We start from the raw sequence: 114,110 nt of genomic DNA, 5'->3' as shown, positions 1-114,110 counted from the left end.
GCGGAAGAAAAAAATCAGATAAAATTTCGAGACCTTATATAAATTTACTGTCATATGGCCACGTGAAAAAAATAACTGAAATTATTAAGATAAAAATAACAAAAAGCATTATTCAAACAATTAAAGAGAATCGTGCCTATAGCATCATATTAGATGGAACATATGATGTGTCTAAAAAAGAATGCATAGCTTTGCTTGTACGGTATATAGAAGATGATCTGCATCCACATCCTGTAGAAAGGATCATACATGTTTTTACAACATCAGAAACCACTGGGGAAAATATAAAGAAACATGTTTTTTTCTAAGTTTAATGATCTTGGTCTTCCTCTTGATTATTTGGTTGGACAAAGTATGGATGGTGCAGGGAATATGAGAGGAGTATACAAAGGAATGCAGGCTTTAATATTGAAAGAGGCTCCAAAAGCCATCTATATTTGGTGCCATGCACATCGGCTAAATTTAGTAGTTGCTCATGTTTGTGGATGCAAAATTGAAATGAAAAAGGCAATGGGAATATTAGATGAGTTATATAATTTTATGAATGGAGTTAGACGTCAAGGTGTGTTTGTTAAATATCAAATGAGAAAGTCCAAGAAATCTCTTAAAAGAATTAAAAACACAACAAGGTAAATAAAATATTTTTAATGAAACTTGAAACTTATATATTTTCAGAAATTAGTCATCATCCTACAAATCTGTAGAAATCTTTTTAGATGTTTATGAACATATTTTAGCATCATTAGTTGAATTAAAAGATTCTAATGACCCAAGCACCTCTTCCATTGCCGATGGGTTATTATCAAGAATTAAAGATGAAAATTTTACATTAAGTCTATTTATTTTGAAAGAAATATTGAAATGTACACATGAGGCTTGTATTGAAATGCAGGCAGTTAGTAATGATTTGGCTTTGGTAACCAAATTAATACAACATACAAAAAATAAATTACAAAAACTAAAAGGTTAATATTAGTTACTATTTCTATAAATAATTTTAAAATATAACTAATGGAGACAATATATTTTTAAAATTACATTCCTTATCTAATAGTTTTTTGAAAAAGAATAATGTAATAACTGATTTTTATAATATGAAATCAATATTCAAATTGGATCAAACAGAATTCAATATGTTGAACAAAAAAAAACAAGTTGAATAAATTAAAAAAATTTAAATTATTATTTATTATTATAGATATAGAACGGAAATATTTTTCCCTGTTCTAAATGCAATAATTAATCACCTAAATGATCGATTTAATTATGATTGTTTAAATTTTTTATCACAGATATCCATTTTTACTCCCGCTGGAATTATGGATAATGAAAAAATAGAAGGATGGCAAATATCCGAAATTTGTAATACTTATCAATTGGATGTCCAAAACATTGTTGATGAATATAATGATTTTCGCTCTTTATATTTGGAGTCTCAATCAATCATTTTTTGCGAAGATCTTTTAAAAGTTAAAAAGAATGACGCGTTATATATTGATGAAAGTAATTTATTGATATTTTATTTGTAATTGTATATAATTAAAGGTATTGCAAACGATCAAAGTACCAAAGAAAATATCAACAGCGAAATCATGACCAAAATAAAAAAATGGATAAAATTTTCTTTTATATTACCATACCGACTTTTAAATCAATTAAATTCTTATTCTAATTTAAATTTATTATATAAATATTTATTAACCCTTCCTACAACTTCCTGTTCAGCCGAAAGAGCCATGAGTAAAGTAAAAATTAACAAAACTCGAATGCGGAATAAAATTTCGGACCCATTTTTGATTTACTGTTAATATCCAGCGAAATTGATGTTTTTGAAAAATTTACAATTGATGATATTATAACACAATTTGCTTTAACATCTATAAGGTTATCCAAATTATTAATAAAATAATTAATGTATCTTTTTCATAGCGAATATATAGGCTTTTAAATAATGTATATTTAATTTAACATTTTATAATTTCAATGCAAAATATACTATAATTCATTTTATTTTAATATTTTATATAATAGCTCTATTTACAATACATGTTTTTAATTATGTAAAATCAAGCTAAATATACCTCTTTAAATTTATTCGTCTTATATTTTTTACAATATTTTAGATCTTTTTTATAGAAATATTAATGTTATCTCATTTAATTCACTTATATATATTTTATGATAATAAAGTGAATACCAAATTATGAAAAGATTGCATTATTTAAATAAAAGTTCATTATCACTTACAAATTTTTAAATTTTTTTTCCCTAAATAGGCTTGAAAGATTGTAAATAGAATTATGTTGTAAGGTTATAAATGGTGGCAGATAAGATTTTTTAAATAAAATCACTATACCATCGTAGGTCTGTAAATTTCGCGGCCGAAGGCCGCAGGATTTTTTTTAGGTGGGTGTGGGTAGATTTCGGAGGGGTTTGCCTCCATCAAATTTTCTGCCATGTAGACGCTGAACCATGGTAATGTTAATTTATCTGATTTTGGATTTTCAGAATCAGATGATGAGGATTAAATAATAATATACATGATTATGCTAATCTATTAAATTAAAATATAAATAATAATATTAAAATTAATAAACTATAATAATGGGGTATTAAAAAAATTGAAATGTGAAAAGGAAATAAAGCCGATTAAAAAATATAAACAATACTTTTTAATAAAAAATCGGATTAGTATTAAATTTTTCAAATAAATAAAAATAAAAAGTATTTTTAAAATTGAACGAACGTTAAATTCGAACGCGTTCGTCATAAAAAAGGAACGCATTCACGTTCAAAGTTCGTCAAAAATAAAAGAAACGCCGTTCATCATTTTTTTCAAAAAAACGAACTTAGTTCACGAACGCGTTCATAGCAATAAAAATATTTTATATAATTTTAGAATTGCAATTGAATTGAATATAAACTATAACTGATCATTATAATATATTAAATTACATAAGTTATGGTATAGTTAAATTATAGATGTTATACTAATATTAAAAATTAAAACCATTGGTATCTTTACAGAATACAAAATTAGATATGATATCCGATCGGTAATCAGCTGATATCAATTTAATATCGAATCGGCCTCCAAAAAGTGGTATCAATACACCCCTAAAAAATATATATCCAAAATGATTTTAAATTGATAATCAACCATCTTCTATAAAAAAATTTAATAACAATTATCTACAGGTATTATGTTAATAATTATAAAATAAAAATGTATAATATACTTTAATATGTTTAACAAAGTTGGTAGAGGAGTTTGTTGACCTTTAATAACTTTTTTACTTGTTCATTTTGACATTCAGCTTGTACCTTGTTCTTTTTCACATGAATTACTTTATAAAATTTTCCATCTAAAATTTTAAGATTCGAACTTGATTCAGGAGAACCTATCTACATAATATCATCTTCATTACTATGATTGTTAAACATTCTACAAATTAAAAAATATTACATATAAAATATATCCTTCTCTTATTTAGTTTTGGTGTTATTTTTAATCTATCTATCTTTGTGACCTGTAAAATTCCAACTAATTTTGGTTATCAATATATTTAAAATATAGCGGGAAAAAATAAAGAAAATAAATAATACAAGATTTTACAAAGAAAATAAAGTTACATTGTGTGATGAAAATGAAAAAGATACAAGATTCTTTTCAAAATAAAGGATCTTAAATACAGATACTAGTATCTTTTTAAAAATGTCAATAAGATACTGAGTATAAAATACAAAAGGATCTTGTATCTTAGATATAAGTATTCGCGGTAATGCCCAACTCTGTTAAGATCCAATCTAACTAATCAGAAAAATTCGTTTGTTTTATATTTGAATATAAAGTTCTTATACTTTTAATAAAAAAATTATAATTAATTCGATACCTTCATACAAATATATTTTAAAATATATTGTAACCTAATAAGATAGATAAACATGCTATAAATGCATATTTATTAGTTAATTAAATCAATATATTTATTCACCAATAAGTCAAATACTCCTTCGGTCAATTGACCGACTTGCCAACCCTGTTTTTAATTACTCTATAAAATTATTATCTAAGAAAATATTTTAAATTACATTATTCAAATTTAGTATAGTCCTATAGGTAGTGTTGTTAAACGGCTCATTTTGGGCCGATTTTTAAAAACGGCTAAATCCATATTTTAGCTAGAAAAATATTACCTAAACCTCGAAATTTCGCTAATTGATGTCTAGACCTTTGTGCCATCTATGAGCAAAATCTTCAGACTTGCGTAATATTATTTTGGATAAAATATTGAGTTAGCCGTTTGAAAAATCGGCTCAAATTGAGCCGTTTAACAACACTAGTCCTAGGGGTTAACTAAAAAATCCAATTAAATAAAGGCCAGGATTCACTTCCCTTATCATATCCCTTATAATATCTCTAGTATGATAGATTCACCCCCCCCCTCCATTTATAAATTGTGGTAAGAAAGAAGTTGATTACAACGATTTCGTAAATTTATAGGAGTAAAATGAACACGTATTTTATTTTATTGCAGATATTTTTTAATAGTCGTGATTTGAAATTAAATTTGTAATCGAATTTCCAATTTATTATTCTACTTAGTAATAATTCAAAGATTCCTAAGTTTAATAAGTAGAAGATTATAATAAAATATAATCATGAACAAGGTTGCTCTTCCATCTGGGTTGGAGAGCATGGCAAAAGAAATTTGAGAGTTAAAGCAGGCAAGTTTTGGTTAGAGAATGTTAATTTGGATCCTTTTAGGAGCACGATCGTGATCCTTTTCTTATTTTATAAATTTCGGAGGAAAATTTATGCTTAAAATTAATATAAAAAGAAATTAAATTTATTGTAATAGAATTAGATTAGAATTATATAGCAATAATAAGATATTTATTTATATTTTTTAAAGAAACGCATTTTCCAGAGAAGGTAACAATTTTATCCATTCTAGTGTTGGTAAACGGCTCGACGCTTTTTAAAAATGCTATATTAAGGTTTTAACCAAAATAATATTATGTAAGCTTGGAGATTTGTCTCATAGATGGCGCAAAGCTTGGATTTCCATTTGCCAAATATCGAGGTTTCCATAATATTATTTTGGCTAAAATCTTAATCGGACCTTTTTTTCGAATTTTACCAAAATCGGGGCGCGTTTAACAACACTAAAATCATTTGAATAATTTACATGTGATTAATCCTGTAGGTTTCAAATGGGCAATTAACCCTTTTTTACCAACAGATTTTGCGGAAAATTGATATAAGGCAAATTAAGCTTAAATTTTGGATGAATTATTATTGCTATAATATGCTACTACACACAGTGAAGGAAATCTTTATTAAGAAATGATAATCAACATTATTATACGGAGATGAGGAAAAGCTTCTCATTTATATCTGTTATTTCAATAACTGTATGTGCATTCTCTTTTAGATTTATAATAGACATTAGTAATATCCTAAAAATAATTCATTTTTAATTCAATAAATAAAACTAATAAGTTTAAGACAACATTTACGAATTTGAAGAGAGAGAATATAAAATTGTAAAAGTCTACAAAAATGATTTGAAATTTTTGGTAAAATTAAATCAAAAATCTTATTTGAGCATTCTCAAAAAAAATAAAATCTTCAGAGATCAAATCTTTGAGGATTTTTTATTTGAATAACATTTCAAACTTTAATTTTTTTAATTATAATTATAAAATTTTTAAAAATTAGCAAATTTTATTTATTCAAACCTATGATCCAAATATATGTCTATTATATAGAAACTTTTTTAAAAGTGTGTGCAATAGTAATTTCAAGACTATAATAAGGATAGTGTTCATAATATAAATGATTTAATTTTGTATTAATATAAAATAGAAAAAAATGGGTAAGTGGTTTGGTGTTTCATAAGTTAAGCATTAGAATGACTAAAACATGTTTAATAGTATTATAAATTTTTAATAGATTCTCTTTTGTACAAATGATGATATAGCATTAGTTGTGGGTAGGGTTGTGAGGTATCCCACCATCAGCCGGAGACTCCCGCAATTTTTTTAGTTTACAGCTAACATCTCCCTCCTGCAATTGGAAATCTCCCGCATTAAAAATTTTAGCATTTTAACGTCTTAATATAAATAATAATTTTGGGAGACAATATTTTTATATTTTTTTAATAAATTTTAAAATTTATTCAAAAAACATGTTTGTCGATTTCCTTCTTATTAATATGCATTATTTAATAATAACACATCTAAAAAACCATGTGTTTGCGTTACTTAATTTTAAAAATAGTATAGGCATTTTATACTGGACTAATTTCTTTGAGGTTGAATCTCTTTTCTATTAATTAAATTATCATTATATTCATTTAAATACTTAACATAATATAAAATAATTATTATTTAGTATAGATAAGAGCAAGAGCAAGAACAATTCATTATTATTAAAACCAGTTATTTAAATCGTAGCAATGCATAACTCCTCAATATTTTCGAATTATGAAGACACAATCATTAATTAATTCCTATTTCAACAAATGTCAAACATAGGCACCAAGCATGATATAGAATGGTGTGAGTTAGTAAGACATGTCCCTATCAGATGATTATCACGAATACCCACCATTAGAATTTAAAATAAAAATATAATAAACTTCGAAAGAGATTTTTTATAAAAATAGAAATTATAAAAGTCTAAATATTTGAAAGAATTTTTAAATGAATTGGTGGAAGCATATTTAGGCATGGTTCATATTTAGGAAATCTACATGCTGTTAATATGCATTTGCAAACAGAATAATCTTTGTTAATACAGATTCATTAGATTATGTTAAAGCTATGTTACTGCTAAAATTGATAGTAAATTTTATGGCTCTATTGTTAAAAAATCATTTTAAATGGTTTATATGTTGCCCTAATTAATGGTTTTAAATGAAGCGGATATTTTTACTAAAGTATCTAGATATAAAAAATGTGGCATCTGTATCTAGATAGATTACTTTAAAGTATCTGTGTTTTTACTTTCTATCGGTGGTTTCTCTAGAACAAATTCACTGGTAAGTTACAAATGGCGTCCCTTAACATCAATGGATTGAAAAACAAACTAGCGGTTCTCTTAAGGATGTTAGAAACGGATAAAGTGGACATTATAGGTATTCAAGAAACCCATTGTCCAGGGAAATAATGTTGCAAACTTAAATGATTATAAAATTTATTGCTAAGGTACCGCTTCCAGTTCCAACAGCTGGTCCGGGTTAGCATTCCTTATAAATAAACGGATACATAAGTACATCATCAAATTCGTGCCCATATCTGAAAGATGCGGTCTTCTCTATTTGAACACAAATTTTAGGCCCAATATCAAATTTTTACGCCCTACCTAATAGAAATGAAAGATAAGGCTTTATAGATATAATGATAAATACGATTAACTCCCTACCGTGTAGATATAATATAATAATTCTTGGCGATTTAAACATGAAAATCGGTAAAGAAACAGAATATGTTAGCTACGCCACCATACAACAACCAAATAGCGAGGATAGGGAGCTCGATTTCTGCAACAAATCAACTAATATAAACCTGTCGGATCATAGAATGCTTATAGCTAATATTACCGTAAAAAATATATGGGGCTATCATAACAGAAGTAGACAAAACTCGACGGGGTCTAGTACAAATCTTTTGAAAATAAACTTTACACGTAAACTCAGTAAATTACAAACGCCGGAAGATGTAATACTTTTGATCAAGCATTAAATTGGAAAAGAGATAATTTTCTAAATATAACCATGCATGAAAACGTAGAATGCTGGAAACTATTGATTCATATGATGGCTTGCCGAATGTAAGTCCCTTTTCAAGAAAAAAATGGATGTCTAGTGAGACTTTAGAAAAATCAATTAACTAAGATAAGAGAATGGCTCGAATAGCGACTTATGGAAGAACATTCAGAGATTACTACGGAGTGATAGGCGGATTTACATAATGAAAAAACCTTCGATATCGATAGACATGAAAGAGAACAGAATCTATGACGCCTATAAAATATTAAAATAATTCTTTAAACCTTGAAGTTTTAAGAAACTCCCATCTATAGTTTTAGGCAACGGAAAGATAATTATTGACCAGTATGAACAAATAGCATTATGGCTTGATTATTATATGACGGTCTTCGACTCACGGAAAGAAACTCTACTAACAAGCTTAATACAAACCTCGCCCCGCCCCCGTCTGGGTTCTCCATGAATGAAATATCAAATGTAACAAGAATCTACGGAAAGACAAAGCGCTGAGGATGGATAATATCACAGCAGAATACCTAAAAATAGCACTATCACAATATTTTCTCCTTCCTATTAACCCTCTTCAATAAAATGTGGGAGAGCGGCAACACTCCAGTGGAATAGAACAAATCCTTCCTATGTAACTTCCCTAAAATCAAAGACCCACTGAAATTTACGGATTACCGAGCCATAGCCCTCACATCATGTGTCTCAAAAAATACTGGAGCCCATATTAGTTCTGAGAATGCAAATACAAATACCCTCCTACTTCATATTCGTAGATTTTAGCAGAGCCTTTGATAATGTTAACCATGAAGCTTTATGGGAAACGCTATCATAGTGTGAGATAGACCCCAACATCATTCACATCTTTATAAAAAAGGGTAATAATTTTTTATCTAAAGTGTCTAATAATCTTTTTTACTCAATTTATATATAATTTATGTGAGGCCGGATTTCTCTACATATATTTATATCTCCTCTTATAATTAATTATAATATAATCAAAATAATATTAACGGAAATGTGGAATCTAATTCAAATGCTCTACCCATCATATATAACCAATAAAAAAAATCCATAAACTATACCAATTTAAAAGTTTTTGTTCTTTAAATTTTCTTATAAAGAGAATAAATATACCACAAGGCTCGATAGTTTTCTATTAATTCATAATATTACTATATTCCAATTATAAACTATAATATAATTAAAACGCCCATTCTATAAAAATGGAATAAGACCACAAGTTCCATAAAACAGGAATAGTTATATTTTAAGATTGTAATTTGAATTTTTTTAAAAAAATAAAAGTCTTTAATTCTGATGTAAGGGCTCTTATTTTGCAACCTATATTTTTAAAAAAATATTCCACCTTATAATGTCCAATGAATAGTATAAATTATTTTAATCAAATATTTATTTTAATTTTTTTTCCTCTACATCAATCAGATAAAAATTTACATTTTTTGGAAATGATGAGATACATGTGAAGCCCTAAATTAAGAATTTACTTAAAAACCAAGATAGAAAATTTAATATCAGACCTTAGACCATCATATGATAATAAATTGCAGGCTCCAGGGAGTTATGTTTACGGGCCCTCATAAGAGAACGGTTAATAACTCAATTAATCGCATGCCTTGCATTTCTATCTTGACTATATATACTGCTGTAAGTGTCATCACTTGTAAAATGTAAATTGATTATGTCATGACCTGCAAAATGTTAATTAATTATGTTGTATGACTTGTAAAATGTAAATTGAATATGTCGTTATTTGTAACTGAAGCATTTTTTCGTATGCAAACTTTATTTGTTAAAATTATTATAAATAGTAATTGTAAATGTTTAAAAAGGGATCGAGCGAAAAGTAATAATAAGTCTATATTTTTCAGTTTATATATTTTACTCTGTTAATGTTCAGTTAGTTTTCTGTTATTATTAACATTACAGGTTAGTATTAAATAAAATAAAAATAAAAGTAATTTTGTAAAGTTATCTAAGAATATTTGAATGTTACGAGTTTAATTTTATTTAATTTATTTTAAAATTTTACATCTATTTTAAAACTAAAATATCATCCTTATATAACAATTTACATATTAATATAGTAATTTATATAAAAAAAATCAATCTTCACAATTTAAAAAAAAAAATCAATTTATTTAAAAAAAAACAAAACAATTTAAGGGTTAGTATTAATCGGTCATATCAACATTCCACCCTTTAAAAAATGATCGCCACTCAGGTTTTTCTTGCATGTGAATCTTATTGTGCAGTCAACGTTTCTTGATGGTTACATTGTCATCATTAGTATATTTCATTTACTTTTGCTAATGAAAGTTTATTTAAAAGAAAAATATTTTATTATATATTTTTTTAGTCTTTATTTCATTATAAAATTATTGAATTTTTTGGGCAAAATTATATTCCTGTTTGGTCTTTGACTAATAAGACTCTGTTCTTGTAACTATTTCATATGTGTCGTTTCATCAAGAGGTGTGCTACTCGTAGACCTTTTTTTAATTTGGTCTAAATGTCTTCTAATAATTTTGTCTCCTGTATCCACTTCAAATGTTAAATTCTCTTTTTTACGTTTTACCGTTCCTTTGTCCCATATATTATCCTTGAAGGTTTTATACCAAACTTTGTCACCATTCATGATATTTCTATTTGACGATAAATTGCGATTAGATTCATTCACTTTATCTTCTTGCGGTTTGATTAAATCCCATCTGGTTCTTATGGTTCTGTTGAACATCACTTCGCTCGGTAACTTGTTGGTTGTCGCGTTTAGTGTGTTGCGATAATTAAATAAAAACTTTTCTAAAGCTATATCTAAGTCTATTTTATTATTATTTTCCATATTCCTTTTCATGCATATTTTCATTTATCTTATCATTCGCTCACACTGACCATTGGACTGATGGTGGTGAGGCGCGGTGAAAATGTGATCAATTCCATGATCATTTCAAAATTTTTTGAACAAGCTACTAGTAAAATTCGTACCATTATCGCTGATTATCATATAGGGTATATTAAACAAACTGATTATTTTCATCACTTCTTTAATTGTTGACTCAGTGGTTATGTCTCTCATTTTTCTAATAATAGGGAATTTGCTAAGTGCGTCAACACATACCAAGAAATTGCTACCTTCAAACTGTGCAAAGTCGATGTGCACGCGTTCGAACACTTTTACAGCTGTTTCCCATGGATATTGTACATTATGAGGATTGTCCGCATATTTATTACACGTATCACAGTTTCTCACCTCCTGATCTATTTTAGCGTTTAGACCAGGCCACCACAAGTAATCTCTCGCCAGCAATTTCGTTTTCCCAGCACCAAGATGCCCTTTGTGTAATTCCTGTAATATCTCCTTTCTCATATTTTTAGGTATAATAATCCTATTCTCTTTAAAAAGACAATCTTTAATTAAGCTCAGTTCCATTTCCATATTTTTATAAATTTTATTCTTTATCTGTTCACGATTCTTTATGTTGTTCATTACCTCCATTAATTCGATATCAATACTAGTTTCTTGAACTATTCTTTTAAAATTTATTGGTAAGTCCCAAAATTTGTCATCAATTTTTTAATCATCTATTTGTACCATATCTTCTGTGTTCATTTGAGGTAATCTTGACAAACAATCCGGTACAAAGCTTCCCTCTCTATATTAGTGTAATTAAACTCTGATTTTAATAAAGCTCTTGACGCGAAAGCAATGGGTTTCTCTTTGCCATCACCTTTAATATGAAATAAGACTGCGCCTAGATTTTTCTTTGAAGCATCAGTTGCAATGCCTATTGGTAGATCCGGATTATAAAAATTTAACGTAGGCGGAATACTTATCAGTTTTTTTAGGTCGTCGAAGCTTTCTTGATGTGTACTATCCCATAACCATTTGTCTTTATTAACCATTTTGTATAAAGGATCAGCTATGTCCGTAAAATTACATAAAAATTTTCTATAATAGCTCGCCATCCCCAAAAAGTTGCTAATTCATCTTTTGTCTTCGGTTCGGCATGTTAGAAATAGCTTTTATCTTATCATCGTTGAGATGTATACCATGTTTGTCTATATCATATCCCAAAAAGCGTATTTTATCTTGCAGGAATAAACTTTTGTCGAAATTGGGGTTAATCCATACTTGATGATCTTTTCGAATACTTTTTTAATGTTCTCCAAATGCTCATCGTTATCACCTGTAATTAACAAGTCGTCAATGTAAAATATAACATCTTTTAAATCACCGAAAATGTTATCCATAGTTTGTTGGAAAATTGCCGAAGTTTTTAAACCAATCAGCAGACTCGTAAACCTATAATAGCCCTTATGTGTCGATATCGTAAGAAAATCGATTCTCTGTGTATAGGTATTTGGAGAAACGCGTTTTTAAAATCTATCTTGGTAAATTTCTTGCCTTTAGATAATTTTGCGATTAAATCATTAATGCTGGTATAGGGTACTTGAAATCTTGTAAAGCAGGGTTGATAGTATTTTAGAAGTCGGAACAGAGCCGAAGTGTACCATCGCTCTTATAAACGGGAGTGAGAGAACTAGCCCATCTAACATCTTCAACAGGTTCAATAATTTTAACGTTTATCCACTTTTGAAGTTCTTTTGTTATCAAATCAATTCTAGAATATGGTATACGCCTTGGCGGTATGATTTTCGGTGTGGCATCGTGTTTTAAACGTAATTTGACAAAGCTGCGAAGCATTGGTTTTTGTTAAGTTTAAAATTGCATTGCTTAATTAATTCTTGTATAGTATTATCATAATCATCCTCGACCATATTCACAAATTTATCTAGTATATTCCCATAAACTGTTATCCAGGTCCTTCCTAACAGTGCAATCTTATCACTCTGGACTACATAAGCAGTTAAGATTTGACTTTTGTCCTCGAATTTGCCTTGAATTTGGTAGTTCCTAATATATTTATTGTGTTTCCATCATATCCAGTTAATTTAATATCTGATTTATTTAGGATTTTTACTCCAATCTTTTTCGCGATATGAATCGGTAGGATACTATACCTTGAGCCGGTATCAATCTGCATCAAAATAGGCATGTCGTTCAAATATACCGTGACTTATAAGCATCGTTAGCTGTGTAATTATTATCGGTATCCATATTGTTTATGTCTAAATTGTATAAATTATATTCTTTTCTTTCTAGTTTGTCATTATCATCTTCTTTTATCTCTTCTATATTTACAGTGTTTACTTTATTTGTATATCGTGATTGATTATTGTCGTAGTTATGATATTTACAATTGCATACTTGATTTCTTCCTTGATTTCCAATATTATGATTATCGTTATGTCTTTGAATAAATCTTGAATCGTTATAATGTCTGTTATATCTGTAATTATAATCATTATTAAACCTATAATTATAATAGTTATTGTTAATAACTAGCTATATTATCAAATCTCGAAGAATTATTGTACAATCCTGGATAGTTTGCTCTGACGTTGTTGTAATAATTCGTGTTATAATTCTGATATCTAGGGTTGTAATTATTTCCTTGATATCTGGGGTTATAATTATTTCCTTGATAATTATTTCTTTGAAAGTCATGGCCTCTTGTTGTCCATTGTTGTTTGTTATCGTAATTAGATTGTAAATTTTGTCGTTCGTCATGGTTTCCAAATCTCACCAATTGTTTATTTTCTTCTGTTTTCCTGCCTCTTTGCATTTCTATATGTTTCACGGTTGTATCATCTTCTGTATTTTCGTTTAAAGAAATATTTTCAACTTTGCAATTATATTTTCTTTCAATTCTAACTCTTCAAAATCATCTCTTAAAGTAAGAACTTCTGCTAATGTAATGTTTTCTTTTAACGTAATTTTCTGCCTAATATTTTTGCTGATTGATGAAATTTTTACTTTTTCAATAACTCTACTATCACTTAGCAAACATTCATCTTTTAAAATGCATAATCTACTTACCCAATTGATGTAATTTTTGTTTTTACCTTGTACAGCTGCGTTAAATAATAATAAGTTAGAACTTGTAGATTTCCTCGGGTGTAATATCTGAATTTTTCAATCATCGATGGATTGATGAAGTCGGTAGGTGAACATATCGATTTGAGCTTGATATATACCTCATCTGGTAGTCTTCTTGTAAAGGAACCTGCTTTTTCAATGTCCAAGATCTGAGTGTCCTTGAAGATGTCTTCGAATCTACTCAAAAAAAGATCGCCATTGCCTGAGTATATTGGAAATTCAATATTTATATTAACATTATTATTGGGAATCTATTTCATATTTATTTATTTATTTAAGATTTCCTCGAATATGTAGCGGAACTGCCACCATAAAGTATAAAAAATAAATAATTTAAAGGTTAGTATTAATCGGTCATATCAACATTTTGTATTTGTTATTTTAAATTAATTCTTCAATTTCTTAATTGTCAACCTGTGTCATAATATTATATATACAATAAATACCATATATCCCTATGTAATCAATCTTTTACATTTTATGCACAAGATTTTTAAGGTCCTCTTAAAAGATAGAATCATATCATCTTCACCTCATCTTTTCCCCATATACATATGAGAGTACAGGCCAAACAAAAACATACTGGAGCTAATATTAGCCCTGAAAATAATTATACAGAAATGCTGCAAATACAAAATACTCTCCTACTTCATTCGTAGATTTTAGTAGAACCTTTGATAATGTTAACCATAAAGATCTGCTGTCAGTGTGGAATAGAACCCAACATTACTTTCATCTAAAAAATTACTATTCAAACTGGTTGCATGCTTCAAAGTCAATAAAATATCCCCTTCCTTCAGGATAAAAAAAAAGGTATAAAACGGCTATAATCTATCGCACTCCTGTTTAATATCATAATAAGGTCATAAAAGAATCTAGCAGATATAAGGTCAAATGAGACGATACTTTTTGAAAATAGAATAATATCATAAGCAGATCGTTGTAACATCCAAAAATATAGAAGAAACCAAAAACTCTACCTATTAAAGACCTTGAGTCATAGAATTGGACTAACGATAAACATCAACAAAACAGTTATTCTCCGTTCCCCAAACGCGCAACTCCTCGAAAATCATACGGTTAAAGATAATGCAGTTAAAATGGTAGACAAAATAAAGTACTTAGGGGTCACACTGGATATTAAAGGCAGTTGCAAAGAAGAAATGAAGACTAGAATACAAAAAGCGAGAGGGCCTTTTTATAAGTATATGAAAGTATGGAAAACAAAAGAGATCTCGGTATTTACCAGACTGCGGATCTTACTCGACAATAATTCCTATATAATATATGGAGGGGACATATGGGAAATAAACAAAACAGAAAATAGACAACTTCAATCCTTTATCAATAATTGCCTCCGGACAATAAATGGTATCTTCTACCCAAAAATCATCTCAAATTCAAAAATCACTATGGTACTACAAAACTATAAAGGCTGTGATGGAATTAAATATCAATATGAAACAATTTATAAAACTAAACAACTGCAAGAAATCTATCAAAAAACTATTTCGCATCAAAGAGATATTTCAAATGAAAAGCTCATAATCCAAAATTTTCGCTCAATCAAAGTAAAATTTTTTTTATTACCAAATACATCTCTAGTAGATTTTACTTATTAAAACAATTACTATTAAGATTCAGTATTCAAAGGATCCGATATATTTAAATTCTTGATTTTCATGGTATTAATTTCTTAATTTTTCATGGTAATCAATTAATTCTTAAATATATAATGTAATCAAATACAGGAATCTTCTCAAAACCAATTTGTAATCAATTAGCACTTACAGAGATATCTCCAATTTAAAATTATCCACCCCTCCCCCCTGACCTAAAGTAATTAAATTATACTGAAGTTCTCAGGTATAGGCTCTTTTTTTGCCCCCTCATTTTAAGCTTATAGACGTTTAAGCAACATTTTTTGAAATGTTGCGCGTACAAGTACGTGCGGCTTGCCCACAAACATATGGAGGGCTGCTCATATTTTTTACATTTACACCCAAATTAAATTAGTTCCAATTAGCTGGAAATGAGGAAAGGAATTAAAAGGTGAATTAATGGAATTAATGCAAATTTTTTATAAAAGAGAGAAGAAATGGGTAATATAAATTAATGAAGCTGAATAGTATTAAAGAAAAGTTATAATTTTAGAAAATATAAAAGAAAATTTGTTTTTGGTAATTAAAAATGGGTTCATTTTAGACAATTACTTTCATGATATTAAAAATAGGAGAAATCAATTAAAGATTTGAATGTTAAAGTATGAAAATTTGTTTCATGATAATAAAAAAAAGGTTTAATACCATAAATGTATTTTTTTTAAAAAAATAAAATATTTATAAATTGTATATTACAACAAAAGAAAGATGGGTATTAAAATTAAAATAAATGAGAGAAAATAAAGCATGGATTTAAAGGAGTTCATTTTTTGAGGTTTATTTTTAGAATTGGGGCATATAAATAGAGGATATTATATATTGCCAGGACAGTTATTTATTTTTACTTTTAGAATGGTGGTATATAAATGAAGAACCATTGTATATTACATGGATATTGGCTTACTTTTAAAATTTGGGGACATATAAATGGAGAAAGCATTATATATCGCAGAGATATTATTAATAGTTAAAATATATATGAAATGTCATGGAAATAAATGAAATATTTGATGTATTTTGAAAATTAGTATTATTATATTAACCTTTAAACCTAAGGAAATGAAGAAAGGCATCCAGGGCCTCACAAATAATGGAATAAAAAAGTTGCTTAATGGGATAAATATTTTTTTTGGAGTAAAAAAAAGGAAAATTTTGATTTTTGTTAATATTTAAAAAAAAATAAATAAAAATTAGGGCTGTGCCGATATTAAATATCGGATCGGTACTGATATTTAGCGGGGCCGATACATGTAAAAAACCGATCCGATCCGATTTTACATTTTTTTTGTTATTTTATTTTATTTTATGTTATGTATATTTATTTTACATTATTATAGTATTTTCTAAATAATTTTTTTAAATTTTATTTCTTTTTATAGTATTTTAAAAGTTTTATTTTATAAAAATAGAAAGGAACACCCAAAGTTTTATTTATTTTAAATCTTTTTAAATAACGCCAATTTTTTTATTTATACTTTAAATAAAAGAATTTTTTATCTGAATTATGGAAATATTTTACCAAGGACAAAGATAATTTTGCAAAATGTGTTATCTGCGGAATCATCTGAGTCTGCCTTCAGTATGGCAGGAGATAAAGATAGTCCATATCGTAGATTATTCCCAGAAAATGTATAGGCTCGCTTATTTATTAAAAAAATCTAATATATTATAATTTTATATATTAATTACAATTTTATAATTCCAACATAAAATGGATTTATTAAATATATATTTTTTTATTATAGTCTTAATTGTAGAAATAAAAAAAATAAATTAAATTCATAATTCGATTTTTTGCATAAAAAATAATGATATCTTAATTACATTTGGTTCAAACGGGGGTGATTAAAAATCAGTAAAAATATCGGATCTGTATCGGTTTTGAAGCAATATCGGAAAATATCGAATCGGATCGGCGAAAAATATGTGGATCGGCACAGCCCTAATAAACATTATGGATGTTGAATATTTTGATAATGTTAATATATATTTAAAAAAAAGGATTGATAAATGAAATAAAAAAATAATGTGATCAAATAAAAAGTATGGCAAATCCTAGATATGAAAGTCAATTAAAAGTAAGTAAAGGCAGAACATGAGTTAAAGATAGATTGAAAGTCAAGAAGATGCTGCAAATTTCAATATTTTATATGTTACAAGTTTATGTATATACATGGGTAATATTGTATATGTAAGATTAATAGTATATTTTTGGTTTTCCATGTTAAAATGTAGATTTATATATATCAAAAGTTATAATAAAGGAGTAAGCCATTTATGATTTATTTTTGAAATTTTGGGTGTTATTAATGACGACCCAAGAAAAGTGAAAGAGCACCCATCATAGGAACAAAAAGCCTCATAACTAGTGGGATCAGTAAGTTCATGTTTAATATCTGAAATTTAGGATTATAATTTAAGGGATAAGTGTTTTAGGTAATTAAAGGGTAGAAATAATAAATTTGGGATATAATTGGAAGGGATAAACACATTTTACTGACTAATCTATTTAAATATTTCTCAAATCAACCTCAATGATGCTGAATAAATGACATCAAATTTAAGATAAAACTATCATGCCAAGATGCTATGGCCGACTACTTAAGATGATATGACCGACAAACCTGTATGATAAAAGGATGGACAACCAACAATACTATACCATATGGGAATTAAAGGATGAATGTGGAACCTCCTGGAACAGAAAAATAAATTTAAAAAAAATTATCCTTTTAGATCATATTTTCCAATTCATGTCTTTCCTTTTTCTACCCAAATCGTTTGCTTCTTTTCAAATTCACGGGGCTCAACGTTCCTTTCATTATTATTTTTGTTTCCATAATTCCTTTTCAAGTCCTTTCTCTCGTATATAGTTTCCACTTATCTAACGTCGTCCTGAGCGGCATTCCAAACATCATTTCGGCAGGGGATTTCCCAGTAGTTACATATGGAGTATTTCGATGAGGAATTAAAAAATTAGCTAAATTTAACTGGTCCGAAGTCCGACATCTCCTTCCAACATAGAAACGCGTTTTATAGTAGGTATATAAGTCAGTCAAACTTTTATTTGGGGTTATAAGATGCCGATCTAAAATGTTTTATGTTGTTTTTAAAAAGAAACGCTTTAAATACACATCCAGTAAACTGAGTACCGTTATCTGAAACAATGTAGGGAGGTAACCCAAATCTAACAAAATAATTACGCAAATTATTTATTACATTCGCCGAATTAATATGTTAAGATTGCAACTTCAACCCATTTGCTGAAGGCGTCTATGCAAATTAACCAATACTTTCCATGTAAAGGCCTGTCAAATCAAAGTTTATTCATTCCCAAGATCGGGTAGGAATGTTTCAATTATATAGCGGCAGTTCTCTGGCTCCCGATCTTCCTTCAACTCTTGCAGTATTTAACGAAATCTTCAACATCACGATCAATATTTGCCCAAAAAATATAGTATCTATAATTATTTCATTCGCACTATCTCAGGATGTCCTTGATGAATAACATTCAAAACCTCCTTTAGATTATCAGGGATAATAATCCTATCATTATAAAATAATAATCCTTCTTCGAACGAAATATTATTTTTAATTGATATAAATTTTTTTTAAATCTCTGAATAATTATTTATATTATCAATATACCAATGATTATTAATTTATTTAATAATCTCTTTCAGATTGTTATCATTCTTACTTATGACTTTGCTAAGAGTGAAAGATAAATCTTCTATTAAATTAATATTTAATTTTCTGATTTTATTTTCGAAATTATTTGTAACCCCATTGTTTTTTGCTCTCTCTACCCCCAAACGGGACAGAGCGTCGACACATTTGTTTTGATTACTAGGTCTATGAATTATCGCATAGTCGTAATTTAATAGCTTCGTCGACCACCGTATTAAACGGTTATTTTATTTAGGTTTCATTAGTCACCTAAAATATATTTTAAAGGTTTGTTATCCGTAACCAAAATAAAATGACTTCCATTAATATATTGATGGAACTTCTCGATAGCAAACATGATCGCCGAGGCCTCCGATCAATGGTGGCGTAATTCTCTTCAGCTGCCGAAAGTTGCGTAAGCAATAGGTTTTTCTGGCCAGTAAGAAATCGGTGTGCAATAACAGCACCTAGGCCACTTCGGAAGCGTCACAAGAAATCGATAGGAATATCGGCAGAATAAGGAGTTATTGTATCCTCTTTTAATAATATATTTATAACTTTATTAATTAAATATTTAATTTTCTTGAGCTGAACAACCAACTAACATTTTTACTCGTTAGTCGGTGTAGAGGCGCATAAATATAATGTAAATTTTGTATATACGACACAAGGTAGATAACATCCTTAGAAACAAACGTAATACTTTCATATTTGACGGTGCTTACAATTTTTTATGCCAATAAGCTTATCTTCTGTGGGGTGAATTCCGAATTCGTCAATAATATGACCCAAATAAGTAACTGACTTTTCTCCAATTTTAATTTTATAGGTGTTCGTTGTCAATCCAGACTTATGTAATCTTCTTCTAACTATGATATTCTCGCCCGCAATTATTATGTCGTCTAAAAATACATTAACCATAGGAATTTACTTTATTAGGTTTTGCATAAAGCGTTGAAATATTATCGGAGCTTATCAAATTCTCTAAGAAAAGACATTCCAAAAATAAGGGAATTCACTCCTTTACTAACCAGATAGGTAAAAATTTAGAAATGATATTTACCTCGACTTTCACTGTACATTACCCAACACTTCGATTTTGATATTATTAAACCGCATTAATTCATATGGAGGCGATAGTGATTATTTTCCAATGCGTCTCCAGGCAACTTCATCTATCATACTGCATGCAGCACCGGTATCGAATTCATTGTAAACCACAAACCATTTATCTTCGCATCAATGGTAACTTTATTAGAAAATATATTCAAGCAATGACTTTTTTTGCATGAAGTTAGGTTTAAAACTAGATTTATAATTATTATGATTCAATTTGTTGACAATATACCTATTATTAATGAATTTATTACCATTATTCTTAAAATACGTGTTTTTGGAATCTTGCGTCGGCTTATGACTAATCATTTGGTTAACTTCTACTTAGGTTTCCTTTCCCAAAGAAGACAGCGCTATCGCTAAACGCACGGTACCTTCAAAGTGATATTGCCTTCAGTATACTTAGCCCATTAGGTAAGGTAGGGGTTTTCTTCAACTTTTAATTGCATATATATATATCACTAAGTTTAAGGTTTCAGGATAAAATTTAGACAAACTCTCACAACATAACATTTTTTAAAAGATTTATTAAATATGATTATTTATTACAAACATCTTTTACCCAAACTAATTCTATTTTTAAAAACGACCCAGTTAAGATTGCCACAACGATATTATGTAAGCCTGAATATTTCACTCATATATGGCAGAAAGGTTTATTGCCAAATCTCGAGGCTTAAATAACATTATTTTAGCTAAAAACATAATCGGACCCTTTTTAAAAATCAGCCCGAATGACCGTTTAACAACACTAATCTAAACCATCCTATTGGCAAGCGACGCTCTTATCGGCTAGGCCACAGATGCTTTCCGAAAACCAAGATTATTTTTAATATTAATCAATCAAATTTTGCAGTGTCTATCCAAAAATAAAAACAATAATCGGATAAATTTTAAATATTTTTCGGGCGAAATGAGCAGAACAGACTTTTATTTATTAAAAAACATTTTTTATTTCATAATATTGTATATTTTATAAGTTTAATATAATAATAAATATAGGAGCCTAACTAGCCATTAAAATAATTTTTAAACATAGGGCGGGTTAAACAAAATATTTAGATAAATGGTTGGGAGTAGGAATTAAAAAAAACATGGTCAGGCGGGTTAAAAAAATTAAAACAATGAATGGGCCAGTTTTGTTTGGCTAAAACCTGCCTATTGCAGACTTCTAATGTGGATAAACCTTATGAAATTGATGAAGATCAAGGAAAAGGTATAATATAATGAAAATTCTCAAAAAAAATTATCAAATTCACAAACTGATTTTAAAAAATGATCACGGAAAGGGTGCTACTTTTAAAAATAACTTATAATTCCAAGCCTTAAATGATAATCAAATCTTTCTTTCTTTCTAAAAATTGTGAACTTTTCTTGTTGATAAGTAAGGAATGGAAAGTATATCATTCCAAAAAATTTAATTTTAAAATAATTAGACGCTATCCAAAAATTAAAAAGATACATTTATGATTGATCATATTATTGGCAATAGTAACTACTTTTATAGATTAGTATCTTTATATAAAATTTAATTTTTAACATATTTATAGCGTTTAAACAAAGAAATATCATATCTCGATGATAATTATAGTTTTCTAAAAACAATGTGTCCTTTTTATTAAGAAATTTTTTTTTAAGAGAAATTGAAATTACATAGGATATTCTGTATGGAATTACTAATTTAGCAATATTGTCAATGATAATTTTGTGTGGAAAACAGAAGTAGAAATATTATATATGCTCACATTGTTGCAGACAAAATTTTTTATTTATACCTAATATAAAATTTTTAAATTGCGAAATTTAGTCAAAATTTCTTTTGGGGAGATTTTAAAATTGCGAAAAAAAACTTTTTTTACTTTATCGTACTTAAAAAAGTCAGTATGGTTTTATAATATTTTTCCACAAAAATCGAAAGTTTCCGAATTCCCTGATTCCATATCCTAATACGACATACACTACAAGATTGGTGACTCTTTTTAAAAGTTCCATAAATAGGAGTCTGCTGTAGCGCCATTTATCGACGTGCAAACCACAAAATGGCGCTAAAGCTGACTCCTATGTATGGACATTTTTAAGATGCATTTAATTCATTAATCGCCTTAAACCCGTGCGAAATTTAATGAAAAGTCACATGACAAAATACCCAATTAAAATATCAAAATAGAATAAGCAGTATGAATGACAGTTTTTTAATTATATAATTTAGCAAACCTCATTTTATTTTATTGATAAATATTTTGAATAAAAAAATTATAGTTTTATAAATAAAACACATTAAATGTTATTTGAATATATTATAAATTATCTTTAAATTAAGGTACGAGTTTAAGTTATAACATTATTAAATATAAATGTTAAGTGTTCGAAATATTTGGATAAGATTTACTATCTGGTTCAAATATGATATTATTAGATTCCTTATCTTCGAGTGCTTTCAACATTTTGATTTTCCGTAACAAGCGCTCTTTCCCATTTTTAAGTGAGTGTTGTTGACTAGTTATTCCTATAATAAAAAAAATAAAGAATTATGTTGTATGATTACTTTCGGGTTCTAACTGCACTTCGATCAATTATACGTATTTTTTTTTAAACATAGTTACCATCTAATTAATACAATAACTATCTAATTATAAAGGAAAAATAATTTTTTGAGGTTATTTGAAATTTAAAATAGTGGGTTGATCTTAACTCAATTTTCACCCAGAAATGGAGCATTTGTTACAATTTTTTAAATAAAAATTTAAATTCGTTAAAAAAAATATATATAAAATTATACATTAGTGCATTATACCATAATTTTCATCACTATCATGGGATTGGTTATACTTCGAGAAATTATCAATGCTATCATTTTTTCCTATTATAATCTGGCCTATATTTTCGCCCGAACGAGTTATATAATTTTTGAAATTAAATTCCTCACTCTCCGAATGTTCCGATTCATTGTAACTAGACACCATTTTATTTTTATCATTGAGTAATTTATGTGAATTGTTTGTTGGTAATTCTTTATTTGTTTGTTGATTATTTCCATATCTACGGCGTTTGCTGTGAACAGTTAGATAAGGACGATTTTTATTGATTTTTTCTTTCGCCTTCTTTTCCAATATCAACTTAGATAATTTCGATTGACAAAGTGGAGGGATTTCGGAATCCCAAGGGATATAAGCGTGGTTATTATTTATATTACAATCAATTTTAGAATTATTTTCGAGTATAAAAGTTTTATCAACGGTTATATTATTGCTAAAGTTATCACAATTATTTTTGTTGATGTGATCCTCCGATGTTTTAATCTGCTTAACGTTATTGTGAACTATTTCCAACAAAGGCCTTTTGATAGTGCATGAATCAAATAACTCTTTTTTTGGTTTAGGCATTTCTAAGTGGTTAACCGAATTATTGTAAATACTTATTCTGTATTGTTGATTAGTATCATTTTCGTTATTAAAAAGTCGACAACCTGCCTCAAAATGTGAGTAAAAAGTCAGGTAAAAATCAAAACCATCGTTGATCGCATCCAAACGGTAATCGGGGTTTTCACGTTTAAGCCGATTGTTATTGTTGGCTCCGATGGCGATTCTATGATTCTTGCCTTGATTTGTTTTATTTTTATCGATTTCGAGATTCTCGGGTATTGAGAGAACCTCTACAATAGAGTGCTTATCATAGTGGGAATGTCCTTCCATCTTGAAAAGTGGCCCGATAAAGGTCGAATTTGAACAAACGTTTTTTTCGAGTGCTGGTGCAAGCAGATCTGTGTCATTTTTATAGACAGTATTAGAAACAAATGGAGAGCTCGCATCAAAGGAAGAAGAAGAGAAGGAACTAGAAGGGGAAATACTACTGATAAAATCGTAATTCTTTCTGCACTTTTTAAAAATGTTGCCCCTTTCACCTCGGGGTTTTAAAAACCTTTTAAAAGCGGATGGCTTCTTGATTGAAGATGTAGAGGGTTGTATAACAGGAGACGGCGGATGCTCTTCTCTCTCTGTGCATTCGTAAAACGATATTTGTGAGGGAGAATTGCAATTTGTATTAGGTAAATTATCCTTTTTAAAGCTTTTGTTAGTAAGATTAGCTTTATATGAATCGGAACTATACTTATTAGCATTATAGGTCTGATTTAATTTCGGGGAAGTGGAGGCGGAAGTGATGGATATTTCTTCGTCACAAGAACTGAGGGATGAAAAGGAAGAGGACGTTGATCCCAAATCGGAGTCCCAACCTATAAGTAAATTATAGTGATTGATATATTTTACACAATCAGTTTTCCAAATTTTTTGTTTATATTTTCAAAATATTTTGTTGTTTCCCTGCCCTATCTATTAGTAAACTTGATTATTTTGGGAAAATTATGTCTCTTGATTCTATGAGAAATGCTTATTCAATTTGTTTAAAATAAAAATATTTTCATAATAAATAAGACAAATATCAATTAATTTAAATAAAATAAGCTCTCAAAAATAAAAGAATTGGCAGAAAAATGTTATATGCATCGCTAAATAAAAATTTAAAAAGCGGTACGCCCTAAAAAAATTGTAAATGCAATTGCTTAATATATTTTTTCTCGTAGAAGTCTCTGATCGAGCAAGTTCATGAAATCTGCTTAAAATAATGAAGCTACAAAATAAAATTAATTCCTAAATTTTATGTAGTTTATATAATCTAAAAAAAATTTAAATAAGGATTAGACACTCCCTATTTTTTTATAAGATATGCATGTAACCTTCGAGCTCGTGTTGAAGTAGTGAATCAAAGAAAGCGAGCATCCCGGTATCTTCCTCAACACTAGGTTCAGCCGTGTCATAAGATGTCAGAAGGGATCTAGGGTACATCAATATAGCTTCATTTTCACCGAGCGTATTTTCATCGTGTACTTCATTGCTTGTATTGACAGCTTCATTATCGGCCTCTAATGATATAGGTTCCCTATTATTGGTCAAGTCTGTAACACATTATAAAATTAAATGAGGTGGGATTAGTAATTGTAAACTTTTTTCCCCTATTTTATAGGCTAAAATAATGCTAAATGGTATTAGCTTTCTGCACAACTGTGAATGCTACTTTTCTTATTATTTTGCAAAAAAACGAGTTACCATTACTTGTTATTTTTCGTAAAAAATCATGGTTCCCTTCCAAAAAAAGGATTTATAAAATAGAAGATACAATATTACATCCAAATTATTAAATAAGTTTAAATTATTCAATTAAGCATTCAATATTTAATTCAAGATGTGGGCACCATTTAATGAGAGTAAAATACATTTTACCTAAATTTAGAGCAGAATAAATGCCGGTGTCCAAAGAATGACTATTATCGATTATAATATCCGATTCATTTTTTTGACATGATGTTGCCATAAAATCTTTATCACAAATGACAAAATCCTTGCACATTTTTTTATCACTACTGGCAAATATATTTTTAACGTTAGGTCCAATTTTGAGTAAAGTTTTATCCTTCAACCCTATCGCGTTCGGGCTCCAAATCTGCAAATCACGATTCGTTTTTAAAACTAGATTTATATTTCAACGATGTAAAATTTTAAACCTTGATAATTTTTTCAACGCCTGATGATACCAATAAATTTTGATTAGGTTCAAACCTTGTTTGATTAACTATGGATCTGTGCCCTTTCATTATATAATAAGGCAAGTGGTACGTGGAAGCTTCTAGTATACATAGGATTAAATATAGCAGATGATAAAATACCATGAATATCAAAGTTTAACGAAAGTACACCGTCAGGAATCTTCCAAATATATACATTAAAATCATCCGAGCCTGATACGATATACTGGAATAATAGTAATAAAATTATAAATATAATTATATGGATCAACATATCGTGTATTTTTAAAAAGTGGCGATAAGCTATAAAATTAACAATTTGAATGATTATTAATAAATCTTTTAGCGTCGGTGGGGTAAGTAATAGGTGTTGAGCAAACTTAAATTTTATTTGAACACGCTTAAAATAAATTAAATATTGGTCATCCCTAAGTGATAAGAGCTAGGGATGCTACTGAATATAACTCTATTAGGACTGTGCCGATATTAAATATCAGATCGGGGTCAATATTATGCGATTTAAGGAATATCGGATCGGGCCGATATCTTTAAAAATCGATCCGATCTTTTTTTTTGTTATTATATGATTATATGTAAATTTATAAATTGTATTTTACATTATTTTAATACTTTCAAATAGTGTTGCATAATCGGCTAAAAACTACAAAAAATTACTTAGAAAAAAACACCTCTTTTAATATACTTAAAAAATAGATATTTTCCTCAAAAAAAGATTCATTTACAAAGAAGATTTAAAATTCTTAATAAATCAATATGTTGAAAAATCTTTTTGAACTTCAAAAAATATTTTTTTGCTTAAAATTTTAGGCGTGAAAATCACTAGTAAAATGTAACAAAAATAATATTACACAATATATCATTTTTTTTATTAAAAAAACATCAAATAAATAAATTTATTTTCATTAAAGAATATAAATAAATATTAATATTAAATCATATCATGTTTATTTGTTGATAATAATAAAATATTTACATTAAATATAAATAAAATAAATAAATAATAATTAATGGTAGGCATATCTTACGGAACGCTGACGGACGATTAGCCGATGCAGAATTTTTAAGTAATTTAGTTTTCGCCGATTTTTAGGCTAAGCCTAATTAAGTTTAGCCGATTTTGAGTAGTCTAATTAGGTTTAGCCGATTTTGAGTAGTCTAATTAGGTTTAGCCAATCTTTCACCTAAAATCTCGGCTAAGCCCTTTTGTAGTCGGCTAAAATTAGCCGATTACGCAAATTACTTCCAAAGATTTTATATTTATTTTTATAAAAATGGATTTTAAATCTTTTTTATATATAATAACTCACCCATTTTATTATTAATATTTTATGAAAGGATTTTTCATTTTTTAATAAATTTTTGATGTAGATAGTCAACATTGTAGAATTTTATTAATAGAAAATCTAGAGGCTCTCAGTTTTATATAGATATTCAAACCAACATATATATTGTTCACAGAGTTGTTAAAGGATCGAGATCAAAGATCGACTATCCAGGATTCGATCCTAAATTTGTCAATTTTCTCGGATTTATGATCCTATCTTAAATTGAGGATCGTGATCGAGTTCATTTTGTTTAATATTCAATCTCGATCCTTTGTAAAATTAATATTTTACTTAAAAAGAATAAATAAAATAAAAAATTTTAAATTAAATTATTTAAAAAAAATATTTATTAACATCATATTTTATCAACATCCGCCATATTTAATATTTCATAAATTTTATAGAGAACATTTAGATTTACAGCCTACAAGTTTTATTTATCTAATTATATATAATATAAATTAATTCTAGGTTTTAATAATGTCCATTATAGATTTGAAAGATAATACACCTACTATTGGTGTGATAGGTATAAATGAGAATCTTTTACATTTTCGTAAGCTATATAAGTATTTTACTTTATATGAAACGGATGGAAGTAACTATGCAATGTTAACTGCAATATGCTCTTTATATAAAAAGAACATATCTTTTTCAAAAGTTAGTATTTCAACCTCAAAAGGCAATTAGAAGTAGACCTGTGCGCCATTTTTTGGTTACACGAAAACGCCGCCGTTTAAGAAAATCGGCCGGCGCGCCAGCACCGGCGGCGCAGAAATTTCTTTCCTTTTTATTCTAATAATTGGTCAACATCACTGTTGTAATTTTTTTAATGTCAATCAGGATTTTGATGACTTTTTATTTTCTACTATTTTAAAATCATAATTATATTGACGTCATTATAGAATTCAATCAATCAAAAATCTAAAATTCCAAAAGTTACCATAATTTTATATATTTTAAAAAATGGATGTATCTACATTTAATAATTCTATAAATAATTTTAGTATCCTAACTCTGGATAATAAAAAGTCCATAGTCTGGAAATTTTTTTGCAAAAGAATTAGAGAAATTATTACTGCTCTAAGATATAAAACTGCAGAGGTTGAATTTGAATTGAGGAAGATCAAAAAAATGTCTAAGTACAATAGATTTAACATCAGACATGTTAGATCTTGACAGCATTGATCCATACCCGTTTTCAAATTGGCAATTCCAATGATAATAATAACAATAATTCCATGCACATGAAAACCTTAAAATTAAATGTCCACACGTTGGCATAGTATATTAACATTAGACCTGTACGCCGCCGGCAATTTTTTTTTAAATTTTTTATCGGCGTTCGGCGGCGCGCCGATTTAGCCGCCGCCTACTAAATTGTCGGCGGCGGCGGCGCGATATTTATTTAAAAAATTTTTTTAATAAATTTAATTTATAAATCAATGTATTACATTTTTTTATAATTTGGCGCTCTTTTCTAACACATTGTTATCATAGTTTATTTCTTAAATTATTTCTTGTCTCACTTCAATTTAAATTCATGTATTTTCTCATTCTCAGAAATAGACTAAGGAATTGCTTTTTCACTCAGATCAGAGTCACATAAACAACACATATTAGTAATATTCTATTGATTTTTATTATAACAAATATATATTTGAAATGCAAACAAAATATTAAGTAAGAAATATAATAAATCAGAATTCAGATTTAGCTAAATTATAATTATCATGAATAAATAGAATTTTATCAAGATTGGTGGGACATAAAGAAGTCCTTTTTGCATTGAGTATTAATCCAGCAATGGAAAAAATTCTTTCGCTGGGTGTACTGGTTGCAGGTATACAAAGAACCTTCCTAGCTAAATTAGCAAGCCTAGGAAGTTCCAGTTGCTTTTTCTTCCAAAAGGTTAATGCATCCTCTTCTGGGATATTATTTTGGCTTAGCAAAATATATAAATTTAAAAATCTAATATATAACTCACTTTTAAAATATTCTAATTTTTCGGTAGCGCATATACTTTCTTGTGACGACAATGTATAACTACGGCCAGTAGCAATTAACGGTGAAACTAATTTTAAGATATGACATCTTGGAAATTTAAAGGAATTAGAAGATCCGGATGGGTGTAAAAACTTATATTTCTTCCTGCTTTTGATTTTTCCGTAAAACAAAGGCTAACCACCAATTAGAATCATAAACACACGTTATGTATCCTGATATTTCTCCAAAAATTATACTTTCATCATTATATGATAAATATTCTATAGTGCTTTCTATTGAATTGGAATACATTTTACTTTTAAATTGATGTAGACCTGTTGGAATCACGGTGTGAAATTTCTGTGTAGGTATAGGTTTGAAAATCTTTCCCTGAGTAATAGTTCTTCGTAATCATAATTTTTTTGAGTCATATATTCAAAATATATGCCTTTAATATTTTCTTTAAAGAACTCGTACAATTCATATGATGTGGTTAATTGCTTTGAGTAAGGCCTTTGTAAACTAGCTCTAGCGGCTAATCTTTTAACAGTGCCACCAATCCCATTACAAACACTTTTCTCGTGTGCTGTAGCAGAAAAATGTCATTCCGTCTGTACCTCGAAATCCATCTCATGATGACAAATATTAATAAAATTTTTACGATTTTTATACTGTGCAGCGGATCCATCGGATAAATAAAAAATTTTATTTGGCATACAAATTTTATTAATTAAAAAATTTACCAATGTTTTTTGGAAATAATGTGCTGCTATTGTATTGTGTTGCAAAGATTCGGATATCATTAGATAATTTAGGCAACAAATATTGGCAAAATTATCTTTATAATATATAACAAAAGGGTGAACAGTGAATTGTGCCCTATTCCAATAAACTTTGTACATCATCCTGAAGTATAAAACTATAGTTTTTCTGAAAAATCACATAAAATTAAATATTAACCTTCGTCTAAGTTCAATTTTAGATTGTTTTGACACAACGATTGTTGCGTTGAAATAAAAGAATGGAGTAATAAAAATTCCATTTTTTCAAAAAAGGCATTGATAAATTCATCTACTGGCTTGGTTGTTGTTTCAAGAGTGGTTCTATCTACGGATAGCCATTGTTTGTATGTTATAAATTCGATGTCCTTAAAACGAAACAATATTTTTTTGATCGCGTAAATGTGTTGACCCTGGACAATTATCACATTTGCCTATATAATTGGATGGTTGAGGCGGATTACAAATTATTAAGGGTAAAATATGTTTGTATGTTTTAAAGGCAACATATCATCTTTAGTTAAATTTGATCCAATGATCATTAATTTAAAATTTTGGTGGTAGCTGCAAACACATACATGATGTGTACCACTACCTCCAACGAGTATATAAATTTTTGGGCGAATGCTTGCAAATTTTAAAAAACCAATTTTAACATAAGGTGTCATTTCTTTAAAAAATATATAAATTTCTTTCAAATTATCTAAAATTAATCTTTTTTGTATCGTATTCTTTTTTCCGTCTTTAATCAAAATCGAAACGCAATCTTTCTTAGCTGGCATGATTCTGCTTATTTCGTCCGTACAATAAAATTCTTGTACAATTTTAACTGTATATTCATCTAGTTTTTCCAGGCTTGGGGTTAGGTGTTAATAGAAATAACTTTTCCGCTATCAATAATTTAGGTCTTGCGATGTATTTTATTGTATTAAATTCATTCATTATTTTGGACACTGTTCAATTTTCTGGTAATATCGTCAAAATATATTTATAAGTTTTAGATAGGAGTGGGAATTTTTTTGCTTAGAATATCATCATCTTTACTGATAGAAGCTGGCTCAATCGCATTTATATCTAAATTGGATTCTATAGCCTTTTTAATTTTGTTAATTGTATATCTTTTTTCTGTTAACCTTTTTTTTTATTGGAGATTCCCCAATTTCTATCAATGATGTATTAATTGATTCAATAGCCGGGTTCTCTTCGGTATGGATGAATATCAGGGTCTATAAATGCGTCATTTGACTTATAAGCTGTTCCGAGTTTTCTTCGACATTTATCACATATCTTTACATCTGAGTGAAGTGACATACAAGATGGTATATTTCTAAGATTTGTAGTTACATTATTATGTTTCAGTATTTTAAAAAATTTATAAAAATATCACTTATTCGATTATCTAATAATTACAGGTGTACCGTACCACCTTTAGGGAGTTAATCCGATACGATATTGCAGATATTATATTGATATCGGCCAAATAACCGATATCACTAATCTAATTTGCTCGCTCTATATATTATATATTTTATCTTAACTTAAAATAAATAATTATAAAATTTTAATTAACCTAGTATTTTAGGGCTATTTATCCAATTATATTCATATATGTAAAATTATATATAAATATATAGTAAAAATGTGGTATAACCTTTTTTTTGTTCTAAAAACTTTATTTTGATGTAGAAAATAGTATCTTATCTACTATCATGATAAACTTGTTAATTTTTGAAAAAATTATTGATTTAGTTTTAAAACCTAAAATTTATTAATTATTTAGTTTTTTATAAAATTTATCACTTCAATTATATAAGAATATTCTTAACTCAATAAAAATATTTTCTTAAATATCAAAAAATTAAATATATCGAAAAAAATAAAAAAATCGGCCCGATCCAATGAAAAATATCGGTACATTCCTATAATTTTTTTTACCTTTGATATTATAAGAATAATTAGAATTTATTATAGTTTTTTTAAAATACCAAGAAATTAATTAAAAAATGAATTAATATAGTGAGCATGTGTTATTGAATGATTAATCAATTTTAAAATTTTTATTTAATTTATTGATTGACACTCATTTATTGTTATTCTTATTTACAAGTAAGGTTATGCCGATTTTAGAAAATCCGATCCAATATTAATATTATTTTGGGCTATTTTATGATAATAATATTTCTATTTTGTGCACAATAATAAATTAATATTTGTAATATTTTAAAAATATTAAATTATTTTAAAAAATTGAGTAGCGAAAATTTTGATATTATTTTTGTCATATATGAAATGCACAAGATTTCATATATTCAAGAACTCGAAACTTGGTTGAACATATTTTATTAATATTCATTAAATATATGTTATATGGGCAAATATAAAATAGATTATAAATAATGTAATAAATTGAATTTCTTTTATAGACAGATAATTTTTAAAATTGAATGAAAGCTCCATTTATTGTTATTTTCATTTACAAGATGAATAATCCTTTAAATTATATCAAATAGTTCAAAAAAACCATTATAAACTGATTTAAATATAATTTTATTCAAAGACGCCCCATTTCGGGAATATATTTATACACTTTTCAAAACATTTTTATCGATTTTGAGAGAGAGGATGGCCGCGTCCCAGACCACCAATTTTTTTTATAAGTATAAAGGAAGAGTTTAATAATATCTACTAAAAAAAATTTTTAAATTGAAGGTCGTATTATTTCCAAAAAATCGTTTTTAGTCCTTAAATATTAAATAAAATGGCCGGAAATTGGAAAAAAAAGTAGAATCTTTGTACGTAATTTGGATATTGAATTTGTTATTTACAATTATGTAGTTTTTAAGACATGCTTAATTGAATGAAGGCAGATAATGGTAAAAATAGGTCATTTTTGCCACTTTAAACCCTAATATCTCCAAAAATATAAATCTTACGAGACTAAAATTTTAGCTATTTCTTAACTACACTAACCTTTCTTTGCTTGCCAAATTTTAAAAAAATCGAAGGGGGTCGGCCTAAAATTTCATTTTTTTGCTTATTTGAGGAATGACCTAAGAGATTTGTCTGAAGTCTCATATGTTTGCACCACTGCCGATTGAGCGGTCATCGAAGGTATATTATATTTATAATGTTTTATTTTAGGACTTTTATCGGAGTTACTGCCCATTAGTTCGGACTATTAACTCTCGAGAAAAGATCAGTAGCTTTGGCACTGAGGGGTATAATTGGAAAGCAAACATATGTTTCGGCTATGGAAATTATGGATATCCATAAGACTTATAAAATTCATAAGATGTGACCGACAATGGAATCAACTTTGTCAAGGCATTTAAGTAATATTTATATTTAACAAAAAATTATTTAAAATAAATTTTTAGAGTTTTTAGAGAAAATGAAGAAGAGAGTGTGAGGATTTAAAATTAATAAATTTGGGTTATTATCTGTTGATGACCCTAATAATCTAACTATTAGCCTACCAACACTTCAACGCTGTTGTTGTCATAATCTGAACCTTATTGCAACCACAGATGAAGAGAAGGCAGAAAATGATATCAATTATAAGGGAATATCATGATCAACATTTGCTGTTTTGCTTTAATTAACAAACAAAATATGTCCCCTAAAATGGCTGATATTCTATTGTAAAAAATGGGAAGATATCTTATATAATTAAAATTTAAAAGGTTATGGAACCATTGGCAACATGATTGAAGACCTTAGAACAGGAGGATAATATGGACTAGGGATATTTAACCCCACTTCTAACCATACTAATAGATACATTAGTGTTCTTAGAGATATTTAGAAAAGGTAATAAATTTTTATGCAATTATTTTAAATTGATATATCAGATATCTGCAAAATTTATTAAAAATTGCAATGAACTTGGCAAATTTAGTAAAATATTTTTGCCTCTGATATCTGGTAAAATTTTAATGGGCCAGCAAAGAATTAAAAATTTAATAGATTTTTTGAATTTTAAGCTAATATTTTGAAATTTAATCAATATTTAAGATATGACCCAAATATACTATATAGATAATGGGCCAGACCTGATTGTAAAATTTAAAAGAGCTAAGTTTTGCAACCTGATTTATATGAATGAACACTTATTTAATGATAAATTAATTATCATTTCTTAATATAGATTTCCTTCATTGTATGATGACAGTAACATATTAGCAGCAATAATTCACCCAAAATTTAAACATTAGCCTTATATTAATCTGCCACAAAATCTGCTGGTAAAAGAAAGGATAATTGCCCACTTGGAAAATGTGCATAATCAACCACATGCAGATGCTTATAATGGATGTATGAATGAAAAAGATATCTTCTTTGAGAAAAATTATTCACAAAATGATCTTTCCATTAATATTTTTTTTTTTATTCAAATGATGATTCAATTAATATTTTAATACTTATGTAAATTTAAAAAAATATATTTATTGAAAGAGCTCTTGTTTAGTAAAGCTAAGTATGTACTTAATGAAAAACGTGAATGTTTAAATGTGACTTAGAAAAAATTTTATTATTAAAGGCTAATTTTAATTATAAATATATATTCTATTTGTTATATTATATTATTCAATTACAATAAATTTACAACATATTTAATTTATTTATATATTAGTTAATTTTGCAGAGATCAAAAATTTTCTTCAGAAATTTAAATAAGGATAGTGATCCTTTTTTTAAAAAGATCGTGATCTGGATTCGATCTTTTTGTAAGGATCGATTAACGAGCCCGAATGTTCAAAATAAATGCCTACATTATTACATATAATTTTTCGGTTTGAGTTAAGTACAAATGCTAAGGTAAACTGCTAATGCTAAGGTAAACCGGTGGGTCTTTATCGCTCGGCTAAAAATATTGCTCGGCTAGGAAATATCGCTCGGCTAACCACATAATAAATCATTTATTACTAATTATCGCTCGGCTGAGAAATGTCGCTCGGCTAGGAAATATCGCTCGGCTAACCACATAATAAATCATTTATTACTAAATATCGCTCGGCTTACCACATAATAAATCATTTATTACTAATTATCACTCGGCTGAAAAATGTCGCTCGGCTAACTACACAATAAATCATTTATTACTAAATATCGCTCGGCTGGAAAATGTTGCTCGGCTAACCACATAATAAATCAAATTCTAGACTAGTGACATAATAAATCATTTACTACTAAATATTGCTTGGCTGAGAAATATAGCTAGGCTATAAATAATCCTCTATTTATATATTATATTTACTATCATATTCTAAGTGAGCTTTCATTTTCTTAATATTAATTGAGTATTATTAATTTTTATATATAAAATAAGTGTTGGAGGTATGAAAAAATTTCTATTAGATATTTAAGCATCAATACTTTTATAAAATTAAATTTAACCATAATCCTTATTTTTTATAAAAGTAATAAAAATAATATTCTATCCTCTAGATGGCGTCAATATTATTAATTTTTTCTAAATAAAAATAATGAATGGATTTAATATATTTTTTTTAAATATCTAAATACTACCAAGTTAGCCTCCTAAATCAACACACCCACTTAGTAACTTGACCCAATCCACGTCATGTACGCAACCTTCTTCCACTGTACTAAGTTTGAGACTGTTCTTCCCTATCAAAAGTGAAATAGTAAGTATAATCACATTCTGTTTCAGATATTATAGCTTCAATACATTTATAAAATAAAATTTACTCATTTTTTTACATTCATGATAGTAAAAAAAAATATTTTTCTATCCTCTAGATGAAATTTTTTTTATCATTCAAATTTAGAAAACAAAAATTTTGGACTGGCCTATTTTAGCTTATTCTACCAAGATGCACTAAAATGTCTAACGGTGTTTTTTATTGTATTCTTTTCTATATTTTAGTAAATTAATTACTAGTCTTTTTTAAATTTTACCATTTCCATTGATCAGAGTAATTCGAGTAATTCTTTTTATTAATGCATAATTATAAATCATAATTTCACGATATATATATATAATAATAATGATGTTATAATATAAGTGATTATTTATATAAAATATAATTTATTCGGCATCGGCGAAGAGAGGATTAAAATATATATTTAAGATAATATAATTATATATATTGACGAAATAAATAATATTAGTTATTCTAGAAATATAAGAAAGGGGCAGGCGAAGGTCGGGACAAGTTCACTTCACTATATTATAAACCTAATTATGTATATTGATGAAATATATCTGTTACTTTAATGGGTGAAGGGCATGCGAAAATCAGGAAAAAATAGGGAATTAAAATTTATAATAAATATTTTCATAATTGCGAAATTTAAAAAATATTAAGTAGTGAGTTCATAAATGCATTCTAAATATATTAAAGAAGTGAAATAATAAAATAAATTAACGATAAGAAATAAAGCATTAAAAATATAAATGTAGGACCCCTAAGCGAGTAAACCCGATTCGAGAAATATTCCAATAAAAAAAATTGTAAATGCTATTATGTCTAAAAAATTACACAACATAATTTTTATTTTAATGGATGGCCATAATAAAAAATTTAAGTGATTTATGCAACTATTGTAAAAATGAATTAAAATTTTTCGCCATATATAATATATTAACTAAAAAACCCTTTAAAATAATTAAACCCCAAAATTAAAGATATTACAATGATCTAAGAGAATGAATTTGAAAGATAAATCTCAGAGAGTGAGAAGAATATTTATTAAATAATTATTATCCTAATTTCTAATACCCGAATCAGTAGATTGTTATGATACTTAATAATTATATGAAGATAAAGCGTTATCATTGTACAACTAAAAACTAGAACATTAATTCCCTTAGATAAATATAATTTAGTTGATATTATTTTTCGAGTCCTTTCTGCTTTAATTCTACGTCGCTGATGTGGTTTTTTTGAGCCTTTTGGTTCTAAAACAGATAAAGTTTTATTTAATGAATGTAATTTATCTAAGTTTTTACTATTAAGTAAATCATTTAATGTATCATGACAATCTATCGATTCGGGAATTAAATAGTTATGATACTCATTATTTAAAAAATATTCTCCTGTTCCTGAGAAGGATCTTTCAAATTCTTTTTCTTGTAACATTGTTATATCTTTAATTTTTTCGATTAATTCTTTTAAAGGACGTTGTTTCCAGTTTATATGTGATTTTAAAACGTGATTCATAGATTCACAGTTGTTATTTGTCCATAAACAATTTATTATTTTATTTTTTAGGGGAATGTAAACATGTTCATAAATTACTTTTTGAAATTTATTTTTTATATATGGCAAAAATATATTTAAATTTAGATTATTACAATAATTATATAAATCATTTAATTTTTCATATATTTGGTCGTTCCGAGAAAATACAAGCCCATTAAAAGAAAAAATATCCTATATAATTTTTTTAGACATAACAGCATTTACACCTTGTTTTTCCTACAAATATTTTCTTATATTGTCTTTTAAATGACGCGTGCATATTAAATGAGTATTAAATTTAAATATTTCCCGAATCGGTTTTACTATAGCCTTTTCTTGGTCACTACCAAATATGATATTTTTAATATTAATTTTATTTTTTAAAAATACAGAATGTAAATGAGAAAAAAAGTATGATATGTGGTCATATCAGAATCCCCATGCAAATATATTGGTCCTAAAAATATCGGGGATTCGTCTTTTTTATATCTTTTAACTGCTATATGTTTAAATACTATAGCAGTAAGGTATAGATCACCCAAATTAAATGTTTTATCAACGCCTAATATACAGAAGTTAGCTTGGTTTGACAAAAACTTTATAGTTTTAATAATAAAATGAGTACAGCAAATTATCGATGGTGTTTTGTCTTTGATATGAATGATTGATTGGATAAATGGCGAAATATGTAAATCATTAGTAATGTGTAAAATATTATCCGCGAAATTTAGAGGTACTTTTGTATCTTTTTTAAGCTTATAATTTAAGTTATAAATTTGTTTTAAATTTTTTGGTTTAATAGGGTCTTTTTGAAATATATAATTATTATAAATATTGCGACATGTTTGATTGTCCTTTATTTGATTTTTAATATTCGATAATAACTGATTTGATGTCCGTACATAAGGATTTACAATCTTTTTGGAATTCCCATGGCAAGCGGGACCGGGCCATTGTCCTACATATTCTACTAAATATATTTCTTTAACATCATGATTAGGGTTTTCAATAAAATTAATTTTTAAAATGCGGCGTTTATACTCTTTACTTCTCTTTAAAATACTATAGTATTTATAAAGAACAATAATATTTTTGGTTAAAGGTTGAGGTTCTATTTTTTTTTAAAATTCTAGAACCACCTAGGCGAGTGTCCTACCTAAATAGGCCATCTTTAAAAATATATGGACCTTGAACATTATCGTTATATATATTATAATATAATTTTTTTGAGCTTGATTTTGAACCCGTCCATGGTCCACAATCATCTATATATAATTTTTTATTCTTATAATTTGTAAAATTCTTATTAGAAATTAAAAAATACACATTATATTTAATGCCTAAAGGTATTTCGTACAAAATATTATTAGAAGAAAGCAAAATATTTATGCATTTTACAATGTTTAAAAAAACCGTAGTTTGGATGACCTTCTTTGGCTATAATATTGTTTGAAAAAAATGGTAAAGATTTTATTCGGATATCTTTGCTAAATGGTTTTTTTTAAATATTTTCTATCGAAAATGATAAATCTTTTATAGTAATGTTGGATTGGGGTTTTATAGTTAATGTATTACTATAATTATTTGGTATAAGAGATACAAAGTGATTGATTCTCAAATTAAATATATCATTTGGACATATGGTAGATGTCCACATGATTAAAATATGAGGCTTTCTCTGGCTTACTCCCCTGCCATAAAGGATATCGTTAAAAGCTTTTAATGATTTTGATGGGCAAAATACATGAATTGGTTCGGCAAGAGCTGCACTTAATGCACATATATGCATTTGCTCAGCCCAAACATTTATACTCAGTGCCGAATCGAGTAATTCATGATAATCACTAACCCATATATTTGGATTAATTTTATAGATATTGAAAAAATCAGAATTATTTTGATCATAATATTGTGAGTTTAAAATTATTTCGATAGCAGTTATTAATCGTAAAAAAATATGATGAATTTGTGTTTTATATAATGACATTGAAATTGCCCGGTAAAAGCAATTACCGTCAGATTCAATTTCATGTGGAATATAATTCTTTAAGATAGATGATTGTGTCATTTGTAATATTTTTTCACTTATAAAATCATTTGATATCTTCTTTAGCGTCATTGGTTGGGGCTCTCTTAATTTATTTTTTTCTCTTAAGGCCATAGCTGGATCCCTTTTTAATCTGCAAAAAAAGAAAAAAAATAATTTCTTTTCTAGAATCTTGAGTAAATAAAAAGATTGATGATAACTCTAAATCGGGATTCGAATTGAACCCGAACCCAGATAAGAAAACCCGGGTTTTAGAATAAAATCTAATGAACTGAACCTGAGGCCCGTTTGAAAAATTTTAAAAACCCCGAACAGAATCCGGAAATTTTATATAAACCCGGGTTCAATCGGGTTCTATGTATTGTTTAAAATCATATATTAAGATATTTGTATAATTATAAATAATAATAATTTAAGGGATTTTATAATATTTTCAAATTTCCAATTAATTAAATGTTAATAAATTTTAAGTTATTTACGCCATTTTTAAATTTTTTTAATCTCAAAGATTCCTATTGGAATGTTAATAAATTTTAAACAATTAAATTTATTTACGCCATTTAATCCCCGCTCTTAAAATTTAAAAAAAGGTCAGATTTTTTAAAATTCTAAAACTATTTCTTATTTATACATAAATAGTAGATAAAGGTTTATATTTATAAGATATAGAGTAAATAATGTCCAATTTTATTAAATTATCGCCCTAGAATGTAATATATAGTTCTATTTTTTTAAATGATGATCACCAAAACTCCGAATGATAAATATTTTTAAGGTGAATTCTAAAATAAATATAATAAGATTAATTTAAAGTAAAATTATGTATCTGTTATTTTAACTAAATTTTACAAGTCTTTATTTTTCTGGGCACCTAATCTAATTCGAACCTTGAGAGATTTTTTGCAGGATTCAAAACCCTTTAACAAACTATATTATTTGAATGAAAAATAGAACCCATAATAAAATTTATAAATCACATATTGAAAGAAAATATGAAGAGTAAATGAATATAAACCTTAATAAAGCATCCTCCATTGAATCTGAATTCGAAAAAAATTGGTGATATGTCATAAATGATATTTTGAAATAACTTATTTGCCGCATCTGGCACTGTTATTTCAATATATTTTATCAAGTTTTTCTGAAAATAATTTTTCTCATTCAGAGAATTAAAGTTATTTCCTGAAATTAATTTTTATTATTTTTTTATTTAAGAACAACTCGATATTTCGCGGAAAAAACCTATTTTAAAATTTAGGTTCAGGGTCCAAACTTTTTTTTAAAATAATTTTTGTTTAATTTAAAAATATTCATTAATAAAAGATACTTATTTTAATAATACTCAAACCCAGATATAAAATCAGAGCTCATTTAACGAAATTATGGGGAAAACATAAATCATTAATAGGGCTGTGCCGATATTAAATATCGCATAGGATTGACACATTTAGTGTTTTCCAAATATTTTTATATTATTGGTAAAAATTAATAATATGAATCGGGTTTACTTGCTTAGAGGTCCTACATTTATATTTTTAATGCTTTATTTCTTATCGTTAATTTATTTTATTATTTCACTTCATTAATATATTTAGAATGCATTTATGAACTTAACTTCTTAATATTTTTTAAATTTCGCAATTATGAAAATATTTATTATAAATTTTAATTCCCTATTTTTTCCTGATTTTCGCATGCCCTTCACCCATTAAAGTAACAGATATATTTCATCAATATACATAATTAGGCTTATAATATAGTGAAGTGAACTTGTCCCGATCTTCGCCTGCCCCTTTCTTATATTTCTAGAATAACTAATATTATTTATTTCGTCAATATATATAATTATATTATCTTAAATATATATTTTAATCCTCTCTTCGCCGATGCCAAATAAATTATATTTTATATAAATAATCACTTATATTATAACATCATTATTATTATTATTATTATATATATATATATATATATATCGTGAAATTATGATTTATAATTATGCATTAATAAAAAGAATTACTCGAATTACTCTGATCAATGGAAATGGTAAAATTTAAAAAAGACTAGTAATTAATTTACTAAAATATAGAAAAGAATACAATAAAAAACACCGTTAGACATTTTAGTGCATCTTGGTAGAATAAGTTAAAATAGACCAGTCCAAAATTTTTGTTTTCTAAATTTGAATGATAAAAAAAATTTCATCTAGAGGATAGAAAAATATTTTTTTTTTACTATCATGAATGTAAAAAAATGAGTAAATTTTATTTTATAAATGTATTGAAGCTATAATATCTGAAACAGAATGTGATTATACTTACTATTTCACTTTTGATAGGGAGGAACAGTCTCAAACTTAGTACAGTGGAAGAAGGTTGCGTACATGACGTGGATTGGGTCAAGTTACTAAGTGGGTGTGTTGATTTAGGAGGCTAACTTGGTAGTATTTAGATATTTAAAAAAAATATATTAAATCCATTCATTATTTTTATTTAGAAAAAATTAATATTATTGACGCCATCTAGCGGATAGAATATTATTTTTATTACTTTTATAAAAAATAAGGTTATGGTTAAATTTAATTTTATAAAAGTATTGATGCTTAAATATCTAATATAAATTTTTTTATACCTCCAAACACTTATTTTATATATAAAAATTAATAATACTCAATTAATATTAAGAAAATGAAAGCTCACTTAGAATATGATAGTAAATATAATATATAAATAGAGGATTATTTATAGCCGAGCTATATTTCTCAGCCAAGCAATATTTAGTAATAAATTATTTATTATGTCACTAGTCTAGAATTTGATTTATTATGTGGTTAGCTGAGCAACATTTTCCATCCGAGCGATAATTAGTAATAAATGATTTATTATGTGGTAAGCCGAGCGAAATTTAGTAATAAATGATTTATTATGTGGTTAGCCGAACGATATTTAGTAATAAAATGATTTATAGTGTGGTTAGCCGAGCGATATTTCCTAGCTGAGCGACATTTCTCAGCCGAGCGATAATTAGTAATAAATTATTTATTATGTGGTAAGCCGAGCGATATATCCTAGCCTAGCGATATTTAGTAATAAATGATTTATTATGTGGTTAGCCGAGCGATATATCCTAGCCGAGCAATATTTAGTAATAAATGATTTATTATGTGGTTAGCCGAGCGATATTTTCTAGCCGAACGATATTTAGTAATAAGATGATTTATAGTGTGGTTAGCCAAGCGATATTTCCGATATTTTCAGCCGAGCGATAAATAGACCCACCCAAGGTAAACTGCAAATTCCTAGGTAAAAATTTTTGTTATATTCTCTCTTAAGTGGAGCGAGGTTCATTTTCTTATTCTATAAATAACTTATAAAAAATTATATTCTTAGATATATTCAATAATAAATGAATAGACATTAATAGTTGTATTTTCTTTTATCCCATAATAAAGAGTTTAAATCCTTTAGTATAATTAAATTAAAAATAATTATAATTAGATTTTAAATTTCATTAATATTAATTCCGCAAGTTGGCGTATTATAAAAATTAAATAATAATAAGCTAACTAGCGGATTTTATATTATTGTAATTTAAAATGTTATTGTAATTTAAAAATATAATACTTTTTTTAAGATAATTATATTAATAGATTTAAACTAGTTATTATGAGAAAAAAGAAAATACAACTATTAATGTCTATAAATTTATTATTGATTATATCTAATAATATAATTAATAAATTATACATATAAGAAAATGAATCTTACTCCAATTAATAGAATATAAATAGAATATATATCAAAAAATTTTACCTAAACATTTGCATTTTACCTTGGCATTGTTTAGTCAAACATGTGAAACACATCAAACACCTTTTTAAATAATAATATTATATGATTTTAAAATATACTAAAACAAAGAAAATTTGTAATTTTGTTCTTAAAATAATAATACGCCAACTTGCGGATTTTATATTAATGAAATTTAAAATGTAATTATAATTATTTTTAATTTAATTATACTAAAGGATTTAAACTCTTTATTATGAGATAAAAGGAAATGCAACTATTAATGTCAATTCATTTATTATTGATTATATCTAATATAACTTTTATAAGTTATACTTATCATAAGAAAATGAATTTTACTCCAATTAATAAAAAAATTTTACCTAAGCATTTGCATTTTACCTTAGAGCATTTGCAGTTTACCTTAGCATTTGCAGTTTAGTCAAACCCATAATTTTTTGATATATATTACAATATAATTTATTTTTTTTAATTAATAGTCCTTAATTGTAGAAATAAAAATATTAAAATTAAATGCATAATTTCATTTTTTGCACAGAAATATGGATTTTTAATTACATTTGGTTCAAATGTATATGGTAAAAGAATCAATATCGGATCGGGTTTGAACGATTATCGGAAAATATCGAATCGGACTGTTGAAAAATATGTGAATCGGCACAGCTTTAAAATCCATCGTTTATATAATATTGAATTTAGTATTCATTATTAAATATCAATGTATCACATCATTCTAATATAATAATATGCCCAAAGTTTTTATGGAATATGTGAAAATTCGGAATCTCTCAATTTATATCATTTATGAGTAAGTTTTTTATTTGTAACTTTTTTAGAAAGAAATAAGTAAATAAAGAAAGAAACCGAAAATGTAATCCAGCATGTGAAAGAGTAGAAGTCAAGTGGGCGGGGTTTGACCCGAACGCACATGTTTAAAAAATTTAATTATCTCACACCCCATGGTTTTTTAAATATACCTCTCCCGTATCTGACAATTTCCAACTTTTAAAAATTATTTAAATGGTTGGTTTGGTTCTTTATTATTTTATTTTAATGTTTATTTATTTAAACTTATAAAATATGCGATATTATGAAATAGAAAAATCATTTTAAATAAATAGAACTCTATCCTGCTAATTTCGCCAGAAACCCGCCCATGATTCAAATTCTATTTAAAAGCTCTCCTGCGCCCACCCATTGCAGACCTCTGATGTAGAGTATCTAATGAATTTTAAACAATTTTGTTTTCAACTTAACATGCGTAAAAATGCTTTACATACGAAAATAATAAAAAACATTTTTTTTTAAATAGGCCTATAAATATTTGATTAATTCATAAAAGTCGATTTTTATTTAAATTAAAAAATACACATCCTAGAATACAACGCCGGTAAAATCATATTTTTCTATCTAAAAATAGCCTAATAGCAAAGACCTTATAGGGGTTAGGCTAGGTATGGACCTAATATTATATTTTCTAGCGAGCCTAAGCTAAAAAAAATTCCCAATTTAACTTCAGCTTATTTAAAATAGTTACGAACTTAAAAAAATGTTAGATTTTTTTCTTTTAATAATAAATTTCAGTATTGTAAACAAAATAAATGCCTAAAAAAAATTGTTTATTTTCATTAAATACAATAAATTAAATTTTTGGATATGGGCTTGGAAAAAATTTTTGAAACTTATTATGGGTTTGAGAATTTTTTAATAATAAATATGGACTGAGCTTAAAAAAATTTTCTACTGCGAACCTGATAAAAAAAATTAAGGCCCATGTAGATGATTTAATCAATAAGTCGGTGGATTTAAGATAGAATTATAAATGTGATTTAATTAAAATTACTTGATCCTTATCACCGGCAAAGCATCCACTTTTCATAGTACAACTGTTGTAATAAGTTGGATGGTCAAATTTACAAATAGGCATAAGAGGATTTTCTTTATCTACCTCATCAGATTTAAAAGAATGACCATGACCCCTCTTTAATATATCGTGGTTGGAGGGGTAAAGTTGAGGGCCAAGCCTTCGAAAAAGTGCCATTACAAGGCTACCGTCAGAATTAAACTTGGCGCTCATTACATTATCTTCATCTTGTTCATCTAGATGATTGTTGTAAGAGGAAAAGGTGTTGACCTTATCAAGCTTTGGTAGTGCGGGCAATATTATTGGTTTTTTAGATCGGTAACGAAACAAACAGCTGATTTGGAATAATTGTTTTTTAAAGATATTAAAATATGTTAATTATTAATAATGGGAGGTGGTGAAGAAATTGAGAAGTTATTCTCTACATTTTTTGAATAGATAGTAATTATTTGATAAGATTAAACACTAATTTATATTCTTAAACCTATTATTTATATTATAAATATACCTCCCAGGTTTTCTAATGTCCCATAAACCAATACCTTCCTTAGTGTTGGCGGTTATTAAATAATTGTTTTCGATTGGATGATGCATGACAGAATGAAAGGGTGAGGTATAACTTGCCACTCTAACTGAATCTATTGCAAAATGAGTTTAAAATCAATTAATGCAATTTTATTATTTGTAAACAAAATTATTGATAATCATATATGTTACATATTTTTTTTTTTTAAATCGGGGTCGGGTCTAATATTTTTTAAGAAAATTCGGGCCGGATCGAGACGGCCCTTAGAAATTTTTTTAAATATATCTAAATTTATCAATTATTTCATTTTATTTATAGAAACTAGACGCCATATAACATAGATCGTTTATTTTGATTAATTATAAAAATTAATTTCTATATTTAAATAAATTCGTGCCGGGCCGGTAAATTTTTTTAAAAAAAATTTCGGGTTCGGGCCGGGTAAAACTTTTTAAAAAAAACTTGGGGGCGAGCCGGGCTTGAAAAATTAGGCCCGATGCAGATCACTAGCTGGAATATATTTTTGAAAATAAGAGATTTTTTAAATTTAAAAAAAGGTCTGAATAAATGAATTAATAAAATAGCAAAATAATTTATTAGAAGCGTTTTTATATTTGAAGATCTGATTTTGAAGAAAATGTAAGTATGCTTAAAATACTTATCCAATTAATCCAAACAAAGTTGCCATTGATGATTATGCACAATTCCAGAAGCATATATAAACGGAGCTCCGAAAGTAATCAAAAATAAAGATGGGAAATTGATAATAAAGGAAAAAGAAATAATGAGTAGATGGAGAGAATATTTTCAGGAGCTTCTCAACTTTAATCCGCACATACTGCATCTAGACGAACACTCCCCTTGTCAAAACCTTGTACAACCTATAACACAACAAGAAATAATCACATGCCTCAAGCATATGAAAAACAACAAAGCTAGGGGTCCAGACGATATTCCAATAGAAAGCCTTAAAGCACTAGGAGATGATGGAATACATCTCCTCACAAATCTATACAATAAGATACTTGGAAATGAAGAGATTCCCCAAAAATGAAGGCAGAGCTATCTAGTTCCTATCTTCAAAAATAAAGGGGATCCACATAATTGTCAAAATTACAGGGGCATAAAACTAATGTCACACTGTCTAAAACTATACGAAAAAATAATAGAAAAAAGATTAAGAGATATAATCGAAATAGGAGAGACTCAGTTTGGCTTTATGCCTGGAAGATCAACAACCGATGCTATCCACGCAATTAGGCAAATGAGTGAAAAATACAGGGAAAAGAACAAAAAGCTACACATGGTCTTTCTCGATCTAGAAAAGGCCTTTGATAGAATCCCAAGAAAACTTATCTGTGGGCGCTACGCCACAAAAATGTTCCCGAAAAATATATAAGAATAATACAGGATATGTATATGGGCCATACAACAATGGTCCGTAGCACAACAGGTACTTCAGCAGGCTTCACAATAGCCGAAGGAGTTCATCAAGGGTCGGCTCTCAGCCCACTTCTCTTCATTACAGTAATAGATGTATTAGCACAGTCTATACCTCAAACAGTCCCGTGGAATATGATATTTGCAGATGATTGATACTTGCCGAATCTAAGGATGAAATGAAAGAAAGACTAGTGAGTTGGATAAATATCCTAGAAACGCACGGATTAAAAGTAAATAGGGAAAAAACGGAGTATATGGTGATAGGAGGAGATGAAACAGAGAGTATTGATATAAATGAATGGCAGATATCGGCAATTGAAAGCTGCAAATATTTGGGCTCCACTATACAAACAAACAGCACAATAGAAAAAGAGATAAAGAGTAAGATTAATCAAGGGTGGTTAAAGTGGAAATCTTTATCTGGAGTGCTATTTGACAAAAGAATCCCACACAAATTAAAGGGAAAAATTTACAGTTCCATAGTACAACCAACTATTCTATATAGTTCGGAAACATGGCCAACCAAAGAATCAGACGAGAGAAGTCTACAAACCATGGAGATGAGAATGCTGAGGATGATTGCTGGGGTAACAAGAAAGGATAAAGTGCGCAGTACAAGAATACTAAGTAGTTTAAAGGTAGTGCTCATTAAGACTAAGTTAATGGTAGCACACAATGATAAGGCCTATGAACTACATAGGAAATAAAGTTAAGAGTTTGGAAGTGATAAACTTCAATGGGGCCATAAAGTTAGAGCCAATATAAAGAAGTATAAATTAGATAAAAGAGATTGTATTAATAACATAAAGTGGAGAGAGATGTTGAAGGAGCTTACCACCAGAAAAGGTGAAAGCTAAAGAGAAAAAAAAAATATAGTCAAAAAAATAGGAATTAGATGGTCGTCAGATTATTCAAAATTATAGTTTAGATTTTATGACTGTTCAAGGAACCAAGAAGGCTTAAATGGTTACCTCAGTGATCCGAGGCTAACCGTTATTTTAAGTTAGGACTCTTTTTACCCCGTTAATACGGAAAATACTAGAGCCTAGTCAGAAGGACGATAATGTAGTAGCGATCATAGGCTGGAATGGTACTGCGGTAAATGATGTATTTACCGTGCTTTTATCCTTCTATTTCTTTAAGAATATCAGTATTAACCTTTGAAGAGGAATGAGAGCTATAGCGGAGAACTCCCATGCATAAAATTGGTCATTTTCCTAGAAAAGTGATCAAATTCGGGTGGTTGTTGTCCGCGGATATCAATCCAAGGAGCTCCAAAGTAAAAAATATTTTTTTTCCGACACCAATAATTTATAGGGATAAAAATGTTGTCATTTTCATCTAGACCATTTTTAGACAAAATGTTTGTCCCCTTACGATTTTCCAGCATTAGATCGCTTTCTTAATAAAATTTCTTAATTACATTTGAATCAAAATTTATTTCATTTTAAAATAATTATAGCATTTACATTTATTTTAGGAAATTAATCGAATGGACCAGTGTTGTTAAACACTACTTTTAAAAGTAGCGTGATATAGCTACCGCTATTTTCTCGCTATCGCTACTGCTATCGTTTTTAAATGAGTAGCGCGGTATTAGCTACTTTTTACGCTATTTTGATTTTTTTTTAAAATATTTTTTACGTAACTTTATGACAAATAAAATATTGGTATAAAAACATGACTATAATTTGTTAAACATATATATTTATATAATTTATTTATTATTGCACTTTAATATTAAAATTTCGGTACACTCATCCCCAAGTCTAGAGCGACCATCAGAAAGTATAAGCTTTGCCATACTAAATAATCGTTCAGCACTAGCACTTGTGGGCAACGCAGTATTAAATTTAATAAACACACTTTTTATATGAAAAAAATCATCAAATATGTATAATTAGTATTTTTAGATTTAAAAAAAGCATCTAGAGGTTCAATAATATTATTATTATTTATCAAAAAAATCGTCTATGGAAGGCCGCGGTTTCGATCTTTCTATAGTATTAGTATCGTGGTTAGGCATGACATTTTTTAACGTTACCATCAGCCTATCAAGTTGCCCTTTAGATTCAGTCAAATTAATGTATGGCAAGTTTAACTTGGAACTAGGATGAACGATAGCAGCTATTACATTATCATCATCATACAGATCTGGAAATCTAATTTATATAAAGCGATAGTATTTATTATAAAAAAAGAAGAATACCTTTTTAATTTACAAAATTTAAATCTATCTGAGATTTAGATTCATTTATAAAAAAATATTAAAAAGCATTAAATTATGGTAAATAAAGATTATAAAAATATAATGATTATACACAAGGTAATTAATAATATATTAATTTTGAATTTTATATTAATACTATATATTATGTAATATTGGCCTACCCGGGTAAATCTGGAAATCGCCATAAAACGGAGAAGAAGAAGAAGTGTTGTAAATTAAGCCAATTTAAATTCTAGCTAATCAAGCAATAAATCATTCATTTTATATAAATAATAGAAAATAAAAATAAAGTTTTGACTTTTTCTCAATGCCTTGAACAGTATCTATTATAAAGTTCATTATGACTTTGTCAGCCAATTTTTGAGATACACCTGGTGTTGTTGATGAATCCAAATTGTTTAATTTTGTTTGAATTAAATTTGATTTGGAAGTGGATGTATCTTCTTCCATTACCCAAAAACTTTTAAGATATTTTTCAATCTCTTTATAATTTGAGGTACAGTCTAAAATTATAATAGTAATACTTAGAATAAGGAGATAAGTAAATAAAAATGATTGAAATAACTATTTTAAAATGTTTTAAATTTTTTAGATAAAATTTATGAATATATAAATAATGATTAATCTTTGATTTAAATTTATTTTAAAAATTAAGGATTAGCCTACACATTGATATTAAATTTGTTTAATATATTTATTACCTTTAAATGTTTTTTCAAATTAAAGCTGCTTGTATGATTTGATGATAAAATTTTGCGACACATCTTACATCGAAACCGATAACCAGTAGTAATTTTTTCTTCAAGATTAAAGTATTTTTTGAATTTTGGGAAAGGATAATCTATATTTTTCTCTTTTTCCAAAGAAATTTCGCTATCTTCAACAATCTCACACATTTTTTATAACTAGGTTAATGCTAACTAGATTTATAATGCATATTTTTAAATATAAAATAAATTAAATTTAATAAAAGATTATAATTTTTGATTTAATAAAAAATATATTTTAATAATTTTTAGATGTATTTATTATGTAAAATAGAAAGTAGCAAAGTAGCGCGCTAACTCGCTACTTTCTAAATTAGTAGCGAGCTACCACTATCGCTATTTTCTAAATTAGTAGCGAGCTACCGCTATCGATATTTTCTAAAAAAAGTAGCCCACTAAAGCTACCGCTACTGAAAAAAGTAGCGCGCTATTTTAACAACACTGGAATAGACATAGAATGAGAATATAAATATCATTACCCAATCTAACTTGTTATTTTAAAAAATATATTTCCACAAAAAATATAGATTAATTTAGTTCGATTCAGAAGGAAAGGGTTATATAAAATATATTTATATAGCAAATGCAGTGGTATGTTATTTTTATAAGATGGAAAAATAACAAGTTAATTAACAAAAAAGCAGAACGCGATATTGTATAGAGAAAATATAACTAATATGAATCATATAAACAAATAATTTCATTATCAATATTTGTAAGTGAAATGAAATGAAATAAAATATACCGTTTAAAATCCCTCAATATTCCTAAAATAATATAGGGTGAGTTACAAGAATCACATCAATTTAATATTGATGTACAGATATCACTTTTTTTGCCGATACCAATACAAATTTTTTTTTATGAAATATAATCCAAAAAAAATCATAATTTTTTATTATTAAGCCATTTAAAAATAATGCCTTTCAATATGAATGAGTGGTAATTTAATGTATTGTATGTTTATTCTTGATAATAAAGAATCTACAAGATTTTAAACGAATAGAAATAAGAAAAAAATTTCTAAAAAGAGCTTTGTTTCCTTCTTAAATCTGTTTAGAAATTTGTAGATCAATTTTTATTCTTATCAATTCATGGCTTAATGTAGGCCATTTTTTTAAAAATTTTATGAGGGTTAATTATTATTGTGGGTGGGTATCTACCATTTGTATAGATTAAAATTAAAAGTAGCCGATATACCGTGAGTATCTGCAGATACCCATATCAAAGTATCAGCATCTGTGAAATTCTGGTTATTATTTTTTTTAGCATTAAAATTTTTAAAATCATTTCGGTTATATATCTTGTAAGCCAATACTTTTCGGGAATATGAAAAAAAATTTATTTATTTTATAACCTTCTCACCTCAAAGGTAGAAAATTTATTTCTTAACATATAAGTCTAAAATCATTTAACCTTCTTTTTACAAAAAAATATATCATAACTAAATCTTTCGAAAACCGACGTTTATGTGGAATTTGAGCCTCCACACTCTCATTCCTAAAGACTTAAAATAAAAAACGGCAGATTGGCCTGCTTCATGCTTTATTAATGATGACCAAAAATTTAGTAAACAAACATAAATAAAGACAATTTTTATTTAATAATCATTTTTTTAAATAATGTAATAAATTAAAAATTGCCATATATTTTTATTGATTTTAATCATAAAAAAAAATATGTAGTCTATTTTTTTTATTAAGGCTAAAAATGTATCTCACCCTTTAAATTAAAAATACTTTAACTTTAATTTCATAATCATTAACTACAGTAGATATAACCATTTGATTAATTCAATACTTTTTATAAATTATCATTAATAAAATGTATATTGAAAATTAATGAACCCTAAGTTATAAAAAGATAACTTTGAGATCCTTGATATTTCAGAACTTATCTGTACTAGAAAACTATAATTATGCTATTATCGGCATTTTTCCTTTCTATCAAAATTGAATGGGAGAATGGAGAGGGGAGGGGGGTAAAATTTTAATATCTGTTATAAAATAATTCATAGAAACAGACAACATTCTATTATATGGTTATAAGTAGAGGTGAGCGCAGGTCTTGAAATTGCACGTGGCATGATGAGTCAAGGCGTGAGCGTGAATAAATTTTAAATTATTAGGCGTGACGGGCCTTCCCAAAATTTATGTCTGGCATAATTTGACGTGAACATAAATTTCCCGTATTAATAGGCGTGAAGGGCCTTCCTAAAATTTCTGTCTGACGTAATTGGATGTGAACATAAATTTTCCGTAAATCACGGAAATGTTTTTTTATCAATATAAATTTGCAATTTTAAAATTAAAATATATATTCTCAAATTTAATTAAGTTCACTTAAAATAATAATTTTTGAAAATAAAAAAAACTTCCATATTTTATAAACAACACTTTTTTCCCATCTTATAAAATTTCAAATGAAAAATAACAAATCTCCCAACTCTTGTTCAGCAATGGAAATTTTCTAATAAATATATTTAATTTAAATATGTTTTATTTTCATTTCTCTTTAATAAAATTTTTATCAATATTCAAAGAATGCTCGGATAATCTGAGCGCTGATTCTCGTCCCATAATATGAAGTTTATCTATAGAAAAAAAAATTAGTAAATTGTCAACCTTCTTAAAGTAATACAATAATAACCAAAACCCTAAAAACAGGACAACATTTCTTTTGAATAAAAGATTTATTATACAGCCATTATTATTCCAAATCCAAGTTTCAAAAGTCTTAAGTTTTTAATAGATGAAGAAACGAAAGATATATATATATATAAAGCAACCTTAAATATTCTAAATGATATAAAATTAGATGATAATTTATAACTTCTCTAATTTATCCTGCACACATAAAAACCCGATATTCTAAATGAAAAATTAAGAGAATTTAAAGATGATTCTGAATCATCAATATCTACCGATAAAAGTTGTGAGGATGAAGATGAACTTAAAAGATTCATCGCTCATAAAACAAATAACAATGACAATATTTTAAAGTTTTGGAAGCAGGAAAATCCATTTCCTTTTTTGAGTAGCTAGTAAAATTTTGTCAGCCTCGGCAAGTTCAGTTTAGAGTAAAAGGTTATTTTCTATAGCCAAAATCGCTTATTAGAGGAAAGGGAAGCACAATTGAAATAAAAAACATGGAAATTCTTCTTTTTCTAAATAAAAATTTTGATTTATAAAATTGCAATTATTTTGTGTTAATAATATGGAATTAGGGAAATAAAAACTATGCTAGAAAAATTTCAAAATGGCGTAAAAGAATAGCGATAAAGTTTTGAAAAAATTTAAAAACACAGTGAATTTTCGGACGTGATCAAAATATTTTCTTGGGTCAAAATTTTTTAGTATTAGGCGTGAAAGGGTAAATTTTTATTGCCATTGTGAGTGGGCGGGCCATGAATAACAAATTAGGCCCGGGCCCACCTCTAGTTATGAGACATCCGTAGAAAAATATAGCCAGAGTTGTTAAAGAATCGCAATTAAAATATAAACGCTTCTGATCAATCCTATTTTAGAAAATTGTCCTGATGGACGATTTTTTATAAAAATGACGACAATCGAGATCCTTTTATTAATAAACGATCATTCGATCCTTTTAAAAAATATTTATTTTAATTCGATAAATAAATCTTTATTTATTCTTTCTATTTATCAATCTACCTACTGTCTAACTATCTCAATCTTTCTTTCTAAAAAAATGTTCCTTTTATTAGCCCAATGTTTTTTCTTATAGTGTCCTATTTGTTTAACCAATCATGTCATTTAATCACGAGGTAATCAAAAATATTAAAAAATTCTTTTTTTTAAAATTTATAATAGAAATTCAACCTACAATAAAGAAAACTCTAACAAAATTTTTTGTCTCCGTCACAACTCAGTCAAACCTATTTCTTTATTTTACCCACTCTGATCTCGAACTCCCCCTTTTACCTGACCTTCAATTCCTTATCAATATTAAATTTAGCCTCGTACTCCCTACCCCCTTCTCTAAAAAAAATCTCACCATATTTCGTTACCACCTAACCTTTATTCATTCTATAAGCTTTTCTCCCCTCTTTATCATATTTACCTCCTTATGGACATTTTCTTTTATCTTATTCCCTAGATCATTATTCCCTGGGCGCCTACCGGAATTCAAATACTACCCCAATACAATATCCTTACCTTATTTACTAGCTTCTAATCTTTACCTGAATTTTTAACATTGGATTATACCACAATACCTCTTTTCATTCTACCCATCACCCACTCTGATATAAAAAAATTACCGTTAGTTATTTTTTTTCATGTTAAAAACTTTGGATAGGGTGATACAACATCGATCCTATATGATATATTTGTTGGAAATTATGTTTAGTAATATATTTTTCACCTATTTATAATTTCGCACAGTTATCAGAGCTCTCCAGACTTCAATCAAACCAATAGCGCTGAACCTCATCTGTTTGTCTAAAATATTATATAGTGTGACCCATGATGATAAAACCTAATATATGTCTTATATTCTATTTAATTTTGGACGATAATTTATCTACTCCCGGATTTATAATTAATTCCTAGTGTATATATACAATGTTAACCAAAAAACAGCATAAAATTTTTCATTGTTCTATTTGTTTTTATTATAAACTATTTAGAATGAATAAAAAATAATTACTAATCGTTAATGTTAAATCGACCAAAAACGAGATTTTTGGACGACCATCTATAAAATGAACGAAACTTGCTCAATCAGATACAATGATAAAGGTTTCCAAAGTAGAAAATCGCGTAAAGAAAAATACTAATAATATTCGTAAATTATATATCATTCTATAGACCTTAAAATTCTAAATTGGAAAAAAAAATTGAAAATTTTTTTTATTTCTGGTAAATGAAAAATTAAAAATATTAAGAAGGGATATTTTGGCAGTGTTGATATTTGCTAGGAATGTTTATTACCTTTATATTAAACTGCTTAATCATAAAAATTGATAGCGTTTTTTCATTTTATTTAAATTTTTATTCTTTTTATAAATAAAAAAAAATAATATAGATTTTACTATGCTTAAAATAATCTTGTAAAATTATTTTGTCATATATATTATTCTACAGGGATTTATTCCTGTTCAATCCAGCCAAATATCAGCTGAAATATGTTGGAACCGGAGCCTTTATTAAATCCTTTTCTTCTTTCTTTCTTTCTGATTTAAAATATTAAAGATTTTTTAAAAAATATCACATTTCAATATTGCTGACTTTTACTGTTGTTTAAGAAACAAATTTAAAAAATATCATATTTTATAAAATTTGGTCTTGCATTGAAAAATTTCTCCTGAGATTTAAAAATTTTGACCTGGCAACCATGGTTTTATTGTATTTAGATAAAATATTGTCATTGTTTAGCAAATTACTATTTCCAAAATATTGAGTTTTTACATCAACCAATATTTTGATAATATTTATGTCAAAAACTTTTGTAACATCCTGCTCAATTTCATGCCAATTTGAGGTAGCCATGGCTTCAAACTGGTTATATTTAGAAATATATAAGAGAAAATTATTTATATGATTAATGTTGCAAATTAGTGTTAATTTTAAAAGATCAAATAATATTTATGATTAAAATAGCTTAAAAGATTCCCAAACATAATTATCCAGGGCAAATTCCCCTAAAATGAAAAAAGGGATAACGTTAAATACTGGTTTAGGGTGATCATGTGATATATTAAATTAAACTTTGATATTATGTAAATTGGATATATTACTTTTATATTATGTAAATTGGACATAGAAAAAGGTTAATTTACTTTCGATATAAAAAGAGATCTTATTATAAAACATATCAGTTTTTACATTCAACTATTTTTGTATTGGAATTCAATTCATTTTGCATGTTTAATTCTTATTTAAATCCTTATATTTGAACTGAGCTAAATCCCTACATAATACCCAATCTCCAATTCCCCTCAATATGACAACTATCGAAACATTATCATTCCCAATACCGATTAAATAGAGAGACCAGGCATGACTAAAATAAGCGCCCACTATCAAAGAAGCTTAATTTAAATTATATTATTACAGAATCGTATTTAGCTTCATAAGATGAGTTAGAAAATGTTTATTTTTATTTTAAAAAAATGGCATAAAAAATTATTTTTTTACATGACTAAACTACGTGCCCCCTATCAAAGAAGCTTAATATATAAAAAATGAACACAGAATCATATATAACTTATGAAAAGGAATCAAAAAATGTTAATACTAAGTTTATAAATTATTTATAACTTATTGAGATTTTGAAAAAACACTTAATTTCTTCTTTTTTGATTAAATTTTTTTTTTAAATTTTACTATGTTGCCATTTTTTTAAATAAAAAAAACATTTTCTAACTCATCTTATGAAGCTAGTACGATTTTATATTAATATAATTTAAATTAAGCTTCTTTGATAGGGGGCACATAGTTTTCGTAGGTGTGTATTTTAGTCATCCTTAAGAGACCATAACAATTCTCAGGGCAAGATCTTACCCGCTTGTCAATAGTAAGATAACCCCTTGATATTGGGGACAATAAATAAATAGCAGTGTGATCACATGTATTTATATAGTTTTTTCTTTTTCCAAGCATATTTTAAAAAATTTTTCAAATTTTTTAGAGTATTTGATCAAATTACTTTTCTGGTCAATTTACTAAATTTGACTGGTCAAGTATTGCTTTTTGTTTTGCCCATCTCTTTTATTCTTAGCTCATGAACATATAAACAACAGTTCTTGGACTTTGTGTGTACAATTATGTGTGGCTTGCCCAAAAATGTGTGAAGGGCTACTCATTTTTTTCTTATAATAAAAACCTAGTATAGCACTGTTATTTGTCAACACTAAAGAGCTTAGTGCTGAAATCATGTATAATGAATATAAAAAATGATAATAAAAAGTTTGCACTATTTGTTTTTCCTGTCCAAGAGATTTTTGCCAAACACATAAAATGTAATAAAAACCTTTAATAGTCCTTGCATCAGTCATTAATACTTGTCCATCTTCACAAGCTACACAAAATATATTATCATTAAATGGATCTACAGAGAGGCCATATATGGCATCATCATATAAAAAAACATTTTTTGCAGTGTTCCTTTTGTAAAGTTTATTAAATTATTTACAAAAATAATGAATACAAACTTATTCAAATCATGGTGAATAACCTGTTCATCATTACCTAAATTAAAATACATAAAGTTTAACATATTTGTTAACTTACCAGAACTGAACAATGAACTAGTTTGAGAATCAAATGCTAAGCAAAATATATTACTATTATGAGCAGCAGATAGGATTAATGGTTCATCATCTAATGCAAAAGTTTTCTTCACATTCCAGATGAATATCCTTTTATCATCACCACCTAAATTTGATTGAAACTTATATCTAAAATTTGTTTAATACCAGATGCTAAATATCGTCCCCCATCTCTTGAAAATTCAACAGCATTTACACAACCATAATGACCATATAAATCTAAACAAAATATCCCAATATTATTTCCAAACTTTAATCGATTATATATAATTGGAAAGTTTTGTTCTCCTAGTAAAGACTGATTTAATAATTTAATTATAGTGTTATTTATTTTCATTTTTAATAATTCGTTTAATTATCTCAAACTATTATATAAAGATTTGACGAGTGCTTAGCACAATCAATTGAACGCTGTTTAAAGTTGACAATTATGCAAGTTCTGTCATTTTATTGACATAACAAATGACAGATTTTCATTTTAAAATGTTTAAATTAGAGATGATGTTACATAAAAACTCCTAAGAAGGTTTTGGAAAAGTAATTTGAGAAAGATTATGGAACGCTCAGGAAATAGTGATTCAGGCATTTGGACAACGTGTTGAGAAGTTTAGGTAGCTTTATGTTTTTTAAATTAATTTTTTTATGTGTTCTCAAAAAAAAAAAAATCTTTGAAATTGCAGGGATGAATACAGCTCATTTATCTTAATTTCGTTGGTTATTATAATAATTTAATTTAATTATTCGTTAGTTAATTATAATCAATTTTTTTGAAATTCTCTATTATTTTTTTTTCAATTTAAAATAATTTTAAAAATATATATTCAAAAAATATATAAAATAAAAATCATATTTATAGACTTGATATAAAACTTATATATTTTTATATATCTTGATTGTAGCTAGCATTGATATTATAAAAGTAAATTACTGGTGTTCTTTTGATTATTTTTTTATAAGTGATTGATTTGTATCAATTTCAGGAAGAGGACTGTTAAAAGGATTTTATTTACACTGCTGTTAAAATATTTTATACAAATATTAAATAATTAGGTAATAACCCTTCATTAATTGTTTTTTATTTAAATAATTAATCTAAAAATTAAAATAATAATTAAATAAAATAATAATTAAATAAAATAAAATTAAATATAAAACCTTTTTTGAAATAACAATAGTTGGAGGCAAATGAGTAATTAAATTATTTTGTTTTGATATAATTAAAGATGTGAATTTTATATTATTTAATTATCTCCTTTCTCTTTGACATTTAATTGAAATTGACCTTTCCTAGATTAAATGTATATTAAAAAAGAATACAGAAAATAATATTACATTATTTTTTGAAAGATTGTATTCCTAGGTATATGAGAATTTATATTCTTCATTGTTATTCTTATCTATATTAAATAATATAGCTAACTTAAAAAAATATATAGAAATAACATTGTTAATTATTATGTCACAAAAAATTAGGGTAATTTTCTGGTTTTTTCCTTAGAGAAAATTGGAATAAATATAATATGAATTATATATACTACATATATTTGATTGATGGATAGGAATTGAGTTTAAATTGGCTAAATATAATCTATCTTTTTTTAGAATCTAAATTTTAAGGTTATGTTATTATGAAGATAAATAGATTTACCATTTTATTTTAATATATAATTATATAATGTGAGAAATACTAAAAAATTAAATCAAAACTATTTTACTTTAATTTTAAAGATAAAATTAAGTTAATTCAGAAATATCGCAAAAAAAGAAGAAATAAAATTTAAACCAATAAGATAAGAGCTTAATAAGCCAATAAAATAAATATTGTTATAAACAAATTAAGTTAATTAAAGAATAAATGTTAGTTACTTTATCAAATAATTGTTTCATATATAAGAAGAATTGTAATACAAAATTTATGATAGAAGACTGAGTAAGAAAGAACATTTGCTTTTGGAATGTTAATTCTAGGGATGGAATCTAGTTGATGTATAAAAAAAAATTTTTAAATAAATAATTTAAAATTAGAGGTCGATTTATTAACATTAAGATAATAGGAAAGTTGATAGAAAAAATAAAATTAACATTAAGATGATAGGAAAGTTGATAGAAATAATTAACATTAAGATGATAGGAAAGTTGATAGAAAAATTAAAAATAACATTAAGATTATACGAAAACGTTCATTTCTTGATTACGGTGATTACATATTAAATGCACAATTATATATCTATATTATAATTTTCCGATGTCCTCTCAAAGTCAGTCATATCATCATGACGCATGTCCTAGATACACCATTGGTAAGTAATTTATTATTTTTAAATTCTAAATATAAATAAAAAAATTAATTTTTAAATACCCAAAATATAAAATACTACCTAAAAACAATCAACTTATAAATGAACAAGTTATCCAACTCTCATTCAAAAACCATGAGAATTTATTTTTCTAGCCCACATATTCTTTAAAGTACATATAAATAAATAAGATTAATTATCCATTTTTCTTACAAAAGTTTTTTTGATATATTAGGTCACTCCCTAAGGATATTTTTAGAGGGTTTATCTTCAATTATATAAATGGCAAGACATTCTAATAAAATATTTTTAAAGACAATATACCAAAAACATAAATCAATCTCAATTAAAAACCATCGTAATTATTTGTTCTACTATCCCACATATTCTTTTAAGTGCCTAAATTTTTTAGATTAATTACCCATTTTTCCCTTCTTTTGTTAATCATATATTTGTTTTTTTAAATTAATTTAATAGCTTTAAAATTAGAAAAGTTTATCACCAATGATAAATCAATAACTACAATCGGTGCAGTGGCGTAGCTAGGAATTTTCCTTAGAGGGGGTGCATACATATAAAAGCCTGGGGGGATTCGCTTCCCAAACCTCCTTATACGGGCCTTTGTCCCTTTTGCCCGGCCTTCGGCCGGGTTTATCTTACAAATCATAACCATATCTTCGGTAATATATAATAAATATATTTTTTAAATGCATCAATAATATGTTATTATAATTTAGTGGATTATTCTCAATGACTTTATGATAATACTATCCAGAATAATTTCAATAGTAATATAATACCTTCCACAAACATCAAAACCAGAAAAATATAAATATTAATGGTATTTATTTGATATAAAGTCACTTTTAAGTCATTTGAACGTATAATCTAAAAAAATATTTTTGCTCTGGGAGGGGTCCAAACCCGAAAACCACCCCCGTAGCTACGCCACTGAATCGATGTATTGTTAGGTTATATCGATTAATTCTGACTTATACGAGTAATTAATGGCAATGACCCTTCAACTAAGATATGGTTAAAGGACATTAGACAATAATCTATTTTTATTATTCAAATATATTTTAATATAAAATTTTAAGGATCGTAATTTAGACAATAATCTATTTTTATTAAATTTTAAAGAATGTATTTTATTCAAATTTGCCATTTGGCCTCCCCAAACAATGTTCCACATTTTATTCTGCTGATTATTTTGTAATATTCACTAAGAAACATGGTTCTCTATTTTTATTATTTAAATTGGATTAAAAGAACAATACATATTTGTTAAAGATACTATTTTAGTTGACTTTAAAAAACAGCCCGATTGCAATTTAAGCCAAATAAAATTATGTAAATCTCGAAATCTGACAAATAGAGGTCTAAACATTTTTGCCACCTATGAGAAAAATCTCTATACTTACATAACATTATTTTGGCCAAAATCTTAATTTAGGCATATTTAAAAATTCTAACAAGAAGGGGGTCGTTTAACAATACTAAATACATAGTATGATATTTGTAACATTTGAGTTTTTAAACAAATTGGAAAAGTTTTTGAAGCTTATGAAGAAAATAATTATTTAGAGGTAATTACTTGTCAATAAAATTTATTCCATCCAGCAAATAATAAATTTGAAACAATAGAAATAAACGTTCAAAAATTATAAATATCTAATATAAGTGAAAAAAGTTAAATTGAATAATAAAAAAAATACCAAAAACTAAAAAAGTGAACAACTAAAAAATTGCAAAAAAATAAAAGTATGAAATCTCAAAAATTATATTGCATATAATATAATCTTAAACATATTATTTGCTTAAGAAAAATATATCAAAACTCTCCTAATCTTTTGTGATTAACAATATTTCAATATCATTTATATAAATTTGAATAACAATACTTCCTTAATTGCTTATATAAATTTGCATATCATTTAAAAACAAAAATTTTAATTATATTCCATTATAACAGCATCCCTTTACTTCAATTAGTTCGCAACCTTTTATTGGCTATTAAAATTAGTCTTTTTAATTTTTGTTCCTAAACTATGTTACTTGTCTTATCCTTAAAGATTGTCTTCGTTGGTTAATTATCCAACGAGTTGCTTTAATCACATCTTCTGTTACTCTTTTGTACTTTCTATTCTAAGTGATGACGACGACTATTCTTTGTCTAGTTAATATTCATAGTTATCGTAGATTCCAACGACTCTTGTCGAATACTGTAATGTATTAATATAAATATAAATTGGGGTATGACTAAATACTGTCTTTCTAAACTGTCTTTCTAAAAAGCAATTAATCATAATTAATCATAATTTGATGATATAATATCTTTTAAAAAAAATCTTTCAAAATCATTTTTTTTATTTTACATAAATCAATTTTTACTTAATTAAAAAATTGATATTAAATATCAAATAATTTAAAATTCTATTTTTACTTAATATTATTGGAAAAAAAATATATTTACTAGCTTATTACAACTTATATTTTATTTTTCAATTACAAAATTTAACAAATTTATATCCATAAGAGGGCGTTAAATACATAAATATGAAAATATATTTTATGGAAATCAGAATAAATATTGGATAGCGCTTTTTTGTATTTGGGTGTAAATACATGTGAAAAACCTAAAAAAAATTTAAAAATAGAGGTTTATTTGAGATTTAATTAATGAGTTGGTTTAGAAGCGAAAAATAGTAGATAGTTTGTAAAGAACATATTGCTGGCGTTATTGATCAAAATCTCTTGATTTTTTGTTTATACGTGTATATTTAGGTGTTAAACATTATCCTAAAAAATATTTTGAAAATATTATGATTTGACCGAATGCCGGGCTTAAATCCGACCAATTACTAAATATTCGATCGACCAAATTTGGTGTTAATATTATTTGGAAAATAATCATTTTTGGTTTATTTATCTATAAATACGTGCAAATCATTATCCCGATAAATATTTTAAAAATATCGTGATTTGACAGAAAACCGATTTGAAACCGGCCCAATGACTAAATACTGTCTTGCTGGCGTTATACATGGAAAATTCTTCATTTTTGGTTTATACGTGAACAATAACGTGTTAAGCATTATCCTAATTAATTTTTTGAAAATATTATGATTTGACCGAATGGCGAGCTTAAAACCGACCACTTACTAAATATTCGATCTACCAAATTTGGTAGTATATTATTTGGAAAATGTTCATTTTTGGTTAATTTATCTATAAATACGTGCAAATCATTATCCCAAAAAATATTTTAAAAATATCGCGATTTGACCAATAACCGATTTGAAACCGAAATACTGTCTTGCTGGTGTTATACATAGAAAATCTCTTCATTTTTGGTTTATACGTGTATATTTAGGTGTAAAACATTATCCTAAAAAATATTTTGATTTGACATAATGCCGAGCTTAAAACCGACCAATTACTAAATATTCGATCGACCAAATTTCGTGTTAATATTATTTGGAAAATAATCATTTTTGGTTAATTTATCTATAAATACGTGCAAATCATTATCCCAAAAAATATTTTAAAAATATCGTGATTTGACAGAAAACCGATTTGAAACCGGCCCAATGACTAAATACTGTCTTGCTGGCGTTATACATGGAAAATTCTTTATTTTTGGTTTATACATGAACAATAACGTATTAAGCATTATCCTAATTAATATTTTGAAAATATTATGATTTGACCGAATGGCGAGCTCAAACCCGACCACTTACTAAATATTCGATCTACCAAATTTGGTAGTAATATTATTTGTGTTAAACAGTATTAACTTTAAAAAAATTTTTTTTTTACATCCTTAAGCCATTTATGGCGTAACTTAAAATATTTCAAATGTAATAAGAATTGTTTCTTTCTTTTTGTTAAAAACAACTTTTATATTTTAAATCAATTTGTTTATAAACTAATATTAAACTTTAAATTTTATAAAAACAACTTTTATATTTTAAATCAATTTGTTTATAAACTAATATTAAATTTTATATTTTATAAATCAATTTACTTAATAAACTAATGTTCAATTTTTTTATTTTTAACTTTTAAAAAAAGATCAATTTATTATAAATTATATTAAATTAAATTGTCAATATATATAGGAAACTATTTTGAATTATGTGATTATTATATTTTTTTAATTTAAATATCAATAAATTTACGTAATATACGTCATAACATTTATTTTCTGCCTTTGATTTCTGCAACCTTTTCAATTTGAAAAATGTTCATTTTTCGTTAATTTATCTATAAATACGTGCAAATTCATTATCCTAAAAAATATTTTAAAAATATCGTGATTTGACCGATAACCGATTTGAAACCGAAATACTGTCTTGCTGGCGTTATACATAGAAAATTCTTCATTTTTGGTTTATACGTGAAAAATAACGTGTTAAGCATTATCCTAATTAATTTTTTGAAAATATTATGATTTGACCGAATGCCGAGCCTAAAACCGACGACTTACTAAATATTCGATCTACCAAATTTGGTAGTAATATTATTTGGAAAATGTTCATTTTTGGTTTAAATATCTGTATATACGTGTAAATCATTATCCCAAAAAATATTTTAAAAATATCGTGATTTGACCGATAATCGATTTGAAACCGAAATACTGTCTTGCTGGCGTTATACATAGAAAATTCTTCATTTTTGGTTTATACGTAAACAATAACATGTTAAGCATTATCCTAATTAATTTTTTGAAAATATTATGATTTGACCGAATGGCGAGCTCAAATCCGCCACTTACTAAATATTCGATCTACCAAATTTGGTAGTAATATTATTTGGTAAATGTTCATTTTTGGTTTAAATATCTATATATACGTGTAAATCATTATCCCAAAAAATATTTTAAAAATATCGTGATTTGAGAGAAAACCGATTTGAAACCGGCTTAATGACTAAATACTGTCTTGCTGGCGTTATACATGGAAAATTCTTCATTTTTGGTTTATACATGAACAATAACGTGTTAAGCCTTATCCTAATTAATTTTTTGAAAATATTAAGATTTGACCGAATGGTGAGCTCAAAACCGAACACTTACTAAATATTCGATCTAACAAATTTGGTAGTAATATTATTTGGAAAATGTTCATATTTGGTTTAAATATCTGTATATACGTGTAAATCATTATCCCAAAAAATTTTTAAAAATATCGTGATTTGACCGATAACCGATGTGAAACCGAAATACTGTCTTGCTGGCGTTATACATAGAAAATTCTTCATTTTTGGTTTATACGTGAACAATAACGTGTTAAGCATTATCCTAATTAATTTTTGAAAATATTATGATTTGACCGAATGGCGAGCTCAAAACCGACCACTTACTAAATATTCGATCTACCAAATTTGGTAGTAATATTATTTGGAAAATGTTCATTTTTGGTTAATTTGAAACCGAAATACTGCGTTGCTGGCGCTCTCCGTGTAGAATTCTTCATTTTTGGTTTATAAGTTAACAATAAGGTGTTAAGCATTATCCTAAATTATTTTTATTTATACCTATAAAATCAAATTTAAATTATATATTCTCTTCCCCAATAAATGATATAAGCAGTAATTATGATAATAAATCTTTTAAGGAATAGCATGAATCTACACCTATAAAATCAAATTTGAATAATATAAAATATTCCCCAATTAATGATAAAAATATACTAATAATTAAAAATTCACTAATTTTTCAATAAAAAACATTTTATCATCAAACTCTTCACAAAATAAAAATTTTTACCATGCGATAGTAGTGATATCATCTTAAAAAATTCATTTATCGAGACTACACAGGTAATACAGCTTTTACTAGATCCTAAAAATATTTTAAATTCTATACCAATAGGTATCAAATATAATAAATATTATATAATTAATAATACTAATAATATAAAAAATATTGGATATCGCAATGCATATGTTGATGATTGTGGTGCTTGGAGTAGTGTCAATCCAGTTTAAAAAAATATATTTATTTCTTAGATAAAAATAGTATATTAGGCCCATATGTTTTTAATAATAATTGCCTTTGCAAGTATACTAGGAGGAATAATAAACCTATATATGACATAATAATTAAATCACCAGATAAAAGTTACATGTTTATATATAATATATATTATACTTATTTAAAAAGAGATGAAAACTATAAAAGAAAAATTAGTATTTTAAATAAATTTGATAATACCTCTAAACTTAATTTAAAAAACGTGTATTTAGTTGAATATCTAGGTTTTTATCCAGTAAATGTTATAAATGTAGATAAATATGAAAAAGAGTATATACGTACCCATCCAACTATTTTAAGGGAAATTGAGAAAAGTATTAACACTGAAAAAATTCCTAAATTATATAAAAATTTAATTATAAATAATGATTTTAAAACGAGTCCTCATAATATTAAGCAGCTCCGAAATATAAAATATAATATCAATCAAAAAAATAAAATAGTTTGTTCAAATAATTTTTCTGATAATATATTAAATATAATTTCTAATATTGAAAAGCACCCTTTTGTACAAAGTGTAATACATAAAAAAAATAAAATTACTTCTATTATTCTTTATACACCCTTAATGATAAAAAATATAAAATATATGTGTGCAGAAAATAATCCATCAATCCTTGGTTTCGATCGTACATTTAATCTCAGTGATTTATATGTTACGGCTTCAGTTTTTAAGCATAAGTCTATCAAACTTGGGTCTACTAATGACTATCCAATTTTTCTAGGCCCAGTTTATTTGCATGGGAATGTAGATTATCAAACTTATAATAATTTCTTTTCAGATTTAGAGGGAATTTTTAAAAAAAATCTAATTAATAAAAACAATATAATTTTTGGGACAGATGATGAAAAAGCTTTACATACCTCCATAAAACAAAATTTTCCGAATTCTGTGCAATTATTATGCACAAGACATATAAAAGAAAATATTAAAAATTATTTGAGAGATAAAGAGGGGATTCCCGAAGTAATAAGAAATAAAATAATATTTTTAATTTTTGGTAACAATGGCTTGATATTTCCCAATTCTGATGAGATTTTTTTTGATATACTTAATAATTTACGAAAATTTTGCGAAAATAATCACTACTATTTTTTTATAGAATATATTAACATTTATTTAGAAAAGAATTTGTACAATCATGTTTATCCCAATAATAAATAAAATTATAAGTGATTTATGGACTAACAACAATTGTGAGTCCATGAATCATGTATTTAAAAGTTATACAAATTGGCAATCAAGTAATTTAATTAATTTAATTGATATAATATATAATATATAATAAAGTACAAATACAAGAAAAAGATCTCGAAAGAGCTTTGATAGGAAAAGGAGAATATTATTTGGCTGAGGGGTATAAGTCATTTCAGATAGATTTATCAATTTGGGAGAAATTTAGTAAGGAAGATAAAAAAAAAAGAGGTAGAAAATTTAATAAAAGGAAGTAAAAAACGGGAAAGAGAAAATGTCATGTCATCATGCGGGGAATTAATACTTTTAAAGCCTAAAAATTCTAAAAAACCATGTCAAAAAATTAGAATAAAAAAAATAGAACAGTATCAATAAAAAAAATTAAAATTGAAAAATAATAAGGCCCTAAACGTCGTACTCTTTTTCATATATATCAAATCAATTTTTTAATTTTACAATAGATTTTTGTATCGCAATGCTTCATCCTAATCATAGTTTTAAAAAAAAATTTATTCACATCGTAGGCAAATATTAATTTTTTTTTTAATTTTTATTCATATCGTCACAAATACCAAATTTTTTAAATATTAATTTTTTGTAACTTTTATTCATTCATATCGTCACAAATACCAAATTTTTTTAAATTTTTTTTATTGACATCGCATACAAATATTAATTATTTTTAATTTTTATTCATATCAACACAAATACCAAATTTTTTAAATATATTTTTGTAACTTATATTCATTCATATCGTCACAAATACAAATTTTTTTAAATTATTTTTATTGACATCGCATACAAATATTAATTTTTATTCATATCATCACAAATACCAAATTTTTTTTAAATATTTTTTTTTACATCGCATAATTTAATTGATTATTCATAATTTCTATTTTGTTAAATATTTTTTAAAATATATGAGGAAATGATGATATACATAGATGAAAATACTAGGGATATCTGATCCTCGTTTAATTATATTTATTTTTCGCTTTTGTTTTTGGTATAATTATAGTATCAAATGTCTTTTATCGACATTAATTTAATAAAATTATATTTTATTTTTTGGATTAATATAATATTATATAATAGATAAAAAATAAAATATTTATTAAGATAAAGAATTTTCTATGGATAACGCCAGCAAAGCAGTATTTCGGTTTCAAATCGGTTATCGGTCAAATCACGATATTTTTAAAATATTTATTGGGATAATGATTTGCACGTATTTATAGATAAATTAACCAAAAATTAACATTTTCCAAATAATATTACTACCAAATTTGGTAGATCAAATATTTAGTAAGTGGTCGGTTTTGAGCTCGGCATTATGTCAAATCAAAATATATTTTAGAATAATGTTTTACACCTAAATATACACGTATAAACCAAAAATGAAGAGATTTTGATCAATAACGCCAGCAATATGTTCCTTACAAACTTTCTACTATTTTTCGCTTCTAAACCTACTCATTAATTAAATCTCAAAGAAACCTCTATTTTTTAAATTTTTTTTAGGTTTTTCACATGTATTTACACCCAAATTCAAAAAAAGCGCTATCCAATATTTATTCTGGTTTCCTAAGAATATATTTTCATATTTATGTATTTAACGCCCTCTTATGGATATAAATTTGTTACATTTTGTAATTGAAAAATAAAATATAGGTTGTAATTAGCTAGTAAATATATTTTTTTTCCAAAAATATTAAGTAAAAATAGAATTTTAAATTATTTGATTTGATTTATGTAAAATAAAAAAAATGTTTTTGAAAAATTTTTTATTAAAAGATATCAAATTATGATTGATTATGATTAATTGCTTTTTAGCAAGACAGTTTAGCAAGACAGTATTTAGTCATACCGATATAAATTGTATTTGGTTTTAAGCTACAATTTATTGTAATAGATTAAATAGATAAACGATTATATAAAAGTATATATGGATTTATATTTTCTTATTGTAAACATATAATACATTAAATAAGTCACTTCATTTCATTTTAATTACTGATTACTTGTAAACCATTGACGAATTCTGGTAGCCATAACGATCTCTTGTCAGCTAAGGCTTCCTTGTAACCATAACTATTTCTTGCAACGATGACTGATCTTAGCTACGACCATTTTCTGCCTAGAAATTGATTCTAATATTTCTTATCTTAACAATAGATCCTAGACCTTTGTCTAAATGTCTAAGGCCATAATAATATTCTATTTAACCGTCTAACACTTCTCTTATAATTTCTGAAATCTTTTATCACTTTTCTTTCTTAAATTTATAATGTTATATTTTATATATTTTAAAAGGTTATAATATTCAACGTTATTTGATTAATAAATTTGCCATACAATAATATAACGTATTTATAAAAGGTCAAATTGAATACTTGTAGAAGTTATATTGAATAATTATAGAATAGTAAACACATATATATAAGAATTGAAAATAAAAAGAAATTGACCATATATTTTATGAAACTGTTGAATTGAAAGGTTTTGAGTATCATTGTAATCTAAATAAAATAGTAATAAAATAATTAATATGAAATTTAAAACAATAACATAATTTATGGTTTCTTTATTAATCTTTAATTATAAAATAAGAAATTATAAAGTAAAATATATTCAGGATTATAAAATATAAACTTAAAAATAAGAAAAAATTAAAAAATTTTAACAAAAAATAAAACGTTTCATTATATAATACACATCAAATATATATCCTTCATTTATATCGTCTATCGTAATAATTTTTCTAATTTGAACAAGATATTTTTCGTTTTCATCTAAATATTACAACACCCTTCCACTTACCGTTCTGCGAATGACCAACTTCCCTTCTAATTCTCGATGACTTGTTTTAATCACATATGGACTTGTTTTCTAAGTTCTAACGACGACTGTCCCTTGTCTCGTATTATTAGCTTCTAATGACTGTTTGCGGAATTCTATCTTCTGTTGATTGTCAACCCCTGGTAAGCGATTAGCTCTTTATCTCTATAAGCGATTGACTATAAGCTTGCTTTTCAACGATTCACAATTGCTACTCAACAATTATCGATCAATATAAGTCTTTCTTTAACTTTGTATCTTCTAAAGGCCGTCTTAATTCTTTTGATAAATTATCCTAGTCTTTGCTTGTTTCTAACATTCTCTTACTAGCCTTTCTTTATTATCTTTTAATATCTTGTAACCATATCGATCTTTTAGAATTTAGGGTCTTCTACGCAGTTTGCCCTTGTCGAGATATTGATTCTATTGTTTCTTTAATATCACTTGATCTTTGTTTTAGGTAATCACATCTAATCTATTTCTATCTATAATAAACTATTGAATTGCTTAAATTCTTTATTAATTCCTAAAATATTTTCTACTTTTCTCTTAAAATTTATAATACCTACTCAAAATATACTAGTTAAATAATATAATTATGTCAAATTCTACCACCCTTTACCCTCAATTAGCCTAGACTCCTAGCTTTATTAAACCATTTGTCTGTAATCGTCCTTTAGCTATTTTGATCATCATCTTTTGTCAAACCAGCTATAAAATTCTCTTAATTATTTTGAATCTAAAAATCTCTTAATTCTAAATTTATATACCAGAATATATATTATTTTTATTTTTTAAAAAAAATCATTCCGCCTTTATTTCCTCTATTTTATGCACTTTTGGACTCTAAAGTTTTTAAAGAAACATAACATCTATTTATTTTCTTCACCTCTATACTAGTGTTGTTAAATGGTTCGATTTAAGCCGATTTTTAAAAATGGCTAACTCAAGATCTTAGCCAGAAAAATATTGCCAAAGCCTTGAGATTCGCTAATAGATGTCCAAACCTTTGTGTCATGTATGAGCAAAATCTTCAGGCTTCCGTTATTTTGTCATTTTTATAAATCGGTTCAAATCGAGCCGTTTAACAACACTACTCTATATATCTTACACCGGTTGTTAAAAAAAACTACTGAAATGTATATATCTCTTTCTCTTTTGCACATACGTTGTTAAAAAACCAATAAAATCTATTCATCCACGTACGTTGTTGAACAACCACTGAACTCTAATCACCATGGTTTTCACACCCACGTTTAACCAATGAAATCTAATCATTATAGTCTTTCACACACACGTTGTTGAAAGTAACTGACAATATATTTCTATTCTAACGCATGTTTTTCTTTCTGCTATTATTATAATGATGTTGCATAATTGGTCTCAAATCTTAATAAGGATCCAAAATAAAATCCAATCTCTAATTGAGCTTGATTGTGGCATGAATTTTCTAATGATGAAAGCCGTTTCTCTTTATGAATTTTGGTTAATCAACAACCTAATATTTTACTAAATATTATAAACTTATGCGAATTTTATTCACATATCCGATCATTGAGACTGTTTTATCTCCCGCAACCTTTAAAATAAAAGTTCAACGTCAATCTTTAATAAGAATTTAAGTAACATATCATCATATTTTCTAACAATAATTGTATATTCTTCTTAGTCTTTAATTTTGTTCTCCGAATCATATAAATTATAGAATCTTTTAACTAAACTATTTGTATTTGTTTCAGTCTTTAATCTTAATCTTCGCATATTTTAAATTATACTATATTTTTACAAATAAATTTATTCAATCTACACAATTTATGTTCATTTTTCTTTATCATAGTTTTCTGCAGTGATCAATTATTTAATAACTTGTAATAATTTTTAAAATCTAAAACATCTTATAGTCAATTAGATTCAGTTGGTTTAGGTCTACCAGTAACTTTTCTGTTAATTTCGTAAATTATCACCTTTAAATAACTAAAAAAACAACTTATATTATTTACTATAAATGCTACCTTTATAATTCTTTTTCAAATACATTTCTTTAAATATTTTTCTTACCCTTTTATTTTTGGTTGCATTAGAATGCAGTCTGACACCACTCATTGTCTCCATGTAACCCTTGCCTGGCATTAGACTGAAATTTTTTAAATTGGCTCCGAAACGCATACTCTCTTTGACACCAATGTTGATTTGGGAGGTTTTGAGTATCTTAATACAAATGATAATAAAATAACTAATATGAAATTTAACATAATAACATAATTTATGGTTTCCTTTATTCATAACTATTAATTATACAATAATAAATTTTACAGTAAAAACATAAATTTAAAGTTAAAAATAAAAATTAAAAGAAAAAGAAAAACTAAAATATATATAAATATTTTAAAAAAGTAATAAAACTAAAAAGTGAAATTATATCCACAAAATCTCAAATATATATCTTTCCATCATTTATATAGTCTATAATAATATCGTAATAATTTTTCTAATTTGAATAAGACATTTTTCGTTTACATATAATATTACAACAATTTGAATAAGTCATTTTTCGTTTTCATCTAAATATTACAACAGTTTCTTAAAGATATAAAATTGGCCACGAAATAAAAAAACGCGGTTTTCGGTTAAGTTATTTTTAGAAATTATGAGTGATATTTCAAAAATTACATTAAACGAATTTCGTAAAGAGGTTTTTAGATGATTATTTTGATTATATTAAATATATTTTGAATGTAAGAAATATTCCTCAAACAAACGCTATTTTGGAAAATTTTTTTTAATGCATATGGAGGAATAAATATAATAACAAATATAAAAAAATTACTATATCCAAGGAAACTTGATAATGTGGTATGGGCAGATTTATATAAAATTGCAAGACAATTTTTTAAAGAAGGAAGAGTTGTCTTGGCATCAAGAATTGATTTTATTAGATTAAGTCGTAGACCAACAGAATCAGTAATGAGTTATTTAAAAAATATAAAGGAACTAGCCCGTAGATGTCAATTTGAAGATAATATAGGACTATGAATTCGTGATCAATTAATCACTGTATTAAATATGTCGCAACTAGATAAAGAACTACGTTTAAGTTACCCAGATACTAGAGAGAGAAACCGTTAAACTTAAATAAGGTATAGAAATGGCTTAAATAAATAATACTAAAATGATTTATAAAATCAAAGAAACGACTAAACATAATGATAATAATAAACGATTAAATCATAATAATAATAGGCAATATAATGATAATGATAATCGGCAGTATCAAAATGAAAATAAAACATACGTAAAAAGAAAACCAGTTCAAAGTTATATTAACTACCTCACAAATAATAATACACAAGAAAACCGTGTTATTTTGTCGTTTTCATGCTATTCGGAATTGTCCAGCATACAGAAAAACGTACAGCAAATGTAAGAGATTAAACCACTTTGCCGTATGTTGTAATAATGGAGGAAAGGTTTATAGTACAATTACAATAATAACTACGATGATACAGATTTCTCAATAAAAAATCTACAAATATGGATAGCACCCAACAATTATGGTATTAATAAACAACCACGAAATGGAATATGATACAGGTTCAGCAGTAATCATCATTAATGCAACAATATGCAATAAAATTGGGAGGCCAACATTTAGAATGGTTAGAGATAGAAAACAATACAATTAAAATTATGGGATGAGCTTATATAAAAGTTTAATTAGATGATTAAAAAAATGGCTTCCTTCATTAATTATAAAACAAATGATTCAGCGCTATTTAAATTTTCATGGTCTATAGAATTTGATCTATCGTTTCCAATAAAGATAAAAGTCAATATAATGCAATAAAAATAATAGTTATGATAATGGAAACGTGTTTACTGAAAAACTATATAAAGAATTTACTACTGTGTTTGATAATAAATTAGGATTAATAAAAAATGTAGAACCAGTAAAACTACAATTAGAAGAAAATACAAAACCAATAGCTCTACCAGCAAGAAGAGCATCGTTGCTTTTAAAAGTGGAAATTGAGAATGAACTGAAACGTTTGGAATAAAATAACATAATAAAGAAAATAGATCCATCAACAAGAAGAGTAACTTTAAATACTCCAATGGTAGTCGTACGTAAAACTTTAGGTGAACTACGATTATATGATAATTTCAAAGTAAAATTGAATAATTTTTACTAAAAGACTATCACATTCTACCAACGTTTGATGAATTAATCGCAAAGATCGCTAATAATGGAAATAGGTATACAACATAAGATCTAAAAGTCGCGTATCTTCAAATGAGTATTGACAAAGAATCGCAAGAATTATTAACAATGGTAACATCAAAAGGATACTACCGATATTTACGATTACCTTTTGGTATAGCTAGAGCACCAATAATATTTCAACGATATATGGACGATTTACTGGCTGAGTGTAAAGATACAGCAGTTTATTTAGACAATGTTATAATCACAGGAAAAAATGATACAGAATATGGAGAAAATATAAAACAAGTCCTCAAAAAATTACAAAATGCGGGATTAAAAGTCAAAATAAGCAAAATAAATTTTATGAAATTTTTTTTTATCATATTTAGGATATGTAATAGATGAAATGAAATACATCCATGATAGCAATACAATCCAACTTCAAAAAATTGACATGATATAAAATCATTTTTGGTATATTAAACTATCTCACACGGTTCATACCAAACTTACATGGAATTATCGGCGAATTACATAATAAAACTAGTAAAAATGTTAAATGGAATTGGACTAAAAAATGATACATTATTTGAAAGAGCAAAAGGAATAGTATAACAGAACAAAATACTATACAGTTTTATAAACCGGACCTCGAGTTATTATTAGAAACAGCATCTAGGATTTGGAGCTGTACCCCTGAAAAATATAATAACGGTCTAATTTCCAATAGCGTACACTTCAAGAAATTTACAAGACGCTGAAAATAAATAATCTATAATAGACAAGGAAGCTTAAGCAATAATAAACGGCTTAGAAAAATTTCAAAACTATTTGTATGAACGTAAGTTTTAATACGAACGAACCATAAATCTCTAATAAAGATATGGCAATAACAGAGATTTATGTTTATTAACAAATCAAAGATTATTACGTTGGGAATATAAATTATCCGTATATGATTACGATATTATGTACAAGAAAGGCAGATGCTTTATCCTGAAATGCAATAGAGAAAAATAATGATAGTATACCAAGCGAAAATAAAACAGTGATGTATATAAGAATTTATACTTATGACATATTACTATCTGGAAAAGAACTTAGAGAAGAAACGCAAATAATCCAATCTTAAGAAGAGTAAAAACATTAATAAATGATACAAATATACAAAATCAAGCACCGGAATTATAAGAGTATAGAACAAGAATAGATGAAATAAAAAATGACGAGACGTATTTTGTTTTGGAATGGCAGATTAATTGTTTCGTACTCACTTCGAAAAAGAGTTTTACATAAATTGCATACTGGACATCTGGGTATTACATCAATGAAATCCATTACGAGACATTATATATGGTGGGGACAAAAGATGTTAAAAAAACTAGTTAACAGCTGTATTGGATGACAAAAACAATGCAGAGATATACAAGGTGATGCCGTAAACCCGTGAAATCCGCCATCGCAACCCTGGGAAAGGGTATATTTTGATTTTGCCGGACCACTGGACGGATTTTATTGGCTGGTAGGAATCGATGCGTACTCGAAATGAATCGAGATCGATAGAATTAAAGATACAACAAGTTAGGATTTAATAAATATATTAGAAAAATGGGTTACTTTCCAAGTCAAATTGTAACCTACAATAGTCCACAATTTATTTCAAATGAATTTGATAAATGGTTTAAAAACAATAATATACAACATATAAAAACTACTAAATATCATCTGAGAAATAATGGTTTAGTAGAAAGATGGATTCAGACTCTTAAAAATCGATTCTTAAATAGAGATCAAACAAATGATGGGAAAAAATGCCTAAATTAAGTGCTATTTACGTATAGAAATTCAGAACACTCATCAACGGGGCTAATATCAGCAAGACTATTTATGGGTTTATGGGAAGGTGACTAAATAAATACATTATTGGACTGGGTCAAACCTTCTATTACTGAAAAATTAAAATTTTCTGTACTGAAGCCTAACCAGTTAGACAAAGGAATAAATAGATATTTTGGAGAAAACGATTTAGTTTGGATAAAAAACCCATTTTAAAAAGGATAGCATGAAGAAAAGATAATAAATCAACAAGCTAAATTATCTTATAATGTAGAAGAGAAAGAAAAAATAGTACGAAAACACGCCGACCAACTACGAACAAGGGACGAACTAGTTGAACCCGAATCAATAATAATAGATGACAATAGGAGAAGATAAAATAGTAGAAATAATTGAACCAAGTCAAGAAGGTTCAAAACCGATACCCAACGAGGGCATGAAAGCAAACAAAAAGATTAATAGACGGACTTAAACTTGGAAAATGAGATATGTTATATTTTATATATTTTAAAAGGTTATAATATTCAACGTTATTTGAATAACATATTTGTCTTACAATATATAACCTATTTAAAAAGGTCTGTTAAATTGAATACTTATAGAAGTTAAATTGAATAATTATAGAATAGTATATATATATATATATATATACAAGAATTGAAAATAAAAAACAATTGACCATATATTTTATGAAGTTTCTTAAAGATATAAAATTTAATGCATAAACCAAATATACCAAAATAAATTATATAATTATTTTACTTGCCCTCAATAAATAGGTCCATATCTTTATTGATCCATTTTCCTAAAATCATCTTTGTTCTTAATCATCATCTTTTGTCAACCATATTTTGTACCTAAAAATTCTTATTTCTAAATTTATATCATAAATATCTTTTTTTTCTTGGTCATTGCACATTTATTTTATCATACTTTATGAAACACTGTACGTGCATGTTTTTAAAGAAAACCCAAAATACTTATTGCTTTTTACTATAGAAGCCTCCATTTTTTAATAAAAACCTAAATACTTTATTACCTTATTCTTTTCAATTTATTCTTACAACTTTGTAAATCATCTTACCTTAATTAGAACTCAAAACCATTCTTTTCTTTTTCTCTTCCGAAATCTTTATTACCTCAATATAAGCCTCATTCAAAAATTAAACTATTTCTTTATTCTTCTTGAATATTTTATCTACAACCTCTATGGTAATTGATTCATTCTCGTAGTTTTCAATTTTCTTATATCTAAAACCTTACGAAAACAAATAAAAAGAGTCTTTACCATTTCTTCTTTGGTATTCCAATTTTATTAATAGATTAATGTTGCATAATTGATTACAAATCTTTTTAATTATCCAAAATCCCGATCTATAATTGAGCTCGATGAGGCATACTTTCTTAAATGATGACCCATTTCTTTTTTAAAGATTTTGTCAATCAACAACTTAATATTTACTCAAATATTATAAATTTAGGAGTATCTAATGCCCATACCATAAACCTGTTTTTTTTCTAGCAGCCCTTAAATTAATGTTAAATGTCTTTAATAAGAATTAATTCCCATCTGATCTACTAATATTTGCATATTCATTTTAGTCTCTAACACCTTATTCTCGGAATATTTACAATTATAGTATTTTTTTTAAGCCAAGTCTTAAATTATTTAATTGCACTATATCAGCATTTTTAAAAATAATATTTTTTAAAAAATTTGCCACAGTTATTTTTAATGATTTATGACCTAATAATTTATAGTAATTTTATCTAAAACTTATTATAGTTTCACATAGGTGTAGCGTAGTCAAGATTTCCCTAATGGGTGGATTGATAAATATTTGAAGAATTTTGCCCGCAGACTCCTTTTTTAGTGGGCCTTCAGCCCACTTTTGCCTGATCTTCGGCCGGGTTCCTTAGCCTATATATAGCTAGAAAATATTTTTACAGGATAGAAGGTTAATTTTCATAAAAAAAACTAATTATCATTATTTAAATTATACTAAATTGGTCACCAAGAATTAATATCAAATAATAAGCTAAGTCTCGAATGAATAGGAAATATATTTTTATTAGTTTGTATAAAATATAATAAAATACACATATACATGTTAATACAAAAACATAGCATGCATACATTTTTGAGAGACAGGAAGGGGGAGCGGGCTAGGTAAGATATTTTTATTAACTTCAAAATATATTCACAAAATGTGACATAATTTCCCCTGCCCCCCCCCACCCGGTTACGATTATATAGTCTCAGTTAGATTCCGCTTGTTTCTAAGTTTACCATAAACCTCTCTATAATTGATAATCTTAGAAATTATCAACCCTTAATAACTAAAACACAACTTCTTTATATCTTATGTGCTATGAATGCGCTTTTATAAATGTTTGTTTCTCATTTCCGCTAACCATTCGTGTGCTACATTGTGTCTTAATCTTATAAATATTTAAAGAAATATTCCGAGATCTAAATAAGTATGATTGTGGCTCACTTTCCTATGAAGGAAAGACAATCATATAGCATAACACAAAGAAACAAGTAAATATTCCTAAGATTATATCTAATCTACTACGCTTCGTCATTATCCTAAAACTAAATTTTTTAAATTCTCTTTAATTTTAGACGATAATAAGTTTCATATCCCTAATTAATGCTTTATTATCTAAATCCTTGATTAAGATTGCTAAAAAAATATTCAAGATATTCTCAATAAACTATCTGTAACATTTTATTAATAATAGCTATTAATTTCTTTATATTCTTATAATCTTTTTGTTACTATCTAATAAACAAATATTTATTTTATTTTCCCAAAATCGCTTTAAAACCTTTTTTATAAAAAAATATATTCTCCAAATTTTAATCTCATCTTATATTGATTTGCTACTGAAAAATTTTAAAGAAATTCTTAATAATTTTTCTATAACTTTTTCTCTATAATCTCTATTAATTTCTTTATATTCTTAAATTATCTTTTTTTTATCTTATAAACAAATATTTTTTTTAAAAAAATTATTTCAACATTTTTAAATACGTTTTTAAATGTATTTTAATAAACTATAATATAAACACCAAATAAAAAAAAGAGTTATTATATTTTAAAAAATTCAAATTTTAATTAAATAGAAAAACATTTTTTAACAAATTTTTGGAAAATTCTAATTTGCATTTTCGAATCTCCCACTCTGAAAAAAATCAAAATAATGCTATAAGGCATCTGTCCCCTTGACTCCCCCTTTTGGCCGGCATTGGTCATATAATATAAATAAATTAATCACAAGACAAGATTTCTCTCGAATAAGTTTCCAAGATTAAAACATAATAATTACCTGTCGGTTATTAATCCATAATAATATTTTTAAAACACATTACCATTCATGATAAATCTCTATCAAGGCTTCTTTTTCCAATTTTTATAAGGCATTATCAAATCAAATTAATTTACCTAATTTATTATTTATTCCAAAGATTTTTAGTGTTTTTATTTTATCATTCTGATATTAGTTTACATTGTGAGTGTCATTGCTATTACCGCAAATTTACCAGCATCTATTATTTGTGTTGCTATGTAATTTAAGATTATTACTATAACGGCTGAGAGCATATGGTTTCATATTTTAGATAAACAATAATGGTCAACTGTGTAGTCGTTTGTATATCATTTAAAATGGAAGATAATCTTTTAGAAATTTAATATCTCAACATAATTTTCTCGATTACTTATCTAGCTTCCATCATATCATCTAAAAGGAAACTCTAACCACCATATAGTTTTATAATTTGGATTAGTCGTTTATACTCTCTTTTTCAAAAATTGTTGATTTAGTATAGGCCTATAAATTTTTCCTTATTAATCCATTCTATAAAACATTGTCTAAAATGGTAACAGAGAGTTATATTAGTTTGATAACCTTTTGTCAATGTAAGTTGCTAAGAATTATATTATTGCATTATGTTGTTTTTAAAACCATTAATTGTTATTTATATGCCAGTTTTATTATGTATGCATAATATAATAATTGACAAAATATGAAATTCAGAATAATTGTTCAGAGTTAACAAATTTTAAAAAGGTATAATTTATTAATATAAAACACGGCCGAAGGCCGGGCAAAAGCGACAAATTGAGGGAAATGGGGGCGAAGCCCCCCATAAAATTTTTTTTAGTTGAGCCCCCTGAGATTGTAAAAGCTAGCGACGCCCCTGCTTCCATGATATTATTTTCACAGAAATCTTAATTAGCCCGTTTTTAAAAATCTACACAAATTGAGCTTTTTAGAAACACTGAGCCTGTGTATAAAGCATAGCTATTTGGTTAATTCTTTATACTACCCTCTTAATATTTTAAAAAGAAATTAAATCAATCTGTATAGACATAATATATCCTTCATAAAAGTGTTTCACACTAAATTGAAAACTATAATATAGGTCATTTTCAATTATTCCAAACTATATATTTAAACAATCCTCTCAACCTGGCTGTCTATAAAATTATCGTCTAAAATATTTTATCTTTAACGACTTTATTCTAAGAACTAAGAAATTCGGCTTATTATTCGTAGGATGACGATGACGATTGAAATCGTCATTGTTACGAACTTCCCATAAGAAATGCAGCTTTTTTTTTGTTCATAGGAGGACGCCCTTTGATTCATGAATAATAATAAAGCATATTATATAATTTCATCCGACTACAATGTGTCTTTCATACCGTAAATTTTACATTTCCCCAATAATAAAGAATAGAATATATTTATTTAATATTTCATCATATTATCGTAAAAGCGTGAATTTTATATTTCACCAATTAAAATCTGGTAGAATATATTATTATAGTATTTCATTATATTTTACTCCGTTATATGTTATTTAAATATATATGCCATATAAGAAAATAAAGAAAGTATATTAAAAATAATTATAAGATTACCCTTTATTATGTATAACTAAAATCCGTATATCAAAATAGTGTTAAACAAAATTAAAAAGTAAAAGTAATACTCAAATTAAAAAATCATAATGAATTGAATGAATGAATGCTCGATTTCCTTTTTCTACTTTCTATTTATTACCACAAATATCTTCTTTGACACTTCGGCCACTTTAATGCTGCAAATTTTAAGAAGAATTCAAAATATGATATAAACAATTATATAAAAATTCTCACGCACATCTTTCTCATTATTATCAATAATTAATATTATTATTGCATACTTTCAAGTATTGATCTCCTAAAAATTATTTAGATAATTTTAATTCCCGCTGAAAATAAAATTTCTGCCAAAGAATATTAGCGATAAAATATTATTAAGATATTTTTGAATAATTTTATATAAGGTTTTAAATCCAGCGAAAACCAGTAAAGCATGGCATATATAATATTATAATTACCGAAAAATGATTTTGATAGAAATTTAATTTCTTCAACATAATATCTTTAGATAATTTAAAATTTAATTTCTTACAAAGAATATTAACGAAGAAAGGCATAGATAATATAGCTGTTAGGGAAAAATGATTTTAATAGAAATCTAATTCCTTCTCAATACTATCTTTGGTACAGTGGCCTTTTCTCCCCCATTTTGATCGTAAAGGGAAATATACTGTATCATTTTGCAGTAGTTATGATAGTAGTGCTATTATTATAAAACTCTTTTCTTATTATTCTTTTAAAATAAATTCAAACATAAAAAGTTTACGAATAGTAAAGTTATCATTACAATTTCTTTTTAATGTTTAAAATATACAAACACCTATTTTGAAATTAATACATCTGTTAAATAAATACTTTTTCAAATAAAATATAAGTGAAAATATGGAAACTACAACAATATCAAATATCATTTTACAATATTTTATATTTATTATTACCGATGTTTGGAGACAAAATTAATTATCGTATGTCCGTTTTTTTAACTATAAAAAATATTTATAACTTAATAAATTCTATAGTGCTTTACACTATTCAGAATTTGCATTGTAATTGTATAAACGCTAAAAAAACCACCATTATAAAATAATTTATGCTCAATCACTGTCATCCCTTATGACATTATCAATCAAAAAACATTATTTTCGAAAAATGTAGGTTATTTTAGTTATACATCTGTTTTTAATTATCTTAAGAGACCTTGACAATGAAATGAAAAGATAATTTTGTTGACCTTTTCTTTTTATAAATATAAATGAAAAAATTATTTCGAAAAATCTTAACAAGCAATGGGAGGGGCGGTTAGCGCTGGTAAAAATAACGATGAACTAATTGATAATTTAGTCAAAGCAAAATTTATCAGAAACTTTAACATTGAAGAGGCGTTTAGGATTGTTGATCGTTCATATTTTTTCCCCAAAGATTTTGTGAACAATGCCTATATGGACATGGCTTGGAAACATGGGGATATTCATATTTCAGCCCCATGCATTTATTCTGAAATAATTGAAGCTCTCAACATCCAACACAAAATGAGTTTTTTAAATATTGGAAGTGGAACTGGATACTTATCAACTATTGCTGGGATTTTATTAGGTAGTCTGTTAGATATATAATAAATAAAGTTTTAGTACTTTGGATTAAAATGATTTTTCTAAAATTTAAACATATTTTAAGGTTTAAAAAATATTCTGGCCCAATATAATTTTAATATGATATAAATATATCTTATATTAATATTTGTCAGTTTAATTATTTTTGTGATTCAGCTAAATCATGTTCTATTTTTAATATCTTATAACATTGTTAAACCTGGTACAATTTTTTATTTAATTTTATTAATGCAAAAATTGTGTCAATTTTTAAAAATTACATAAAAATATGTTAGTAAATCTATCATTAATAGCTCATTTTTAAAGTAATTTGAAATTCATATTTTTAATATTAAATTTATTCTTAATTATTGATAGCTATAATATAACATATATTATTTTATATATATAAATAGGACCACATATTCTAATTGACAAATTAGTTTAGTTTTTATAAATTTAATCTGATAAATAAAGTATGGGCACACCATAATGGCAATGTTCTCAACAATATTCTAGTTACTAAACTCAAAGTAGTTGAATTTATCTAACAAGCCTGCCATTTTCTAGATTTTTTCCCATATCGAATTTGACCTGCCCATTATACAAAATATATTTTATTTCCCATTTATTTTTTAAAAATAATTTAATTTGTTTATTTATTTTTGATTTTTTTAAAATATTTAATATATATTTACAACTGAAAAAGTAATATGCATTATTCCAACAAAAGTTTTACATATAATAAATACATGCTTACTTGCCCTATGCATGTCCATCTTATTCATAAAATATATTAATCCCCTCAATTTTTAAAAAATATTTTTTACGTACTCACACACCCATTACTTAGAACTTAAGAACAACCTGCCTGTTTAAGGCCTCTTATCAGGAGCACAAATTTATTAAGGAATATGGGCAAATAAATTTTTTATGACATTATTTTATAAAAATTAATGAATTTCAGGTTATTGGAATTTTTGATTAAGGCCTTTAATGTTGATAGTAATAGTAAGTTCATTTTGAAAAAGAAGATATGTATATTGGATTTAGAGTTTACATGAATCATTTGTATGGTATACATGGAATTAACAAAGAGTTTATAATATTATAAAAATAGAGTAATATGCAATGTTAATATAGTAACTATTAAGGCTTGGACCAAAGGCAAAAATTATTTAGTTAATCAAAAAAAAATTATTTAGTTAATCAAAAAAAAATTATTTATATTTTTTTGCCAAATTTTATAAAATTTCTTTAATTTAAAAATATATAAAACCAAAATTGGACAAAAAAAAAGAATCAGAAACAGAAATTTATAGTTTCCAATTTGCTCTTCAAGGAAAACAGTTTAAATACAAAGAACAATGAAAATAAATAAAATATTTTTATAGAAATTACAATTATCCTTTTGCTTCTGGTGCTCCCTTGCACACTAGTTTAACATGGCTAAACAAGTTTTATGGTAGAAACATGGTTGATTACCAATTCAGATTTAAGAAAATTGTTACTTATTATATCCAGAGTTTGAAACCAGAATTCATTTAAAATTTCTAAGAAATGGTTATAACATAAGTGCAATTAAAATGTTTTATAATTCATGTTAGAGAGTTTATTTATTAATATGATTGCTCTATACAGAATTTAAACCTGCAAGTTTTGGAACCAAGTCAAATTTAGGAACCTGAACTAGAACCACTTTTAAAAAATTCAAAATCAGAACCAAAACTCTTTTTCATGAGGTTCCAAACTCCAATTATAATCTATTTTACAATAACTGGTGGAAAATTTTTAAACAAAGTCATTTTTGAATGTTATATTATATTATTTTGTCAAGGTTGTTTACACAATTTATAAAATAATTTTTAAAAGATTTTACTAATCCCTTTAGAATTCAGTTATTTATTATAATCTCAATAAATATTCATAGAAATATGATTTAGTATTGAAGCAAATTTTAAAATTAAAGGAGAGGGGGGGGGCGGTTTAATTTCCTAATAATTGTTTTGGTCTAATAAATTTTAACCCATATTTGAATGACATACTAATTTTTTTGAAAATGATAATTTCTTGTAATATTTATTTACTTTTTATTTACATTTTCACTATAAACTAAGGACCTTTTGGTGTAAATCACGGAGTGGAAATTTTTAAAGACCTGATTGAGTTCTCTCAATTCAATATAGAAAATTTTAAACGAGATATTTTAAATTACCGCCCAAACGCGCATTATCTTACATCTACCAATGATCTCATATATTATAGCGGCTCTTCCAAGAAACGTCGATCTACTCTGTGCTACAACCATTCATTTTCTTGTTTGCCTATAAAAACATTTATAAACCACGATTTGTTTCACTCCGGCCACGATAGCTCTAACAGCGATAACACCACTGATAATCACGAGAATACAACAAAATTTCCAGTCATAAGTTGCGAAGATTTTTGCCAACCTACTTTCATTCACGGAAATGTTATCGACATTCTAATATCGTCTTTTATTCCAGATTTTACCTTGAATTACAGAGATGACAATGGCGATCTAAAGGCGAAGTATAACCATGACACGCGCGATAAAACAAAACTTATGAAAGAATACGATAGAATCTACTGCGGCGCCACTTGCCTTTTAAACATGGAAGAATTGCTTAAACGATTGATTAAAGTCGGCGGTATTTTAGTGTTGCCTTCCAGAGATCAAGTATTATAATAGTATACTTTAAATACTATCTCATTTTTTGTAAAATTTTAAGTACAGTCGACCGTTAGCCAAGAATTTTAACTTAGAGGGGCATCAAGGGACACACATTTTAAGAGCTTTGCTCCATTGTTTTACCAAATTTTTATAACTTATAATCATAGCGTGAATTTTTTAAAAAAATTTAAAAACAATTTTGCCGAAATGGTGTTCCAGCTACATATCCTATGAATTTTTATGTATTTTTTGAATATTAATAAATATATAATATGATATCAAAATTAGTATAAAATAATAGTAGTTTAAAACTTTACTATAAAATTATTTAAATTTAGAGGGAGAGCACTCTTACAATACATGCTGGAATGCAATTCCGGAATAATCAGGTTATTCAAAATAAAAAACGCTGACTATTATTAATGATTTAAGTTAAAAAAATTTGCTAAAACCCAGATTGATTATTAATTTTATATTTAGATATAAATAAAATGACATTCATTTTTTTTAATGATTTACTTATATTGCATAAAATCAACATGAATAAGCCGGATCCCCAAACTCCGCGTCATAGTTATGAGTACGCCCTGTATACACGATATATACTTTATTAAAAAAGTAAACAATAAATTTTACTATTTTATTTACAGCTTATATGTATAAACCGAACAGCGGTTGATGAATGGAAATCTGACATAATAATGCCCGTTTGCTTTGCGCCTCTAATACTCCCCGAAGTTTTTCAAGAATTGATGGAAAATTTTGGACCCTCTTTCATACCACAATGCATAAATGAATATATCACGGGTAGCACTAAAAATGAAAGAAAAGGCAATAAAAATAAAGATGTTTTATCACAATCGTATATTTATATTAATCCCATGCCTCTAAAAGAAATCTGCAGATATTTCGTGCGCAAGTTATTGCACGAGGATTATCACTCAAAGACTCAACATTCCATTTTACACCTTCCGCAAGTCGCTCATCCCTGCGCTTTCACACCTAAAGATATGGTCCAAAGCAGTCTCGACGAAAAAGCTTCTATATGTGATTCGACCAGTAATCGTATCTTAAATTTTCATACCCATATCAACAAATCTAAACGTAGTTATAGCATACAAATCGTTGATTTTCCGCGGATGATGGAGTTTAACATAAATGACCACGACATCGCGGAAAGTAAGCAAATTCTAGCTAAAAAACGCAACGAAAAAGAACTGACAATGACGCTCAAGAGGATTGAGCAGAGGAATCGCTATATCGATAATGCTACATTAAATTTACCCGTACCCCAAGTTCTGCGCCAATATCTAAGCTACATATGACAACCTAATAACTCATGGTTGAAATAATCTTTTTTTTTGTAATGTTTAGTTGTTTCAGTTGTTTTACAGTTATTATTATTGACATAAAAATTATATAAAATTTAATTAAAATGCAATTATTATCGTATCAGGTTGATAGATAAAAATTAATAATTTATATAAAATTAAATTATACCAAAAATCAATTTAAATGGGTTTTAAAGAAATTTTATTATATACAATATATATTTGTATAAATTTTATATTTATACATAATGCACATAGGTAACTCCTATTATACATAATATTATATTTATTTAATTTGAAAATAATATCACAAAAAACAAAATATATGTATCATCGACTTGTATTAAATTGATTATAAGACTGTGTCCTAGCACAATTGTTTTAATTAAGAAACTATATTTATTTTTTGACATTGACACCAATTAATTTCGAAAATGAAATAGTTTGACGATGTTAAACGATACAAAAAAAGTTTAGTTTTTACTTTAAATAAAATCATACTAGGATTTAGCACAAATGTAAAAAAAGAGATTATTTTCGTTTATTTTACAACTAAATGTATTTTCTTATACAATAAAACTTAATATAATTCGGTATTACGGAATTTACAATGACAATGATGAAGTGAAAAATAGATTTCTTGGCATGCATACTGAGTTGAACGGTAAGTATCCTTGACAACATGGTTGAAATGTGAAACACCTTCTGAGTCGAGGTTCTTGGTCTAAACTATATTTATTTAAATTTAAAATTTGAAAGGTTTTACGAGGTTTTTATCTAAATAATTACTTGGTTGATTATATTAAAAAATAATGTTGGCTACCCTATTTGAATATCGAAACAGTCATATGGAATAGTTCCCGTTGTATCACACACATATGGATTGCATTGCCTATATTGAGTCTCAATTGGTCTGCACGGACAATCTCTTCATTTCAAATATTTGCAAAATAAAGGAATCATATTCAGCTATTTTTTTTTGACCGATTAAGGAGGTGATCACTTATGGACTAACTTACTGAGATGTCTTGAATACCGTTATAAATGTCAATATCTTGAAATAACCTCCAGATTTATATACAGATTCTCAAAATTAGAAATAACAATTAATAACGTTATCTTTTTGCTTCTCAAATGACAAAATAATTTTATAATAAATTCTTAGGCTGGGACCTCCCCCGGCAAAATAAAGTCCTTAAACATTTAAAAAATACGGCTCTATAAATTTTTAAAATGGTTTATTATTTTTTTGATACCCCACCCTCTCACCATAAGCATTACAGATCTATGTTTTTCCTAATGTTGTTTTTAATACTTCCTACAAACCTGTAATAATTTAATCTTGAAATCATGTTTTACTATTTTAATGTGATGCGATGGCTGGTGAGAGAAGAGAACTCACTTAAAATTATTTTTTTTCAAAATTAGGGAATAAACTAAATATCTAAAATTAGGAAAAAAGAAAAGGGAAATTCTATATGAAATTTGGAAAAAAATGGAATCTATCTAAAAAAAAATTTTGTAGACACTAATGTAATGCATATTAGAGTCGTAGAAATTTTTAAAAAAGTTTTTCGGCCCTTTAAATATTTTCACAGTCTGTAAAATAATTTTGTAGTAGTTGTCCAGCTCTTAATAATTTTTTATGAAGGAAAACGACATAAATTTTACAAAGAACTTACTAAATTTCGGCCCGCAAAGATATTTTGCACAAGACATATCTTTTTTGGTCTGGTCCGAAAATTCTTGCCCGAACCGACCTTTCAGACCTCGCGATTTTTTTACTCTTGTTTACGCTAAAATATGCCATCCATTAATTTACGCTTTCTAGCGATATTTTATAAAATAGATTGTAGGCTTTCTCAAGATTTTTTTAAATAAAATTTTAAATGCTTAAAATTTATTTAAACACCAATAATACTGCGCTATTTTAATTAAGAAATAGGAGTTTCAAATCAACTTAGAAATATTTTATTAGACTTGGAGAAATAGAAGGATATTGAATCTATGACTGTGCGGAACCTTGATTTAAAAAAAATATGCATAAGATTTACTTTATGTAATGATCTGTACACTTATTTGTGCATATTTATATAAAAATTTATTAAAATAATTTTTTCCCCACCTTTTGTTTGAAAGAATCTGGCAACCAGTGGTGTATTGCTTAAAAAATTTTACAAAAATATGTGTAAAATTTTATAAATAAATGCTTTATTATATTATATTTTAAAATCTAGGTCACAAAATACCACCGATATCTATAGAAATTAAAATATATAAATATTAATTTTAAAATAATTTCATAAATCTTTCATTTGCATCGTTATTTTTGGGTTGTATTTTTATATAAAAAGTTTTCATTCTCCCTTGATGATTCATTTTCATATTTTGATACATGAATCTGGGATTTGTTATTACACCCGATTTGGGTCTATTTTTAAAAAAGACTCGATTAATATTTTAGCCAAAATAATTTTATGTGAGCTTGGAGATTTTACTCATAGGTGACAGAAAATGGACCTCCATTTGCCAAATCTCGAGGCCTGCACAATATTATTTTGGCTAGAATCTTGATCGGGTCGTTTTTAAAAATCGGCTCACTCTGGAAGCCATTCTGATTAAATCCATTAATATTTATGAACATTAAATTTGGCAAATTATTTACTCTTAAACTCGCTCGATTATCAACCATGATCAAAATCATAAGATGAAAGCCCCTTTTACACTCAACACACAAAGCTAAGAAATTTTTTTTTATCACTAATCTTCATCGATATATTTTCGAAGCTAAGCAATCGTTTCATATTCATTAACTTTCAATCTTTGTTAGATTCTTTATTTACTTCTCGCCGCATCTATAGGCCAATTTTATTTTTGAATAAATATATTGGGAAGAATATTTAAAATAAAAAAAATAATTTGATTCAAATTATTTTACCCTCGTTTTCAAAGCTACATCAGAGATCTGGCCCGGATACACGGGCAGGCCGTATTTTAATTTTTTAACATATCCCGGGCCTCAAAATTTTTTATAAAAAAATTACCCGGCCGGCCATATATTTTAAAAATATAAAACCCGGGCTGGGCCCAAATTTTTTTTAAAAAAATATCAAGGCCGTGCAAATAGTATTTCTGCTATCCATTAAGCGAGACGGCGTGTATTTTCTAGAATAATTATAAATTAGTCTATTTTTTTATCTTACAAGTTTTGAATTTTTTAATGATATATTTTTAAATAAAAGAATAATTTCTGAATAAAGCGACAACTGTAAATATTTACCTACATATGGCGTCTACATGAAAAGTGGATAGGAAGGTTGCGGATTTTTTTTTGGAGGGGGGGGTAGGGGTTTATTTTGGAGGGTGTTTATTCCAATGAATGTAGACGCGGCCTATATAATATTTTATTATTGTCAACATGTTCCCAATGATTTATTTATAAAATATTAGTCAATTAAAAATGGTTCATTGGCTAAAGAATGCCGAAAATACCCTAATTTATTATTTCTTTCAAAGTAAATTGATTAATCTTAACTAATAACCTAGTTATTTAAAATTTTCAAATTCCTATTTAAATTACTAAGAGATTTTATTAAATTTGAACTATTTTTTGCCTTTAGTATTATTAAATTGGCATAATCCTAACATCAAAAAATTCGCTAAGCCTTGAGGCAAGGTACATTTTTTTCAAGATTGAGTTATCCTTTAAGTTTTAAACCCGAGCGAGGCCGAGATGATAGTTTTCGCTTAAAAATTCGGGTTAGCTTTACTAGAGCTTGCTCAAAACCTGCTAAAATGAAGTTATTTTTCACCTATACTTGTTGATGGTGAACCTTCTATAATTTATATAATGCAGAAGCGGCGGCGATATTAAATTTCTATAAGAATAAAAATATTGAAAAATAAATCTTTTTGCTTTATTTTCTATGTGGCTATAAAAAAAATTGACTAATATTTTTATAACAATAATAAAGAGAAAACAGATTCAAATTTAAGACTTGAAAAAATGTTTAAAAAATTGTCGTGGAGGTTGGGTTTCCTCAAAATTTGGAAAGGGAACTAAAATATTAGCGGTGGGGGGCTTAGCTTCTCATAGCCTCCCACGTAATACACTCCTGCTGTTAACCCTGCCTCTAATGCATATTTTATATTATACTTTATGTTAAAATAATTTTATTTTTTAAGCGTAATTTTTTTGAAAAAATTAAAATATAATGTATACCTTTCAAAAACACAATTCCTAAGACATCTCCTATATCTAACTTGAACTCCACACCCACCACACGGTTGATTACATGGACTCCATCCTCCCCAAGGTCCAAATAGACCGGCTCTGTTTTCCCTTCTAATGCAGGAATTGGGTACTTTTTTATTTTTAAAATAAGTTCCAAAATTGAAAATTTTAATTGAATCAATTTATATATAATAGGAATACCAACTCTTTCGTATTTATAAATGTTTTAAAATATTTTTTAAAAAAAATTCCGTATTTAATTATTTTGCCCTAAAAGTCTTCAATGGTTAAAATAACAAATATTTGAATGTCCATCTTCCCAATGAGAAATAATCGCAATAATTTAGTAGAAAAACATCTGCGATATGTTATTATACAGGATAAAGATTAAAATTAGATGAAGGTTCGAAGATTATAACAAGCCAAACAAAAGTTTTACACATCTGACCCTCTTGTAAAAAAAGAATGCTTGATAAAATTCTCGTGGATAGAAACCCCTTCCCCCATTACGAAAATCCTGGATATGTATATATGCCAAACCTTCTTATCTATTATAAATAATTAATTTTACACGAATTACAAGCTTCTCGGGATTTTTGCTAAAAATTTATTTTAACATACCCAAGATTATACAAATGAGATCCATCCCAATCTTTACAAAGTATACTCATTTTTAAGCATGAAATATAAATAAAAACCATCTTGAATCTATTTTATAAATAAAATTTGCAGATAAATCTTAACCCAACTTCTAGTGCAAAAATGGAGGCAGAGGCTTTCTTTGGAAAGTTTATTGCCTAGCCGTCTCGATCCTAATCTATAAGATGCTATTTAAAATGGGGAAAGTAATTGTCAATTTTCGAGTAATTCATTAAAGCAATATTCTATTCAACTCTTACTGAATTAAAAATCTGATTATGAATGGCTAGAAAGAGTTATCAAAGCTGCCAGTATTTTTTACTATGGTCAGTATTTATCAGGGATTCAAACCGAAACAAATATCAGTTCAGATTCGGTTTCAGATAAAGATAATCAGGGTTGTTTCCAAATATATTCTCCCACAAAATCCTTTATCAAAAGATCGGATGGAGTCAGCTTAATATCTTGGTCCAAGCTTCCTATTTGCTTTTGATTATACGTGGGTTTTTCAGCACTATCTAACTCTTCATTATCAGTTCAACCGAACTCTTAAAAAATATATAGCCATCTTCCATATTGTATTTACACCAACATTATTGAGTTTTTGGTGATGTTTTCCTAAAATTTATTTTAGTATTAGGCAAAAAATTAAAGAGTACATAGCGATAACAGTTTTCTTACTCAAAATAAATAATTAAATATTATCAAAAAATAATATCCGTTTTCATTTAGCTAAAGATTTCATGTATGAAAATGTTTTCATAATCCATCAAAAAGATATTCATTTAAGGATTAGTGTAAATGACAATAATTATAGTTACCTAGCGATACTTTTATCCTGAACCCTTTACCGAGTGGAACTGATGGAGCTTCAGTTACACTTGAGTCTCTATCTGCATCAAATATGATAGCCATTCTATCTCTCTGAGATGTAACAGCAACTTCTCTCGGGACAATTCCGCACAATCTTTATAATATAAATGTATTTTGTAACTATTTTAAATCACATATACATATTATATTTTTTTGAAGTTTATATTAATGTTATTTATAATTTAAAAAAATAAATATATACGATATAATATAATATTTTAATTATAAATGAGAAATGACGATTTGCCTTTTAATGGGAATTGTAAATATAAAATATTACTATTATACAATATGACGATTTTGTTTTTTGAATTGACATAAATGGACTAAAAGATATATTTCGGTTTATTTTTTTTATATGCCATAAATTTTGTTTTCGTCTATCTTTTATCGACTTTCTAAACAATTGGAAATATAACGTCAAAAATAAAATATTGAATAACTAACATTATGCTTAAATATTATGGGTGTAAATAAGTAATTACAATGTAAGCTGCTTGCTTGACTTCTGGTGATTTAGTTACACCCTTCTAAAAAATTAAAAAAATATTCGTCCTCTTTAAAAATCTGTCCTTTCATAAAAATCTTCGCCCTCCTTAAATTTTTAAGATATTATCTTAATATTTGATATTTATTGATACATAATTAATATAAATACAGTGCCGTGAAGTAACGTCTACTTTTTTGAAGAAAAGGAACGCCATTCGTTACCATCTTCTTGATGTAAAGAGTAACGATAACGCGTTTCTTTTTTTTAAGTAATGGTAGCGCAAAACTTTACTCGTTACTTTATATTTTTTCTTAAAAAATATAAACAAAAAGAAAAATATATTTTTATTGTATTATAAAATTAGTTTTATTTATTTTTTAATTCTTAATATTAATAATTTAAGCTGAGTTTTAATTCATATCAACCACTTCCTTCATTTTTATTTTAAATTCTCGTTGTTAAATTTTCTTTCGAAATTAATAATCTATCAAAATTCAAAGTAAATGTTAATAATGATATTATTATTCTTATAATTTATTTTAAGAATATTATGTCCATAGTACTTACTTCTTCAGATGAAGATGATTTAACCCTTCCTTGGCACCAATTTGATATATTTTAAACCAATAAAGAAAATTAATGGTACCAAGTCTACACTTTGTAAATGTAAATTATATCTCAACGCAAATATTTCAACCTCAATATCCAGAAGTACAAACTTAAAAAAGCATAGGTAAAAAGATGAATTAATATCATTTTAAACATTACTTTAATAATAGAATAATATTCTTTCATAATATTTTGAAAAGCTTAATCATGGAATTAAAATATAAATAAGGCTGTGCCGATATTAAATATCGGATCGGATCTAGCCGATACCTGTGAAAAACCCCGATTCGATTTTTTTACTTTTCTTTTTTTTGTTATTTATGTTATCTAAATAATTTTTTTTAAAAAATGCAAATGCACAATACCTTCTAAATTTTATTTCTTTTTTAAAATAGATTTATAGTATTTTAAAAGTTTTTTATAAAAATTGAAAGGAACACCCAAAGTTTTATTTATTATTTATATTATAATTATATATATGAAAATTTTTTAATCTTTTTGTATAGTTTTATTTTATTATAGTCGGAAAAAATAAATATTATATTTAATTTTTTAAGTAACGAGTAGCCAGTTACTTTTTTGAAAAGTCGGTAACGCGCGTTCCTTTATTGAAAAGGTAACGAGTAACTGTAACGCGTTCCCTTTTCAGATGTAACGAGTAATGGTAACGCGTTTCTTTTTTGTAGTAACGTTTACAGCACTATATAAATATGATCACATAAGAGAAGTAATTTCCCATTTTTAATATCTTAAACTTCACTAGGAAATAGGTATTTTTAAAAATGTATTCGTTCTTTTCATGTAAGAATATTCGTCCTCTTCATGTAAGTTTTTCGTTCTCTTTAAATTTATTAAAAATATTATTAATTGGTTAATGTATTATTCAAATTAACGTTTAAGTACCATTGCGTGATAAGTAGGAAATAGTTTGCAAATTTTTTTAAATTATTTAATTAATTAAAACTCGCTAACATTGATTACCTTTCTAAAAGAGGTTGAGAAGTATTCTAAACGTATTCTCTAACACTAGTATCTTTCTGCCGGATATTGTTTGTTGTTTTTTCATTTATTGATTAATGAGTTGGATATTTTATAACAATATTTTAATAAGTATTTTTGTTTATTCAAGTAATTTGGCTAAATAAAATTTGAATAATCACAATTTTTCTAAGAATTTTGTTTTATCATTTAGATTTAGTAGGCCAAATTTTTACTGAGGGATCAGGTTTGGGGTAATTTTGACCCTCTTCTCCCCATTGGCAACAAACCTATAAATTTAATATGAAATTTTTTATTCATATTTTTCCAGTATATCGTGTTTTTTTAAAAAAATATCCATCTATTATTTATTATAACTTAAATATATAAAGCAGTGACGTGTAGCCAAGGTGTCGAACTGTTAATAACAGTTCAGTTCCATTTCACTTCTGTTTAAAATTTTAAAAATATTTAGTTTCGTTATATTTTATAAAATCGATTTCAGGTTCAGCATCACTTCTGTTCGTTCCAGTTTTTATAAGTTTTAATTTTTTTAAAATTAATCAACATTTTTTTTAATTGATCTAAAATATTTTAAACTTTTAAAATTTAAAAATACAAAAGACAATTTAAAAAAATTAATTGTATTTCTTTATATAAAAATGAATAAGAATTAAGAAATTACAATTTAAATAGCATAACCTATGTATAAATCTGTATAATTTATTTTTAAATATTTTAAATCATGTTAATAATTTAAAGAGGAGTATATATTAGTGATCTGCATCGGGCCTAATTTTCCAAGCGCAACCTAGTTCGAATTTTTTTTTAAAAAATGATTTGCCGGCGGCCCGAACCCGAAACTTTTTCTAAAAAGTTTAGCCAGCCAGGCCCGAACCTGAATTTTTTTTAAGTTATCGGCCTGGCCCGAACTTATTTAAATATAGAAATTAATTTTTATCATTACTCAGAAGACATATGATATATGGCATCTAGTTCTAAATAAAATCAATATTTTATTTTACATAAAAAATTCAATATAAAATTGATAAATTTAAATATATTTTAAAAAACTTCCAAGACCCTACCCAGCCCGATTTTTATTTTAAAACTATTAGAGCCGATCCTGCTCGAACCCGATTTTTTAAAACAGTTAGGTCCGACCCGAAGCCCGTGGCCGGGCCTACTTTTGCAGATCTCTAGTATATATTTTAGCGGCTATGTGTTTTTCCTGGACAATATGTTATTTTTTCAACTTTAAATCATTTTTTTGAACGTGTTTTTTTAAATTTAAAGATCTTATTTTACCCGAAATATATTCTAGCATGTTTAGAATATCTTTCTTATAAATTGTGGACATTTTTGTCGTTAACCTTTGAGTCATTCATAATTAATTTAAAAAATCTATGGAAAAACTAATATAAATTATATTAAGTTCTAAAGTTCATAGCGAAATTGTCTGAAATTTTTAGAGTAGTTATTTCAAACATGATAGAATATATTTCGGATAAAATCAAAGTTTTAAATTTAATAAAACGCGCTCAAAAACTATTTAAAGTTGAAAAAATAAGCCGGAAAAAACATATTGACTATATGTATATATAATTTTAAAAAGTTTAAATTGAATGAAGAGTTCGATAAGAAAAATTTATTAAATTATAAATTTAAGTTTTTCATTAGATTTGGCTCAACACCTTGGACGTAGATAGGAGAGGAAACACTCTCAGGACGCTTAATATAATGAGAAATCCCCCTCCCCTCCTTTCCATCACCAAAATATTTTTTTATTTAAGAAAAACACTTATAAAATGCCGAATTAAATTATTTTAGATTGAATAATTTATAGATTACCTTAAACCAGTTGAACCCTGATCTATTTTATATTTAATTTCCAACCAATGCAAACATTGTCCACCCGCATCAAATTTTAATAATCCAAATGCCGTCGTGTTTACCTCCACTTGTAACCGTCCTCTTGAATTATTAGTGCACAATGCCTAAAAAGTATAATATTAAATTTCACAATAAAAAATGTTGCTTTGTTTAATCTAAAAATTAGACTTTTAACAGAATAAAAAACCCGGGAATCTCGAAAAAAATCATTAGAAAATTTTATAAGGAATATTAATTAATATAATCCAATCCTTATCATAAAGACTAGATTTACCCTAACCTACATCAAGCCTTAGAAAATAAGCTTTAGTAAAAGCTAAGAATATCAGTTTTTTTACCGAACATCATTTTTGTTGATAGTATTAAAAACGTTAAGTTTCTTAGGAATTTGTGGAGGGGATATTCCGGAGTTTGTCTTTTTATCTGTTTTATTTTAGGAATTTTTTTCCTAATAATTCATCCGATTAGAGTTTTATTAATATCAATCAAAATTTTACATAAATATCATCAAAAATATGTTTAATTGTACATTAAAGACCCAATAACATTTAGCCAATTTGTACGGATCCGCGATAGGCCAACCAGGAGTGGATATAACAAGGGGAGGAGTTCTTTCGTTTATTTCGTAGGCACCCACATCGTTAGGGCAATTATCAACCACTTAATTGTATAATTTTATACATGATAATTTTAATAAAATAAAATACTATATTTTTAAATTTCAAAGACCACCTATCTATTTTTTTTAACAACTATCTTATTTCGTTTTGTATTATGATAACAAAGCAACCTTGATAATTTTAAATATATTATAGGCATACTAACTTTCGCTCCGCTGAGCTTCCAAGCATTTTCTTCCGGCATACCCAGTAGGACAAAAACAAGTACCACAATCAAATGGCTTAGCGTATCCCGAATTCGAACATTGCGAATTTTGCCCAAAACAAGTGTCTGAAAAGTACCAAAGATCAAAAATAAATAATTAAATTGAATTACTATTGCAATAGTAACGATTGATAGCTGTCAAATCAAAAAAGGTTGGTTCATAACTTGAACCTATAGTGGTTTGAAAACGAGAGTTTTTAGCTGAGAATACCGGTGGTAAACTTGAGCCCAATTTGAATTCCTAATATAGTTAATTAATATAAATACTTTCTCATAACCTACGTTAAAAATTAATTACATTTTCATAATATTGCATCACACTTCCGTATTCATATGGTAGGTTGAAATAATCGGAATCCACCTCATCTATATTGACCATAAGGAGTGGGTCTATCTATTAAAAGATATATATAATAACTAGTTTAATCAATAAATTTTAATAGCATTACATAGTATCAAACATATTTTTTTTTCAAACCTTGCTTGCTTCTATAACCATATACAAATCTCTGTCTTTTCGTTGAACTTCATAAATTACACCTAAGGCTCTTCCAATTAATTGTGATATAGTTCGGACCTTTGAAAATAAGAATATTAATTAGGTTTATATACGGCTGACTCATAGTTGTCAAAATTTTAATAATTAAGCCTAACGTGTTCCCTTTGATTACACGTTTGAAAAAAAACCTTTAATTTTGGTAAAGGAAAAAATGGCAATTAAAATTTTTATTATGATCTATGTAGTGAGTTGGAAAATATAATTTAATCACTTTTTTGTATTCTAAGTATGTCCATGCAATAGCGAATTAATTTTAACTCACATATATTTTATTAGTTAAATTAATATAACTATGTCTTATTAATTATAGATTCAGGTGGGCATAATTAAATGTTACTCAGCTTTCATTTACAATCAAGTAAATTAAAATCGAAAAGTGAATTAAATAGATTTATGGTAAGTTCCTATATATTTTATCGATTTATTATAATAATATTTAAAAAATTTATATCTCTCTCAAGCAAATAGTTACCAACACCTTATGCATCTTCAGAAATAAAGCTTTTAATCAAAATAAAAAAAAAGGAGACCGATTACAGGCGGCCCAGGGCAAAAAATAATTTGGCGACCCTTTAAAAAATAAAATTCACCTAAGCTTTTTGATAATTTTTTGCAATGAGAACTAAAAGTAATAATTTAAATCATAAATGAGTAGCGCACATTATAAAAATGAATATAATCATAAACTAAAATATTGCAATTTTATATATCCTCCTCGCTTTTTTATATGCAAAAGAGGATATTATGTAAGTATAATCTAACGATGAGTCCATATAATTTTCTATTGAAATTAAAAAGAGATTATGTTCCATACAAAATCGTAGGTATATTTTAATTAATTTGAGTGAAACTACGTTCTATGAATGCTACGTTGAACGGTTAGAGCAATCCTTAATACTATGGATATATTTGATAAGGCTCCATTTAATCTAGCGTTATAACGTAATTTCCAATAGAGTTTTTATGGGATGCTTGCTTATTATTTTAATCCTAGTATATCATGCGGATAAATAAGTATATAAAACTACTAATAAAGTCATATCAATAAGGGAGGGGGGAGGGTATGAGGTAGATTTTTTCAATAATTTTTATTGGAGGTCTTTAGGTCCACATATATATATTCATTTTTATCTCTGATGGCTGTGAAGCCGCTGTACATCTTATTAGAATACACTTAGAAAATCAATCTACTAACGCGTCTTTAAACATAATTAACTATTCCAATGGTTATTATACCATTTTCGAAATTCCTTCCTGAATTCCTCTTGTACCCTTCGGGTTACACTAATTTTTTTCATTCTTGTTATCATCAGTTTTCTACTCTGCAATTTGATATTTATAAAATTCCATCTATTGAGGCATTCATGGTGATCCTCTTGGATTTTTATTTTCCAGTCTGAGTATCAACGACATCATAAAATCCATTAACTCCACCATATACTCCTTATCCTTAAAATTTTTCTAAACCTGGCCAACCGATAATAATTTTGAAATTTTTTTCAGCTTCCAATAAAAAGTATTATGAAAATATTTTCCAAGCCCAGCCCCACCCATTATAATTTTAAAAAAAATTTCTCAAACCTGGCCAACCGATAATAATTTTGAAATTGTTTTCCCAAGCCTGGAGCTTCCAATAAAAAAAGATAAATATTGATATATTTAAATTACTTTATCATAATATAGTTCCATATATAAGAAGAATTGGACAAAATTAAATATAGAAGGGTGTGACTAGAAAGAACATTTGTCTAATGAACGTTAAGTCAGTGGTTCGAATCTCGTAGATGTATTAAAAAAAATTTAAAGAATGTTTTCTTTTTTTTAAAAAAAATAATTTAACATTAGAGGTATATGTATAGTCTCCTTCGATAACATTAAGATGATAGAAAAGTTAATACCAAAAATAAAAATCAAAATTAAGATAAGTTAATACCAAAGGTTATACGAAAACGTTCATTTCTTGATTACGCCGATTATATATATTAGATAAATATTTTTAAATTTTAATGGCCGCCAATATATTTGAAACGATGAAAAAATATATAATGAATAAATATTTTACAATTTTAATGGACGCCAATATATTTGAAGCGATGAAAACATCACTTAAAAATCAATACGATATTAATTCTACAATGCCAAAATATCACTACTGTATTGAATGTACAATGATAATATCAATACGGTATTGAAGCTACTATGGGTATTGATTTCACAATCTTACACCGGCACATATTATTTTTAATAAATGGCCCTTTCAAGTGATCATCGATAAAACAAATATATTAATAGAATATTTTGCGTAGTGTCTTTAAATTTTAAATATAAAGAGGCAACCATTTTGTTTTATATTAAATAAAATTATTACATTGAAACAAGGTCCGTTTAAGAGTAATGTTTGGCGTCCACCTTGCCTTCCTAGAGGTGTGGTACATGTTCTAAAAGGTGATAGATTCATATAAATATTATAGATAATTTTTAAAATGTTGACTAACTTATTATAAAGTGACAATAATCTGTTTACATATAATCGGCAAAATCGTTAAAAAGTACGAAATTAACAATTTTTTGGGAGGAAGGGGGGGAGATAAAAGTTGTTACACAACAGTTGAAACCAATTTAATTTTCTCGGAAATTTCGCCTGGTGTCGTTATAAAATCAAAAACTTACAACTTTATATAGAACTTTTATATCTTTTCAAAATAAAAACCTTATTCTGGATGGAAACAATCCTGGCGTTATGTTTTAAACATAAAAATGTGTATAAATAATTATTAATGAACATTATATTTTTTAGCTTTTATGATAAATTTCTAAAAGTAATGTTGATAAGAATTAGAAAAATTGGGACATTCCTAAATTAGAAATCAAAAATCTAAAAGACAATATCTAAAAAGTAAAACTTCTAGAGAACTTTGCCTAATCTATTTATTACAAAAATCTAAAAAATCTTTGATTTTTTTATATTTTTTGGTAAATTATACGTTGTAGTTCCAGTATCAAAATATATATAGTCTATATTCATTGGATCTGTTTCTTTCTTGAATCTCAGGCACGTATTTTGACTCCAAAACTCTAAGGCCTTTTCAATTTTCCGGATCTGTTCAGCATCTTAATTGTAAATTTTGAAATTATATTTAATTTATAATCGTTGAATCTTTTAAATGGATTGTGCTCATAATCTTAAATTTAATATCATAACCTTCAGCGCAAGGCATCGTAACGCCTAAGTAACTTTAATATTTTCAGAAAATTTTTTTTTAATTGATAATAAATTAATTAAAATAAAACAATTTGCTTATCCGCAAATAAGATTATGTGATCTGGACAGGACCGTAACTACGTGAGGGAAGTATTTAGGGATTAGCTCCCAAATTTTTTTGGCTCTCCCAAAACAGGGAATTTTTAAATTTGTTTTTTTAGCGTTTTATGTGAATTTAAATATACGTAATACATTATAATTTTCTAATTCAGTCATTTATTACAAATTATTTAATATTTTATAATAAAATGCAACTATAATAACCTAATTCATATTCTAAGCAGCTTATTTACGTGTCCCATTAAAATGATGAAGTTTTAATTAAGGTAGAACAAGAAAGAATATAAATCAAAGTATATGCAATTTTTAAAAATGTGCGCCCCTCCCTGCCTCTCCAAGCCAAAATTTCTTGTTACGGCCCTGAATCTAAGATCGGAGGACAGACACCTTGGTAAACCCATTAATGCGAAATAACTATTTATAAAAAAAATTTTGGTAGTTAGACAAAAGATATTATACTAGCGTATTAAAAATAACAACCTCAGTTTAATATTTTGGCAAATATTTATTAATTATTTATCTTTAAAGTCAATCTCGTCCATATTATAATATCGGAATTAATTTAAAATTTTATAATACCTCAATCTTAATATTGGTTATAAATGGGTAGTAAAAAATTTTTAATGTGAATACTAGTAAATTTGGCTGGATCATAAGAATAAACTATAGGTTGTTGTTGCCATTTTCGGAAATCATTTAAGCCTCTAAAAATGGCGCGGATGATTCTTATTTTCGGTTTGCTTTTATACTTGACTAATTCTGTAGAATTTGAAAAATTCACCTGCGATAATATATATTAATTCATTTATTTACAGGAAGCAGATAGAAGAAAAATCGCGGGGTTGGGGGGTGGGGTGCATGAAACTTTTTATTATCTAAAATAAAAGTTACCATTTTAGAATCATGCGTAAATATAGGAAATTTTATGATAACGTCTGGAATATTTCAAGTTACAACTAAGTTCTTTTAATTTTATAAACAATAGTTAATTGAAATTTAAACGTTACAGAAGGAATATATGAAAATAAAATATCTATCCCATAAAAACAAAACAAGAGATCTTAAAATTGATTGTCAAATGTCAAATATATTTTAAAATATATTATACAAACACAAGAAACCATTTAAAAAACAGGTTTATAAAAATTATTAATTGAACTTTGAAAAATATCTATCATAGAGCAGAATGAATTCCAATAAAACTCGAGAGGCATAATTGTAGGGTATAGCCATACCCTCTGAAAAATATTATTTGAATCTTTAAAATAAGTTTACTATATTGGAAATAGAAGTTAAAGCAATATCTTGAAAGTTAATAAAATTAAAACTATTTCATTTTTAATTCATAGGATAAATTTATAAAAGATATTAATTTTATGGCAATACAAATCTTACTGAGGAAGGATGAGTCTCTGTTTGGGGATTGCTTACATCTTATATATTAGTAGATTAATTTTTACAGACTCTTATTCATTTTCAATATTTTTTTAAAATAATAAATAATGATTTTATTGAATATCATCAATTTTAATTGTAAAATGAATAAATAACGAATTTATTAATATCATCATTTTTAATGAGGGGAAACTAATTGTTTATCAATTCTCTTCGACTTACAGAACCCTGCCCTTTGGGTAGAGTTATCCTCTTAGACATGCCCAGTGTTTAAGCAAATTCAAAAATGTAGTCATGTAACATTTTTAAAAAAATTAATAAAATTCGACAACTTTCACACATTTAAACTTTTAAAATTTAATAAATTGCAGAAGGCCGGGCTCCAAATTGTGTTTTTTAGCAGAGCTGGGACTAAATTATCTTTTTATAAACAAATTTTTAAATAATAATTATTTAATGCAGGTAGTATATATAATAAATTGGCTGCATAAATTATATTCACCTTCAATCCTAAAAGTATTTTATACATAACATTTTTCCTTTTTATTAATTCGTTGGCCTTGACATACATCGAATCGAGTTGTTATTATTTTTTAAGACCGTGGCCCCACTAAATTAGTTACGAATTTAGTGAACTAATTTATTCTAACTAATTTATTCATACGTCCAGGTATTTAAAACGAAATTCACATAACTCATATATGATCATTTAAAATATTATACGAATAAGATATGATTTCGAAATTTACACGAAAATAAGTTACTAATTTTAGTTATGCAACTTGGATACTTAGATTAATAACGTTAATACGAAATTCATGTACTAAATTCGTAATTAATTTAGTCGAGCAATTATTTTATAAAACATATTATATATTGTGCAATATATTATATTCTCAAAATATTATGTACACCTTTTAAATATCAATATATCATTATAATCTAGAATGGATATTGAACGTTTTACAGCCAAAATCTAGAATAAAAAAAAATGTAAAAATAATAATATTGTTGATGAAAACTTCCAGTTTCTGAGCAAAGATTGTAATTATATAATTGAGCATCTTTAATTAATAAATAAATTTATATTTACATATTTAGAATCCTCATTAAATTGGCAATGATGTATAATCGATATATTTCGTTTTAAAAGTTTTTTAAACTTTTTAATTTTTTTCTTAAGCTAAATATTATATTTCGATATATACGTCATTAAACTGCAAATTTGTTGATGATTCAGAATAAAAATTTTACAAAAATAATTTTAATTTGTTTTTAAAAAATAATTTTTTAAATATTTTAATCGAAAGTTTTTCATGAGGATTCTATGTTAGTTAATTGTTAGAAAGATGCACAATTATCTAATTATAAACTTTGTGAAACTAGTACTTTTTTTACATTTTCTAGTTTGGCTAAACATTTTTATCAAAATTTTTTTCAAAAAGAAATTTGAAATTTTTTCAAAATAATCTGGGCCGGGCCGATCGATACTCGCTTGAATATGGATTGATTGACAAAACATGGATCTATTATCCAGCAATGATTTAATTGGAATGCATACAAAGAATTAATATGCTGGCTCTTAGAGAATATAAATACATAATCTTATAAAATCAAAACTTTGAAATATAGTAGAATATCACCTCTCTCACTACAAAAACGTCTAGCTAACATTTTTTAAAATTTGGTAAGAAAGATGAAAAAACACGTATTTTAATATTAATGGTGATTTTAAAGTTAATAAGACTGAGATCATGAGCTATTTAAATAATAAAATAACCCTTTACAATATGAATAAAATATTAATTAAACAAAAATAATAAAGATTTTGGAATAATACATATTTTTGCCAAATTCTAAAAAAAGTATAGAATGGAAGTTTTAAATAATGATTAAATATAGCATTTCTACTGAATATCAGCTTTAAGATTTGATACATATAGACTAACAAAATGCACAAAGGGCATTTTGAAAATTTATAATGGGGTTTGCAGTGAAACCGACTATATATATTATAAGAAATTTATTTGCATAAAGGATTTTTTTTTATAGAATAAGTAAAAGAGAGGTTTAGACAACCGCCATAAGCCTCCATAAGCACTGTCCCATAAAAATCTGATTTCTTAAAATATTGATGAAAACACCCTCAAACTTTTTATTTTATAAATAGATTCCATTTTAAAATATATTGTCCTTTTCGAAAAAAATCTAATTTTTACTTCCTAAATAAAGCTGAGGTAAAATTTTGAAAAGTTACCTCATATGAATTCTGTGAATACACGATTAGAAACAGAGATATAAAATTTAAAATAAAAAACATTTTGATCAAATAGACCAAATTAATATAACTAAATTTCAATTCAAGTATAATATCTTAACTGTAATTTAAAAAAAAATATATAAAATATAATGTGAAAGTTTCATTCAACTTAAATTTTATAGATGTGAATATGATTGATTTCTTATTATAATTAATATAATGATTAACTATCTTGACATCTTCCCTGCATAAATATTGATAAAAATAATATAATAAAATTGTTATTCATGCATTGACCTTAAAAAATCACACTTCTATATATTAATTATTAATATTTATAAATATGATTTATATTTTAGCATGTATTTTATAATCGAGGAAAATTATTGGTAAAATTGTAACTGCTCCAAGCATCAATCAAAAATTTTACCCGACTCCCTTATCCTTTTAAAAAAGAAAGAGATTATTTATTTTTTATTATTTTTTTTTTCACATTCAAACCAAATTCATTATTCTAACTTCGTGAAAATTATTAAAAGCGAATCCTTAAAAGAAACCGTTCAAGCAAAAGTTCTAAAATAGTGCCATCTCTTGTCTATATTTATTTTAATTTTATTTATACAAATATAAATTTGTCATATTGGAATCCATTGGGATTCGAAATCTTTTTATTCCAAATCCTTTACCTAGAGCGATTGCTAAATTTTAAAATTCGATAACGAGAAATGTATTCCAGCATTTGTAGAGGTGCTAACCCATGAATACAGTTTTCGCTATAAACCTTTTTTTTAAATTTATATGAAAAATTCATATAAAATCAACATAAATTAAAAGTAGTTCTAAAGTTCACAGCAAAATTGTTTGAAATTCCCAGTGTAATTACTCTATACTTTCTTAATTATATTTCCGGTCAAACCAAATTTTAAAATTTAAAACAGTAATGATGTAAAATGGAGATTCCAAATCTTCATGGTCAATACGACATATGTACTATACTAGTTTATATTTATGCAATATAAAATTTAAGACATCTGACAATTATATTGTACAGTATTACACTACATCAAGAGTCATGACACAATCATAAATAATATACTATATTCACGATCACAATGTCATGAAATTAGCAATATCAATTTTAAGAAATAGGCATATTTTTTTAATTTTCACAAAAATATTTATTATATATATAGATTGTCAATTTATAAAAAAAGCTTAATCAGATATGTCGAACTGAATTGAACCTTTGCAATTTAATTTACTATAAAAATAGCTTAAATTACCTATGATTAATATATCTTTGTTGGGAACTTCAAAATCATTTAATTTTATAGTTTTATATAGACTAAAGGCAATATTTAAAGTTCCCAACAAAAATATATCAATTATAGGTAATTTAAGCTATTAACCACAGATACTCCTAAAATTATTTCATGTACATAAAATATATTAACTTTTTATTTCAAATGCTAAAAATATTTAGGAGCTTCACGATATGTCACCAACTATGGAAAACACCGCTATGCAATTGCAAAATGGGTTGCATGAATAAAAGATGCGAAGTTTCAAGAAATTCTTAAATGTTCAACAAAATGCCATATTGCATTGCACAATTGTTGCAATAAATAATTTTTTTTTAATTCGATTTTTTTATAAATATATATTCATGTAAAAATATATATGATTTTATATAAATTTATAAAAATAAAAGTGTCTTCGTAACCTTATCCCTTTTCATTCATTAGGGGAGATCTAGGTCTTGTCGAGCCCTAAAAAGCAAACCTCATTAAAATTAAAAGTACTTTATCATTTTTATTAAAAAAATATCTCATTCTGTTCAGCTCTATTAATTTTATAGTAGTTTTAAATTTCAAAAAATATCAAATACTTTTTTCAAAATGTTATTTTTTCTGGAATTTTTTTTGGGAACAAGTGAACCCTACTCGGGGACCAGTGGCCCCTACAACGGTGGGGATCCGAAGCAACTGCTTCGGGGGTACTTTTAAAATTTTTTTTATTTAATTCTTTTACTATACCCATGAGGTGATTTCTGGTTTATGATATAGGACTCGACTTCGTGACTCCGTATACATATTAAATTTAATAATAAATGGGGAGTCTTATTACATTTTAATAAATTTTGGTCGATGTTTAGCAAATTAGGTTGATTTCTTGTCATAAAATTATTTTTCCAATTTCAAAATATGCCCAAAAATATTAACACAAAAAAATACAAATGCTAATTTAATAATTGCACATGGCATAATATAAGAGATGATAAATTCTTACTAACTCATACACTGCCAAGACTTCTTAATACCATGAAAGATCCATTTCTTAATAATTTAACCATTTTACCATTGAAAATTTTTTTTATCTAAACAATTATCTTCCTCTAATTTGTCTAAATTATTAATTTAAAAATAATATTTATTTTTTCCATTATATATTAAAACCATTTTTTCGAGTATTTAATGATTTAAAGCATAAAAGTAATACTAATACATATTAAAGGGTTTGACTAAACTGCAAATGCTAAGGTAAACTGCAAATGCCAAGGTAAAATGCAAATGCCAAGATAAAATGCAAATGATTAGGTAAAAATTTTTCATATATATTCTATTAATTGGAGTAAACTTATAAAAATTATATTATTAGATATAATAAATAAAAAATAAAATTAAATAATAATACGCTAATTAGCGGATTTTATATTATTTAATTTAAAATGTTATTATAATTATTTTTAATTTAATTATACTAAAGGATTTAAACTCTTTATTATGAGATAAAAGGAAATACAACTATTAATATCTATTCATTTATTATTGAATATATCTAAGAATATAATTTTTTATAAGTTATTTATAGAATAAGAAAATGAACCTCGATACAATTAAGAGAGAATATAACAAAAAATTTTCCTATTTTTACCTAAACATTTGCAGTTTACCTTACCCTGAATTCATAGTGAAAAGCGATTGCGATTTCGCAGCGATTTTCATTATAGTGCAGTGCAAAGCTTTATTAATTCAAAATAGTATCCATCCTCAAATTATTATTTTTTTACAGAATGATCTTGAAAAGGAGAAAATACTATCTTTTAATAAAACAAAAGAGGGCGAATTTTATGTCCTCTTTACTAAACTATTAAAAAATGAGCCTAAATTTTTCAACTATATGAGAATGACTAAAGTAATTTTATTCAATTTTATCTATAATTCATTTTAATTTAGGAAACCTTTTATTATATACTCAAACTTCAAATTAATTCATGTACATAAAATATATTAATTTTTCCTTTAAAGTGCTAAATATATTTAGGAGCTTCCCGGAATGTCACAAACTATGGGAAAACATCGTTATGCAATCGCAAAATGGGTCGCATGAATAAAAGTTGCGAGTGTTTCAAGAACAACCTTAAATGTTCAACAAAATGTCATATTGCATTGAATAATTGTTGCAATAAATAATTTTTTTTTAATTCGGATTTTGAATAAATATATATTTTAATATTTTTTAAAACAAAAATGTCTTAACCTCATCCCTTTTCATTCATTATATGCCTTAATTTTATACTATTTACTTTTTTTTTAAATTCTCTTTTTATCCCTTATTTGGCCTTTTAATTTTATGGTGCCAGCCGCAAAAAAAAGAGAAGAAAAAGTAATTATATTATTTTATTTTTTTTCATGAGGATTCGTTTTTTTTTCATGGGGATTAGGAATATTTAAAAAAAAAGGATTCCGAATAAAACGTGGAGATTCAAGATCTTGAATCCCCACGTTGGGATCCCGAATCCCACATGATTCCATATCCCAATACGACATATATATAAAATATTAAAACTTATATATAAAAAAAATATATAAATATTAAATAAATATTATGTCCGAGTTATCAATAACAAGCAGATTCTGATATTACAATCCATCTCAAGGAATTTGCCATTTTTAATTGCAATAAAATTGGTATTTTATTATATTATATTAATTTTTAAGATTAATATTGATAACGAAAATGACGACATTCTTCCATGGCCATTTTATAGACCATATTTTAAAATAATATCTCAAAATAAAGAAAACAAATCTCTGATAGTAAAATGTTTGCCATGTCTACCAAAAAATACGCAAATTTTAGTTAGCATTACCTCAACTTGCAACATTGTAAAACATTTAAGGATATAGAAGCTAAATAAATGTTTACAATTGTAATTTTAAATTTTTAGAGAAAACATCAAACACTCTTAATCAAAATAAAAAAGGGGAAGGAGAAGGAGAAGAAATCTATTAAAGAAAATATTGGACTAATCGTCTATTGATTCTTTTCCAAGAGACCTAACCACTTTAGATGATTTAATAACTGATTTTATTATGGATAGTATTCAGCCATTTTCAATTGTTGAAATCCGTCATTTATTGAAATGAAAACATTAGCTCCACAAAAAAATATAATTTGCCGACAGGCAGTTGTTGCTAGAATTTCCCAAAGATGGGATAATGAAAAGAAAGAAATCATAAAAAGTCTAATAGAACATATGCACAACAGCAGAATTTTGGAATGCCTAAAATTTGTATAATAATTTAATTACAAACAATTTGAGCAGTTTCAAGAAACATTTATTTTCAGTTCATACATAGGAGTCACTGCACACTATAGATCCAACAAGTTTGGAAAGAAAAAAATTTAGCGTTGGCTTGTAAAAGAATGACTGGTAGTCATATTAAAATAGCAGAAAATTTACAAGATATAGCAAAGAATTATTGCATACAAAATAAAATCTTAAAGACCATTACAGATAACGCCAAAAATTTCATTAAGTTTTTTAGGTTTATTTTATTATAAATATAAACATAATATTACTTATTTATGATAGAGTTTTCAAGCCAATTGAAAATATTAGTGAATCCTTTGATGATCTGAAAGATGAAGAAGCAGTTGCACCAATATCAATATCAGGTCTTTATACTACTGCTCAGGATTTTGAAATATCAGAATCATATATTTTACCCAATCATCAATGTTGTGATAGTCACACATTGAATCTTATTGCCACTGTAGATGCCAATAGAGCTTTGCAGTGTAAACAATATCAGAGGGTAAAACTATAATTTTAATTATAATATTTAATATTTTATTCATTAGATATATATCACAACATTAGCTAGCCATATGGAATAGACAAAATAAATCTCAAAATTCAGCTAAAATTCTAAAAAAACAATATTGGCCAATATTTTATATGAATATAACTAGAGGGAACTCCACTTATAATGCTTTACAATTAATGTCAGAAATTGTTAAGACTAAATCTGAAAAATTGGACAAGATTTGCGATGGAATAGAACTATCTAGATTTTTATCTAATATATGTGATTTTATAAATTTTGTTTAGTAAGTTATAAATAAAAGAAGCCAATAGCAAGTTCCCTTGATATCCTGCAGGGAGATAAATATATGTTCACAGCTTATTACTGTGCAAATAATTCCCAGCTGATTATTAAATTGAAAAATTTTAAACAAATGAACCTGAAATGTTTACCACTTTTGGATGCCCCACTTAAAGGGATTGAAGATAGATAAATTAATAATAAATTAATCAATATTTAATAATTCTAGGTTAATTGGGACAATTTTTGAAGATGAAAATATTTTGGCAACTATGCTTCATCCTTTTTTTAACTTGATTGGACATGGTTACAAATGGATGAAATTTTAATTAAAAAAAACAATTAATACAAAGATTAGTTGATAAATTAAAGTCTTCAACTGATTGCAAACAATTAACCATGAAAAAAAACTAATAATTTAATATCCGATTTTTTTCAGTATACCACAGCAGGAGATATGATTGTTAATGATTTAAATTCTATTAAATATAACACCACAATCCCTTCCAGCCCCCCGGTTGAAAAACGTTTTAATATAAAAAATGTCTTTACAGATAAACGAGGATGTCTTAATGACTAAAATTTTGAAAATATTTTATTACTAAATCTAATAATTATTTATAGTCATTTAATCATATATTATAGTATTTTATAATGATATATAAAAATTATTTATTAATCATTTATTATATTAATATCTAAAAATCATTATTTTAGTTATATTTTGATAAATATGAAGTGATATCTAGCAATAATTTTTTTTAGCTTATTTCATGAATTTTCACAATAGAATCCTAAATTAAGTTTATTCAAACATTATATAAAAATAAGAGTTTAATAAATTTTATATCTGTATCTAGATACATTTCTAAAATGGTATCTGTATCAAGATAACTTTTTAGAAGCTGTATCTGTATCTAGATTAATTTTTAGACGATGATCCATTTTAAAAGTATCTTTTAACAACTCTGTTAAAAACTATTAAAATTGAATAAAGTCCATATGTAAATAATCGTGATGTGAAAACTTTAAAAAAATAAATATAATATAAACTAACGAAAATAGTGCTCAATATTTCTCAACATGATGAGCTTTTGTCCAAATGCGTCGTCCTATAAATTTTTTTAGTGATGCCCCTGATAATGTAGTACCTATACTATATAATTGAGCTCAAATTATAACTCCAATAGATTAAGCATCTAATATAGAAAATGATGATTATTTTTCTTTTAGTGAAACAAATGTTGCTGAGTTCAAAAATACAAATAACGCTGAAGATTATTAATTATCTTAGAGAGCATCGAAATACCCTAGAAAGGGTTAATTATTATCCTTCCATTAAGGAATTTTTATATATATAATACTGCAATACTCATCAGTTCCAGTTGAGAGGCTATTTAGTTTTGGCACAATGTTAGATAGGCCGAAACGGCAAATGCTTAATGATTACCCATTAAAAATACTATTTTCCCTTCCCTGTCTATACTATGAATGAGGCAAAACTAATATTAAAAGGGAGATGATAGACTTACGCCAAATGGTGTATTAGCAAGAAATAAAAGCTATATTTTTTCTTATTTATACGCATTTTCCAAATCAATAAAAAGTTACGAAGTGGTCAAGAAAATGGATGTATACGAAGTGGTCAAGAAAATGGATGTATAAATAATATCTTAAACGAAATTCAAATACCTGAGAATTTAAAATTGATTCACAAAAAAGTATAGACCTTATTGTTAATAGTAAATTATATATTCTAAGGTATGATGATATATATTGCCAGCTTTTCAGTAATATGTTATATATCATTTTTTTAAATTTTGGCCACTCCAAGTAATTGTAGTTGTTAATTTTTAAGGATAATTTTTTATATTTAAAATAAAAATAAGATGGCAATGAATTAGGAAATTTAGAATGATTGAGAAAATAATATATATAAAGAAATACATTTTAAATTATATTGTATGTCTTATTTTAAAGGTTTCTTGGAAACATTAAAGTTCTTACCTTGTGATGAATTATTCTATAAAATTAACACACAACAATCCCTAGCAAGCTTCAAATTTACAAACAATTTTTCATTTTTTATATAAATTTTTTCATATTTATAAATTATATCTTTTGATATTTTTTTTTAATAGAGTTTAGAAAAATAAATCTTAATAAGCTCCCATAATCTTCTTAATTAATTTACCTAACTTAATATAATTTTAAAAACTTATGAACCATTTGGAAAATATTTATACCAATTTCTAACAGACTTCTTGAGATTTTCTTATGGTTCTTCAGGGTTTCTAGAATTACTTCAAACTGGTCAAATTATGTATTTTGGCAAAATTTTTGCCATTTAAATATTCATTACGAATTTTAACATTTTATTAAAACTTATTTGATGGCATTTATTTTTATTTAAAAAAATGATATTCATGTTATATACTAAATTTTTAATTAGTCATTTTTGAGTTGATCGCGTACGCAGCGGGGGGGGGGGGGCCCAAAGCCAAAAAATGCAGATGTCGGATTATATTTTTCAAAAATATTATTGTTAATATTAATTTATATTTGTTAATATTTATTACTATCTCATATATATATATATTTAATTACATTTATTTATCAGATTCATCTACTAAGTTATTTTATCAATTAATTTCGATTTCAAGTTTTCCTTGGCGTAATTTACCTGTTATTTAAAAAGTTTAGTGGCGTAATATTTATCTAAATTTCTTAAATAATAATTATCTCTGAAACTCCTTGTCCATCAGGGAGAAAGAAATTGCAAGCTTCTCCAACGAGATCGAGTCTCCTCCATCAAGCAGTAGCTTTTATGGAGTTAGAAGAGCCGATTATTAATGCTATTACTGAAATATCACAATGGCTTGAAAGAAATATTTCCTCAGAAGCAAAATTATTGGATTCAATACTTATTCCAAATTTTTTTTCCCATTAGAATGTATTATTTAATTATACAACTTTATGTAATACTTTTCAAAAACATAACATTGACTTGATTAAGAAGATGAGAATAGCGGAGAGCATTTTATTAGAACTCAAGGAAATTTGATGAAGAATTTCATATTTTATATGTTATTGTTGAGTCAAAAGCAGAGGTATACGAGTTTAATATTTGTTCCCTCGACTTGCAGCAAGCAAGCTCATCGTCAAAACATTAATATAGGATCAGTAAAAGAGTATTATAATACAAATGTCCCCTCTCCCAACCTTTTTCATATGGTGATAGAAAAAAAATATAAATATTTGTTAGATTTTTATCATGAAGATGTTAAAATATCTTATGATGCCTTATTAGCTGAATAACTATGATTTAAAGATTAACTATGGTTGATACAGTCCCAAAAAATGCTATCAAACACATTTTAGATTATACTCCCAATGTATTAAAATGGTTATATATATTAGCAGCTCTTTAGTAAACTAATGAGAGAATATTCTCTTTTTTAAGAAGAATAACAGAGCTTTGCAGAGGTACTATTTGCAGGACATGGCCCAGATTTTTTTTTAAAATTTTTCCGGCCCGGATTTTTTGAAAATAAAATTTTCAGGCCCGGCCCGAATTTTTTAAAAAAAATTATATTTATTTTTGATTTTTATAGCTAATAATGGCGATTTCAAATATTTGGTTTTAAAATATACAGCTCGGCCCGGATATTTTTTCTAAAAAAATTTTCAGGCCCGGCCCAGGAGTTTTTTTATAAAAAAATTACGGGCCCCGCCTGTGTATATTTAAAAAAATTAAAATACGGTCCGGCTCGGGGGCTGGGCCTGTAAGTCTGTGAAAAACATACCTATGAAATACAAAATCTGATAGTAGATTGAATGATTTGAATCTTTTGAATATTCATAGGCATTTAACTCCAAGGAAGGATAGATAATTGAAAAATTAGCTCAAAACATACAAAATACAATTATTCCTAAGAAACTTTTTGTGTATTAATTTATATTTCCAACATTTAAATTTTTTATACTTTATATATTTTAAAAGCTCAAAAAATTTAAATTTCAATTTTAGGTCATTTAAGTGATTCATATCGTGGGTTATATTCACTTTATATTTTATAATTCACATTTATTTTATAGTTTTTCAATGCCGGTTTTATATAATTTTTTTAATTCACATTAGTTTAAAATTGTGTATTAGAAAAGTTATTAGTCCTAATAAATTTATGCTTAGTATTTTTAATTAACAATAATATTTCTTAAAAAAAATTTTTATTCCCCCCCCCCCAGACCAAATTCCTGCTTACGCGCCTGGAGTTGATGATTTAAAAAAAAAGATTAGTTCAGATTTTAAAAAAATTTCCAAATTTATTTTTAGAATGTGAAATTGTATAGCAATACAAATTAATCTAAAGAGTAAACATAATTGGTGTGATTATATGGTGTTGTAATGAAATGTATATAAAAATGGTATGATTAAAAAATATATCTTTACTGGATAAATAAAAAGAAATATGCATAAAAACTA

The 114,110-nt window shown here is 26.3% G+C and overlaps 3 protein-coding genes across 7 annotated transcripts; 1 reads left to right on the top strand and 2 right to left on the bottom strand.

Moving 5' to 3' along the window:
- Positions 1 to 22,486: 22,486 nt before the first annotated feature.
- Positions 22,487 to 57,477, bottom strand: LOC135928210 (putative uncharacterized protein DDB_G0277255). 3 transcript variants are annotated; one of them, XM_065464599.1, is made up of 12 exons: positions 57,274 to 57,477; positions 57,089 to 57,232; positions 57,010 to 57,046; positions 56,829 to 56,962; positions 45,378 to 45,507; positions 44,849 to 45,203; positions 25,972 to 26,056; positions 25,810 to 25,931; positions 25,529 to 25,748; positions 24,985 to 25,203; positions 23,047 to 24,483; positions 22,487 to 22,758 (listed from the first exon to the last, which is right to left on the bottom strand). In XM_065464599.1, the coding sequence occupies exons 1-12, from the start codon at positions 57,461 to 57,463 to the stop codon at positions 22,610 to 22,612; spliced, it is 3,222 nt and encodes a 1,073-aa protein (XP_065320671.1). In that variant the 5' UTR covers positions 57,464 to 57,477; the 3' UTR covers positions 22,487 to 22,609. The 3 variants fall into 3 exon arrangements, with proteins under 3 accessions (XP_065320671.1, XP_065320672.1, XP_065320673.1); XM_065464600.1 differs by having other exon boundaries at positions 25,810 to 25,928; XM_065464601.1 differs by lacking the exons at positions 56,829 to 56,962; positions 57,010 to 57,046 and having other exon boundaries at positions 22,488 to 22,758; positions 57,143 to 57,232.
- Positions 57,478 to 81,624: 24,147 nt separating this feature from the next.
- LOC135927787 (protein-L-isoaspartate O-methyltransferase domain-containing protein 1-like) lies at positions 81,625 to 86,333 on the top strand. Of its 3 annotated transcripts, none has more exons than XM_065463970.1 (4): positions 81,625 to 82,075; positions 84,186 to 84,769; positions 85,102 to 85,152; positions 85,414 to 86,333. In XM_065463970.1, exons 1-4 carry the CDS (start codon positions 81,766 to 81,768, stop codon positions 86,086 to 86,088), a joined length of 1,620 nt encoding a protein of 539 aa, XP_065320042.1. In that variant the 5' UTR covers positions 81,625 to 81,765; the 3' UTR covers positions 86,089 to 86,333. The 3 variants fall into 3 exon arrangements, with proteins under 3 accessions (XP_065320042.1, XP_065320043.1, XP_065320044.1); XM_065463971.1 differs by having other exon boundaries at positions 81,625 to 82,072; positions 85,414 to 86,332; XM_065463972.1 differs by lacking the exon at positions 85,102 to 85,152 and having other exon boundaries at positions 85,414 to 86,327.
- Positions 86,334 to 91,499: 5,166 nt separating this feature from the next.
- On the bottom strand, positions 91,500 to 100,472 carry LOC135928684 (zinc metalloproteinase nas-36-like). The gene is made up of 11 exons (XM_065465139.1): positions 100,457 to 100,472; positions 100,239 to 100,365; positions 99,623 to 99,692; positions 97,174 to 97,272; positions 96,994 to 97,089; positions 96,807 to 96,936; positions 96,636 to 96,761; positions 96,340 to 96,470; positions 95,769 to 95,914; positions 91,789 to 91,934; positions 91,500 to 91,585 (listed from the first exon to the last, which is right to left on the bottom strand). The coding sequence occupies exons 1-11, from the start codon at positions 100,470 to 100,472 to the stop codon at positions 91,500 to 91,502; spliced, it is 1,173 nt and encodes a 390-aa protein (XP_065321211.1).
- Between the last annotated feature and the right edge of the window lie 13,638 nt (positions 100,473 to 114,110).

This window comes from Gordionus sp. m RMFG-2023, chromosome 4 (assembly GCF_954871325.1).
Source record: "Gordionus sp. m RMFG-2023 chromosome 4, tfGorSpeb1-WG-v2, whole genome shotgun sequence".
Classification (NCBI taxonomy): domain Eukaryota; kingdom Metazoa; phylum Nematomorpha; class Gordioida; order Chordodea; family Parachordodidae; genus Gordionus; species Gordionus sp. m RMFG-2023.
The sequence above is the reverse complement of the archived record's forward strand: the minus strand, read 5'-3'. Positions and strand labels throughout refer to the sequence as shown.

Excerpts from the sequence above, each read along its gene's own strand:
- LOC135928210 (XM_065464599.1), bottom strand. The coding sequence starts at position 57,463 with ATGAAAATAAATAACACTATAATTAAATTATTAAATCAGTCTTTACTA. Across the intron at positions 45,508-56,828 it reads TGATGCAAGGACTATTAAAG|ATTCAGTTAGAGTGGCAAGT; the intron begins GTTTTTATTACA and ends ATTTTGCAATAG. Across the intron at positions 25,749-25,809 it reads GCGTTGAAAAAATTATCAAG|ATTTGGAGCCCGAACGCGAT; the intron begins GTTTAAAATTTT and ends CGTGATTTGCAG.
- LOC135927787 (XM_065463970.1), top strand. The coding sequence starts at position 81,766 with ATGGGAGGGGCGGTTAGCGCTGGTAAAAATAACGATGAACTAATTGAT. Across the intron at positions 84,770-85,101 it reads TGTTGCCTTCCAGAGATCAA|AGGGAGAGCACTCTTACAAT; the intron begins GTATTATAATAG and ends ATTTAAATTTAG. Across the intron at positions 85,153-85,413 it reads TGCAATTCCGGAATAATCAG|CTTATATGTATAAACCGAAC; the intron begins GTTATTCAAAAT and ends TTTTATTTACAG.
- LOC135928684 (XM_065465139.1), bottom strand. Across the intron at positions 99,693-100,238 it reads TTTGATACTGGAACTACAAC|AACATGTACCACACCTCTAG; the intron begins GTATAATTTACC and ends ATCACCTTTTAG. Across the intron at positions 96,937-96,993 it reads TGATGCAATATTATGAAAAT|GAATTCAAATTGGGCTCAAG; the intron begins GTAATTAATTTT and ends TAACTATATTAG.